Source organism: Microtus pennsylvanicus, chromosome 17 (genome assembly GCF_037038515.1).
Source record: "Microtus pennsylvanicus isolate mMicPen1 chromosome 17, mMicPen1.hap1, whole genome shotgun sequence".
NCBI lineage: Eukaryota > Metazoa > Chordata > Mammalia > Rodentia > Cricetidae > Microtus > Microtus pennsylvanicus.
In genome coordinates, this window is record NC_134595.1 from 41312430 (window position 1) to 41456608 (window position 144179).

The 144179-nt window shown below is 43.0% G+C and overlaps 2 protein-coding genes, 1 long non-coding RNA gene and 1 pseudogene across 4 annotated transcripts; 3 read left to right on the plus strand and 1 right to left on the minus strand.

The window, feature by feature from the left end:
- Positions 1–26341: 26341 nt before the first annotated feature.
- LOC142837005 (uncharacterized) lies at positions 26342–26659 on the plus strand. The gene is made up of 2 exons (XR_012908186.1): positions 26342–26436; positions 26526–26659. It is a non-coding gene; the product is annotated as an uncharacterized LOC142837005 (long non-coding RNA).
- Positions 26660–27608: 949 nt separating this feature from the next.
- On the plus strand, positions 27609–75284 carry Acsl3 (acyl-CoA synthetase long chain family member 3). Of its 2 annotated transcripts, none has more exons than XM_075952220.1 (15): positions 27609–27764; positions 46465–46882; positions 51226–51403; positions 53405–53514; positions 55622–55760; positions 58382–58532; positions 59689–59812; positions 60064–60135; positions 60808–60947; positions 62922–63094; positions 64195–64269; positions 66165–66356; positions 68695–68809; positions 70801–70958; positions 74579–75284. In XM_075952220.1, the coding sequence occupies exons 2-15, from the start codon at positions 46505–46507 to the stop codon at positions 74734–74736; spliced, it is 2163 nt and encodes a 720-aa protein (XP_075808335.1). In that variant the 5' UTR covers positions 27609–27764; positions 46465–46504; the 3' UTR covers positions 74737–75284. The 2 variants fall into 2 exon arrangements, with proteins under 2 accessions (XP_075808335.1, XP_075808334.1); XM_075952219.1 differs by lacking the exon at positions 27609–27764 and adding an exon at positions 32771–32907.
- On the plus strand, positions 32774–38258 carry LOC142837218 (U3 small nucleolar RNA-associated protein 14 homolog B-like). The gene is made up of 2 exons (XM_075952218.1): positions 32774–32907; positions 34152–38258. Exon 2 carries the CDS (start codon positions 34213–34215, stop codon positions 36580–36582), a length of 2370 nt encoding a protein of 789 aa, XP_075808333.1. The 5' UTR covers positions 32774–32907; positions 34152–34212; the 3' UTR covers positions 36583–38258.
- Positions 75285–90089: 14805 nt separating the features above from the next.
- Positions 90090–91087, minus strand: LOC142836741 (glyceraldehyde-3-phosphate dehydrogenase-like; annotated as a pseudogene).
- Between the last annotated feature and the right edge of the window lie 53092 nt (positions 91088–144179).

The window sequence follows — 144179 nt, forward strand, 5'->3', positions numbered from 1 at the left end:
CAGTTTCTTCAGTGGTAGGGATCAAATCTGTGATTTTGTGCCTGCAAGGGAAGCAAGCACACTACCAACTGAGCTACATCTCCAATCTAAGATCTCTCTCTCTGTCTCTGTCTTTTTGTGTTTTTTGTTTTTTTGTTTTTTTTGAGACAGGGTTTCTCTGTGTAGCCTTGGCTGTCCTAGATCTAACTTGGGACCAGGCTGGCTTCAAACTCAGAGATCTGCCTCTCCCTGCCCCTCCCTCCTGAGTGCTGGGATTAAAGGTCTGGGCTGTTTGGTTAAAAGCATCACCTCAGCCCCTAACATCCTTATACCCAAAGAGTCTGGAATTTTTGAGTCCAGGTTTTACCCCAGCCCCTCAGCACCCCTATATCCAAAGAGTCTGAAATGTTTGATGGAACGTTCCATTCCAAGCCTCCTCCCCTGGGAGTTGCCTCAGTCCAGATTCCACCTTGGAGAAAGCCTGCCAAATGGTGAGCCCTCCCCAGAGAGGGTCAAGACCACTCCCACAGGCTATTTAAACTGCCATCCAGAGAATGAACACATGGTCTTCCTGGTTCTCCTTTCTCCTCTCCGTGGTTTTTCTGTCTTCCTTCCTGTCTCCATCCATGGGGGCCTGGAAGGCCACCCGGGAGCGCTGGCATCCATTAAACCTGTGCTTTTTCTAATTCGGTTTGATTTGGTCCGATTTGGATTATCGCGTTGGCAGAGAGGCTTATTGGGCCATAAAAACTTTTCATCTGGAGATCCACCAAGGGGGCTGGTTTTTTTCCCCATTGTTCCAGGGCAACATGTTGGAAAACACCCTTCTCACAAGCACCCACTCTCCACCAGGCTAAGATCAGCTTTGTCTGGGTAAGTTCCCCATTTCCAAGTCATTGCCCCTAAGGCCCAGGGCCTCATACCTTTGCCAGGTCATCTGTTGAAGTCACGGGCCTGTGCCAGGAAGGCCCTTGCCCCTGTGGGGCTACTTTGGGTAGGAAACAACCTTCCAAGGAATTTCCCACACCCCTCTTTTTGACCAGGAGTCTTATCATGGTGGACACATTGTGTTAGGCATTGAGTCCTGAGTCTCGGCATAGATTTGTAAGATAGAGACCTGCAAGTCGAAGGGATTTTCAAATGCCCTTGGGCTGCTTTTTACAAAAATCCTTTTAAATTGGGGCTTTCTGACACCATACATCCCTTAACGCCCAATGTGAAACAAACAAGCCCCCATATGTGCATGGTTTCTGGATACCATAGTCCTGATCCCCCTCCCCAATCCCCTTTCCATTTCTCTCACTGTTTGCTCTCTACAACAGATCCATTTCCCCCGTCCTTCCACTCTAAAATAAATGGCGTAGGTGTTCTGTCTGTTAAGTATTTTTCTTAAAATAAACCTCTCCACCATGCAAATAATCCCAATCAGACCAAATCAGACTGTAATAGAAGACGCCTGATGGAGGAAGGTCATTGGCTAATAAAGGAACTGCCTTGGCCCATCTCATTGGTTAGGAGATAGGTGGGAGGAGTAAACAGAACAAAACGCTGGGAGGAAAAGGAAGAGAGCAGAGACTCGACAGCTCTCCTCTCGGGAGCAGACGCCTCAGCAGAGACGCCATGCCCCGCTCCCAGGCAGACACACGCGATGAAGCTCTGACCTAGAATCTTCCCGGTAAGACTGGTGCTCACAGATTATTAGAGATGGGTTGATTGGGATATCAGAATTAGCCAGTAAGGGCTAGAGCTAAGGGCCAAGCAGTGATTAAAAGAATACAGTGTCTGTGTAATTATTTCGGGTAAAGCTAGCAGGGCAGGCGGCTGGGGTGTTGGGGACGCAGCCCCGCCGCCCCTATTACTACAGACGCCCATGTTTAATGCAATGCTCCCAGGTGGCACTGGGAAAGCATGGCAAGGGGAAGAGAGAGAAAAGGAGAGACCAGGCAAAACCTGGAGACCACATGTTCATTCTCTGGGGGACAGTTTAAATGGCCTGTGGGAGTGGTGTTGACCTTCCTTGGAGAGGGGTCACATTTTGGTGCGCTTTCTTAGAGGTGGAGTTTGGACTAAGGCAACTCCTATGGGGGCTTGTAAAGGAGTTTCCTGCCCAATATTGCAAAGATGGGTGCCAGGGGCTGGGATGAGGCCCCCAACTGTAATATTCCAGACTCTTTGTATAAAGGGGTATTAGGGAGCTGGGGTGATGCTTTTGACTAAACAATTCTGCCTACAATAGTCTTTGACTTACTAAAATATTCCCACTAGGCCTGGAGAAATAGCTCACAACCAAAATTATGAAATATTCCTGCTAATCTTCTTGCCTCTACTAGCATTGGTAAGCTGTAACTGATTGGGCAAATTAAATGTCTAAATTCAACAAAAGAGCCTCTGACACAGAGATATGCCAGCTCCTGCAGCATCCTACAGCTCCTCCAAGAAGACACATGGTTATAGAAGACCTTCCACCTGGAGGCTTGCCTTTGGGTATGGCAAAGCCACCCACACAGCAAAAAGCAGCCTTCCACCTCATCAGCTTCCTGGACATTATACAGGGGATCAGTCGTCTCATTCCACCAAGACAGGTAGACTAAATTCCTCCCCCACCCCCCCACACACGCAGAGAAAAATCTTCAGGACTCCTGGGCTCAACATGAGCTAAAGGCAAGTACTGGTGTTTGCCAAAGACTACGGAGAGATTTGGGATTTCCTGCATAGCAAAAAAGCTGTCTCATTTCTGCTCATGTATCCCTCTCAGATCTGTCTAGTGGCATTTAATGACTTAGGATACTGGTAACTGATTGCTTCATTTGTTAAGTTTCCTGCTGAAGATACAGACAGAAGTGTCTCTTTCACAGGCTTCATAGTCCAGGATTAACAGTTTTCAGGTGTATCTTCAGAGATGCAGAGTTCCCAATTGTTGTTCTTAATTTCTGACTGGCTGCGGGTTAGACGGTAAAGACGTTACGCGGGGGGAAAAAAGACACAGACACGCGGCGGTCCCACATGGGTGCACTTTAATGGGGGGAGGGGTAACAAGCAAGTAAGGGGCATGCGGACACGGTAGGAAAGGCGGGGGAAGAGAAGAGAGCGAACTCGTGGCAACCTTTGCTTTTAACGGGGAATGCAAAGGCTTCTGGGAAATGTGTTCCGCGCTTGCGTGTGCGCTGGAGTCCAGCGGAACGCTGGGAGCTGTAGTCTTGCAAGTGAACAACACCAATTCCCTTTGATTGTCTTCTAAAATGTTCCTGTTCCAGTAGTCTTCCAGATGCCTGCAGGTTCCTGAAAAAGTTCTGCTGCTTTATCAAGAAATCTGGTCTCATAAAAACTAACAGTCTCCAGAGCCTATTTTAACCCCACCCATTTTCAAGCATATTTTACAGGTCGCTCCTGCTCTCTGGACCAAGACCAACTTACAGAAGGCCTCCTAGACAATGCCAACACCTACACCACCTACTAAATCTTCGTCCACCGTTGGCAGTACCTTTCCTGGCTCAAATGGATACCTACCAACTAAAATCTGGTTTTAAAGGGCTCTCTCAAGTCTCACCTATTCACCCAAGCCTCTCCTGTACACCCAGGGAACTTCTCTGTCCCATTCTTTCTGGCAGTTAATGACCCTTCCCAAGGCTAGCCCCACCCACAGGGCCAATAATAACAATCTAGTTTTTTTCTTCTAGCCACCTGCCTTCTCATCTCCCTCAAGAAACAGATGTCTGAGGTCTCCAGGATGGCAGTAAACCAAAAGCCTCTCTAGCCACATCTCTCGCTGAGCATGAGCCCACCAACTCCCAACTCTCCCCTCACCCTCTTCGCCTCATGCCCACAGGAAGTAGCCAGATGTGAGTTGGGGCCCCTATACCCAAAGAGTCTGGGATGTTTGGTTAAAAGCATCACCTCAGTCCCTAACATCATTATGAGTCTGGAATTTGGGGGTCCAGGCTTCACCCCACCTCTTTGGCACCCCTATACCCAAAGAGTCTGAAATGTTCCATTCCAAGCCCCCTCCCCTGGGAGTTGCCTCAGTCCAGACTCCACCTCCGAGAAAGCCCACCAGTTACCCTTCCCCAGAGAGGGTCAAAACCCACAGGCTATTTATACTGCCCCCTCTGTGGTTTTTCAGTCTTCCTGTCTCCATCCCTGGGGGCCAAGAAGGCCACTCAGGAGCACTGGCATCCATTAAACCTGGGCTTTTTCTAATTCGGTTTGATTTGGTCTGATTTGGATTATTGCCTTGGCGGAGAGATTTATCGGGGTGTAAAAACTTTTCATGGGCCACCACCATCAACCAAAATGTACCTTTTTAAAACATATGACTGCTGTTCCCAGAGCCTATGACCCTTTGTGGCTTCAGGAGAGGTCTTAGGACTGCTATCATAGCTCTCCTTCCTGTCTGAAGCCCCCGGCAATTTAAGGGAAAGGTCACATAACCCTCCTCTTGCAGAAGTCTGCTCACCCTGAGTCCTGCCCCTCCTCCTCTCCGCCTGGGAAGGTGCTCAACCTGGCTCAGGCTCCCTACAGATTGCCCGGAACTGTGAGAAGCTGAACCTTGGAGGAGCTGAGCCTTCCAAGACAGCCTTAGGGCAAGAGTCCAGTTGGAGCCCAAAGTCAGTGCTTCAGGTTTCTGTCTTGGGGGTGGCTGGCTCCTGGAGACATTCTGAACCCTTCTCAGGAAGGCTTTTTAACTGGGGTTTTCTTTCTTTCATATTTCTCATCTTCTGGCTACCCCAATATCCCCGGTTGGCACACCCTAACTACTTATTTACTTTTTATTTATTTCTGGGTTTTTGAACGGGTTTTGTAGTTGGGTGTTTTTTACTCTTTACTCTTTTGGTTCTGTGGGGCCCACCACCCAGCTCCCAAATAAACTTAACTCGTGGAGTCTTATTTTTTTCTTGTGAACGCCGGCCTTAGCTTGACTTATTTCTAGCCCAGCTTTTCTTAACTTAAATTATCCAGTTTACCTTTTGCCTCTGAACTTTTAACTTTGTCCTATATTCCTTTTATTACGTCTTACGCTGTGTCTGGCCATGTCGCTGAGTGGCTGGCCCCTAGAGTCTTCTTCCTAATCTCACTTGCCATCAAGCCAGCAACCATAATGGTGACAGAGTTCCAGTGTCCCCTTTGCCTTACCCCAGCTTCAAGTCATTAAACAGTATTTCCTTCCTTCCTTCCTTCCTTCCTTCCTTCCTTCCTTCCTTCCTTCCTTCCTTTTTTCCTTCCTTCCTTCCTTCCTTCCTTCCTTTTTTCCTTCCTTCCTTCCTTCCTTCCTTCCTTCCTTCCTTCCTTCCTTTCTTTTTCATTTTGTTTTTTGAGACAAGGTTTCTCTGTAGCTTTGGAGCCTGCCCTGGAACTAGCTCTTGTAGACCAGGCTGGCCTCAGACTCACAGAGATCCACCTGCCTCTGCCTCCCGAGTGCTGGGATTCTTTTGAAGGCAAGTGCCACTATCGCCTGGCAAACAGTATTTACTCACAGTTAAAACTATCCCCATTCTACACAGGAGGCTTTTTCTTAAACAATCCTGACCTTAAGTTTTTCCCGAGTTCACTTTTTTCCTTATATTTTGTTAGGTTTATGTGTTTATGGAAGATCCGGCTCCTTGGATGCAGGGGGAAATAACAGTCTTAGAAACCATGTCCCATCCAGTGGTTTCCTATCATCTTTTGGTATGAACCCATTTTATCCTCATACCTCTGCCTCTTTTTCTTGGTATTTCCTTGTTTGGAGTCTTGTCACAAGTTGGGTTCTCTGCAAGTCTACACAGAGATTCTTCTTCAGAAATTCTGGGTGGAGGTAAGAGAACAGAAGCAGGGCTGGGCAGAGGGACAAAACAGACACACTCAGATGCAGTAAAAAGCTTGTTCCACAGGCTGCCCAAAGCTGGCAGGGCTCAACACAGTTGTTCTACGGCAGGGCCAAAAGCCCACCCTTGGCGACCCCCTTGTAGGCTGCTCTAAGAGATAGTGAGTGGCTGGCCATGGGCTGGGGATTCGAGTCAGTTCAGAAATTCGTGTGAAGGGCCACAGAGGGTGCACAGCTGAGAGCTGTCGGCTGAGTCATTGCCGCAGCTGAGGAGACAAACCCTGGAGCCTGAAGGAGAGGCAGGGAGTCTGAGAGGCATGTCATCCACCTGTCTCCTCTTTCCCACTCCCTAGTCTCCGAACGCTCATTGTCTCACATCCTTCTGCTAAGTGAACTGTCTAGAGAGCCTTGAGATAAAAACCAAACACCTAACAGCATCCTTAAAACAACAAAAACAAATGGGAAAACACAAAAAACATAGTATAAGATGGTCTTTTTTTGATATGATGTTTTGGGTTTTTTCTTTAGTTTTTAAAAATAATTTTCTTTTTATAAATTTTTGTTTTGAGAGAACAGAGTGAGGTTTGGTGGGGTAAATCTTGGTCATCTGAGGCAGGATGATTGAGTTTTAGGTCCTCTTTAGCAATTTAGTAAGGTTCCGCCACAAACAAAAGTCATTGAGGTATTTTTTCCCCCTTCTTTTGTAAAGAATAGACATTTGCGTGCTCCCAAGTACACTTCGGAAACCTAAAGCTGCCTTTTCTAAATACCTAAACTTGGTAAGTTTATAAGAAATGGAAACTATTTCAGAAATAAACCCTGAAGCAAACTGAAAATAAAGAGGACTTTCCTTTTGACCCAATACAGAAAGTCAAGGGGGCCCAGAGGCACTGTGAAAGAAACAACTCAAGACTTCTTAAGAAGCAGAAGATTGGAATGACAGATGTCCTCTGGGTGACAGGGTTGTTAAGTAGCTGAGAGCATCCTCGACAGGCTTCAAGCTAGAAACTCAGATATTAGTGTTTCTGAACTCTAAGTGTGTTCTAAGATCCTTCAGACTCTAAGACAACATGGCCAGCCCATGTGGAGGGACGACACATATTAAGTCACTATTACAGATGGAGTTGTGTTCTATCCCCCAGTATCCTCCCCAGAAAAGGGCAGAAAAAAATATATATATTGGAGTAGTACCTGCCTTTATTACAGAATGCATCTTTTATTTGAACATGGGTCTTTTAAAAGGATTTATTTTAAAAAAAGAAAAATGTTGCGGGAGCTCCTTCTGCTCCTTCAGCCAATAGCCGCTAAGACACCAGCCCACTGGGGTGTGGTTTCTCCCCCCCTTTTTTTTCTCTGTTGAAATAGGAGCAGTGGGCTACGTTCCTGGTACCCAGCCACCCACACGGCTAGCTTTATACCCGAAATAATTACACGGAAACTGTATTCTTTTAAACACTGCTTAGCCCATTAGTTCCAGCCTCTTATTGGCTAGCTCTTACATACTGATCTAACCCATTTCTAATAATCTGTGTAGCCCACGAGGTGGCTTACCAGTGAAGATCTTAACCTGCGGCTGTGTCGGGTGGGAGAATCATGGCGACTGCCTGACTCGGCTTCTTTCTCCCAGCATTCTGTTCTGTCTACTCCGCCTACCTAATTTTCTGTCCTATCAGGGCCAAGCAGTTTTCTTTATTAATTAACCAATGAAAGCAACAGATGAATACAAGACCCACCTCCATCAGAAAAAGAAAATAAAAGGGTCACGTGTAACCCAGGTTGGCCTTGAGACCCTAGGCAGCTTCAGATGACTTTGAACTTCTGATCCTCCTGCCCCCACCTCCTGAATGGTGGGATTACAGGTATGCATCACCACTCTTGGGTTTATACAGTGCTAGGGATCAAACCCAGGACTTTATGTATGCCGGTTTAGCCCTCTAACCCACTGAGCTAAATCATCAGACTCTCTTTAAGGCATATGAGGTGTGTGCGTGTGCAAGCGTGTATGTTTCCCAGAGTTGAACCCAGAGCTTTGTGTATGCTAGATAAGAATTCTACCACTGAGCTACATACTCAATCTTTAAGTAAGATAGTTTTTGTCTTATTATTTTATTTGTGTGTCTGTCTGTCTGTCTGTCTGTCTATCTGTGTGTGCTCAAACATGCACGTTTGTAAGACCATGTTTGTCAGTGCACACACGCACATGAGTAGAGGTCAGGAGATGACTGTGAGAGTCTGTTCTTTCCGTCTACCATGGGGGTCCTGGAATCAAGCTAAGATAGTCACGTTTGTTGTAACCCCTGAACTATCTTCTCAGCCCCAGATAGAGTCTTTACAGAAGGTAATCAAGTTCGAAAGGATGATTGATGCCCTTTAAAAGGGAAACTTTTGAGTCTATAATAGAGCCTCATCCCTAAAATCTAGCACTTAGTCTGCTGAGGCAGGAGGATTGCCAGTTTGAGGTCAGCCAGAGCTACATGGTAAGAAACACTCTCAAAACTAATTACTTAGCAGCTGGGGAGACGGCTCAGTGTTCAGAGCACTTGCTGCTCTTTCAGAGGACCTGGGTTTGATTCCCAGCACCCACGTGGTAGCTCATGACAACTATAAACTATAACTTCAGTCTGGGGCTCCAATACCTTCTTCTAGTCTCTGCAAGCACCAGGCATAACATGTGGGCAAAACATCCATACACACAGAATAAAAAAAAATTAAAACAACATACATAAATAAAAAACTCAAGCTTTTATAAAAATTTAATTAAGTAAAATAAAAGGTAAATTTTGACACAGAGATAGCTTTAGAGAGACAGCATTGTAAGGGACACTTGGGAGAGTTTTGTCCCTAACCCAAAAAACATGGAGAGGAGGAGAAAGGACACAAAACAAATTGGCTTCTTCAAAGGAGCCAATTGCACCTTCACCTTTATTCTAAACTCGCATTTTTACTTCCTGTTGCTCAAGTCACCTGCTTGGTAATACTCTGCTAATGCAGCCGCGGGAAAGGAAGATCACTGTGCTGATAGCGCTTCTGATGGGCAAGCCTCACCCAGCTGTGCAGGCGGCTGGACTGTGAAGCCGTCCTTAGTGAGCTTACTTCACTTCTCCGGTCTGTTTTCTCCTGGGTAAAATAGGAAGCTTAGCAATATCTACCAAAGAGGCCTTTTAAGAGTGAGACAGGACCTAATACCTTAATTCTTCCTTTCCAGTTTTAAATTCATGAGTATCACCTGAGGCCCTTTGGCCACACTCCAGCAGACTCTCCGGTGTGGTAAGCCGTCGATACCAATTATTAATGTTATTGTCGCTTCTGCCCAGCTCTCGGTGACAAAGACAGTTACAGCTCCTGAAACAAAGCTATTAATTATCTTATGTACTGAGGAAGTCAGAAGCCGGAAATCTAATCTTGGAGAAAGTATAGAGCTTTGTTTGTAAGACAAGCCACTGTGAAACCTTCGGAGGTTTAGTTAGCCATGTGGATCAGGTTTAGAGTCATACAGTGGGGTACCAGCCTCTTTTGGGTAAGATATTACTATTATTTGTAAGAGATTTATTTATTGTCATTTATGTGTATGAGTGTTTGTCTGCATGTATATATTGGTGCAACATGTATGTATTGGCACCACATGCATGCCTGATGTGTGAAAAAGATGTCAGATACCCAGATCTGGAGTTACAGATGACAGATGGTTTTGAGCCACTGTGTGGCATTTTGTGGTATCTGGGAACTAAATCCAGCTCCTTTGCCAAGGCAAGTGCTCTTAACTGCTGAACCATCTCTCTAACGCCTGCCTGGATATTAATATTTTAAGTGGCTATTTTAGGCCATTTAATCACCCTTGGTCTATATGGCATAGAAACTTTCAAATAATACCCAAGCATTACAAAACTGGACATAGGTGGACTTTAGATGATCGGAGTAATCAATCTTTTTTGATGGAGAAATCAGAAGCCACTTAAGTCACAATGAGGCATTACCTCTCCCATAGGATGGATTAAATTAAAACATTGGGGCAAAGACACTTGGAATGTGGAGAAAGCCAAAGCCTTGAATTTGCTGGTGAAAATTTAAGCGGTGCAGGGCCCAGGAACACAGTCCGAGTGATTCCTCAAAAGGATTAAGTAAAGAATTACGGTACAACCCAGGTGTGCTCCTAAAGGAACTGAACCAAGACTAAGGGAGAGGCTTAAGCAGATCAGTACTTCCTGTAGCTCCATTCACAGTGGGTCAGGGTAAGAGCAAGGCAGGTGGCCAGCAGCAGACGAAGGAGCCAAATGAAGTAGCCGCATCGAAGCTGTACCATAGCTGCACCGCCTTCAGATGTGGCCATAGAAAGGGAGGAGGTTCTGATGCAGGTTCCACCCAGCATCACGCTATGTGAAAAGCAGATGCAAGACTGCCATGACTGATTTCATTTATACAACAGCATCTAGTAGCCGGGCAGTTGGTGGCGCTGGCCATTAATCTCATTTTTCAGGAAGACACAGGCAGGCGGATCTCTGTGAGTTCAAGGCTAGCCTGGTCTACAGAGTGAGTTCCAGGACAGCCAGAGCTACATAAAGAAACCACCTCGAAAAACCAAGAAAACAAACAAACATACAAACAAATCAGCATCTAGGGCTGGTGTCCTAGTCAGGATTATCATTGCTGCAAAGAAACACCGTCACCAAAAGCACGCTGGAGAGAAAAGGGCTTACTTCACCTTGACTTCCCGATGGTAGCCCATCATTGAAGAAAGTCTGTGTAGAAACTCAAGCAGGGCAGGAACCAATGAAGAGACCATGGAGGGGTGCTGCTTACTGGCTTGCTCCCCTGGTTTGTTTGGCCTGCTTTCTTATAGAACACAGGACCACCATCCCAGGGGTGGCCCCGTGCACAACGGGCTGGGCCATCCCTCATCAACAACTAATTAAGAGAATGCCCTACAGCTGGATCATATGGGACATTTTCCTCAATTGAGGTCTCCTCTCAGATGACTCTAGGTTGTGTCAAGTTGACATAAAACTAACCAGCCCAGGGCCAGACCTAAAAGCAGTCAGTGAGAAGTCCATCTTACCAAGAAGGTAAGAATTTTTTTCTTTGTAATGAGGTCCCGATTCCTCTCTCCAGCTATGGTCCACTGATGTAATTTACCTTTCTGTCCTTCCCTATGCATTGTTACCAGGGGCTTTGGGCTCATTTTTGCATACTTGGATGTCTTTCGGACATTGGATATCATTATATACACATTATATACGTTGGTTCCAAGAATCTGATCTTCGTAAATATTCAAATGAACTTCCTGGGAAAACTCAATGTCCTTTTTGTTGTTTCTTAAACAGTGCAAAGCAAAGCAAACCAAACCGAGATTTCTCTATATAACTCTGGCTAGCATGGAACTCTCTGTGTAGACCAGACTGGACTCAAACTTAAAGCAGTCCTCCCCCCTCTGACTCCGAGATGACTAATGCACACTTCCATACCCGGTTTATGATGTGACGGAGGTGGCGCTCCAGGCTTTGGGGATGCTAGGCAAGCCCTCCACCATCCCGGCTCTAAAATTGGTCTTTGAAAAGTAGATATTTGATTATCATTAATTACATGTAAATTATGTAGCTTCCCTACTATTTTCAAAAAACATTTTTGAGGCTCCAGAGATGGCTCAGCAGTAGAAGCACTCATTCTGTAGGGCAAATTCTAATTGGTCTTAATAATAAGACTCTGGAGTAGAATATTAGGGGGTGAAAGCTAGCCACTAGTTCTTACCTCTGTGAAGTCTTCAGACTCGAATGGGGTATCCTGCCTCTACAAGTCCTCAGACTAAATTCCTTGAGCTCCTGGCTCCTCGTGCCTTATATTCCTCTCTTCACCCAGCCATATCCTTTCCTGTCTCTGCCTCCCTAGTTCTGGGATTAAAGGTATGAGCCACCACCGCCTGGCCTCTATGGCTAACTAATGGTTTTAGTTCTGCGTTCTGATCTTCAAGCAAGCTTTATTTGTTAGATCACAAACAAAATATCAGTGCACATTTACCATGCAAACCTGATGCCCTGAGTTTGAATCCCTGAAAACTACAAACAAGCTTGCTGCGGCCACACAGACATCTGTACGTTTTGAACTCTTAAAATATATTCCCTTCATGTCATTTTTAATCGTGTATGTATGCATGTAGGTACATGCACATGAATGTATGTTCCGTGGAGACCAGAGGCATTGGATCCCTCGAAGCTGGAGTTACAGGCGGTTGGTAGCCATCTGATACCTGACACAGGTGCTAGGAAATGAACTCACGTTCCCTGCATGCAAGAGCAGAAAGCTTTTCAGAACCACAGAGCCATCTCCTGAGTTCCAAGCACCTGTCTTTTTTGTTTGTTTGTGTTTTGTTTTGTTTTTTAATTTACTTATCTATTTTGGGGGGAACGGGAGGGGCACAGCAGGTGTGTAGACATCAGAGGACCAACTGCAGAGTCAATTTCGTCCTCTTATAATGCTGGTTCTGGGCATCAAACCCGGGTCCTCTGGAAGAGCAGGGGCTCTTAAGAGCTAAGCCATCTATTTAGCTGTGCTCAATAGTTTCACACCAACTGGACACAAGCTACAGTCACCGGAGAGGAGGGAGTCTCTACTGAGAAAATGCCTCCATAGATTTGTCTGCAGACACACCCAAAGGGGAAGAGAGCCACAGCCTGAGAACCACTTCCTCTGTAGAAAAGCACAACGCTGATGCTAATGCCTGGCCCCTAATCTGGTAGCTACCCTCTTCACTGATGATGACTATGGTTCTAGTTCTGAACTCAGAGCATGCTGTCCATTACATATCTCCAAATGGAGGCCCCCAACTGTATTCACCCTCTTCTTCTGACACTTGGATTTCCATTTGATTGACAGCAACATGCCAGTCACTCAAACCAGTAACCTGGTAATCATCTCCACCCTTCCTCCTTCTCCCTTTGCAACCTTCCTCCTTGCTTTTGCAGGCACACCAGTCTCCCATCCTCTGCATTGCCAATTCACCTTCAGTTGAGTGCAACTCCTAATTCCTCCCTCCAGAACCTGAGCAGACTGCATGTTTCCAGGCCGAGTCTCTTGCTACCTCCTCTCCCAGTGTGATTAAACCAACAAACAAAACCACATCTGGTTGTCTTTTTCTGTTTTTCTCCTACTTAAAAGCATTTAGTGGCTAACGCTTGCTTGCAAGCTACATTTCAAACATTCCAGTCAGACTGGCTTGCAAGCAAGTCCATGCATGTTCCTTTCCACATGTCCTGAGGCCATTTTCTTCCACAGCCTGAGCTATAGTTATATTGATTTACTTGACATTTCAGACATGTGTCCTGGCTTCTGTGCCTTGGTCTTTACCGTGGGCTCAACCAGAACGTCTGTTCACTTCCTTGTCTTCCACTCCTGCATGCCCTTAGGGACTTGGCTCAAATATCATTTCTTAGAAGAGGATTGATCCCAACTCTTCCCCTTTGTAGTCCTCTTTTTTCGGCCTGTGTTGAACTCTACCCTACTTTTCTTACTCTATCTTATCAACTGGTTTTCCTGTGCAATACCCTTTCTAGGTTAAATATTATAGAGGTTTGCTGGCTCCTTTGTCGTCAACTTGACGACAATAAGCTAGAGTCATCTGGAAAGAGGGAACTTCAATTGAGAAAATGCTGCCATCAGGTTGGACTGTAGACATCCTGTGAGGGCATTTTCTTGATTAATCATTGATGCTGGGCCCAGCCCACTTTGATGATGCCACCCTTGGGGAAATGATACTGGCCTGAGCAAGGGAGCAAGTCAGTAAAGAGCATTCCTCCGCGGCCTCTGCTTCAGTTTCTGACTCTGGGGTCTTGCTTGAGTCCTTGCCCTGACTTCAGAGTGTACGCTGTGATTAGGACTGATCAGCATGCCAAATAAGTCAAACATGCCCTTCCTATATCCCAAGATGCTTGAAGGCATGGTGTTTACCACATGGATAAAAAGCTTACTAGAACAAAAGGGAATTGTATTAAATGTATGTCTGAGACATAGAAGGGATTGGGCATGGTTGTGAATACCTACAATTCTGTCACTTGGGTAGTGTGGCTAGGATGTTCATGAATTCAAGGTTATCCTTGATTACATATCAAATTTAGGGCTAGTCTGAGCTACAGGAGAGCCCCTCTGTCTTAATATGGTTCCTATTGTTTCGATGAAATAACATGACTAAAAAGAAAGTTGGGGAGGAAAGGGTTTATTTGGCTTATACTTCAGCATTGCCGTTCACCACTGAAGGAAGTCAGGACAGGAACTTAATTAAACAGGGGTGGAAACGAGGCAGGAGCTAATACAAAGGCCATAGAGGGAAGCTGCTTACTGAATTCCTTTCCAAGGCTTGCTCAGCCCACCTAATAGAACCCAGGACTGTAGCACAAACAATAAAAACCCAGAGGCAGACATTGGGGTTCAAGCTGAAGATCAGAAAAACAAAGCAGCCAAGCCACTAGAGAGATTTTACCTCAACCAAGGATCAGACAAAGGAAAAAAGCAATCCTGCCTCTATGGATCCTCAGATTGATCCTGAGACCTGTCTCCTCCGATTTTATATTTCTCTCTAGTGCTGGGATTAAAGGCACGCACCATCACCGCCTAGCCTCTATGGTTAACTAGTGTGGCTGCTGGGATTAAAGGTGTGTGCCAACATTGTGGGGCTTGTATGGCTGACTGGTGTGGTTGTTTTGCATTGACCTTCAGGCAAGCTTTATTTATTAAAACACAAATAATATAGCACTATACAGGACCAGCAGCCCAGGGATGGTACCACCCATCATGGACTGGGCCCTCCGCCATTGATCACTATATGAGAAAATGCTTCATGGCAGGATTTCAAGAAGGTATTTTCTCAGCAGAGATTTTTTTCCTCTGATGACTCTATAGCTTGTGTCATGTTGACACAGAAAACCACCCAATACCCCCTCTCAAAACAAACAAACAACCCTCCTCCACCAACAATAACAAAAAAAAGGGCTATAGAGACGGCTCTGTGGGTAAATATGTTTGACCACTTATCCCCAAATGGTAGAAGGAAAGACCTGGCTCCCACAAGTTGTACTCTGACTCTTACATACATGTCATGACACAAGTGAGCCCATGCACACCCAAGAGGTACATATACACAAATATATAAACATAATTCTTTAAAATGTGTGAATATATATCTATATCTATATATATATGTGACGTCTTTGCATGTCATTACTTAACAATTGAAGTTGTAAAGGCCACTAGACAAACCCTCCAAGTAATGACAGTGAAGCACCAGGGACTCCTGTACTCCAGGGTTGCAGTGGCCAACTTTTCCCCTTATGGAACCTGTGGGAATGAAGCTCATGTAAATGGGGACAACTGAGAAGCAGAAAAACTGTTGGTAAGAACATCTGGGCACCCAGTTCAACACTGCACAATGTCAGCCTGGCTGTGTTTTGATTTTCCAGTTACACTGTAAAGTTAATTCTTTGCTTAGAATAAATACATTTAGTATGTACGCCTATCACTTGCGAATGAATGAGTCTTCATTCATTAATATTCAGATCAGGGAAGCCAAGGACTATAGAAACACAATGCAAGTCCAGAGGTTAGTGGCTCTGTGAGTAAGGAAGGCTTCTATCAAAATCATTTTTCCCAGTGACCCTCCGAGCATATAGGACAGAAAAGAGTTCCTGGTGGGGGTAAAGGAGGGATGAGGTCTCAACTTGCTTGAACCAAGAAGTATACCTACTTACCATTCTCTTTACAAACAAATAAATAATGCATCCCTCAGAATATATATACTCTACAGACTAAAGAGATGGCTCAGTGCATAAAAATGATATCTACATAAGCCTTGTGACCCAAATTTTATTATTGGAACCTACACGTTAAAAAAAAAAAAGCTGAGCTGGTGGTGGCACACACCTTTAATCCCAGTACTCAGGAGGCAGAGTCAGGCAAACCTCTGTAAATTTAAGACCAGCCTGGTCTACAGAGTGAGTTCCAGGATAGCCAGGGTAACACAGAGAAACCCTGTCTGGTAAAAACAAAAACAAGCCAGAAACAGTGGCACACATCTGTAATGCCAGCACGTCTATGAAGAGCTGAGAGGCAGAGGCAGAGGCAGGAGAATTGAGCGGACACTTATTGGTCAGCTAGCCTGGAGCATGTAGCAGAGCAGCAGAAACAAGAGACCCTTCCCCTACTAGGTAGGAGAGAACTGACTCCCTAATCCTGTCCTCTGATTGATCTCTCATGTGTGTTCTTGTAAACTGTGGCATGCATATGCCCTTGTACCTGCGTTTTACACGCATACAGATAGGCAGGCTTTTCTTTGGGCCACCAGCTCACAAATAATGACATGGAGACTTATCAATTTTGAAAGCTCAGCCTATAGCTTAGGCTTGTTTCTAACTAGTTCTTACAACTTAAATTAACGTGTATCTTTTTTATCTCTATTTTTTTATGTGGCTGGATTACCTTTACTCTGTATCCCCCACATAACTTCCTCTCCATCTGGCTGGTGACTCCACCTTCTTCTTCCCAGTATTCTCTCTGCCATGAAAATTCTGTGTAGCTATTGGCCATTTAACTTTTTATTAAACCAATTCCAGTGACATATCTTCATACAATGTAAAGGAATATTCCACAACATTTCCCCCTTTTTGTCTAAATTAAAAGGAAAGGTTTTAACTCTAACATAAAATTATAAATAATAACAATTACCAGGTAAGAATTACATTTACAATGTTGAGTCCATTAACATTTGGCAAATTCTTTGTGCCTAATTTATTTTCTATCCTAACTTCTACTACCAACCCAAGACTTTTTAGACCTGAAAACATTTTCTTAGATAAATAATTTAAACTTTTATGTCTCTCAACTTTATACATTTTACACTTCTTTTGTGAGTTTCTTTTCTGAATTTGGTAACAAGGAAAACTATGTAATTATCTAGTCTTCAACACTATCAGAGACCTGAGAAGGATATAATATTACCTGAGTAAATAGAAAGTACAGAGAAATTAACTTCCAAAACTATGGAAATGACAGAAACAGATGGCTGTCTGCATAGTCACCCAGGTTCCTCTGTAGCATTGGGGTATCTGTTTTTGGCACAAAGGGCCTAGAATATCTGACAGAAGCAGGAATTTTGAAGGACTGTCCACCTTATCTTGGCAAAGTTCAACAGACCTTTTCCTTTGTGTCATGCTTGTCCAGTTTATACATTATACTGTCAGCAGTCAAAGCATGAACAGTTTTTGCCCAAATGGCTAGTTTTGCCACATTGAATGCAAACTCCATATAGAGCTTCTTTGATGTCTATCATCTTCTCTTTAGTAAATTGGTGCTGCCAGGAACAGACATGTCTCATTGTCATTAAAAGCCCTACGTTAACAAAATGCTTCAATTGACATATTCTGTAGGTCTTTGAAGTGCTTGAAGACCATCTATCTACCTAAAATATATCTTTGTTTGACCTTGAAAACATACCAACAAGCTGGGCAGTGGTGGCGTACACCTTTAATCCTAGTACTTGGGAGGCAGAGGCAGGTGGATCTTTGTGTTCCAGAACAGGCTCCAAAGCTACAGAGAAACCCTGTCTCGAAAAGCAAAAAAAAAAAAAGAAAGAAAGAACCAACATACCTAACATGACCTCAAGTTCGATAAATTTGATTTGCTATAGGTGATTAACTACTAAACTGGATTTCTTTATTATTATAAATAGTTTGTAACAATAACTTTCAAAGACTAGGAATTTATATTACATTGTTAAATGAGTTACATAGGTACAATCAATATTTTAAACAATAGTAGAAACATATGTACAATATGTTCTAACAAAAATAACATTAAATTTATATCAATATACAAAAATCCATACCAATGTAAAAAATATGAAGCTAATGATTGTTCAAAAGTAGACTTAACAATCCACCCTTTTATCCACTATTTTTATATTATAGACTACCTTTTTCTCTTTAGAAAGAGATCCCTAGGGCTGGAGAGATGGCTCAGTAGTTAAGAGCACAGATTGCTCTTCCAGAGGTCCTGAGTTCAATTCCCAGCAACCGTATGGTGGCTCACAACCATCTGTAATGAGCTCTGGTTCCCTCTTCTGCCATGTGGGCATACATGCAGGCAGAATGTTGTATACATAATAAATAAATAAATAAATAAATAAATAAATAAATAAATAAATGAAAGAGATCCCTGAATCTAATCTCCTTTGTTCGATTTTTTCCTGACCATGACCAATAACAATTTGTAACCAACACCCCTACATAATGGCAAACATCCATAACCCACTGAATGACCAAAAACCACGCATTCCATCTCTTGGAAATGTGGGCATTGTGTTCTGTTGTCTGAGGCCATTGGCATCTTTGGGAGACTCTGAGAAAATTAGGATAATGATCAAGTCTTGTCTTGAATAATCTGTGAGGCTGGACCATCTCAATCAGTAGCTTTAAAGTTGTTTTGAATATAGAATTCTTGCCGGGCGGTGGTGGCGCAGGCCTTTAATCCCAGCACTCGGGAGGCAGAGGCAGGCAGATCTCTGTGAGTTCGAGACCAGCCTGGTCTACAAGAGCTAGTTCCAGGACAGGCTACAAAACCACAGAGAAACCCTGTCTTGAAAAACCAAAAAAAAAAAAAAAAAAAAAAAAAAAAAAAAAAAGAAAAAAAAACGAAAAAATGAATATAGAATTCTTGAGGAAACTGCAACAGAGACAGTCCAAATGGATGGATCAGCTAGGCCACCTGTTTCCCTTGGTGTCTGGTCCCCTTGCTCTGAAAATACATAGCCTTTCAAAGGTAGCATACACATCTGCACTAACACAACTGTGGGATGTGTGTTGCACCCAAGTCAGTTAAAGATGATTTTTTTCTTTTTATGTTTGAGCAGGTAAAAGGCATCTGTCAACTTTGTAAGTCTGTTTGGACTGTATAATCAAACTGTAATGGAAATCTTTACCCATGCCATATGAAAGGGTGACATGAGTAAGTCATGAGGACTCTGTAGCCAGCAAGACTTAAGTGTCTTCTCATCTCAAAGCTGTTCCCATCTCAAGGGATCAGCTTACACATCCCCTGTCCTATAGTTTTTCAGGTTTATTTCTTTATGTCTGTAGCAAGAATTTTCATGGGTTCTTCCCTGACCAAACCTGATCCTCTCTAACCTTGAAGGAATCCACAGCCTTCTGTTTTCTGTGGAAACAAAAGCATAGCCTCTCATCCAATGCAACATATTTTTTACTTTAGTTTTGAAGTTAAGACATTTGAAAATACATAGGTTGGTTTAATTTAGCAGTTTCCATAATCCAGTGTCACTCAGCAGTTACTGCTTGTTCAGCAACAATCAAAAAGTTCAACGCCAACACAGCAACAAACAGGATCCAGACTTCCTGTGTATTTTCCAACTTTACATGGCTTTTTCCCTTTATATTACTTTACTATTTCTTTAAAGACTACTATTTTTAAACTATTTTTTCTATAACTATCTATACTTTTTCTTTTCTTTCTTAAGCCTGCACACATTTTAAAATACACTGTAAGCTATTTAGAGGCTTTTTTTTTTCTACCTGAACCTGTTTTACTGCATATCTGTAACCTTTTCTGTCTGTGCAGCCAAATCTTAAACTGCTGGGCAGCTTACCTCATGGTGTGCTTCAAGACCATAAGCAGCAGGTGGGGATGTGTCTCTGTATTGTGGTCCGAATAAGAGACTGCAGAACTAGGAAGCCACTTTTGGCTTCGTTTTTGAGTGTTTCGAACCATTTTTAAAGCCTTTTCAGGTCTATGTGGAAAAATGTGCCCCATGTGGGCACCATTTCTGTAGGCAGACTTTTCTTTGGGCTGCCAGCTCACAAATTATGAGATGGAGACTTACTATTGATTATGAAAGCTAGACTAATATCTTAGGCTTGTTCCTAACTAGTTCATATAACTTTAACCCATATCTTTTAATCTACTTTTTTTTTTTAATGTGGCTCAGTTTCCTTACTCTGTACTGTCCACGCTGTTTCCTCTCTGTCTGGTTAGCAACTTCACCTTTCTCTTTCCAGCTGTTTCTCTGGCCTGAAAATCCTGGGTAGCTATTGGCCATTTAGCTTTTCATTAAACCAATCCTAGTGCTATCTCTTCACACTGTGTAAAGGGATATTCTACAAAACACACACCCACACCCCTTCCTTTCAACTTTTCCTTCCCGAGGGCCATCCTGTATTCAATCAGCACCCTAGAAGTCATTAAATATCAATATATGTACACTCTTTGAGGACCAGTGACTGAGACTGTGTAGGGTTTGCCACATCCACACTGAAAGAAAAGTCCCAGCCACCCAGCATGGCAGCACATGACTGTCAGCTCTGGCTGGGCTCAAACTTGATGCCTTAAAGGCCAGTCTGACCTGACTCTTATATCCTTTTTGGATATTTGAAAACCCTCTCTAAAATTCTTTCCTGGGGAGCAAACATATTTCCTTCACTTTCCTTGTTCATTTAAAAATTACATAAGCAATACGAACATGTGCTTGATGTAACAACAGATTTAAAAATACAGATTTGCACGGAACAAAAGGTGAAAACCCAGCCTCATTTCCGGGTCTCACTTTACCGTTCTTGCTTCTCCTCATTAGATAGTGCATTGGTCTGGTTCATTTGCCGTGCCTGTTTACAGACATCACAGCAATCTATTTTAATGACTTTCCCACATTGGTATTATATGACTAAGAGGTTAAGAGTCAAGTATGGCGGTACACACCTGTAATCACAGCTGTCTGAAGGCTGACTGAACCATGTAGTAAGACCTTGTCTCAAAACAACCGAATGAAGACAGCGTTCTACAGTGCAGAAGATCTGCCTGTAGGTTACAAGATACAGGATGGGCAAGTTTTGAAGGGTGGAGAAGGGCCAGGAAAGTTTTGTCCACAAGGTCCTGGGTGGAGTTAAATCTGCATGGGTGTAGCACCCTGAAGCATTGTCAAATGCAAACCTCTCTGAGCTTCCAATTTTGTTAGCCATATTTTTCAGACCCCAAGTCCGATATTTTGTAAGTGGTAATAATGAGATGCTAATTTTAAATTTAACATTTTTATCACAGTGGACTTTCTGCTCAAATAATTTAACTATATTTATTTTCCATTTCTCATTCATAATTTGATTCTCTCTGTCCTCTGGTCTGTGGGTTCTGGGTATCAAATTCCAGTCACTAGGTTTGCACCATTGAGTAGCAAGAACCTGCTGATCCATCTTGTTGGACCCTCTCATTTGTAATTTGAGATGCGCAGTCATTGAAGAATGATGCTTGTTTTGAGGTCTTTTTACCTGCCAGAAATTTCTTCTTCCTCATTCTGCTCACTTTTCTTCCGTTCATCTTTCCTCCTCTCTCTCTCTCTCTCTCTCTCTCTCTCTCTCTCTCTCGTCAATTTTTCGGGGAAGGGGAAAACAGGAAGTGCATTCTCACAACTTTCTATTCGTTTTTGGATTTTTCACTTAATTCCAGCTCAATCCAATTACTTATTAGTATGATACTTGACACCGAGACTTAAGGATAGTTGGATCCATTCTGAAGATTTTGAGCACGTGGGTTTGGATGCGGCAAGTGAGGCGCTAGGATGGCAGACAATACCAACCTGTCCTCTGGACACACAGAACTCAGAAAACAGGGACCTGCTTCAGGCAATCAAAAGGCCTGGAGTCGTGTCCAGGTTCTACCACCCACTACGTGTAGGATCTCAAGATGCTGCTCAGTAGTAAGCTGGGGATATCGCTTAGTTCATAGAGTGTTTGCCCGATCTGCGCAGAGCCCTCAGCTGGGTTCCCAGAATCATAGAAAACTGGGTGAAGAGGAGAATACCTGTAATTTCAACTCTTTTGGGGAGAGGCAGGAGGATCAGAAGTTTAAGGTTACCTTCCCATCTGAACCTACAGGAGACCCTTCCCAGGCAAGAAAAATAGTAACCCAGCAAAGGTTCAATGTTTCCTCTAAACCAGGAAAATGCTTCACGAAGATGGCTAATTAAAAAAAAAATGCCATTTATGTATCTGGGCAGTGGTGGCACATGTCTTTAATCCCAGCACTTGGGAGGCAGAGATAGGCAGATCTCTGGGAATTTGAGGCCAACCTCATCTACAAAGTGAGTTCCAGGACAGGCTCCAAAGCTACAGAGAAGCCCTGTCTCAAGAAGCCACACACATTCACACACAAAAATGGCATTCATGTGACATTGATTTAATAAATGCGTTCCATTTTCTCATCTTAACCTTTTGATTTTTGAAAATAATTGATGGAAATTTTCTAACTTCCCCTGAGTCAACCAGGACAGAAAGAGAGCTGGATTTTATGAAAAGAACTGCCTGCTTCCCACTTTCATCTTCCCTGTAGTATTAGATTAGAAACCTTATCTTGCGTGTCCTAGAGAAGGAAGAAAGAAACCCTTGAAATATGATCTCTGCGTGCAGAGATGGGATGACAGAATACAGCCCATTCAGGGACCAGCACAGGCCCTGGCTAAATGTTTGTTTAGTAAGCTGAGCTTCTATTTCACCATAGCAACAGCTACCTTCTTAAGCTGCAGTGAATTTCAATTTAAATCCTTTTTCCACCTTCCTGTTTGTGTGTGAGGAAGCTCGAGTTGTGAAGGAGCCAGAAGTAGCTTAAGCAAACATTCTTTTTTTTTTAACATATTTATTTATTTATTATGTATACAATATTCTGTCTGTGTGTATGCCTGCAGGCCAGAAGAGGATACCAGACCCCATTACAGATGGTTGTGAGCCACCATGTGGTTGCTGGGAATTGAACTCAGGACCTTTGGAAGAGCAGGCAATGGTCTTAACCTCTGAGTCACTTCTCCAGCCCCACACCTGGTTTTTGATATCTTTATCAAGATGTGACTCTGAGGGTGGATATACTCCTGGGGCCTTTAATTTTATAAGCTAATACATTCCATTTGTTGTAGCGAGTGCAATTTGCGTTTCTCTTCCCTTTAGCCTAAAGAGGCCTAACCATAAATCAACAACATGAACAACAGCATTGGAGAATTTTTTTTTTGTATAAAGGTTTCTCTTGGCATGTTCAAGGTTCAAGTTCATTGCCTTAAATGCTCAAATCTCACATAACTATGTTGTTTTGTTTTCTTGAATCAGGGTCTTACTCTTGCACCTGTGGCTGGCCTTGAACTCACTATGTAGACTGGGCTCGAACTCACAGAGATTAGTAGGTCTTGCCTTCCTGAGTTGTGGGATATAAGTGAGAAGAACTAGATCCTAGCTTTGGCAAGGTTCTCTAAAGTGCAGGGACATATTTTTTTTTTCCCTGCCATTAATACCAGTCAGGTTCTCATTAGGCATTAACATTACCTCTGAGACTTGTCTTTCCTGACCTGTCCATCTAAATTGTTCTCAGCCCTCTCCCCAGTTATCTTATTCACATTTCAGTGACCACTGTCGTTATCTTTAATGGTCTTGTTTTGTGGCAGGTCTCACATGACAGCCTTAAGGTGGTTGTTTGGATATTTATTATCTTCTTGACTGTTTTCATATATTTTGTGACAAGGCTTCCTGTATCCCAGGTTGGTCGCAAACTCACTTGAATCCTTGGTTTTGATCTTTTTTTCCCTGCATCTCCCAAATGCTGGGATTACAGGTGTGATACTGTGCTGGGGACTGGACCTAAAATTTTGTGTAAACAAGGACGGCAAATACTCTACACTCACCGCCTCAGCCCTTTTTTACTTATCCTTTTGCTTGTCTCCTTCTTCTTTTTTTTTTTTTTCCAGATAGGGTTTCTCTGTGTAGTTCTGGCTGTCCTGGTGTCCTGGAACTCACTCTGTTGACCACGTTGGCCTCGAACTCACAGAGAACTGCCTACCTCTGCCTCCCAAGCGTTAGGACTAAAGGTGCTAGTGTACACAGCATTACCTCCAACCAAGGAATCCACGGCACAGCCGAGAAGTACAGCGGGACTCATGGAGGATGCTGTTGGCCAGCTGCCTCGTGTGCTGGCCCATGGTCACCTAGCTTTCTTATACAGGTCAGGATCGCCTGCCTAGGGGTTGGTGCTGCCCACAGTGGGTTGAGCCCTGCTACTACATCAGTTAACAACCAAAACTCTGCCCACAACCAAAATAATCCCCTTCAGCCATGTCCGCAGATGGAGGCACTTTCTCAGTTGAGATTCTCCTCTCAGGTGATGCTGGGTTGTGAGATTCTCCTCTAGGTTGGTCAACCTGACAGTGAAAATCACCCAGGGTGGTCTTGTTTGTGGAACAAGCTGGCTTGAACTTGCAGCAGATCCTCCTGCGTCTGCCTCTGACGTTCTGGAATTGTTTGCCTCTACCTGCCCTGCCTTTTGAGGTCATTTATGTGAGACAATAACTGGTTTACTTTTTTTATTTTTATTCTTTTGAGATAGGGTCTCTCTACCCATCGGCCCGGTTGTTCGCAAACTGAAAGACATCCACCTGCCTCTGCCTCCTACCTGTGGGATTACAGGCTCATGCCATCATGCCGGGCTGTAATGGACATTTCAAAGTTGCATTTGTTGATTGTTCTGCTCCTTGGAATAAGCCTGCTGAATCGGAACAGTGTCATGTGCTGTATTCTCCCCACCTATCCGCTGGGAGAGAGACAACCAAAACATTCCTGTTGAAAAAACCAAATATCAGCTCGTCCTGCTGTTGTATCAGAATGGAAGATGAAGTTCTTGTGAGACGGTCACAGACCATCTTTCTGTGACTTTTCTCAGGAAACAGACCAGTCCACGTTGATGCCAATTATCGACAATGCAGAAGGGACTGCCTTGCTCCTTCCTATTCATGACCTCATTTGGTGGACCATTCAGAGTGGTTTCTAACTTGAAGTTTTATAAAAAGAAGAGAAATGTAATCAACACTCGATACCCCGCAAAGCTCTGCATGAACACATACTGAAAACCTTTCTAATAGAAAAGCAAACCTGCTTTTTTTTTTTTGTCTGTTATTCTGAGGCAATGCTTCACTCTGGAGTATAAGCTGGCCCGCAATTCACTTCAGCCCAGGCTGGTTTCACTGTCACGACAGCCCTCCTGCCTGCCTCAGCATCTCTAGGGCTGAGATTGCACACGTGAGTCGCTACACCCAGTTGTGACTCTGTCCTCCTCTTTTCTTTGTCATGGGTTTTTATTTTGTATGTGTGCATATGCATCCCAGGATGCTCCAGGGGAGGTCAAAGAACACTTTTGAGAGTCAGTTCTCGTCTTCCACAGTACGTGTCCAGGGATCAAATGCAGGTCACCAAGCCTGGCAATAAGCACCTTTACTCCAAGAGCTGCCTTCCCAGCCTTTGTTTGTATTATTTATTTATTTAGGTTCTTTGAGTCAGGGTTTCTCTGTGTAATAGCCCTAGTTGTCCTGGAACAGTTCTTGTAGTCCAGGCTGGCCTTGAACTCAGAGAGATTCACCTGCCTCTGCCTCCCGAGTGCTGGGATTAAAGGTGTGCATCACCACTACCTGGCTATTTTTTATTTTTTTGAGATAGGATTTCAGGAAAGGTCTTTTAGCTGACCTGAAACTTGCTAAGCAGACCAAGCAGGTCTCAAATTCAGAGATCTACCTGTCTCTGCCTTCTAGTACTGAGATTAAAGATGTGTGCCATCACACCCTGCGGGGTTTTATGTTTTAGTTTTCTGAGGCTAGATTTCTTTCTATATATCTATGTCTATGTTAATATATATATTCTTTCTTTCTACATATATATGTATACACACAATACATATTTTCTCTCTCTACATTTACATGAATACACACACACACACATATTTATATATACAAAGTCCTGACTGTCCTGGTTTTCTGGAACTTGCTCTGTAGACCAGGATGACCTCGAACTCACAAACGTCTGCCCCCTCTCCTGGGTATTAAAGGCATGCACTACTGCTGCCTGGCGCTCTATTTTTTTTTTTTTTTTTGAGACAGGGTTTCTCTGTGGCTTTGGAGCCTGTCCTGGAACTAGCATTGTTTTTAAAGCAACAACTAAATAAACCTAGGTGAGGCAGGAAGCTTGCCCGGTAGGGTTCAGGCTTTGGGCACAGTGTCAAGCTCTGATACCTGACATAAACAAAGCCTACCATGGTGGATCCACCTAAAATCCTAGAATCATCTAGATCACCATAAATTCTAGGCCACCCTGGTCTGCATAGGAAAAATCCAGGCCTGTCTGAACTACACAGGGAGGTCTTGGCTCCTGTTCTCCCGCAAGTAACAAACAACCATACAAAGAAGCCTAGTGAATAGAAAAGCGACTAATTTCTGTTTAGCCTTAGTATTCGAATTTAGCCTTTGAATTTCAAGAGTATTTTCTGTTAAATGTAAATAGATGTCCATAAAATCTTGTCTAACATAGAGAGAACGAAGAAAAGACATCCTGGAATTCTACCCATGTGCTTTATGCTTACTAACGGGGGAGGAAGGTTGAGTATTCATTTTCCTGTCTCGAAGTTGCTTAGTTTTCCTAGAGTTTCCTTGTGGTTCCGGGATTAAGACTTCTAAGGTCCTCTACGACATTCCTCTACAGAGCAGAAATTCTGCATTCCATTTGTTGGACAGATCAAGAGCGACTGATACGTGGCTTTCCTGGTAGGAACAGGTTGCTTGAGTCAAACACTACCTTCTAGGCAGTTAGACTGGCCAGGGGCCCAAGGTGAGTGAGCTCTCTTACTTAGTGTGTGGCTCCACCTTGTTCAAGTTCTGGCGGCTTTCAGACTTCCTGACTTTTTTTTTTTTTTTTAGCTCGTCCTGGGAAGCGAGCCTCTGCCTTTGCTTGAGGCTACCTCAGCAATTCAACCTTTCACCTACTTAAAGAAAAGTTCACAGACCAACGAAATAAAACGTTGGGTTAAGGGGGAAACAAACCAAAAATAAAACCCCGGGCATGAACACTCTTCCTTCTAATATTACACCGGAGTGGTTGTTCTAGTCCTTTGTGTTTTGCTCTGTGTTTTGTTTGAACTGGAGTGTGTGTGTGTGTGTGTGGGGGGGGGGGGGGGGGGGGGGAGAGGCAGCATTAGAAAAAAATGCCTTTCCTTGGTGCCGTGTCCAAAGTGATAAGACAACGGCAAACTAAACAAACACACATTTCCCGTTCCTAAACAATAATTTGGAGTAAACTTTCATCCTTTGAAAACAAACACGAAACCTGGGGTACTCGAAGATTGGGGGGTAGGGGGGGTAAACGGGTTACACGCTGTGTTAAACGAAGCCCCTGCAAGAGAGGTAACACTGGGCGTGCTTCAAGCTTTCGAGGCTTTTCCCTCCACAGGCATTCCCAAAAGTCATTTTTTCTTCCCTTGCAAGATTGGCTAGAAATTCGTGCTTCAACTAGGATTAACGAATCCATTCCAGAGAAGAATGAAAAAAAAAACAATAAACATGCTATTTTTTTTTTGTTTGCCCTACGTTGAGATTTATGCATCGCGGCAGCGAAAGCGGGTTTTGCGGTCCTCTGAGGGTCCCCCACCTCGTCGTTGCCTCTCGTCTACTCCCCGTCGCCCCCGCTCCCCTCCCGGAGGCTCCCATCCCCGCCCCACGCCGGCCCCAGCCCGGTCGGGCCGGCCGCGGCCGCTCTGCGGAATGACCTATAGTAACCTCGTCCCCGCCCCGGCCGCGGGCGCCGCGCTCCTCCCCCCCCTCCCGGCCGGCCCTTGATTGGCCCAGCCCCGCACGCGCCACCGCCCGCGGGCCAATGGGCGGCGGCCTCCTTGCATAGGCAACGAGCGCCGGCTGGGGCTGCGCGTCCCGGACTGCGGCTCAACAGACGCGGCTCGGCCGGCGCCGGGGGAGTGTCGCTGCGGTGGTGGCGGCGGCCGCGGGCCGGGACGGAGAGGCGGCGCGGCTGAGCGGGCGGCGGGCGGTCGTCTCTCTTTCTCTCTCGCAGGGCGGCCCCGGCGGCTCCGTCCGGGTCGTGAGGAGGTGGCGCTGGGCGGGAACCGCTCCTGGGAACAGCCAGGCCTGCGTGGGTCGGAGCCCACGGTGAGTGTGCGCAGCGCCCGTTGTGAGGAGACCCGAGGGTCGCGGGATGGCGGCGAGGCCTCCCCTCGGCGTGCACGCAGCCCGCCGGTGCCCGAGGGGACGCCCGGCCGTCTTCGGGGTCGGTCGGGGAAAAGAGGTTGGTGGAGGGTGAGGCGTGGGGCGTCCGCGCGGGGTCGTGGAAACCGCCGCTGTGGAGCCGGGAGCGCGGGAGGAAGGATGCACCGCGGCCTTCGCTGCGGGTGCGGGGGTGGGGTCGTCCCGCTCCACACGACCGCGCGGTGTCCGTGGGAGGAATCCGCGCTCAGCGGTTCCCCCGAAAGCCAGGCTGGGGCTTGCTGCGGGCGTGGGGCAGAAACTGCGTGTGCTGGACGATGGGGCTGGCGTGGGGACCTCTCTGGTTTAACCTGTTAGGTGTGTTTTAGTCTCGCACGGGTCAGTCACGCGCTGCACAGAGCAGCAGCCCCCGGGGTCAAGGTGTGAATAAGATCTAACTTCCAAGCCCATTCTGGCTCTAGAACAGGTACTCCGATCAAAGAGTCCCTCCGATAGAAAGGGCAGGACAGTTCTTGGGAATTACATAGAAACTGGAGTTGGGGGGCCGGCTTTTGTGAAAGTGGTGATAACCGATCAGAATGCTAGAGCTGACATCTCTTGAGCCTCCTCGAGTACTTTATGCACAGACAGCTATGTTTACATTTTGAGTTCCCCAGGACGGCTGCAAATTCCCATTTTAGAGTGGACACATTAACTTAGCCCAGATTTGACTAGGAGGAGAAACTGGAACCCCAAGAGGGCCTGTCCGACGGCCTGAATGAATAGTTAGCACCGTGGCTTTGGGTCTGGGGGTTCTGCAGGGCTTCGGTGTTCTTCCTATCTGTGGTAGCCAGTTTTGTGTGTCCACGTTGGTCCTGAGAGGGGTTGAGGAGTGCCGCTGGGCTAAGAGAACGTGATGGGACGTCCTGAGTCAGTCGCACAGACTTTTGTGTTCTGGTATCGTCCTATGCAGAGATGGAGGCCAATTGTATTTTCTTAAGTTGTTCTCTAAGTCTTTTGTCACAGAGTGCCTTGATGACCGTGTTTTTGGCCACAGCAGAGTGTCATCAGGTGTCTTTGGAGCTCAGTTACTGAATTTGTAGGACATTTGGACTGAGTGACTTACTAAAGCCACAAGTATTCTGTGACTCCAAGATGTCCTCCTTTGAAGAAGGCAAGGCAAGAAGAAGGGCAAAGTGAAGGACATTAGGGGGAAACATCACAGGCTCAGTCCTGATTCACTTAATTGCTCACTGAGAGCCTTCTCATTTCTACCGTGTTAGACACCTTGTCAGATGTGCGGAAATACAACAGGGACAGAATTGATGTGACCCTGTGCCCTTAGGCAGGAATTAGACTCCAAGCCAATGATCTTGTAGATAAATGGGTGATTGCAAGCTATTTTATAATAAAGGTGAGGTGGAGATTATAATAAGCGTTTCGATTTAGTTGGAAATCTAGGGAGCTCTCTTTCTTAAGAAACTGATAGCGGGAGATTTTCCTAGATTTCAGTCTTGTGTTCTGAGGCTGTAATTACACATAGAACAGTAGCTTAAGAACTTTTTTTAGCAACTATTATTTTTTTATTTCAGTATCTCTTTCCCACCAGATTGTCATTCCAGCTCACATTGCAAGATCTCTGAATGAGATAGGGAATGTTTCCAAGCATTTATTCTACCTGCCTTTAGGGTGCTGAAAATTTAACTATTCTTGTAGTGCTTTAGCTTTCTCCCGATGGATGGTTCAGAAGCAAGAATCTATTATATGAGCTTTGGATTGGAAGGTATGGTTTAGACAATCCCCCTAATCCCTAAGTTGGCCCAAAGTGACAGGCTTTTCTAATTCTCGTTAAGCAGAATCATTCAAAAGTTCTTTGTAGTTTATATCCTACTGAGTAACATACCTTTTATCCCAGAATTTGGGAGGCATAGGCAGGTGGATCTCTGAGTTTGAGGCTATCATGGTTTGCATAGTTCCAGGACAGTCAGAACCACATAGTGGGACCCTGTCTCAAAAAAAACCCAAAAAACCAACCAGCCAAATAAATTCTGGTTCCTAGGATGCAAGAAGAACCAGGCATGAATTGGGAAGTATAAAGTGCTAACTCTATAAATATTTTAGTCAAGCTTTTAAAACTGTCATCTGTTAGATTAATTGAGCCTTTAAAGAGGTTAATATGATGAGCAGGGATTTCCAGAAAGTGGAGATTTTAGACATAAAGTTTCATGGCATGGTGATAAATCCATTAGCTGAGAGAAGGTACTGTTGAAACTTATTGGGAAGAAGTAGGTTTTGGATGTGATAGAACAGTTCCTAGGTTTAGCAGTGTCTGGTTGGAGTTGCCTTCTCTCTAGCGTACTGGTTTAGTGTTCAGAAGGAGAGTGGACTTAAGCCATTTGGGGACCTTCTGTTGGAGAGGGGATAGAATCTGAAACCATGAACATGTCGGGCTGACCGTAGAGGGTCACAGTAGAGCAGAAAGAAGCCTGCGTTAGTACTGAGTATAAGAGGTAGTTTGCAAGAGAGAAAAGAGTGCTGTATTAGTTATTGTGGCAAAACAATCTGCTCAGAGAAGGCAGGAAAGATTTCTTTTGGCTCATTGTTTGTTTATTGTTTCTTCTCTCTCTCTCTCTCTTCTCTCTCTCTCTCTCTCTCTCTCTCTCTCTCTCTCTCACACACACACACACACACACACACACACACACAGGGTTTCTCTGTGGGACAGTCTTGACTGTCCTGGAACTCACTCTGTAGACCAGACTGACCTTTAACCCACAGAGATCTGCCTGCCTCTGCCTCCTGAGTGCTGGGATTAAAGGTGTGCCCCCCCCCCCCCCCGCTTGGTTTATAGTTTCTAAGACGTCATTCTGTTTTAGGGGGAGGGCTTGTTGAGAGCATTTCATATCAAGGTGGCCAGGGAGTAGAGAAAGGGGAATATAGGAAGGTCCTAGGGCAAGATAAGACCCCAAAGATTCCCCCTAGTGGTACACTCCTCCAAAGACCACCTCCAAGGGGTTAGTGTGTCGATGGCTGAAACTCTGTGATCTAATTGTCTCTAGAAATGCCTTCACAGACCCTCTCCCCTAACCAGAGGTATGCTTTACTAATCTCCTAGGTATTTATTAATCCAGTCAAGTTGACAGTTGGAAGTAACCATTTCAGGACAGTGAGAAGAGAGCCAGAGGTAGTCATTGCAGGGGAGGCAGTCAGGACTAGAGAGTGCTCCTATGAGTTCTTGGTGACCCCTGTCAGTGTGGTCGGATGGGTCAAACCAGAGGTGAGGAAATGAGACAATCGGAAGTATTTCCCAGAGGTTTTTTGTTCATTTGTTTTGAGAGTGGGTCTCTTTATGTGGTCCTGGCTGTCTTCCAGGCTGGTCTTGCTCCAACTCACAGAGATCCTACTGCCTCTACCTCTGGAGAGCTGGGATTAAAAGCTTGTGCCATCATGTCTCACTACTAACAAGAGTTTTTGTTTTTATTTTTTTGTTTTTCCTTGAGACAGGGTTTCTCTGTATAACCCTGGCTATTCTGGAGCTCACTATGTAGATCAGGCTGGCCCTGAGACTGGAAATCTGTCTGTCTCTACCTTCCAAGTGCAGGGATTAAAGAAACACACCACCACTGCTCAGCCTGTTAATAGAGGTTTTGATCTATTTATTTTGATCTATTTGATTTGGTGGATTGTTACTCATGCCGGGGCATGAGAGGAATTGGTACTTTTGCATTCATAATCAGGCGTATAAAACTCCATAGATACTTTTAAAGCTCTTTTTTTGGTAATTTTAAAATTTTAATTAGCCTAGTTTTACTTTCTTTGTTTCTAGTTTTCAAAATATTCTTAACATTTTTCCATTTGTGCATCTCTTAATCACTTTACTTTATTTCATAAAAGGCTGTAGGGAAAATTTACAAAGAAACACTGTTTCCTTGAGTGTTTTTTGTAAGTACTAGTCATTTTGCCAATTCTGTGCATTAGTACTTGCTTCCTGCAAGAATTTTCCTGTAAGTGTAGCACACCATTGTCCCCCACTGTGGTTCTGTGGACAGAAACAGGAGGCTGGGTGCTAGGGTTTGAATCCTCTCACTTACTGGACAACGTCCTCGTCCTCTGACAGCGTGGTTAACTTTTCTGGGCCTTGGTGTATTTACTGAATTCATGGGAATTGAACCTTTAGCTGACTGTCGTGAGAGTGAGAATTTATGTGTCTGTAGTATTGTTGTCAATAAACATGAGCTAATTTTATTTGTTTTCAGATAATTCAAAGTTTATTGCCCCCCCCCCCCTTTTTGAGACAGAGTTTCTCTGTGTAGTCTTGGCTGTCTTGGAACTCTGTAGATCAAGCTAGCCTCGAACTCACAGGAATCTGCCTGCCTCTTCCTCCAAGTGCTGGGATCAAAGGTGTGCGTAACCACCACTTGGCTTCTCTTGAAGTAGCATTAACTTTTTTGTATACAGTTGTGCCATATGTGTTAGAACCTCTTTTTAGTGGTGTTAGAGATACTGTGTATAAATCGAAACCAATAAATTGAAGAACATTGACTAGCTTTTGTTCTATTATTTTAAAAGTTAATAGCATGTATACATGATTATGTGTGCCTGTGTGCATGTCACAGGTCATATGTAAAGGTCAGAGGACAGCTTTGGAGTTGGTTTTCTCTTGCTTTTATGTGGGCTCTAGGGGTTGAGCTCAGTTCACCAGGCTTAGGTAGCAAGCCATCATTGGTTGAGCCATCTCACTGACCCCTGGTTTTGTTCTGTTTTATTTAGCATTAGTTATTTTGAATTTGTGATTTAATTTTCTTGGGAAAACTAAATTTCTATGTGTAACACATTGTAAGCAGGCTGACATTGTGGCATTTTCATCCAGATAACAGGCAGATGCCTTTTATTCTTTAAAGGGTTTATGCCATATGACATAATAATTCAGGTGGCATTTCTTTCTTTTTATTTTGAAACAGGGTCTCACTATTTACTTCAAAGTGGCCTTGAACTTGCAGTGAGGCTCAGGTTGGCCTTGAAGGTGAGATCCTTCTGCCTCAGCCTCCTGAATCAACTTTGAGTTGCTGAGTGGAGGAGGCACCATTGCCATCCGTGTATATAAAACTTGGTATGTAAATTGGAGCTAGTCACTTATTTCTCAGACTTTATTCTTTCTAAAAAAGGTTTTTCTTTTGGTGGGGTGGGGGCAGGTCTTTCTTTTTTATTTTTTTATGTAACTCTATACTTCTAGCCTTGACCTTAAAATCTCCTGTCTCAGTCTCCCAGGTGCTGGGGTTACAAACATGCAACACTGTGCCTGTTTGTTAGCTTTCCATTTCAGTCTTTGTAATATGACAGTGTAAATTCTTACCTCACAGAGTTTTTCTGGCCGAGGAAGAAAACAGTAGTTTAGGGGAAACAGCTAAGTGCTTGCTGCTTTCCTTACCCCTCTGCCTTTCTCCTCTGTTGTAATTTGCTTTTTCCTATTTTTTTCTTTCTTTTCTTCTTCTCCTGTCTCCTTATTTTTGTGTTACATAGTAGCAAACATTCTGAATCTGGTAGGTTAACAAACTTTATAGTTTACATTTTAAAGGGATTGATTAAAAATATTCCTTACTTTCTATCAAGCTCTGTGAAGGCACTAAAAGTGTAGTAAAGGCCAAGGGGTGGGGAGCTCCTGTTTGGTCAGAGTAGTCAGGGAAGGGTCAGTTAAATAAATGAAGTGAACCTGAGGTGGATTTGAGGAAAACAGGAGTTTAAGGAAGGTGTTCACAGTGCATGTCGAGGGGCAGTGTTGGAAGTACGTCTTCAGCCAACATTGAGGGTCAGCTGTTGAGGAATAAGGAGGGTAGGGGAGGCATGGAACAGGGGTTTGAGAGATAGATCCAGTTAAGACCCTGCATGAATTTCATTCAGTGAATCAACTGGAATATAGCAAGTGAAGAAGGCAGCAGGAGCTTTTCACTTGTTACATACAGGAACTATGTTGAGACACTCTTGAGTTGGTTGCCATGATGCTGCTGGGACTGGTGATGGGGCATTGTCCACAACCATTTGGCCTTCCCATTGGACTTAGTTTCCTGTCTGGTTTTTCTCTTGTCATAAAATCTTTCCCATCATAGTTCTTCATTTTCGCTTCCCCTTTCCTTTTCCTTGGGTTGAGATTTTTGTTACTTGTGCCATAATTTATATGCCATACACACATGCACATACGTATATACACACACTTAAGAGAGAGACAGACAGACACAGACTAAGACTTTATGTAGCCTAAGCTGTCCTTGTATGTTACCATCCTGACTGGCTTGTAAATTTTATGTGTTGACTACTTAGAAATTACTGGGGTATTTATATGGGTCTTTTCTTCTTTAGACGTCTCAATAACTAAGATTCTCAGAAAACATCTATGTCAGAGACAGTGGGCAGTACGTAGATGGAGCCAAAGAGTGACACCAGACGCTTCTTCAAGAGCTTACATGCTTTCGGTGAGAGAAAGCAGGCTGCTACCGTGAACATGACCAGGAATGTGGCAGATCTTCTGGCTTTGAGCCAACAGGAAGATCTAATGGATTTGCCAAACCACTCCCCACTGAGTACAAGTGAAGATGAGGGGGACAGTGATGGAGAAAGAAAATGTCAAAAGCTTCTGGAAGCAGTCAGTTCCCTTGGTGGAAAGAGTAGGTGGAAATTGTCAGAGAGATCTGAGGCTACTCTGAGGGTGTCAGAGTTCAATGTTACTTGTGACGGGTCAGGTGAAAAGCTGGTTCTTTCAGATTTGCTTGAGCCTGCTACAGCATTATCTTCATTGGCTGCTGTGAAGAAACAGCTGCTTAGAGTCAAGCCAAAGACTCTGGCGGTACCCCTTGACAAAAGAGAGGCCGACCAGATCCTCAGGAAAGCAGCATTCAGCAAAACCTCACAAGTGCTCTCCAAATGGGATCCTGTTGTTCTGAAGAACCGGCAAGCAGAACAGCTGGTTTTTCCCATGGAGAAGGAGCTGCCAGCTGTTGCTCCCATTGAGCATGCATTCACTGGCTGGAAAACAAGAACCCCCCTGGAGCAAGAAGTTTTTAACCTTCTCCATAAGAACAAGCAGCCAGTAACAGACCCTTTATTGACTCCTGTGGAAAAAGCCTCCCTCAAAGCCATGAGCCTGGAAGAAGCCAAGATACACCGAGCAGAGCTTCAGAAGACGCGAGCTCTGCAGTCCTACTATGAGGCCAGAGCTCGAAGAGAAAAGAAAATCAAAAGTAAAAAGTATCACAAGTTTATGAAGAAAGGAAAGGCCAAGAAAGCCTTCAAAGAGTTTGAGCAACTGTGGAAGGATGACCCAAGTACTGCATTGCAAGAACTGGGAAAAATGGAAAAGGCCAGAGTGCTGGAGCGGATGAGCCTTAAGCACCAGGGCAGTGGGAAATGGGCAAAGTCAAAGGCAATTATGGCCAGATACGACCTGGAGACTCGCAAAGCTATGCAGGAACAATTGGCTAAGAAGAGGGAACTGACACAGAAACTCCAAGTAGTTTCAGAGAGTGAGGAGGAGGAGGAATGCACAGATGAGGGAATAATCTCTGCCTCTGATGGGATGAACGACCTGCAGATGAACGCAGCAGGTCTAAATCCTTGGATGCTCGGGAGCTGCAACAGCAGTGCAGAAAGGGGTGAGCGCAAGACTGACCCTGAACAGCTGCCCGAACAGGTGGCCAGTGGGTCTTCTGTAGGTAAGGAAGATGAAAGACCAGTGGCAGAAGAACTTCTGTTGAAAGAAAGATCCTTCCAGGAAAGAGTTGAACCCAACAGTGCTAAGCCAGTGGGCAGCCAAGAAGCAGAAGTCTCTTCAGATTGCCAGGAGGAAGTATCTGAATCGAGGGAATTGCTTCAGAAACTCCACAAGGAAAATGATCAGTCTGAGCAGCAAAAAGTGAGTTCAGTGGGAACTGTTCTCCAGATCCAGAGAGAGGAGCTTGCTCAGGAGGAGAGCCTGGTGCCTCAGAGGCTAGAGAGAACACATGTTCTGGAAGAACAAGGAGAGTTGGGCAAAGAGGGACATTGTCAGAAAAGGGGGCGTCCCAGACCTATGTTAAAAGGAGAATGGAAGGAGAGGAACCCACACAGTGTACTTGATGTCTCTAGAAAGGAGAAGAAGAAGAAGAAGGATCAGTTGATTGATCTACAGAAACTCCTAACTACTAGATCTCCTGTGAAGTCCTTGGCAGTACCCACAGTAGTGGAGTTGGAAGATGAAGTGGAGACAGACCACAAGCAGATAATAAAGGAAGCTTTTGCTGGGGATGATGTCATCAGAGAGTTCTTAAAAGAGAAAAGGGAAGCTGTAGAGGCAAATAAGCCAAAGGACTTGGATCTGACATTGCCTGGATGGGGTGAGTGGGTTGGTATGGGCCTGAAGCCTAGTGCCAAGAAGAGACGCCGTTTTCTTATTAAAGCTCCTGAAAGTTCTCCAAGAAAAGACAAGAACTTGCCAAATGTGATTCTCAATGAGAAGCGCAACATCCTTGCAGCAGCTCATCAGGTGCACACTCTTCCACACCCATTCACCCACCACCAGCAGTTTGAAAGGACTATCCAGAACCCTATTGGGTACACATGGAACACCCAGAGGGCCTTCCAAAAGCTGACAGTTCCCAAGGTTGGCACTAAACTAGGCCATATCATTAAGCCCCTAAAAGCAGAAAATGTGGGCTACCATTCTTCTTCAAGGTCCGACCTCTCTGTCCTACAGAGCAATCGGAAGTGTCTCTCCAAAAAGCAGCAAAAACAACTGAAGGCAAGCTCTGCCGATTGAACTGCTAGGGGACTAGCATTTTGGTTCCTGGCACAAGGATCCTTGAGTGTTTCTTTTGGTTGCTTCATAGTGCTTCGGGGACATTTACTTAATTGGCAGAACACTGAGTAGTTCAGCCACATTGTAGAAATAAGACATTTTTATCTAGTAAAGAGTTTCCATTCCATTTTGAGATATGTGATAAAGTCAGCAATGGGAAAAATGACTACCATAAGCTAGAGTACCTATGTAGGTCCTGTCCTAGTATTAAAGATGGATCAGTGAGTGGACAGAAGTTCAGGCAGCGATAGGACAGAAGAATCATGGGCAGCAAAGATTGCTCAATTAGTTTAGATATTAAATTAATAGCTCCTGATGTAGTGGCACCTATATGTAATCCAGCATTCTGAGAGGCCTAGGCAAAAGGATCATTTACTTGAGGCTAGAGAGTGAGAACTTGGCTTAAAAAACCAAACAATCCTGAAAGTATTCTAAGAAGAGTTAACAGGCAAAGTGAACAAGTTTAGATATTGGCGAACACAGTGAGAATAGATGGAAGTGACTAGAATTTATTTAAGAATAAAGTGTGACAGGGAATTGGGAGTATTGAGAAGTCAGTTGTGGAGGGCCTTAAATGCTTTGCATAGACATTTGAAATTATGTTTTATTTCTTCTTTTCGGCAATGTAGAGGAAATAAGACTTGTATAGGGGTTAGGTGTGCTGATGTCTATGTTAAAGGAGTGTGGGTGCCAAGCTGGCAGTGTGCTTGCTGGATGTATTGACATGTATTGATGGGGTGAGAGTTAAAGACCTCAGCTTGTAGAAGTCAGAGTGAACATGGGCAGGAGGGATGGATGATAGGAAGTAAAACAGTCACTTGGCAAGAGATGTGAAGAATAAAGGAGAATGAGGATTTTACTGCATGCTTTTAAGTTTTGAGCAGTGTTTTGGACTCTGGTTGTACTAAAACTCTGGATTTAAATTTGTAGCTATTCTTCTGTTTTAGCCCCCCCCCCAACCTATCTACTTATAATAAGGTCTCTCTGTGTACCCAGGCTGGCCTGGAGCTCGCATAGATCCACCTGCCTCTGCTTAAATGCTGAGATCATCAGGAACCACATTTCAAGTTAGTGTTTGGGTTTTCCAGGTTCTGTTTCTTGTTTGAAAAGGTCATATACTAGCTCCATGATTTATGATTTTTTTAGTATATAAAATTTGTTCCTGTCTGTAGAAATCATTATATACATATTTCTTTATTATAACAATATATGTTCTATATGAAAAAAATGTGTAAAAACATAAAGATGAAAAATTAAAAATCAGTACTAATTCTTCATCCCCAATGTGGCCACTGCTGATACTTTGGTGTTATTGTTTGTTAACAAGTGCAACTATATTGTGTATCTTTAACATTCAGCCTACTTTTCCTTGTCATTATGTCACAAGCAATTACCATGTTAATAGATGTTTGAAATATTTTTAGTGGCTATATAATAATCTAGTGAATGTATGTGTCACAGTGTGTTTGACATTCAGTTACTGTGTATTTGCTTATTTCCTTTTGAATGCCTGTTACAAATGACTATGGAAAACTTGAAATTTTTTTTTTTATTAAAGATTCCTAGAAGTGAAAATACTGGGTAAAGGATATGAAAAAGTTCAGTGCTCTTAATAAAAATCACAACTTGCTTTCTAAGTGGTGGTCCTTCATTCTTGTGTCCTTACCATGAGGGTGACTTACATTTTATTGGTGATTGCATTTATGTAGCCAAGAAGAAAGCCCCCCCCCCCTTTTTGAGACAAGGTTATGTAACACTGGTTGCCCTGGAACTTACGTTCACCAACCAGGCTGATATTGAACTCATAGAGATCCATCTGTTATCCTTAGTGTGACATATAATTTCACAAAGTGACTCTCCCCAAACTACTTAGCCTCTTGAGTGTTTTGGTTAAACCAGACTCAGTGATGTTCTGATTCCAGTAGCCACCATACTTAGCAATATCCTATATTCTACTGAAAGATCTGAAGACAGGACAATGTAGGTGATAACCTTTCAGTGATTGCCTGACTGTTGAGTGAGTTTATAGAAAAAACCCCTTACTTTCTTTGAGATTTCCAGCCTATTTTTCAGAAGCGAAGACACAAAATTCCTTATTATTTTCTGTGATGTTTCTTGTTTTACTGTTTGAAATAAGTTCATAAAACAACAAAACAAAGTAAACTATAAACATTTATTGAGTACATGGTATATAATGTTTTCTGGTTTTCTTGGTCTAAGTATTTCAGAGCTGACTCATTAATATCCCCATTTCCTTGAAGTGTAGTTGGAAACAAGCAAAATCTGTAGAGGTCTATTCAAAGTATTGGGTTCTTAGAGGGAAAGACTACAAGCAGTTGCTAGGTTTCATGGAGGTGACATCAGAGTTGGGACAGTTGGAGCTGTCTAAAAAGCACTGGGATTCAAGTCGGGGAGGTGAAAAATAGATTTGTAAATCCTCAGTAGCTATGATGGCCCTGTCCAATGGTGTGTGAAATCCTTCAGCAGTCCTCCCCATTGCTGGACCTCACAAGGGCTAGGGTGTGCACTCCATCACTGGGCACATGTCCATCAGCAACAGGTGCTTGAGCATCAGCTGATGATGACTTTATGGCTTTAAGATACTCTCTTTACTTTCAAATCAACACCAAACAGTAGAGAAGATAGCTGTTTGAAGGGATGGAGTGAATAAAGGATGGCCTAGTCTAAAGTAGTGATGTTAAGTCATGGGGTTTACCTTCCAGAATGTGGGTGATAGAGACTGGGGAAGGCCTTGGGGTAGAAGAAGCTAGTACAGACTAGAGAGGCACGGGTGTACCATGACGGTGGAAGGATCGTATGTAGGGAGAAGGGAGCACGTGGGCTGCAGAGATGAACTAGAGTCAGGCCAGGAAGTCCATGAGATGCCAAAGAAAATGGAGGCGTTGATGGTCAGAGAAGGGTGGGATAGGATTGCTAGAACTGGACTGCTTATGAAGAAAGTATGGTTTTGAAAATCTGTGTCTAAGCAATTCCGTATTAAGTAAAAATCATTTCTTCTGTACCTAGAAAGTAGTAACAGAAACATAAAGACTTGTTATTTGTGTGTGTGTGTGTGCTGTTGCCCTCTTGTGGAATTCACAGGACAGCTCCCTCCGTCCTGAAAGTTCCCAAGATAGAGCTTGACAAGTGTTGGTGACAAGTATTTTTACCCACTAATCTGTCTCTGGCCTGAACAATTTTTTTTTTTTTTTTGCTAAAAAGGCTTTGTCTGTGTAGCCCTGGCTGTCCTGGAATTCACTTTGTTAGAGCAGGCTGGATTAGAACTCACAGAGATCCATCTGCCTCTGCCTCTGTCTCCCAAGTGCCGGGATTAATGGCGTGTGCCACCACCGCCTGGTTATTAGACTTGTAGAATTCGAACTAGACCTGACATGAGCATTGATGTTTGAAGCTATTAGAGACTTCTCTTACATAATAAAGATGTTTAGTTTGTATATTTTCTGGGCATGAGAGAAAAAAAAAAACCCAGCATGGGGGAGGGAATGATGCCGGGGCTGAGATGCGGTCTGGGAGGTGGAACAGAGTAGTCTAAGTAGGAAGAAATTGGAGTGGTGGATACGGAGGAGCTTGAAATCCGAGGCTGCAGTGTGGCTTAAATCTACAAACTGGCCGGTTCTACGTCATTCTCTTTATTTTTTATTTTTCGAGATGGAGTTTCTCTGTGTAACAAAAGTCCTGGCTGTCCTGGAACTCACTTTGTAGACCAGGCTGGCCATGCACTCTCACAGATTCATTTGCCTCTGTCTTCCAAGTGCTGGAATTAAAGGCGAGTGCCACCACCTCCAGGCTCTTGTTATTTTTCTAGGAAAGAAAGTTCAAAAATGAGGTTATTTGTTTACTTAAAACAGCCTTTACCTAAAAACTAGGCAGTTTACTTTAATGGACTGGGTTCATGGAATACTGAATGTATTATTTCTGGATCTGGAATTGTTAGGACACAAATGGTTGGATTGTCATGTAATCTAGCAGCAAATGATCTGGGGGTGGGGAATGTCTGTATATATGTGTGTATGAATGTATACATGTTATATGTCTGGCTCTCACTTGCAGAAAATGATTGAGTACATGCAAAGTAGTATACAAAGTACATCGTTCTAGTCATTATTGTGTTACTACACAAGACATTCAGTCGTTGGCTGGTTGGTACATTACTGATCAACACAGTCATTGTCAATGGGATGTGGGTACCCAGCTCCAGTCACTCTGCTTTTACATTTGATAATACAAAGATAGTTGGACTTGTGCCAATCCTCCTCATTCCCTTCCCTTTAATCAAATCCTCATATAAAATTGCATCTTTGAATGGAGAAAACTTCAGACCACTTCCTTTGGATATAGTATGAAGATTAGATTGTGGGTTAGAACAGTAGGAATAGATTTTCCTGGGGTGAGCAAGTGTGTGTGTGTGTATGAGAGTTGTGAGTCAGTGAAACAGCCAAGACAGTGGAGTGGACCACAGCACTTAAGGGGGTTCTTAAAGGACCATTGTTTAGGAGGTTGTATAAGTAGAACTGGTCAAAATTTGTGTTGAATTATTTCTAAATGCATTTTCTACTTATGGAATTGCCGTGAGGTCTAGAAAGTAACTTTCAACACTTGTTTTCATAGTTGTGTGCTATAAAATCTAGTACTATGAACTAGACTTAGGAAAGGTTACTATTGTGTGAGTATATATTAAATGAATTAGCCCCTTTTTATTTACTTTATTTGCTTTGTAAAACCAAGCCTGATTTGTTGCTGAGAATGGCTGGCGAAGGGCACCTTTGTTTGGGCACTAAGGCTCTGGGCTATCTGGCTTTCCTAGTGTGTGGTGCTTGGCTGGGACCCTTACCTCAGTTGTATGGAAAGTGTTGCTGCTGCTGAGGATGCTGTCACTGGCTCTCCCTTGAGTGAGTGACTTCTTGTGATGACTGTTTCATTTCATAAGGTACTTCATGGGTAGATAGGACTTCAGTCTCTTGTATGAACCTAGAAGCTTAAGGGTGGCAAGCAAATTGATGAAAGCCGGCTGAGATCACCTTGATGTGCGCAGCTGACTTGAAATATGCTGATGCCTTAATCCTCATAGTGACGTCATGATACAAGGGTTCTTCACTCCTGTAAACGAGAAGTAGGAACAATTTAGGTGGCATTTAGTAAGTTGTTGAGAGTCAAGCCTGGAATTTGGCTTCATAGCTTAAGTGCTTAACCATGAAGTTAAACGGACTTCAGTGTTTCAGGATGAGCGACGTGTGACAAGTACTTAAGGTAAAGTTAGACTATGGGAATGGTAGTTTTATAGGTGAAAATCAAGTCTTGCTAGCAGATGTATTGCATTTTGCAGAATGTGTAGGGATTGTCCCATATGTTTTCTTGTTTCTTTATTGGTATTGTCTGTTTAGCTTTAGACTTGAACCTGAAGCTTTAGGATGTTAGTGACATACCATATTTCCATGATGAGTAAGTGGGAGCCAGCGTTAATCCAAGTCCTTGTTACCATTGCTCTAAAAGGAACACGTCTTTTGGAGGTTTTGTAAACTTGTTATCAAAATAGTTCTGTCAGCAATAGTACTAAGTCAGTCAGCCATGTGGTGTTGCTGAGGTTTCTGTCCACCAGGTCCCACAGCCGTTTAGTTCCAAATAAACATACAAAGGCCTACATTAATTATAAACTGATTGGCCTATTAGCTCAGGCTACTTATTAACTCTGATAACTTATATTAGCTCATAGTTCTTGTCTGTGTTATCCACATGGCTTGGTACCTTTGTCAGCGAGGGATTCTCGTCTTGCTTCTTCTGCGGCTGGGTGACAACTGCAGACTGACATTTCCTCTTCCCAGAATTCTCCTCTGCCTCTACTTCCTGCCTGGCTGCTGGCCAGTCAGCATTTTATTAAAATAACACAAGTGACAGGATAAAAGACCTTTGTCTCACAGCAATGTGACATCTAAATAAAAACAAGTTTCTGTATTTTTTCCCCCTATATGTTGTGTTAACTATGCATGAAACTGAACTCTAATTTAGCTCTGTGTTGGCCACTTTTCATGATGCCTTTGTGTTTTCCCAGAGCCCTGCTTGTGCCTACTGCTTTTCACATTTATCCTTATTTTAATTTTGTGCATTAGATAAATGGAGACAGACGGGTGAAATCAGGTACAGAAAGTTATTTCTTGATGAAAGACCAAACCTAATTAGTGGTAGAGCTCAGATCACCATTAATTTGCTGACTCCAGGAAATAATTAACTGTGGATAAACCAACCTGCTCATCACTGCTTGCGTGAGACTTTTCCTCCCTTTCAGTAGTGAGGGTTCTACATCCTGAGAAATTCTATGTGGGCTAGCAAATCAGGGTAGTTGTCATCCTTATTAGTTTTAACACTTTATGCTGGATTGGGGATGGGAGTAAGTTTGCAATGTGGTACACAGGCATCCACTTTCTTGTTTTGGATCATTCTTCAGTGTCTATAGAATGCAGATGACTGAAGAAAACCTCAGAGGTAGTGAAGGACCCAGCTTTTTCATTAAATAAAAACATGTAAAATTAAGTTTAAAAGGGAGTAGCTAGCTGTCTCAGTCAGTGTTCTATTGCTATGAAAGAAGAGACACATGACCAAGGCAGCTGAACTGGGGCTAGCTTAGTTTCAGAGGTTTAGTCCGTTTTCATCGTAGTGGGAGCCTGGCAGGAACATGGCAACACTCATGACGCCAGGGCAGCAGCTGAGGGCTACCTCCTGACCCACGGGCCAGGAGAGAGGGAGAGACCCCCAGTGACACACTTCCTCCAACGAGGCCACACCTCCTTATCTTTCTAATCTCTTCTAACCCTTCTCATGCCTGGTGACTAAGCTTTCAAATAAACGAGCCTATGGGGCATTCTTACTCAAGCCACCACATTAGATAATTCTGTTTTTTGGAGTTATTAGGATATATTTGTTCTTTGCTATTGTGATGTTCTAGGACTACCAAGACAATTTTACTTTTTTGCTACTCCATTTACCTGTATAGAAGCTTTGATAGCCAGACGATACCCACCCACTGTAGGACAAAAATCCATATTCTCTGGACTGGTCTTCATAATTCTATGCAATGATTGTTGACAACAGAACGAATATCAGCCTGGAACTAGTGCTACGTACTACTAGTGGGAAGCCTGGTGAGGCGTCCCGGTGAAGAATCCAGTGCAGTAGAGAGTTCTGACTTCCCACTAGTGGAATGTAGCAGGTTTGGGTATCTTTGTTGTTGTTTGAGACAAGGTTTCTCTGTAGATTTGGAGCCTTCCTGGAACTCACTCTGTAGATCAGGCTGGCCTCAAAACTCCCAGAGATTTGCCTGTCTCTGCCTCCCAAGTGCTGGGATTAAAGGCTTATACCACCACCCGGTTTAGCTAAACTGTCTTTTTTATTCTGTAAGTTAGGTTGAATGACTACTTCTCTCCCTTATTATAAATGCTTTGAAAGTTTATATGTAAGTATTGTATTTACATTATTTCCACTCTTCCTTCTCTAAAATACCTACCGTGTTCCCCTACTCAAATCCATGATTTACAAGAGAGGGGGAGAGCTCCTGCTGAGTCCATTTATAGTTTTGTGTGTGCGAGAGCGTGCCCACACGTACACATACAGTTGTTTAGGACTGGGCACTTGGGATTGGATAATCTATCAAGGACCTCCTCCCTGGAGAAGACTGATTTGGTATTCTCAGCAGCTGTTAATTGTCTGCAGTTCTTCATCTAGGGGTAGGGCCTTGTGAGATTTTCACAGTTCACACTGGCATGTCAGTTGCTCTTCAGATTGTACAGATTCCGTTTAAGCTGCAGTATTTTTTTTTTTTTTTTGGTTTTTCGAGACAGGGTTTCTCTGTGGCTTTGGAGCCTGTCCTGGAACTAGCTCTGTAGACCAGGCTGGTCTCGAACTCACAGAGATCTGCCTGCCTCTGCCTCCCAAGTGCTGGGATTAAAGGCGTGCGCCACCATCGCCCGGCTTGCAGTATTTTTAAGACAGCTTTCCTGTCATATCTAGAAGGCATCTCACAGGTGATGTCCAGAGGCTCCTAGTCTTCCTGTGTGTCCCCTGAGCCCTAGGTGTATGGCTTGCGTTATAGCTATATCAATTGGGATTGTGTCCTGCAGAGTCAGTTGTCTGCATTTTAACCAGTTGTGGTTTCTGTAGCCATGTCCATCTGCAGCAAAAGAAGCTTCTTTGATGAATGGCAAAAGCTACATTTATCCGTGGTTACAGGGATAGGTGTTTAGAATGCAGTTAGAAAATATGCTGGGTTAGGAAAGCAACAGTAGTATGTTTATGTTCTCCTTCAGGCTCCATAACTTGAAGCCACAGGTAGTTGGCTAGGGTTACAGCCAGGCATGAGTTCCTTCCTACTGAGCTGCCTTAAAGTTCAGTTAGACAGCTGTGGTTGCTCCAAGTTTGTATCATGGTTTTACCCTTGAGGGTATTGCCATGCTGGTCCTTGTGGTTCATAGGCATCACAGCTGAGCGGGACCGCTGATGACTCTTCTCTCTTGGCTGATTGCATAGCACCCTCAGATGCTGTGAGAGCTAGTCCTCAGCCAGGTGGCTTCCAGGTCAGTTCCAGCTTGATTCTTCTGAGTCCTGTGTCTCAAGTATTTGGTGTCTTTAGCAATAGCATCTTGCCTCTCTGTTCTGGAAGACTACCAAACCAGCGACAATAGCTTTTATTACTGGGAGTCTTTTCAACTCTCCTGACCAACTTGAAGGTTTCCCCTGCCTGACACTGGGGTTTTTGTTAGGTAGTATATGGCTCTTAGGGAGAGCATTATCATCTCAAGTGGCATAGCTTCAAACTATGTATGTATGTATGTGTACACACACATATATTGTAAATGTATTTGTTAGCAAAATGTTTTCCTATGGCTTTCAAGCATTATGCTATTTTTTAACCTATCCTTTCCCCCTCCCTTCACATTTCCAGGTAAGCCATCCCCCCTCCCAGTTTTCCCCATCTTTCCCTTCTACGTCCCCCACCATAGAAATGCCCCTCCTCATGGTCTCTTCTAATTTCTGATTTCTGTGGTTACTCCAGGTTATATACTCATATCTAAAGATTCAGAGGTAGAATTCATAAATAGAACATGTGATACTTGTCTCTCTGGATCTGACTTACCTCTTCAGTGTATTTTCTGGTCCCACCCAATTACCTGAAAATTTTATGATTTTATTGTCCTTTACATATTAGTAGGATTGCGTTGTGAATATGTATCACATATTATTCATTCTGGGTGAAGTTAGATTGTTCTCATTTCCTGATTATGGTCAATAGACTGGCAGTGGAAATGCTGAGCAAGTATCTGTGGGTGGGATGCTGAGTCCTTTGGGGTCATATGGTGGATTTTTAGCTTTGTGAGATTCTCCACACTGATTTCCATAATGACTTTACTAGTGACAACCAGGGAATTGGTAATGCTAAAGACACACAATTTATATGTTAAGAAAAATAAATAGATAGATAAATAAATAAATAAATGGGGACTGCAGAGATGGCTCAGAGGTTAAGAGCTTTTCCAGAGGTCCTGAGTTCAATTCCCAGTGGCTACATGTTGGCTCACAACCATGTGTAATGAGGTCTGGTGCCTTCTTCTCACATGCAGGCATACATGCAGGCGGAACACTGTTTATAATGAATAAATCTTAAAAGAAAGACACAGTGGTCATGCTTTGTTGTCTTGCTTCATAATTTGGTCTGCAAAAACTGACCAATATTCAGAACTACTATGGAAAATAAAATCTAGTGTGCATGTTTGCCAGTTAAGTTCCTTGTCTATTAAAGTGATTTTGAGCTAATCTATTTCTTTTTTCTTCTTCTAGGTTCTTGTTGAAATCTTTTAATTCTAATTTTTGAACACTTATGAATAACCACGCATCTTCAAAACCATCTACCATGAAGCTAAAACAGACCATCAACCCTATACTTTTATATTTCATACGTTTTGTAATATACGTATATACTATTTTAACATACATTCCATTTTACTTTTTATGTGAGTCAAGACAAGAAAAATCAAACCAAATTAAAGCAAAGTCTGTCAATTCAGAACCGGATTCTGCATACAGATCTATTGACAGCTTGGACAGTTTGGCTTCAGTTTTGTACCCTGGCTGCAATACACTTGATAAAGTCTTTCTGTATGCAAAAAATAAATTTAAGGACAAGAGACTATTGGGAACGCGTGAAATTTTGAATGAGGAAGATGAGATTCAACCAAATGGAAAAGTTTTTAAAAAGGTGAGATGATGTCTGCTGCCTTGAGTTCCTTCATACATGTACCCACAAGTCTTTTCTCCGTGTACACACTTAGAATCATGGGAAGTGTAGTCTCCTGCAGCTGGGTTCTGCTGGTGTTGCTGGAGAAAGTCTCCCTCTAGGGCCCTAGACTCTTTTGTCCCTCTGTCCTGACTGCCACCGATTTGACTTATTTTTCAGGAAGACATGGAGAAAATGTGCCTTGGTGGGGGGCTCTTGAACCTGACATCTCCATGGCGTGCGATAAAACATTTAGGTAGTTTAGAGTGGGGAGCCCTATTCTAGAGTGCTTGGCGCCATGTGACTTGTTTTGGTTTTCCTGGGATTCACAGTGGGTGTTAATATCTTGGTACTTTGGTAATGGCAGTTGCATGGTTTAAATTTTTGTTTTTACTACTGTAGAGAATCTTGGCTTGAAACAGAGATGAGCTGTCTTTACAGACAGAAATATTGTGGTTAAGAGCTTGGGCTTTAGACCCAGACCGCAAGTTTGAATTTTGGTTTCGCCACTTACTAGTCTTGTGGCTTTAGAAAAGTTATTTAATGACTGTGGCATTAGTATTTATGAGCCAAGCTGTTTTAATTAGTACCAAGTTCTTTTCAACCTGGAAGTAACCTTATGGATTAGATGATGCCATCTCTGTTGAAGACCAGAGCATTGGCACACAGATGAGTTAGGTAACTAACTTACCCCAGGACCCTAAGGCTGCTGAGTGGCAAAGCTGAGGCTTGAACTCAGGCCTTTGATCTCCAAAACTCATACTCTGTAGCTAACTACAGATTATAGGAGAGGAGAAAAAAAAACCAATTATTTGTATCATTTTCCTATTTATTTACCCATCTGTCTGTCTATCTATCTATTAATTGTTTATAAATTGTGGTCTCTCTCTGTGTAGTCCTAGCTGTCTTGGAACTCTGTGTAGACCAGGCTGCTCTCAAACTCAGAGGTCCACCCACCTTCTGCCTCCACAGAATGCTGGGATTAAAGGCATGTACCTTTAATCCTTTATGTCAGAAGATATGCCTATTATTAGTACTTGTGAAATTTGCATTTGTTGTTTATCAGTTTGTTCAGAATCTATATATATAGATTGACAAAACATTCTGTTTTTCTTGTCTAGAATTAGCTCTTTTGGGGACCTAGAGTTAATTTTTAGGTTTTGTATGTATAACAAATGAAATCTACTGTCTGTTGTCTGTATCAGAGTATAGCCGAGACCCATGTTTCTGTTGGGCTGTGGCAGCTGTGGGAATGGACTGCAAGCTAGAGAGTGAGTTAAAGAGCCAGCCCTATGCCCACTCACACCCACTGTCCTGTGTCATGACCAGCATCTGTCCTGGCGGGGAGTGGGTGACACAGCTTAGTTTTTCCTACTGGCCAAACATTAGAGGACGGTCAGAAGGCTTTTATTTGTTCATTTATTTTTAAGGTCTCATGCAGCCAGGCTTGTATTAAACTCTTGCATCTGAAGTAAGGGCAGTAAGAGTCCTTTTCATGTGTGTGTAGGAGGCTAAGAGTGGTATGGAGTTGTGGAGAAGATGGCCTGGCGTGACAGTAATGGAGGTAAAAGAGGTGGCTGGGTTCAGGCCATACTTTGTAGATGAGGTGGTAGACTCTGGATAGATCTAACAGTGAGCCTGAGGATGAAATGCAAAGGTGAGTAACTTGAGTTGTGAGGAGCACCTGGGCGGATGGTGCACTGTCCTCTTCCATAGGAATGATGGATAAAGAGAGGAAGCGGGAGAGCAGTTGGCTCGGGGCTTGCTAAGTTTGCTATACCTGTTTGGTATCCTGCTGAGCAAGTGAAAACAGAAGGCTGTGGTGGAGGTGGAAGTTTGAGGAGCTTTTGAAGCAGTCGTTGAGAGTCTGGCTTTTGTCTGGGACATTCAGCCATGTGGACCGCAGGATGTGAGCACCAGTGTATATAGGCTCTTAAGTTGGGTAGTTGAATGTTGAGGAATTTCTGTTTAATGACTTAGTGAGGTAAGCGACGATGATCATCTCCAAGTAGAGAGAAAGGATATTTAAAAAGAAGAAGTATTTAGAGTTAATAGAGAATGAGAAAATTAGTAACTGGGGGCTGATGAAATCTGTAGTACTGCATTCAGTGAGGTTCGTTCTTTCTGCAGCAGTGTTTAACAGCATAGATTAAAATAGCTTAGTTTTGAGTTAGCCATACAGTCAGGATTAGAAACTTCAGGATGTCCACAAATGTTATCTTATAGGAAAGATAATTAACTAGAACACTCAGTACTCAGTGATTTAAATAATGAAACACAGATTCAGGTTTCCTTTTTATTTTGTCCTTTTTTTAAAATTTTTTTTGGAGATAGGGTCTCACTGTATAGCCTTGACTGCTCTGGAATCTCAATGTAGATTAGGATAGCCTTGAACTTGAACCTAGAGAGAGCTGCCTGCCTCTGCTTCCTGAGTGCTAGGATTAAAAGTTTGTGCCACTAGGCCTGGCTAGTTCTTTCTCTCTCTCTCTCTCTCTCTCTCTCTCTCTCTCTCTTTCTCTCTCTCTCTCTCTCTCTCTCTCTCTCTCTCTCCCTCTCTCTCTCCCTCCCTCCCTCCCTCCCTCCCTCCCTCCCTCCCTCCCTCCCTCCCTCTCTCCTTCCCTCCCTCCTTCGTTGTTAAGACAGGGTTTCACACTGTAGCCTAGACTGGCCTGAATTCTCATGTAGCCTGGGCTGGCCTAAGACTCAAAGCAATCCTTTCCCTCAGCCAGCTGAGTACTGGGGGATTATAGACATGGGCACTTGAATTAAATTTTAGAATTTAATTTCTTTGTGAGATGCTGGCATCATCACATGAGTTTATGTATTTGGGTTGTATATTAGGTGTTTTTTTTTTCACATTGTTGGACAGTACTGGTCGTTTAGATTTAGAATCTAGGCAGGTGCCCCATTTTTATCTTTGGAGTTTATAGTTCTTAGTAACTATAATCCGATTCCCACACATTTGGGCCAAATTCTCATCTTTCTTCTCACCCACACAGAGCTCCTTTTGAAGTCATTGGAGCTCCCATGCTGAACCTTTCCTGGGGGTGCAGAGCAAGGTGAGAGTTTGGGACTGCCACAGTTAAAGAAGTATAATTTTACATCTGTATTCAACAGGACACCAGAGGGCAGCATTTATCCTTCGTCTTCTTCATCTAACCTCTTAGAGAACTCTCTTGAATGCTGCATTTTTAGAAATAAATATGGTCAGATGATTTTTATTTTATTTGTATGAATGTTTGCCTGCATGTATGTCTATGCACTACTTTTATGCCAGGGCTTTTGGAGGCTAGAAGAGAATGTTGGCTCCTCTGGACCTGGAGTTACAAGTGGTTGTGAGCCACCACTTGTGGGCCTGGGAAAACAGGCTCCTCTGGAAAAGCAGGCTCTGGTCTATTTCTCTAGTCCCTGTTGAGATGGTTTTTAAGATTCTTGAAACATAAATTAACACAGCCATGCTTGGAAACCAGCTGTATTTGTAGTTTTTGTTCAGGTTTACATATATAATGGAGAATTCCTGATTGTGTTTAAGTTGAAATCCCTAAAAGCAGCAGTATGTTAACCAGCTTTTAAAGGAGCTTATTATTAATGTAAACTTGTTACCTGCACTTCTGACAAATCCAAATAAAATATTACAGGCTTGCTAAGTATCAGAGGTCTTTGAATAATATAACTCAGTCTCCACTTGCTTGTAGAGAGACTTTGTACTTTGCTTATCATGATGGGTAGTTGTTCAGATTCAACTGTTATAAATATTTTTGTGAACTTGGGTAGTAGTAGGGTCATATAGATCACATACCATCTGTTTCTGAAATCCAGAATTTTCAATCAGAGAATAAAGTTTTGCTCTAAATGAATTATTAGTATAGGGCCATTTGTCTAGGAAACTGACCTTTATGATTCCTTCAGTCATACCAAGGTTTCTCCCCTGTCCCCTTCTTATGTAACCTCACACTCACTAGTTGAATGCTGAGATTTCAAGTGTCTACCATGCCAGCTTCTTTTTTTGGTTTATTAAAAATAGGACCTCACTGTATAACTCTGCTGATTTTGAACTGTATAGATCCTGGTGTTTCAGCTCAATTCTGAATAATTTCGAAAACCAAAAATAAAGTTAACTCCCCCCTCTGTCATAGTTAAAAGCTTAGCATGGGATTTGGGTTGTCACAGACAATGTCACAAAGCTAAGTTTTAAAATGCATATTAGTGAATTTCTTTTATGTTCACATAACTTGAAGTTTGAAATTTGCTCTGCTGTCATTCTATAAATTAGCATTTTGGTCATGTTGAAAGACATTTGTGCTTTTTATACTTTGCTTTGTCAGGTTATTCTGGGGCACTATAATTGGCTTTCCTATGAAGATGTCTTCACTCGAGCCCTTGACTTTGGAAATGGATTGCAGATGTTGGGCCAGAAACCAAAGACCAACATCGCCATCTTCTGTGAGACCAGGGCTGAGTGGATGATTGCTGCGCAGGCGTGTTTTATGTATAACTTCCAGCGTACGTATGGACCATGCTTTTTAAAATAATGTTTCTTTTTTTGTCCTTTTGTTTTTGAGACAGGTCTCTATGAAGCCCTTGCTGTCCTGGAACTATGAGGTCCCCACCTCTTTCCACCTGCCGAGTGCTGGTAGTAGAGTTGTTTGCACCACACTTGACCCTAAAATAGTATTTAAGCAAGAGGTTGATACTCTGATACTAGTTTTTTCCTTTATCTAATTTAGTGGAGGGGTGTTTATTATGTTTCAGATATTTGTTTATTCATTTGTCTGTTTTGGAAAAAGAATCAGTTTGGGAAGAAACCCTACTGGTCAAATAGTAAGGGGTCTTTCTGCATCTGGAAAACTAGGCCTAGCTTACAGGGTCACTGCTTGGCTATCATCTCTCAGGGACCTTTCTGAACCCTGCTGCTGTTTTGCTAATCCACTTCTGCTAGTAGCTACAGTTAACTTCTAGAATACATCCCTATCATACCTTGGTTAATTTCTAAGCACTAGGTTATATGATAAAGAATCTTAGTATTTGCTGAAGTTATTTGAGTGGTGAGCATGGTGGCTAACCCTGAAAAGCAGTCCTGGAGGGTCGGTTGGGAGGGAGGCCTTGGTGCCAAATGTCATGGTAAATGAACATGAAATAAAAATGATGCCTCCAGCAGACTTCTTTTTTTAAGTTATTTTTATTTTATGTGATGGTACATGCATTGCTCATGGAGGCCAGAAGGAAACTCTAGATTCTTGTGGAACTGGAGTTACAGGTGGTTGTTAGCCACTGTGTAGGTGCTGGGAAGTGAACTTGGGTTTTCTGCAAGAAGAGCAAGGACTCTTAACCTCTGAGCCATTTCTCCAGCAGTCCCATTTCCTTCCTTTTTTGCTTTTTTGAGACAGGATTTCTCTGTAGCTTTGGAGCCTGTCCTGGAACTAGCTCTTGTAGACCAGGCTGGCCTCGAACTCACAGAGATCTGCCTGCCTCTGCCTCCCAAGTGCTGGGATTAAAGGCGTGCGCCAACACTGCCTGGCCCATTTTCTTCTTTCTTTAGGTGAGACAGGTATCAAGGGTTTCATCGTTTGTCCCTGGCTGGTCTGGAGACCCCACTGGCTCTGAATCCTGCTTGGGATTAAATACATGTACTGCTGCACCCAGCCTGCTTCTTCTACTTTGTAAAATAGGGACTGCCTTTTTGTTTCCAAGGTTGGAGTTTACATTTCTTTTGAGAATGTTTTGAAAGAATTACTGTTTTCAAAATCATTCTATTTCTATTTCCAGTTATATGGGAAGTAAACATAAAAGAAACCCATGTTGTATATATTATGTGATTTCAGTGTTCTAAAATACTTGATTTTTCGATTCTAGAATAAGCTGTACCACTATGTATGGACACTATTTTTCCTTATCTTTTGAGTCAGGGTCTCATTTAGTGATCAAACTCACTGTGTAATAAAGGGTGACTTCCAGTCTCTGCTCCCCAAGTGTTAGGATTATAGGTCTCATCACTACTCCTGGCATGTGTTATTTTGTTGACTTGTGATACTTAAGATCTGACATTCAATGTGCTGTTGTGCCAGCTTGTCCAGTGGTTCTCAACCTGTGGGCCTCATCCCATTTGGGGTGTGTGTGGAAGGGAGGGAGGGCCCTTTCACAGGGGTTGCATAAGACTTTACATATGTATTTGCATTGTAGTTCATAACAGCAAAATTATGAAGTAGCAATGAAAATGATTTTATGGTTGAGGTCACTACAACATGAGGAACTGTACTAAAGGGTCACAGATTTAGGACGATTGAGAACCGCTGGACTTGTCTCTTTTCACATTCTAGTTCCAGCAGCCAACAAGGAAGGTTTTGACACTCTAGGATCAGGTATACTTCCTTTGTGTGACATTAGTCCTAGAACAGTGTGCTGAGAATGTTCACTAAAGCAGGTAGAGGAAGGGGAGTAAAAGGATCGCTGCTGTGTAACAGCTGTGCCTTTCTTCCACGTGTGACCGTGTCCTCTTCCTCGCAGTTGTTACACTGTATGCCACCCTGGGAGGTCCAGCCATTGTTCATGGACTAAATGAGACAGAGGTGACCAACATCATCACTAGCAAAGAACTTTTGCAGACCAAGCTGAAGGTGAGGACTGCAGTTACCTCTCAGTGTGTAATGCTTTGACGAATCATACTGATCCTGAGTTATCTTTGTGAGATTTTGTTCTTTATTTTTAGAACGTAAAAGCAGATTTCATATATATTAGACCAGAATTAAAAAATTGTTAAAAATTACTACTATGCTAGTGTCTGTTGAAAGGATGACAGCTTTATTGTGCTTGTTTCATAGTGTATTTAAAGTAAATTATTTTTTTTATTTGTGTTTCTGTGCACACGTGCATGCATACGTGCGGTCACATGTGACGTGACATACCTGTTAAAATGAGGACAGCTGTGCTGATTCCTCTGCAGGCTTTACAGCAGGTAAGGAAAAAATGATCCATGAAGAGACAAGAATGAAATTCAGCTCAGCTGGATTTTACTATAACTGGTGCTGGACCAGGACTTCTAGAGTCTGGCCTAGATCATTTTACTTTAGTCACATTTAAGCACAGCATATTTTTTGAATATGTATTCAGATAACTCAGTCTCAAGTACACAGCTATTTAAAACATCTTTATATTGAAATTCCTTCCAAAGTACATCTGACTTCTTTCACAAGTATAGGTACTATTGACTCAGAGACAGTGCCCAAGATTTAGGGTCTAGGGAGCTTGATTGAGGTAAACATAGTGTCTATGGGAATCAGGACTGACCTGGCCCTAAGATAACAGAAGTCACTTTGGCTGTTGTAAAGCTCAAGTGACATCACTCATGAGAGTGGGGTTTATGGTCTAAAAACAATGCCCAGGATTTAGGGAAAAGGGGCCTAGATAAGCGAGAGCATAAATTGTGGGAGCTACAGCATCATTCCTAGTGTTCCAGGAAGAACAGCTATGCACATCATTCCATTGAAGAGGTAAGCTGTGTGTTTAACTTTCCTGACTTCTCCAGGGCCTACCTGTGTGCACAAGGCTTTTTTGCCCTCTACAGGCAACCCATAGGAATCAATTCTCCTTCTGTTCACCATGAGATTCCTTGTGGGTTTCACTGAATTCAGGTGAAACATCAGGCTTGGGGACAAGTGCACTTGCCTCCTGAGCTATCTTGCTGATCCCTCAACATTTTATATTTATTTTATGTGGATGTGGATAGGTATTTTGCCTGCATGTATGTCTATGTACCGTGTAGTTCAAGTGAAATGCTTGTCTTTGTAAGCACAAGGACCTTCGTTTGATTCCCCGAACTCTGTAAGTCAGGTATGGTGGTATCTGCTCACACTCACAGCACCAGTGACAGGTGGGTGGGTTCCAGGCCAGAGCACCCTGTGGGGGAAGGCTTGAAGAACACACACAAAATTGTGCATAGGCACCTACACGTGCATACAGAATCTCAGCATTGGGAGTTGAAAGTAGGACCTAAGGGGCTTGAGATCTTATCTTCTGAAAGAAAGGAAGGAAGAAGGCAAGGAAAAGAAAGATGGAGGGAAGTAACGAGGGAGAGAGAAAGAAAGGAGAGAAAGGAGAAGAGAGAAAAGCGGAAGTAGGGGAAGGAAAGATGGAGGGAGGGGTGCCAAGAAGTATACAAGAATGCCAGAAGAGGGTGTTGGGTTCCCTGGAATTGGAGTTAATTGTAAGCTGCTATATGGGTGCTCTTAACCACTCTCCAGACCACTGAGTATTTTAAATTCATTTAGGAATCACCGAGTAATGAGTTGCTTGAAGATTTTAAGTACTAAAATGGGAGACATTTTATGAAATAATAAGAAAATGATTCTGGTAGTTTCTTAGGCAATTTTCCCTGAAAACATTACCATCTCAAGCATGCTTTTGTTTTTCTCTTTTAGTAAATTTAAAAGTGGATTTTCTCCCTTCCCCTTAGTTTTTGAGGGACTTTGGGCTTCCCTATATGTAATTCAGGTATTCTGTGATGATATGTCCATTTTGATAAGGATTTTATCAAAGAGCAGAGTATGCATAATATTATAGAATAGTGAATGTAGCCCCGCCTCCTGCATCTCCCTCCCTCCTTCCCTCCCTCCTTTCCTCCTTCCCCATCCCCATCACTGAACTTTTTGGGGGCAAGAAATCAATTGGTCATTCAGTGTGGTGAACTTGGTTAACGTATCATGGTGAATGTTTGTGTTTCTTCAGGATATAGTCTCTTTGGTCCCACGTCTGCGCCATATCATTACTGTTGATAAGAAGCCTCCGACCTGGTCTGAGTTCCCCAAGGGAGTCATTGTACACACCATGACCGCAGTGCAGGCTCTCGGAGTGAAGGCCAACATGGGTATGTTGTGTGGTCACCATTCCATATGTGCACTCTGCTCACTGTGTTCTCTAGAACTAACCAGAGGTGTGATCCTGGAGTTAGATCACAAGACACAAGGGTTTTCTAGACTCTCAAATGTAGAAATGGGGTTTTCTACAAATGCCTTTATTTAGCCTTTAAAGAAAGACTTAAGAAAAATGCCAGCATTTATTATTATTCTTTAAGTGTGGACTGGGAATGTAACTCAATTGGCAGAATGTTTGCCCAGCTTGCTCTAGGTCCTGGATTTGATCCCCAGCATTGCATAACCCTAGACATGAGGGCACATGCCTGTCATCTCGGCACCCGGGAGGTGGAGGAAGAAGGTCAAAAATTGAAGATCATCAAGAAGTGTAGCTTGTAAAAGGCCAAGCTGAGGCTGAGACCCTATCTTAAAAACAGCATTGATAACAATAACCAAAAATATAGTAGTGTTTGCTTTAAATTTAAAATACTTCTACATCATTCAATTTTCTGTAAGTTTTGAAGTGGATTTTTAAAGTAACACCTTTAAGTTTACCCATTAGAATTAGTGTGTCTACAGCTAGAGCCGCTAAGCCTGAGCCCCTCCTTTTTGCTTCTTTCTCAGACTTTTACTTGCCTTTGCAGAGTTTTTGTCTTTGAATTCACACAAGGCATAGAGACTGTAGAATTCGTAACTGCCGGAGAAATGAGCTTCAGAAAGTATAGACTGTTACTGTAGAACGCTGGGCTGCTGCCTGCTGTTTCCTCGGTAGTAGGAAACATAGTGATGCTGCTCAGGGACAGGATCATGCTGACATTCTTGGTATAACGCATGACAGTGTTTGAGCATGTTGAATTTTAGGTGTTGGTGGACACTCAGAGACTGTTGACCAGTGATGTCTAGTTAGAGAAGAAAAGAAATATGTGGTGTGTGGTTATTAAGATTGTCTGGACAGGTAGGAGGGAAGGGAAGTATACGTGAACGTTTTCCTTAGAAACCCACATGTGCATTAGTTTTGGGATGAGCTAGGCAGGTGGATGGCGCTGACGTCTTTCGTCTGTGTCCCGTGTTGGCCGCTGTCCTTAGGCTTACAGTCTTGTGACCACAGACTGAGAGTCACCAACAGTCATCTCATGAAGCAGAGAGCATTTTTGTAAGTTTGTAGGTGTCTTAGCTCAAGCCCCTTTTATCTCTTAAGTTACTAGAGTAGGTTTTGGATTCTCAGTTCTTTTATTTCATTTTGCCACAGATGATGGCCTGCTGCTGTTGAAAATTTCTCTTTTGATCCCAGAGTGACCAAGTGCAGTTCTCGATGTGCCCACCTAGGTCCTGTGGTCCTGGTTGCTGCTCCACTGTCACTGATGGTCACTCTGCTTTATTCCACTCCTACCATGCCAAGCACATTCCTACTTAAGGCTTTTTTGTACTGGGTTATTTATTACTATGGCTAACTACCATTACTACCACTACTACTGCTAACTACCATTACTACTGCTAACCGCCACTACTACTCTAGCTGCCATTACTACCACTACTACTGCTAACTACCATTACTACTGCTAACCGCCACTACTACTCTAACTACCATTACTACCACTACTACTGCTAACTACCATTACTACTGCTAACCGCCACTACTACTCTAGCTGCCATTACTACCACTACTACTGCTAACTACCATTACTACTGCTAACCGCCACTACTACTCTAACTACCATTACTACCACTACTACTGCTAACTACCATTACTACTGCTAACCGCCACTACTACTCTAACTACCATTACTACCACTACTACTGCTAACTACCATTACTACTGCTAACCGCCACTACTACTCTAACTACCATTACTACCACTACTACTGCTAACTACCATTACTACTGCTAACCGCCACTACTACTCTAACTACCATTACTACCACTACTACTGCTAACTACCATTACTACTGCTAACCGCCACTCCTACTCTAACTACCATTACTACCACTACTACTGCTAACTACCATTACTACTGCTAACCGCCACTACTACTCTAACTACCATTACTACCACTACTACTGCTAACTACCATTACTACTGCTAACCGCCACTACTACTCTAACTACCATTACTACCACTACTACTGCTAACTACCATTACTACTACTACTTGTACTACTTTATTTTATGTTTTTTGAAACAGAACAGGGTGTTTCTAAAATGGTCCAGAGCTTACCTTGTGGCCTAGGCTGGCTTTGACCTCAAGATCTCATTTTAGTGTCCCGAGTGCTGGAATTGCAGACATCTGCTACCATGCCCACTGTTTTTACTTCTTGAAGGACTGGCTTCCCAGTCCCAGGACTTTTGTGGCTACTTTGCTCACTCGTTCAGGTTTTTACTAAAATTACTCTTTACAGACACTTTACCAGAATGCTGTGTCTAAGCAGCATCTTTTATTATCTCACCTTGTCGTTATTTTTCTTTGTAACTCTTATCATATTATGGACGTAACCGGTTTGTTCCCTTTATTGTTTATGCCTCCTTATGTGTTGACTGTTGTTTGAGTATTTTGGTTGAATTATAAAAATGAATGAGAAGAAAGTTGGTGATGTAGCCGAGTTCCTCAAAGGTGTGTGTTTTTCTTTTCTTCAATATAGAAAACAAAGCTCACAGCAGGCCGTTGCCCTCAGACATTGCAGTAATCATGTATACAAGTGGGTCCACAGGAATTCCAAAGGGAGTCATGATCTCCCACAGCAACATCATTGCTTCGATAACTGGGATGGCGAGAAGGATCCCAAGTCTGGGGTATGTCATGGTAAAATGCAAAGTAACTTTGTATTTGTACCTGTTAGAATACAAGCATTTAGGCCTTTTTAGTAGATGGTTAAGTTATTCCCAAGTGTCTATGAAAGTAGACACTTCAGAGAACATTAATTAAAAAATAGTGTATGTGTCTCCCTATCCCTGCTCATGAATGAAGCTGCAGAGGCCAGAGTATCAGATCCCCTGGAGCTGGAGCTGTGAGTGCAGAGCATAGGTGTTGAGAACCAGACTGAGATAGCATGAGTTAACTGCTGAGCTGTCTCTCCTGCCTCTAAAATAGTTACCGTCATGTGATTTTAAAAAAGATGCAGGGTTCAGCTGACTTTGTGGTTGTAAACACCTTAAGTTTAAATTATTTCAGTCAGTTGGCTTTGCTTCCATGTGTATGGAGTCATTTCTGTTTGCTATGTGCAGTCTTGGTGGGCAGAGAGGTAGTCATAGTCAACTGATTGGATTATGAGGTTGTGCTCTTGGGGCATCAGGGGAGAGTGGAGTGGAGTAGGCAAAACACGGCAGAAGACACCAGATGGGATGAGAGGAATTAAGGTGATACCTCAGAGATGAAGTCATTCTTCTGATGACGGAGCTGGTGCACTGCCATCTTTGTTGCCCTTTTGCTCAGACACACATGCATTGAGACACATGCAGTTAGCTGCGGACGGGATGTGGGAACAGAGCTGGGAAACCTGAACGGTGCTTTCCCTTGGACTTCCTTAGTTGTTCTTCATGTTCATAGATGCAGGGCCGTTTCTTGAAAAATACATGAGTACACATATTTTCTTACATACTAAGTTATACTTTACAATTTATTTCTGGATCCAGCTCCTAGAACAGGCATCCGTTCTAAGAGAGTCACAGTAGATACCCACTAACTCTAAAAGGTCATCTCTTACACAGTGGCTTTCTGTCGTTTAAAAGACCCCCCAAACCCCAGCCTTCTGCAACAGACCACATTCTCTTTGTTTTTGGATTGAAATGTAGTTTGTTTTTCTTTCTGTCTGTCTTATCAGTGCCCCATCAGCAGGGAGTGTTGTCTTCAGTGGGTGTATAGCTATTCCACCATGTATCTACAAGCTTGCTGTAGTCACTTTGGCAGAGAGCTCCCATGACCCTTGCTTTTATCTGTCATTTCTTTCAGAGAGGAAGATGTATACATTGGCTATTTGCCCCTGGCCCATGTTCTAGAATTGAGTGCTGAGCTTGTATGTCTTTCTCATGGATGTCGAATTGGCTACTCTTCACCACAGACTTTAGCAGATCAGGTAAATTAAGTATCTGTTACTTGATATACTAAAAAGTATTTTTAACATTTCTTTCCCTATCAGTTTCAAGTGAAATCAGTTAAATTATTGCTGTTCCCCCTCCTCCCCCCAAGACAGGAGTTTCTCTGTAGTTTTGGAGCCTGCCCTAGAACTAGCTTGTAGACCAGGCTGGCTTTGAACTCACAGAGATCCATCTGGCTTAAGTTCAAGATCTTTATATATATATATAGGTTATTTTTTGTGTTTTGTAGTCTTCAAAAATAAAAAAAGGAAGCAAAGGAGACACATCCATGTTGAGGCCAACCCTGATGGCAGCTGTTCCGGTAAGCTGTTCCGTTCTTTCATATCAAGACGTGCTGTCAGCCGCAGGTGATGGGTGATAAAATGATTGTGATTCTACTCATATTTTTTAGTCCTGATAGAATTTATCTTTAGGGGGCTGGAGAGATGGCTCAAAGGTTAAGAGCACCGACTGCTCTTCCAGAGGTCCTGAGTTCAATTCCCAGCAACCACATGCTGGCTCACAGCCATCTGTAATGAAATCTGGTGCCCTCTTCTGGCCAGCAAGTATACAGACAGACAGAACACTGTATACATAATAAATAAATAAATCTAAAAAAAAAAGAAAAGAATTTATCTTTAAAATGACTTAGTGTCCTGGTAGTAAGGTAGCTGAGTGGGGTGGGTAAAGTGCTTGTTACACAGTCCGAGGACCTGAGTTCAATTCCTAGGTCCCAGATGATGGCAGAAGGAGAGACTCACCTGCATATACACCGTGGCACATGCACCCCAAAACTGCCAGTCTGAGGACCTGAGTTCAATTCCTAGGTCCCAGATGATGGCAGAAGGAGAGACTCACCTGCATATACACCGTGGCACTTGCACCCCAAAACTACCCTACATAATATACATGATAATTAGGAATATTGATGATATGGATATGACGTAAATATGAAGATTGCTCATATAATTAATGAACTTATTTATATGTCTAGGAAATCATGGATCGGATCTACAAAAACGTCATGAATAAAGTGAATGAAATGAGTAGTTTCCAACGAAACTTGTTTATTTTGGCCTATAATTATAAGATGGAACAGATTGCCAAAGGGTGCAGTACTCCACTGTGTGACCGGTGAGTAAAGCCAGTTCTTCGTGTTAATGCCCGTTACGTTCAGCAGGGAATTGAGGCCTATGTACCATGGTTGCGGTGGCTCAGGCCTGAAATACCTGTGGCTGGGGGCTGCCGAGATGATTCAGTGTTTTGCAGAAAGGTTGGGTGGTGGGAGCATGCGAGAGCTGGACACCAGTGCTGCCTTCTGGCCTCTTAAATAAGTCCAAGGCCAACCTGTGCTTCATAGCAAGTTCTAGGCCATTTTGAGCTGTGTACTAAGAAATTCATTTGAAAACTCAAAGGGACTGTAACAATCCTTCCTGCATAAGAACTGAAAAATGTTTAGTAATCATTTTGCTGTGTTTAATAATTACTTAGATTTTTAACGATGTAAATTTCAAAACACTACTTTAAAATTTATTTGGATATGCATATTGGTGAAAATTATCAACTTTTATTTTTAAAGCTTTAAAAGATTCTCCCCCATCCTTCATCTCTGTTTTTGTACTGTTAATAAAGAGTACCGAATAGTTTGAAAATTATAAAGTGAAAATAGGATTTTTTTTCTTTTGAGTGTTTCACTGTATAACAGCCTTGGCACTCCTGGAACTTGCATTGTAGACTAGACTGGCCTTGAACTCAAAGAGATTCGCCTGCTGCTGCCTCCCAAGTGCTGGGATTAAAAGCATGCACCACCACTGTTCAACTATATGTTTAATTTTTTTATGAGAATATAAGCATAGTTTTTCAGATGCTTTACATTATTGTTTTTTTTTAGACTTTCTATCTATTTTAGGAAGATGTAGAGTCTAATACATTTTTTTTCTTTTTGATGATAGAATCTCCTTTCTGAGGGCTTAGGTTAAGAGAGTGGATAGCTCAGTTTTAGAACATAAGACTTAAGGTGTATGCCATCACATCCAGCCTTAATACAACTAATAAAATGATTGTCATGTAGTCTTCATCCTTTTCAAAATGTTTAACAAACTTCAGTTTCCATAGCTTTGTGCTAGGGTGTGTGTCTCGGTAAGCAAGCAGCACCACTAATCCACTTCCAGCCTCGCTCCTCGCTTTTTACTTGAGTTATAAGCAGTCTTTTTGCTAGTGTTTTTCAGAAGCATATTAAATAAATATTTTAAATCCTTTCTTTTTAAAATTGCTTCCAGATAATTTGCATATTTTTAAAGCTATAATATAAATACCTCAAAGTTTGTATTAGATAGATTTTTTAGACAGATTTTTAAAAGAGATTTCTGTACATAAAACTTGCATTAATTTCTAATGAATAGATACAAGCAGAAAATTAATTTGCTTCTAATAAATTATTTGAAGATATGACATATAATATGCATTTATGATAGCAAATTCTCTGTTCATTAAAAAGGAAATCTATTACTATAAATAATTAAAAATACCAATTTTATATTTGTCTGTTACATGAAAAATAACTGAGGAAATGACATTTTCTTTGCTGATTGTACCTCTGATATTTAAGACAGAGTGACTCAGGCTAATCTGAACTGGCTGTATCACTTCGATTATGTTACTTAATCTCAAAAGCTCCATTTAACAGAGAGGTTAGAGATTTGGAAAACTAAATTCTGCTGGCTTAGTTACTTTTCTATTGATGGCAAAGAGTCACCATGACTAAGGCAGTTTATAGAAGAAGGCATTTAATTGGGGTCTTGCTTACAGTTTCAGAGGGTTTACTCCATGCCCATCATTGTAGGGAGCATGGCAGCAGGGCAGGCAGGCACCCCACTGGCCACGGATCAGTAACTGAGAGCTTGCACCCTAAGCCAGGGAGCCGACTGGGAATGGTGCTGGTGCCTCGTCATTGTGTCACCCCGTCTCCAAAGGGAGTGCACCACTAATTCTTCCTAATTTGAAACAGTTGGAAACCAAACACTCAAGTATATGAGCCTGCGTTGCCCATTTTTATTCAAACTACCACTCTGCTTTAAAAGTCTTGGAATTTTCTATTGGTACTTTTAGCTTTGTTTTCCGGAATGTTCGAAGGCTACTGGGTGGAAATATTCGCCTTTTGTTGTGTGGTGGTGCTCCACTTTCTGCAACGACACAACGATTCATGAATATCTGTTTCTGCTGTCCCGTTGGTCAGGGGTATGGACTCACGGAATCAACAGGGGCTGGAACGATTACAGAAGGTAGGTGCTGTCATCTGAGATGTCCCCTGTGTGCCTATCAGAGGCTGGGATATAGTGTAGCCTCCACAATTTGTTATGAATTATTTTTTAAAAATACATGAGTAATCAAGGTTTTGAATAATAGAATTGTGATTAACTCGGGTACTGTAATTGTTGATAGATACTTTTAAGATGTATTGGATGAAGTGGTAGTTAATTCATCTCCAAGAACTTTTTGTATTATATATTGTCATATGATGTTAAAAACTGAATATTCTGGGAAAGATGTTTTGCAAGAAACATTGTTTTGTACTTTTATTTTATCCCAGCAATTACAGACTAGTGGTTTTTTGTTTTTTGTTTTTTTGTTTTTTTTTAAACTAGTTGTTTAGGTACGAAAGCTCAGATTTATTTCTGGCATTTGAATGATCTTTGATGAAGAATCACAGTGTACTAATAATTCATCATTTTGGGGTTGTGCTACAAGATCTTGGGAGTTTTCTTCTGGCTTTCAGCTGTAACTGTAGAATCTTAAGTGTGGTATAATTGTTGAAGATGATGTGAGAGATGCCAGCCTTGAAATAGTGATCCGGGGAAAGATGGGAGAGACCGTCAGCATTGCAATGCTGTAAGACCTAGCGAGGAAGTAGATAGCTTAGGAACTGGGCAACCACTTACACGTGCGAGGACGTGTGATAGGCAGAGATTCCAGGGATGTAGAGCAGGTGTGCCTGATTCCATAGGACTCTTCAGTTGCTAATGTAGACTCCAAACCATTTGAAACTGAGAGAAGGCTATGCCCATCTACCTGGGTGTGTTTTACTTCCTGAAGGCCTCTCTTTCTGTAACTCTTTTGCTTAAAATCTGTTTGAAAAGTCTTAATAAACCCCAAACTCTGCATAACAAGTAAACTCAGTTTCAGTAATAATTCAGGTCTTTAAAAAGTGTCCTTGTGCTGAGCAGAGCATGCGTCCTGTGGCTCACTTGTATTTGTAAGGATTCTCTTGGGGATGAGGCTGACTATCCAAGGCTTAGATAAATCATCATTTTAAATCACTTAGGAAAAGGAAGCAATTGGTTAACCACAGTTCTCAAATACTTTTTCTCCCTTTGCCTCTTAGTGTGGGACTACAATACCGGCAGAGTGGGAGCGCCATTAGTTTGCTGTGAAATCAAATTAAAGAACTGGGAGGAAGGTAAAACTTATTTTAGTAACAGAACATTAACTTTTATAAGATTGAAATAGAAATGTACTCTAGTTCCTTTTGTCGCATATTTTAGAATGTAAAATTTTAAGCATTCATTTTGTTGATTATATTACCTGTGTTTATATAGACCTGAGCAGATGTACTTAATTTGCATGCTTCAGAATTGTTTCATTGATTCTTTGGACTGTTTTCTGTGTTTCTGTTTTGTTGATTTCAGCCCTCAGTTTGATTATTTCCAGTCTTCTACTCTTCCTGGGTGCGTCTGCTTCTTTTTTTTCTAGAGCTTTCAGGTGGGCAGTTAAGTCCCCAATGTATGCTTTCTCCGTTTTTTTTAAGTGGGCACAGTGCTGTGAACTTTCCTCTTAGCACTGCTTTCATCGTGTCCCATAGGTTTGAGTATGTTGTCTCTTTATTTTCATTAAATTCAAGGAAGCCTTTAATTTCTTTCTTAATTTCTTCCTTGACCCAGGTGTGGTTCAGTAGTTGACTGTTCAGTTTCCATGAGTTTGTCAGCTTTCTGGGGGTAGAATTGTTGTTGCCTTCTAACTTTAATCCGACAGAATTGATTCCGAAGAATAGATTTTTTTTTACTTACTGTATATATGTGTGTGCCCGTATGTGTGGAGGCTGGTTGGCATTCCTCAAGAGGCCATATCTACCTTGTTTTCTGAAACTGACACTGGGTTAGGCTAGGCTGGCTGGCCAGTGAGCCCTAGGACTCTGTCTCTGCCTCCTGAGTGCTGAGATGACAATCCTGTGCACCATGCTTGGCTTTTTAACATGATTTTTGGCAGTTGACCTTATGTCTTCTTACACAGCAAACTCTTTACTGAGTGAGTAGTCTCCCCTAGTCTCTTGGTTATCATTTTATTACATAAGTTACCTAAAGTAAAAATGATAGCAGAAATTTGAGCATTGTGCTACATGAATAGTGTTGTAAGTTAGGAGGGCCAGAAAGATGGCTCATCAGGTAAAGGCACTTGTCTCTGATCGTCAGGACCTGAGGTCAATCCCTAGAACCCACATGGTTGTAAAACAGAATTAACTGACCTTTATATATATGCTGTGGTTTATGTGTACATGCATATGCATGCTTGCACACACACACATACACACAAAACATGCACCAGGGGTGAGATGGGAAGGGAGAAGAATAAATGTAATAAAAGAGTAGTCATAATTTCACTTAGCAGAAGAAAAAAAATCACATTTATTCCATATGAATTATCATAATTTCCCTTTTCCCCGAGGGCTTCAAGCAAGGTTTTTTTTTTAAAGGAAAAAAATGCACTTTAATTCTATAAAAATCTATTGTTTATTCTATTTAAAATAAAAACCACTGTAGAGATATTTGTGTCATATCAAAGCATATGGATGGATTATCTGTGATCTATTGGGACATACCTCTCCTTTCTAAAGATTCTAAGACTGGTAACATTTGTCATCTGTTTTTTGCGTACATTAGAAATAGTCAATAAAATTTGAACTCAGTCAATCTAAAATTATCTGCAAGAACAAGCTTCTAAGTATGTATTAGTGTGATTTTATGAAGGGATTTGTTCTATTATTTAATATTTGGCAGTTCTTTTATAATTTTTCTAGCATGATATATGGACCAAGTAGAAACTTTGTAATTATTTTACATAATAGGTGAAGGATGCTGGAATTTAGAATATTCATTTTTTTTAAAATAGTAGCTTAGAAAGTGTGGATGCTCATTATTGAATGATTGAAAGTTTGGTGCTAGCTTATTGATAATGTTTAGCCACAGTATCTGCTTTATTTATCTTGGGACTCTAATTGGTTAAAATAAGATCTATACTTAGAAACTAATAGTTTTGAAGTTTTATGTAATACCTATATGGTTTATTTGTGCTTTTTAGGTGGCTATTTTAATACTGATAAACCACATCCCCGAGGTGAAATTCTTATTGGTGGCCAAAATGTGACAATGGGGTACTACAAAAATGAAGCGAAAACACAGACTGATTTCTTTGAAGATGAAAATGGGCAGCGGTGGCTCTGCACTGGAGATATTGGAGAGTTTGACCCTGATGGTTGTCTGAAGATTATCGGTGAGCCATTGAGTTCTTTGTTTCTTTGTCTGTCTGTCTTTCTTTCTTTCTTTCTTTCTTTCTTTCTTTCTTTCTTTCTTTCTTTCTTTCTTTCCTTTCTTCCTTTCTTCCTTTCTTTCTTTCTTTCTTTTTCGAGACAGGGTTTCTTTGTGGCTTTGGAGCCTGTCCTGGAACTAGCTCTGTAGACCAGGCTGGTCTCGAACTCACAGAGATCCGCCTGCCTCTGCCTCCCTCCCGAGTGCTGGGATTAAAGGCGTGCGCCGCCTGGCTTCTTTCTCTCTCTCTCTCTTTCTCTCTCTCTCTCTCTCTCTCTCTCTCTCTCTCTCTCTCTCTCTCTCTCTTTCCCTCCCTCCCTCCCTCCCTCCCTCCCTCCCTCCCTGTCTGTCTCTCCTTCTCTCTCATTATCTTTTATTATATGTATGACTGTTTGCCTACATGTATGTATGTACATTACATGTGTGCATGGCGTCCATTGATATCAGAAGAAGGTATTAAATCCTCTGGAACTGAAGTTACAGTTGGTTGTAAGTCACCATGTGGGCACTAGGAAATTGAACCCATGTCCTCTAAGTACATGATGTTAAAAGCTGAGCCATTTCTTCAGCCCCTGAATCCTTTCTTGAAAGTAAGTGCTTCCAAAATGCCTTTTACAGAGAGGTGCCCGTGTTTAGAGAGACTGTTTAACAGTGAAAGAGCTTATCTCTGTAATAATGAGAAGGGCTCTTATCTCCAAAATACAACATATTAAAGAGGGACCAAGTGTTCTTAAAGCTTGACACATTATGGATAAGGCTGTAAAGGCTGTTCGACCACAGATTTGTGATCATTGTGAGTTAACCTTAGTCATTCTCCATGGTTTGTGTCGATGCTGATAGCACCAAAGTCCAACTTAGTGCACTAGGGCGTTTTATTGAACTTAGAGAAAGTTGTGACTAAGGAGTGGGTAAATGGGCGAAAGATTGCTCATCGAAGCAGGAATGACTGGAAGTCAAGTGACATCAACAAAAGTCCACCCCAGCATGAGTGAAGTGGGAACTCAGGAGCTTCCTGCATGACTTTGCAGGCAGACTGATAAGTTGAAGAGGTCTCTTCTTGGCAGCTCAGTTCGTCTGAGCTTCTCTGGGCAGCTTGGATTATCTGAGAGTATCTCTTAGTAGCCTTTACTACTTACATAAGCCTGAGAAGGGAGAGGTCTACTGCGTCAGGGACTTCTAGACCACTGGTTCTCAACCTTTCTAATGCTGCGACCCTTTAATATAGTTCCTCATGTTGTGATGACCCCCACCATAAAATTATTTCCTTGCTACTTCATAACTATAATTTTGCTACTTTTATAAATCACAGTGGAAATATCTCTATTTTCTGAAGGTCCTAGGCAACCTCTTTGAAAGGGTCGTCTGACTCCCAGCAGAGGTCGCGACCCACAAGTTGAGAATTGCAGTCCTAGAGCCTTTGCATAGGCTTATGCAAAGATAAGATAGGCATACTTTGCTAAGTAAGCCTGAGTGTTGAGGCTCTTCCCTGCAGATGGAAAGTCATTGTTTCTTGTGGGAAATTGCTTCACCACACCTCACCATAACTTGAAGGCTTCCTTTCCACCAGCTCTACATCCCTGCTTCATGTACCACTAAGAGACATGTGCCTCAACATCTTTTTCTGTCTTTCTACATTTGCAGGCCAGGCCTGTGCCTTCTGCCACCCTCTCATGAGGATTCTCTTTCTGCCTCTCTGTACCCCTTTAAACCTTTTTACTTCCATCATGCAGTGGTGGAAACCTTGTTATTCTAAAAAGCCTTGAATGGCTGCTGGAAGTTCAGTTCAGGGTGTTACACAGCCATCATGCACCTCCCTGTCTCTTTGGGATTGTTTCCCCCTCATTTATGCTCCAGTGACTTCATGGAATGGCCCTTGCCAGTGCTGTTCCACCGGAATACTTTCAACTCTTGTCAGCAAAACTCATCTCAGGCCCCACTTGCAAGAACCCCTTCCAAATCCACAGATGCTGTGCTGTGTGGATGCTGTTTTGTGTCATCTTCCCTGGGTAGTATGCGTTTGCCCATTGTCTTGCCCTTACCTGCTGGGTCCTAGTGACTGCCAGGAACATATCTGCTCAGTAGAATATATTGAAGCCTTGAGGATGATGTCCTTTAAGTAAAGTTTTCCTCTAAAGGATTTATTTAGTTATAGAAAATTAGGGTCTGATTTTAATATATAATCTCAACTTTAGGACATCCATCAATGCTTAATTGAGAAAAGTTTTGAATAACTTGGTGACAGTATCAATATGTGCTTAAGATGCTAACTGTTGTTCTCATTGTTTCTGTCTTTGTTCGTGCAGATCGTAAAAAGGACCTGGTGAAACTACAGGCAGGAGAGTATGTTTCTCTTGGGAAAGTAGAGGCGGCTTTGAAGAACCTCCCACTGATAGATAACATTTGTGCATATGCAAACAGGTAAGCTGTGGACTCTGTGCAGAGTGTATAGAGTTGGTGGGCGTACACTGAGTAGTCACAGCCCATATGGACTGTTGAGAGATCACTGGAACCATTCTGACTTAATAGCCGCCACCACCTCTTTCCAGCTGGTGAACTGGTACTTCTCTGCAGTGTTCTCCTTCATCTTCCTGTTGTGTGCTGCTTTACGTCTCTCTAAGTGTCCTGAGTGACAGAGTTTAGGAAAATAAATTCTCCTTCCTGCTGCCTCAGCATTTAGCTACCTGTGTGTCTGCACAGCTAAATTTTGCAGACCCAATCAGAGGCAAGGGGAATTAGCAGTGTCTTCCTACTGGCCTTCTTCCTGTCCTTCTGACCTGCAGTTTGAGCATGCTTACTGCTGGTCCTGGTAGCCACAGCCTCACAGCCCCTGGAAGTTTAGAAGCCTAGAGCTGTATTGGGAAATGTGATGGAATCGGAGATTAGACCTGACTACATTTTCTGTAACCAAAGTTGCAGAAATTATAATGAAGTGGCAATTCTTCTCCAGTGATCATGGTCGCTTATATATGAGTAAGTCGAGAAGCCTGTTGTAGCAGTTGACATAGTTATGGCGTCATGGGAAAATCACCTTAGAGGCAGACTTAGGGATGAGCGTCCGGTGGAATAGTTGTCTTCTGAAATAATTGGGAAAAGAAATGTTCTAGATTCTGGAGATGTGGATTCTTGTTTTGAGGTATGGTCTCTCTACAAGTTCTGACAGTCTTGGAACTCACTGTGTAGTCCAAGCCACCATTAATCCCCCTGCCTCTGCCTCCTAAGTGCTGCTGGAATTAAAGGCATGCACCACACATCCATCCCAAAATGGTGGATTTTAAAAATATTTGTCTAGATTTGACTAGTTAGCACCCTGTACATGGCTCATCAGTGACTCTGCCCTTTAATCAGCCGTTTGCTTTCTTCAGCATTTTTCCAGAGCTGGGTTTACTTATTTAAGAATCTCCAAACCTGCTGGTGGTGGCACTAGAGAGACAGAGGCAGGTAGATCTCTGAGTTCCAGGCCAGCCTGCTTTATAAAGTGAGTTCCAGGATAGCCAGAGCTGTTAAACAAAGAAACCAAAAACCAAACAACAACAACAACAAAAGGATGACTCCAGATGCTCCTTTCTTCATGATGCTGTTATTTCTTCAGGTTCAGGCTGGCCTTGAATTCATGGCAGTCCTGCCATAACCTCTCTAGTGTGGGGTCTACCGCCTCTCTGCCCAGCAGGCATAATGTCTTATACCATTTTGTATTCCTCAAACAGTACCTGTCTTTGTGCGTACTAAGTTTCTTTGGTAATCAAATTCTTCATCAGAAGAAAATGAGTATCATTGCAGGACTTCCTTCCTCCCCTCCCCTCCACTTTCTTTCTTCCCTTCCGTTCCCCTTCTGTTGCCTTCCATTCCCTTCCTTTCCCTCCCCTCCCCTCCCCTCCCTCTCTTTCTTCTTTTGACAAGACAGGGTTTCTCTGTGTAGCCCTTGGTGTCCAGAACTCACTCTATAGACCTGGCTGGCTTCAAACTCAGAGAACTGCCTGCTTCTTCCTCCCGAGTGTTAGGATAAAGGCTTGTGCCACCACACCTAGCACATCACAAGATTTTGTCTTGCTGCTGCAGTTTTTCAGAAATATAATTTACAGGTTTTACTTTTCTTATCTCGTTTCTAAGAATTTACTGATCATTTCAAAGAATTGAGAAAAAATGTAAATTCCCTTTAAAAATGTGTATATTACATTACCATTTCTAATTGTTAGGCACACAGAATTTATGAGGTTTGTTTGCAGTGAACTCTGCCAGAGCTCTCAGATATGCTAAGTGGTAAGAGGCATTGCATAAGGTAGGTATGATGGTGGTTTTTATGTATGTTCATAGTTTTTCTAACAGTGAAGAGTTGGCTATAAAGGGCCATGGTAATTGGTTTCATTAGTAAGCACAGTGCATGCTGTTTTGTTCCTTTCTGTGTGTTTCAGCTACCACTCTTATGTAATTGGGTTTGTTGTGCCAAATCAAAAGGAACTCACGGAGCTAGCCAGAACGAAAGGATTTAAAGGGACTTGGGAAGAGCTGTGTAACAGCAGCGAAATGGAAAACGAGGTTCTTAAAGTGCTCTCTGAAGCTGCTACTTCAGGTGAGTGCTCTGGTAAGCTGATTCTTAGAACTGAGATGTGGAAAAATACATGCATTTATTTAACCTGTACATTATCAGGGCAAGAATGCAACCTTTTCTTCCTGGAAACCTGATACCATTATTCAGGCTGTTCTGCAGGGCATTCAATTTTTTGCTGTACTAAACTGATTTTTTTTTCTTTTTGGTTTTTTCAAGATGGGGTTTCTCTGTAGCCCTGGCTGTTCTGGAACTCACTCTGTAGTTTAGGCTGGCTTTGAACTCACAGAGATCTGCCTACCTCTGCCTCCCGAGCTGGGATTAAAGGCAAACGCCATCACTGCCTGGCTCTAAACTGATTTTTTAAAATAATAAATTAAAAAATTTGTAATTTCTTGTAAAAATGTGTATATGGCTATGTAGTATGAAATTTATCAGCATCTTAGTTGCTTTTTCTGTTGCTATAATAAAATGTCCTGCTAAAAGCCGCTGAAGGGAAAGTCTAGTTTGGCTCCCAGTTGAGGGTACAGTACACCGTGGTGGGGAGGTTATGGTGGCAGAAAGCTCCAGGACACCAGGCACATTGCGTCAGGGTCAGGAAGCAGAGAGGTAAGTGCTGGTCTTCAACTAGCTTTCATCCTTTTCATGCTGCGTAGGGAATGGCACCTCTCACAGTGGGCAAATCTTCTCACTTGAGTGAACCTAATCATGATAATCTCACATAGGCGTTCTCCCGTTTTCCAGGTGGCTCTAGGTCTTACTAAGTTGACAATATTAAGCACTGAACCATGAAGTGCCAAACTGGGATTTACAGTCCCTTGGCTGTTCTCATCCTTTTAGCCTTTGTGTCCTGTCTTTGCCTTTTCTCTGCTGTTCCTCCGGGCACTGATGTTTCCAGGGCGCAGTAGTCCTTGGTGAAAGGTCCCAGTATGTTATACTGGGATGTCCTGTAACCTCTTTTTGTATTTTAAAGATTTGACTAGTTTATGTTAATGATATGTAATAACAGGTCTCATGACATTTTCATACCTGCATATGATGTATTTTGACTATCCCCTGTTATGTTCCTTCAGTTCCTTCCTCTTCCCAGCTAGCTCCACTTGTACTTCCTTACAGGAGCATGGGCAAGGGGCTGTTGAAGGAGCAGGGGCATCGCACTGGGGCCACACCACTGAGAGTGGCTCCTGCCCCTGGCAAGTGTTCACAGCTGCCTGGAGGCCTCTGCTTTTCTTTCTGTCAAAGACTAATATTGTTTGTTCAGTAATAAACATCTGTGTCTAAGTGAACCAGGCACTAAATATAATACAAGCATTACATTTTACTTTTACCTGGATCTGTTAAATACGATTTTTTTTTTAAAAAAATTAAATTTGCGTTTTCCAAATGAGGTAATATTTTGGTCCATTATTTCAATTTGATTATGTTTGGGAATTTATGGGCTTGAAATTAGTTTGTAACATTTTTTAGTAACTTAAAACTTTGGATTAATTCTAAATTGATTTTATATATATCCAATACTAATGCTATTATTAATAGTCGTTAAAACATATGCCATTATTAAGTAAGGTAGAATATGGAAACATTAGGACTTGTATAGTGGTCTGGAGAGATGGTTCAGCAGTTGGTGCTTGCTGCTCTCTGTGGACGGTGGTGGGTTCACAGCTCCAGGGCACCTGACATGCTTTTTTGGTGGAGACACTTGTACTTACATGCACTCACATACAGACACACACCAATAAAAAAAATAGCCATATACTGTTTACTTACTTTTACATGTAACAAGTTCACTGCAGTGCAATGAACATACCATACAACTGGCACTTTTAGTATGTATAATTGCATGGTTTTTATATTCAAGAGCTTAGCACAGCCATTACCATAGTCAATTTACATCACCCACCTCTACCCCTAGAAAAAAATCCTTACCCATTAACAGCCACTGTCCCTTAACCTGGAGGTTTCCTGTCCTCAGAAACCACTAATAGACATTCTGTCTTTTCAGACTTGCTAGTTTGGGAATGTTTTCATAAGTGGACTCATAATACATGATTTGTAGATGATGTTTTAGCATGTTTTCAAAGTCCACCTGGGTTGTAGCCTGTCAAACAGTGTTTCATTGTGTGGATGGATATAGACCGCATTTGAGTGTTCTTCATGGACGTTTGCCTCTCATTTGTGACTGTTGAAAGTGGGGCTGATGGCCATTCATGATAGTGAGTGACAGTAATGGATCCTTTTAAAGAGTAGCCGGACTGTATTTCATCATTTTCTATATGGTTTGCCAAACTGGTGCCTTTTAACCTCTGTTGTTTAAGAATCTCAGCTTCTCCACATCCCTGCCCTATTGATTGCTTTTTGATTCCAGGCACCTTTTGTGTTAATCTTATGGGCGGATTGCCATTTATGGTTTACTGGTTATCTTTCAGACTTACTGGCCTAGATATTTTCTTTGGCAGATGTTTTTTCAGAGTCTTTGTCTCTCTGATTTGCTTATTTTTTGAGATAGAGTGTCAGCCCATGCTGACCTTGAACTCAGTTTGTAAGCCGATCTGTTGATGGATAGCTAGGCCAATTTCATATTTTTCTCTCTTTCTGGATTAGAGGTGCATAACACTACACCTGCCAGGTCCCACGTCTTGACTGTTGTAATAACACTACACCTGCCAGGTCCCACGTCTTGACTGTTGTAATAGTGCAGCAGAAAACCTGGACGTGTGTCTCTGTGCTATGCTGAGTTATAATCGTGTAGGTATATATTTTCCCGGGAGTAGTTTAGCCCGAAGATGTAGTTTTATTACTACTTAGCATCCAGATTAATGTTCCATTGTGACACATTTGTACATACATTCCACTGTACATTGCTCCCCTCTCTTGTTTTTTTCTGATCTCAGTTCTTCCGAGTAATTTCCCCTCTGTTTTAATGTCATGCATATCCTGTACCTTTTTCTTTCTCAACTTCAGGCTTTTTTCTCTCCCCTCACAGATGCCTTCTCACTTGCTTGTTCTACACACACACACACACACACACACACACACACACACACACACACACACAAATTTAAATTAGGTTATGTATGTGAAGGCAACATGTAATGCTTGCCTTTCTGAGTCTAGCATATTTTGTTTGACATGACAATCTCTAGTTCTATCCATTTACCTGCAAATGTCATAATTTCATTCTTTTTGTAGTGAAATTCCCCATTTTTCTTCCTCCTTGGTCCCCGCCCTGGAGGTGCACGAGCTAGTGTGGTGTATATCCCTGTCCAGTGAATCTGTTTGTACTCTTGTCTGTCTAGTTAATGCTCCATGCTACACTTTCCTAGCTCAGTGATGGGGTATATACCCACATAGAGGCAATTGTTTTAATGACAGATCTGCCTTCCATTTTATACCTATATCATTTATTTAAATTATTCTCCTATAGGTAAGTTAATTTGTTAAATGGTTTTTGCTGTTGTAGTTCTCATGTCTCAGAAACTTGTGTGTTTGAGATTGAGAAGTGAGACTGGAATTGATGGGTTGTTTGTTTTGGGTATGTGGTGGGTATTCCTTGAAGAACTGTACTTTTTGCTGGGAACTTTGACGGCGTTCTTAATGTGTGTGGGTTCTTATTGTTGTGTTTTCTTTCGTTTTCATCATCTCAGCAAGTCTGGAAAAGTTTGAAATTCCAGTAAAAATTCGTTTGAGCCCTGACCCATGGACTCCTGAAACTGGTCTGGTGACGGATGCCTTCAAGTTGAAACGCAAAGAACTTAAGACACATTACCAGGCAGACATTGAGCGGATGTATGGGAGGAAATAATTAGTTTTGGCACCAGTTTGCTAAAGCGAGCTCAGATCAAATAGGAAAATACTTGAAATGTATGTCTCAGGCCGAGGCAAACTCCATTCCTCATATTAAACCCCAGCTGTTATTTCTCACCACATCACCATTTTTAACTGACAGGATTAGTAAACTATTAAGACAGCAAACTTGTGTCTGTCTGTTTCTTCCCTCTCCTCCAGTTTGCTTTGGCATCTATGACTGTGTCAATAGGAGAATTTTTCTGAATCTTACTGGGGAAGCAGTGATTTTAAAACCTCAAGTTTTTAAACATGATTTATATGTTCTGTACAATTGTTCAGTTTGTAACTTTTTAAAGTTTGGATGTATAGAAGGATAAATAGGAAATATAAAAATTGGTTATTTGGGGGGCTTTTTTACTTATGTATTTAAAAATAAAAGGGTATCAATGTGAAATTATGTAAATTTTAAATGCTTATGAATCAAGTCACTGTTGAACAAAAGATTTGTTGCTGTGTAATTATTGTCTTGTATGCATTTGAGAGAAATAAATATACTCAGACTTACGTTTTAAGAAATTGAGACTCTGTGGATACACACCTGACACCGTTGGTTTTATACACTCATTTTTTCTCCTGGGGAAACAGCAGGGTTGGCACCGCGTGGAAAGAAGCAGCAGGAAAGTGATGGAGCTTGGGGCAGAGCTGGCCCAGCATGCATAGCGGCTGCTGGTCCTCCAGCCGCTGCCGTCTGCATGCCCGGTGCTTGTCACAGCAGAATGGGCGCACTCGGATCCACAGTGCGATCTTACAGATGAAGGGGAGAGCTGAGAGTGCTGGCCGCGCACGCCTTTAGTCCAGCACTTAGAGGAAGTCTGTCTGAGGGGAGCCTGGTCTACACTGAGTGTTCCAGGTCAGCCGCAGTCACACAGTAACCGGGGGTGGGGTGGGGGAAGAGACCAGAATAAAGGATAGAAACTTGGCTATTTATTTTGCCATGTGTGCACGCCTTTGCCTCAGTCATAGAAAATCATTCTGTTCAAACTCGCCTACTTCTTACCATCATATAGTTCTCATTTTAAAAATTAGAATTGTTTCAATACTAGTCCCCATTGCTTCAGTTAGGGTACACTCAACCTGGGGCGGTGTACGTGTCAGACTGTCTTTCCTGCCTTCATCTCTCCTTCCCCTCCCCACTTGAGAGGGGCTTGCCATGTAGAACAGGATGGTTTGGCACTCAGGAATCATCAGAAGTGCTGGGGTTAAAGTAGCATACATCACCATACCCAGCCAGACATTCTTCTTGATCTCAGTTACTTAAGGCATCAAAAGTTAAAAAATAGGATATCGAGAACAAGAAGCACGGGAATGCAGATCTTCATAGGTGAGGTTTAGGTGTGTCAGCAGTAGGGTAGGGTGCAGCGGTGAGAGGAGCCAGGGCCTGGAGTTCCCTTCACATCATAAACTGCTTATTTGGAGACATCCCAGCCCAGGAATGAGTGTTTTTGTATATTGTGTTTTGGATGCTTTTTCTTTGTTGAAGTTTAGGTTATGTTTGAGAAAACGATCCAACTTCCCAAAGAAGGCAAAACATGGAAAGAAGTAAATGGAACTTCTCAATATTAGTGTTGGGAGCTGGTAATTATCCCGTGGTGGGTGAGGAGTGTTTGTTTCCGATGTCTTGCCTTCAGAATAATTGTGTTAAAGTGATTTAAAAAGCGATTTGCCTTTATATGTGCATGAGTGCAGACTCCTGAAGAGGGCAGTAGGGGACATGTAGCCCTCTGAAGCTGCAGTTACAGGCTCTTGTGAGCTGCCTGATGTGGGCGATTGGAACCACTCTCCAGCCCTCTGCTCTTAATGCTGAGCTATCTCTCCAGCCCATGTTCAAAGGAATTTTTTACTTTTTTTTTTTCTTCGAGACACGGTCTCTGTAGCTTTGGAGCTTGTCCTCGAACGATCCACCTGCCTCTGCCTCCCAAGTGCTGGGATTAAAGGTGTGCGCCACCACCGCCCGGCAAGGAATTTTTTAAAATATAGATATGTGAGCTTCAGTGCTTTTGGAAAGACCTGATAATTATGACTCAAGTCAGATTAAGAGGTGTCTCATCAGGTCAGAGTAATGGCTGATTTCTTTGGCGAAAAAGATGGTTTAGTCGATCAAGTTCCATTCCCTTTCTTGCGTGACTTAAGTTTAGGATCATGTTTAGTTCTAAGATACCAGAGGGCAAGTCTCAAATGCCACAGTAGAACATGATATTACGACCCATTTCTCTAGCCAATCAAGGTGACCTGAAAAAAAAATCCATCAATATTTTTTTGTTTCAAGAAGAGAAATCTTTCAGTTTTTTAAAAAAGACATGAGACCCTGTCCCCCAAACCCAAACTAACCAAATGAAACCCATGGGTTATTAATTATCGTTTAGCTAGGACAAAAACTAAGGAATTTCAAGGAAAGCTCTGATTATATACATGTGTAAGCAGTGTGGTTCCTTGAGCCATTCTTTACTGTTTTCTAGAAATAAGCTAAGTGTGGAATAATTGAACATCAATAACTGTCTCTAGCACATGTCCTGGTGACCCCCTCTGCTTCATGCTCAGGAACTCAACCTGCCTGAGTGGTTTTGTTTGTGTATGTGGTGGTGCAGCCTCACTTAGGTTTTGCTGACTCTACAGCAGAGCTGAAATTGGCACCTGATGCCTAAAACCGAGAGCTTGTGAGCTCTCATCCATGTCTGCAATGTTCCATAAAGTTCGTAATTTTTCGCGATTGCTTAAATATAGATGAATCCAGAAGAGCATGCTGGTAAAATGCTAAGTGTTTTATAGCCTTAAAGCACATTTCATGGAATACAACTTTTTTTTAAGACCTTTAGAAAAATATCTTCTGTGTGAGTTCCCTTTGTAGGAGAAGTGTGTCCGTGTGCAATGCTCTAAAGAGGAGCCGCTGTTAAACACTGCATGCTGCACCGGGCTGAATGGCAGCCATGCGTCCTGCCTGGATCTGCTGCTTGTCTATTGTGAGCTGATGTCCAGTGTGTTCTTGGTTATTGCTGCTCAAGAAAGGATGCTTCCTAAACAGGTTCTCTGGGATGTCATGAAACTTGAAGAATGATGAGATTGTAAGAGTCTCTGGTACACTGTGATGTTTTGCCTAAAGAAGGAAGAACCTTATAAAAGTCAAACTTTGGCATTCTAACGTGTTGGTTGAAAATGGAGTTTGAAGAATTTCTCTCTGTGGCCTAGCAAAATTGTGTTCTTAATATGCCCTAGCATTCTTGTGCCCTTAACTTCTCCCTAGTTCACCCTTCATTCCTCCTTCACGCCTTCTGGGTTTGACTGCACAGTTAAAGTACTGATAAGGACTGTAAATTTACCATTAAAATTTGTTGAATAAAAAGAACATCTATCTTTTTCTCCAGCTTTTAAACTCATGCTTAGCATAGAAAGAATGTATCAAGCCAAATATCTCAGAAGCTAATTCCACCTTAACTAGTAATGTTTGTTTCTGGTAAGACGGGGTAAATGTAATTTGATAGTAACTTATGCTTTTAACTTTTTTTAAAAAATTTTTATGTGTGTAGGTGCTTTTGCTGCATGCATGTATGTGTACCATATGGTGAGTATGGTGCTCGCTCACAGGTCATAGGGCGTTGGATTATGCTGGAACTGGAGTTAGTAGATGATTGTGAGCCACTGTAAAGATGTTGAGAATTGAACCCAGGTCCTCTGGAAGAGCAGCCAGCTCTCTTAACAGTAGAACCATCTCTCCAGCCCCAACTTTACACTTCTTATAAAAGCATCTTTTGTTATCCTGTAGGAACCCAAGTAAAGTATTTTCATGTATCTGGAAGCTTCAGTATGTTTTACTTGTTACTTACATCAACAAAACACTAGTGTTTCATTTTCAATAGCTCTGCTTAAAACATTAATTTAAAATATGATTACTACCACATCAGATTCGTATATGATTTTAACATAAGGTAGTATTGTCGTACAATGATTCTTTAGTATCTTTGCTCAATAAATAGTCTATTTTTAAAAAAGATTTATTTATTGTGTGTACAGTATTCTGCATATATGCATGCAGGCCAGAAGAGGGCACCAGATCTCATTACAGATGATTGTAAGCCATTATGTGGTTGCAGGGAATTGAACTCAGGACCTTTAGATGAACAGGCAGTGCTCTTAACCACTGAGCCATCTCTCCAGCCCTCAAAAAAAAAATTAAAAAAACTATTGTTACCAAGCCAAATTTGTATATGATTTTAACATAAGTTAATATTGTACCACGATTTTATGTTAGCTTTTCATTCCATTGCTCTGACAAAATACCTCTGAAAGTTAAGTTGAGGCAAAGTTTAATTTGGCTCATGGTTTCAGAAGTTGGTGATCAGTTGGCTTTGTGCCTGTGATGTGGTGGGGCTACAAGAAATTACCCTGTGGTGATGAGGAAGGGAACATGGAAAGCGTTTCCCACACCATCAGGTAAATGCAGGCCTTGCATTCTCCCACTAAGCCCCAGGGCCCGAAGAGTTCTGCCACCTTCCTGTAGTACCATCAACTGGAGTATGATCCTATGAGGGACATCTGAGACCCAAGCAGTGATGCATGAAGGCACACCATATTAAATCTCTATCTGTGTATCTGTATCTTAGTTTTAGTGATGTCTTCGTTCTGATATGTCACGAAAACATCCTATTTCAGATTACTTTCTAAAATATTTATAATTCTTTAGGAATTCCATGCAATGGATTTTTATTACATTCACCCTCTACTCTTCTCCACCCCTCCTAACACAGCCCCTCTTCACTATTTCCTTCCACATGTAAACCAAGGGCCTGTCCATTCAGAATTACCTCAGTAAAACCTGTGCCTTAACATGATGTGTGGCCTCCAGAGACAGTGTATGGAGCTGGTGAGTGAGTTCATGTATAGTGCATACGTCTCTTCACTCAGTGTTGTGTGAGATTTTCAGCTGGCCTTTCTCCATCTAGCGTTTTTACCTAGTGACACCTTGGGAATCATACTGACTTTAGGACTCATTCAGAGGCAGTAGCTCCCATTGGTGATTCCTTTTCCTATCAGTCTTCAGTTTCTTGTGAAGAAAGGGTTTTCCTCCCATGTGGGTTTTGTTATCAAATAAAAAGATCCCAGCTTGTAGACTTCCTCAAGGATGCCCTTCATAGAAACTCCCTCTCTAATATGACTCTGTGGGTGTTGCAAATGTGTAGGAACAGATTTTCTTTCTGGAGAGTTTCCTGAGCAGGAAGGGGACAACCCACAGTTACAGCTTTCCACAGAACTTCACAGTTTTTTCTTCCTGCAAAGGGGAAGCTAAAGGGAAGATCTGCCCACACTGGCCATCATCTTTTCCAGTCTGGACTTGCCGTTCACTGACGATGTGTTACAGGGCATAGGTTTCTCTACTTTTTTCCCCCGACATTTTCTGGTTTTAGGGTTTTGTTGCTTGTATTGATCCTTGATGAGTAAGGGAGGGACAGTGGAAAGAACACAGTTATAGGAAGAAACATGGCAGCTTCAAAGGACTCTAGGCCAAGTTCATTGTATTACATTCTTACATGAAATACTATTTAAAAGATGGCCACTATACCTACATACTAAGCTGAGTAAAATATGAGCCAAGTTAGCAGGAAGAGGAAGGGAACAGACATGAAAGAAACAGAGTTACCACAAAATATTCTCTATTATTTGTGGCTATTGTGAAGGCTGTAGCACAGGCACCGAGATAGACAATAAACGGGACCTCATGAATCTGAAACACTTCCGTAAGGCAAAGGATACTGTCAATAAGACAAAACAGTAGCCTACAGAATGGGAAAAGATCTTCACCAACTTTACATCTGACAGAGGTTTATCTCCAAAATATATAAGGAACTCAAGAAACTAGATATCAAAAAACCAAACAAAAATGGGGTATAGATTTAAACAGAGAATTCTCAGCAGAAGAATCTCAAATGGCTGAGGATACACTTATAGAATTGTTCAACATCTTTAGCCATCAGGGAAATGCAAATTAAAATGACTCTGAGATTCCATCTTACACCTAGTCAGAATGGCTAAGATCAAAAACACTTAATGACAGCTCATGCTGGAGAAGATGTGGAGCAAACGGAACACTCCTCCACTGCTGGTGATTTCTCAGAATTTTTAAAGAGTACAAACCTCTTTAAAAATCAATATGGTGGTTTCTCAGAAAATTGGGAATCAAATCTTAATCTACCTCAAGACCAAGATGTAGTGACATTTCAATTGTATTTTAGTAAATAAAGACTTCCTGAAGATCTGAGAGTAAAACAGTCCCACTGGTCAGTCTTACAGATCAGGTTATGGTAGCATACACCTTTAATCCCAATAGCCTCACTAATTGCCATAGAAATTGGGTGGTGCATGCCTTTTATCCCTGCCCTAGACAGTTATGTAAGATGGGGTGAGACAGCTCTCAGACACGGTCTCATTCTGAGATTCTGGGAGGCAGGATAACCATTTTGGTCAGAGATTGAGGTAAGAGTCAATGACTGACTGTTTTGCTTTTCAGATCTTCAGATTGAACCCTAGTTTCTGACCCTCAGCTTTTATTAATTGTGCTTCACCCAGCTATACCAATCTTAGGCGTATAACCACAGCATGTTCAATCATACTACAAGTACACCTCAGCTATGTTCATAGCAGCATTATTTGTAATAGCCAGAACCTGAAAACAACCCAGATGCCCCTCAACTGAAGAATGGATACATTGGAATATTACTCAGCTGTTAAAAGCAATGACATCATGGAATTTGCAGTCAAATGAATGGAACTAGAAAAAGCATCCTGAGTGAGGTAATGACCCCGAAAGACAAACATGGTATGTACTTATTCATGAGTGGATATTAGCTGTAACATAAAGGATAACCATGTTACAATCCCAGAGAGACTAGGTAATGAGGAGGGCCCAATGGGGATGTATGGATTTCCCTGGGACGGGGAAATAGATCTCTTGGGTAGACTGGGGGCAGGAGGGGATGGCAACATGAGGGTCCCATTTGAGGAGTGAATGGAAGGGGGAGTAATAAAAAAGATGTCTGGATGGGGGGGTGTGATTTCAGGGTCAGGTAGCAAAGGAATGTCCCACGAATCTACAAGGATGACCTCAGCTAAGACTCCTAGCAATAGTGGGTAGGTAGCCTGAACTGGCCATTTTCTATAATCAAATTGGTAACTATCCCAGTTGTCATTGGAGAGCCTTTGTCCAGTGACTGATGGAAACAGAATACACAGCTAAGCACTGATCCAAACCTGGTTAATCCTGTTGAGAGGGGGAAAGGATTGTTTGAGTCAGCAGGGTCAGGGTCATCCATAACGGAACCCTCAGAAGCAACTGGTCTGCTTCTGGGAGCCCACAGACTATGAACCGATAGCTTGGACGCCTGCATGGGACAGGCCTAGGCTCTCTGCATGTGTGACGTGATGGTTGTGTGGCTTGGTCTGCTTGTGAAACCCTTAGCCGTGGGAGCAGGTTTAGTCCCTAATGTTTTGGCTAGCTTTTGGGAACCTATTCCTCATACTGGGTCTTCTTGCCCAGCCTTAATACAAGGGGAGGAGCTTAGTCCTACCTCAATTTGATAGGCTATGCATTGTTGGAACCCATGGGAGGTCAGCCCCTTTCTGAACAGAGGTGGAGGAAGGGTAGATTGGGAAGGTAGGTCAGAGGGGAAGTGGGGGAGGATATGTGAGGGGGGAGGGAAAGCTGTGGTCGGGATATAAAAATAAATGAAAAAACTTAATAAATTTAAAAAAGGAAGCTAAAAGGCCGTGCCTTGGACCCTATTCCAGTCATCCATCAGATATGTGTTGGCTTTAGAGAGGAACTCTTAGCAAAAATGGCCTACAAATTTCTGTCAGGTAACCTAGGCAAAAGTTATCGTAACTCCCATCAAAAGTGTTACCTTCAGCAAGCTAGTGGGAGGCTGATCACATTTTACTCAACTGAGTGGCCCCCAAATTTATCTATTCTTAAGCCAACTAAGGAAATGTGGTTTTGCTTGCATGCAGTGGCATCCAAGTTGATTCTAGGGCCTTTTGTAGAATGAGGCATTTCCTTGGTAGCAGTCCCCACTTACTTTGCTGGTCCAATCTTGTGGATCCCAGATGTAAGCGTTCTGTGTGTGTTTGTGGAATCTGACTCAAAGGCCTCACCTCTGTTTCTTGACTTCATTCTTCATGAGAGTGTGGGTGGCTTCTGGCCCCATCACTCTAAGGAGGCAGCTCTCAGATGGGGCCCCAGGGACACTACGTCAGCAGACCCAAGGTTTGAAGATGGCCTCTGTGCCCTTGAGTCAGCTCTGCTCCCGAGCACGGTTTTTCTTTGGGAGGTCTCCCTTGCTTTCTCCTGAACATGGCTTGGCTTTTCTCCACCAGTTCCCATGTTGCTTGTCCTCCTCTGGCCATCCATCAAAACTTGGAATCTCAGCCTCAGCCTCAAGCTGTCCTTTCATCAAAACAAGCTTGGTCTCCTTGCTTTCTGCTTCAGTATAAGGAATGAAGCCTCATGTCCAGTCAGGAGCTTTGCTGGTTTCATGATGTACCGGTCGGTACTCAGGAGCCAACCAGGCACCAAGACCTGGGTGTGACACCTTGGCCTTCCTCAGACAGTTTCCTCCTTCCACACCTCTCTGGTCTCATCTGTCAACAGATACCTTGACCTTTAGGGTAGCCTCCACACTGGCCCTTCTGTGTTCATTTTTTTTAAAAAATACTTCTCAGACTTTTTCCCACACTACTGCCAGGGTGACCTTTCCAAAAACATAAATTGAATTATGCCTTATAAAAAAGAATCTCACTGAGATATAATTCACCCACTTACAGCTTAAAGTTCATGCCTAACATTAGGAGATATGTGCAAACAGTCCGACATCTAATTTTAACATTTCCCCGTACTCATTAGCAACCGTTTCCTGCTCCCTTTCCTCATCCCTAGAGACTCCTGATTTACTTTTTCTGGATTTACTTATTCCAGATATTTAATACACATATGTAATATGTAGTCATTTATGATTGGCTTCCTCCTTGAAAGGAGTTTTCAAACATTGTGTGTCTGTGCATGTGCACGTATATTCACATTCTGGCAACATATAGAGGCTCCAAGGCAGCTCCTGAGGGTAGCTTCTCTCCTCCCACCATGTGGGGACTGGCTTTACTCCCTGAGCTACCTTGCCTGCCCAGCAAGTCTTCTTTGTTTCTTTCTGTTTAGAAAATATGACTTTATCTTCAAACTTTATTTTTAGTTTTTCCTTTTTGGTTAGCACACAAATATTAGGTTTCATCTTCACACTTTAACATATGTATATATCATTATATACTTAAAATATATTATCAGTATATATCAATTTCACATAATAATGTGTTTCATTATGGCATTTTCACACATGTACATAATGTATTTACATCATATTTACCCCTATTGCTCTCTCAGCTCATTCTCGTTCCCACGTAGCCCCGTCTTTCCAATATGCATTGTTCCTAGTCATGCCCAAACTACCTCCCTCACTATCTCGCTCTCTAGTTGGTTCTCTCCAGATCATGCCCATCTCTTCTTTAATGATATATACATTCCACTACTCTCCCTTGTTCGCCTCTCCCTGTAGGCCTCTTTCTACCCATCATGGTCCCTTTCTTTCTTTTATCTCTCCCTCCCTCCCTCCCTCCCTCCCCCCCTCCCTCCCTCCCTCCCTCCCTCCCTCTCTTCCTCCCTCTTTTCCTCCCCCCCCACATACACACACACACAAACACATTTATCTGTTGGCGAATGTCTGTAGGAGAAAAAGCAGGCACGACCTGGTGGCCAGCCTATCTAGCACACTGGGCTTCGAAATAAGAAGCATGGTATGCTGTGCTCCCGAGTATCCCCAGAAGCCAGAACATTATTCCACATAGAGACCCTGGTGGTGTTAGCACACGCTGTGCAGTCCGAGGTAATCAATCACAGTCAATAGGCTTCCACTAGGTAAATAGTTGTTTACATGCAATAAAACAGAAGCTGTTCCCTGAAACCATCCAGAGTGGTTCATCACCTCACCCTTTACCAACTCATGGGTATTGCCATCTTATCAGGAGATACCCCGGTATTGTTGGCAGATGTCTAGGCTGGTCCCACATCTTGGATGTTGTTCTAAATCATGGCTGCAGTGAACATGGATGTGCAGGCCCTTCTGAAAGCTGACTAAGAACCCTTCAGGTAGATACCCAAGAATGGTATAGCAGCCTCCACAGGATGTACACCTTCTACTGAGGTCTGAGAAAGGATGCTCTTGAAATGCCAAGAGATCTGGGGACAGTCCTCTCTCATCACTCCTCCCTGGTGACTTCTCTAAGCTGGTAGCAAAACTGCTCAGAACCACTCTACCTTGAAGGGGTTTACTGTGCCATGATTTGCGAAGCTAGAAGGATGCTTCAAAGTTCAGGGCAGAACAAGAAAATTGCTCCCAGCGAGCTACATTTGTCTCCTTCGAGTTTCCCAAAACATGCTTGGGTCAGGATGCTTCTTCTTCTTCTTCTTCTTCTTCTTCTTCTTCTTCTTCTTCTTCTTCTTCTTCTTCTTCTTCTTCTTCTTCTTCTTCTTCTTCTTCTTCTTCTCCTTCTTTTTTATTTCTCGTTTCAGTTGAAGGGAGGAAAGGAGAGGCTCAGCTTACATTTTGATCTAATTAAGTTAGAGCCCTCTGAGGCAGATGCAGGGACCAGACAGGAAGTCTATGGAGGTGTATCAATGCAGCCTTGTGCTGCTGATGCTGTGTGAGAAGCACCGGGCTCTGCAGACTAGAGCAATCCGGTTAAGCGGCAGATCCTGGAGTTCTCTGCTCTGTGGGAAAGAGAATTCTCACAGCTGGTGAGTTTACTTTCCCATAAGCCTCATGAGTCCATACGCTGTTGAAAAATCAGCTCCCACCGGCAAAATTCCGCTCAGCTGCTGGTGTGGTCTTTGGGAAAGACATGCCATTTTGTTATTCATATTTGTGACATCTTCTAACTGAAATAACCGCAAGGCACTGTTTTTATCAAATGTGACAAAATACTCAAGGGAAGCAACTTCAGAGGATTGAAGGTCTGTTTGGGCTCATGTTGACAGAGGTTTCAGCCGTCGTCCCCCTCTGGCCCCATTGCTTTTGGCCTGAGGCAAGTCCTGTCATGGTGGCCCAAGGATGTGGTGGAGGAGGCTGCTTACCTCACGCAGAGATGTACAGAGAGGAAGAGGCCAAGGACAAGACACACACTACCAGAAGAAGCAGCCACTCATGAGACTCCAGAAACAGGAGGGGAAACAAAAGCAAGTTCACAAAGATCCTCAAAGCCAACGGAATCTGTGTGAGCCCGGCAAAGACTGTCCCTCAAAAAACAAAACAAAATAGGCTGGACATAGGGGGCACACCTTTAATGCCAGCACTCAGGAGGCAAAGGCAGGTGGAGCTCTGTGGGTTCAGTGCCTGCCTGGCCTACTTAGCAAGTGCCCGTGAGTCGATGATAATCTTTTAAGAAGAAAAGCATGTACCTCTCAACAGTACATCCCAGTGATCCACTTCCTCCATTCAGGCTCCACCTTTCACACTTCCCATCAAGACCTGTAGTGGTCAATTATAAAATCATTACTTAATTAATCCATCGATTAGGTCGGTCAGCACCTTCATGATCTAATGACTTCTTGAAAACACAACCTCTGAACCCTGTACTAGGGACCAAGACTTCAGCATACGAGCCTTTGGAGTTGGGATGGGGTGATAGAGTCATTCTTCTAGAGAGATGAAAATGTACCTCACACAAAAATATGGACATTAATGTTTGCATCAGCATTATTCAAAACAGCCCCAGAGTAAAAACAGTTCAAATGCCTAGCAAGTGTCCAGACTATTTTATTTATTTTTTGATAGGTAAACAAAATGCAGTATATCCATACAAAGAGATATCACTTAGCCAATAAGAAAATTAGACACTTACACATGCCACAGCACTGATGAACTTTGAAAACCCAACTAAGCAAGACCACATCCCAGTCAGATTGGATATCATTAAGAACGACAATAGCCAAAAAAAAAAAATGCTGGCGAGAATGTGGGGAAAGAGGGAGCAAAAATATAGACTGGATCACCCACTGTGGAAATCAGCGTGTATTTTTCAAAAACTAAAAACAAATGCTGTATGTTCCAACTATACCATTCTTGAGTATATATCAGAAGGGTTCTAAGTCAGCTTTCAGAAGTGCCTGCACATCCATGTTCACTGCAGCCAAGATAGAGAACAACATCCAAGATGTGGAACCAGCCTAGGCATCTGCCAACGATACCGGGGTGTCCCCTGAGAAGACGGCCATACCCATGGGTTGGTAAAGGACTGTGACCTGAAGGTGCTTTGCATTGCATCCCACCCTGCTTTGGCCACCTCTTCCCTCTCTTCCTTCACTCAAGTCCTCAAACAAGAATGCTGACCTGAAGATGTGGGCGCAAAGGATATATGGAGGAAACAGAGCCAGCAGCGGCGGTGGCAGCATACACTATGTAGCGCCCACAAAAGGAAGCTTCTGCTCAAGCCTGCAAAGGCTCTGGAGTGTAAACCCTGATGCAGAGATGCCTGACTCCAGGCTGTGGAGAGGACTGTTATTCCCATCTCTCATGGGGTTGGAGTTCAAAGAACCTCAATTTCCTTACCTTGCTTTTAGAAACAAGCCCACCCCAGGAACAGGAGGCCCAGCCTCTGAAGAAAAGCCTCAAGTGCTCTCATTAGAATCAAAGCCCTACAAACAAAGCCAGATATACACCAGTGGTAAAAATGGATCCTGGGGGAGAGCATGGGCAGTGCAGTTACTTCCTCTGGGGTGTATAAGTCTAATTCTCCTGCCCCTTTGTCTTCTGGCATTATTGAAATGTGCTGTCGTGTCTGGTTTCTGCGGTGCTGGGAATCCACCCCAGGGTCTCTTGTATACTCAGTGAGAATTCTATCCACTGCGCTCTGCTCCCGCTTTCTACATTACTTATTGACTTAGCGACTCAAGTCAGTTCCCTGTTTGAGATTCAGTTCTTTAAGATGCCCAACTGTCCTATGGTCTGCAATAGAGAACACCCCATTCTGTTTTTATTGACTTGTGTGTGGAGGCGCTCTAACACGTTCACCAACGGAGACGGTTTGTACATGGAGCATCACTGCTGTGCCTTATGCTTCTTGTCCAGGCCTCACAGATGCATCTTCTCACAGGAAGGACTTAATCTGGAGAGGCATTTGGATCTCTACTCTATGGACCTAGTGTTTTCATCCTGGATCATGCACATCTGTAGGATTTAGATGTGCACATCTGCAGGATTTGGATGCAATAAGAAAACATAGCAAGGGCTCTGTGTGTAGACACCCATGGTCCAACTCCTTTAAAGTTTCAATCCTCTTGACTCCCTTCTAGAAAAATCAGAGCTTGGGAGTCTTACTATCTGTTATCTCTTGTTTTTGTTTGTTTTGGCTTGCTGGGGGCAAGTAGGTTACTTCCGCTCAGAATTTCCAGTTTTCTGAGTTGAAGGAATTCCCGCCTTCCTGCCCTTGTGGGCAGCGCCTTCTTCCCCTTCCCTTTCCCTCACTCATACCCAGAGTAGCTGGATGTTTTTCTTCAAAGAAAACTACGTGGCCAGTTCCAGCACAGCCAAATAAAAACCACAAGCAGAGCATCATGACATGGTCCTCTGCCTCATAGGTCATATTTTTGGCAAGTGGCTGTGTCCTGTTAATTGTCATTCCCATGGTGTTCAGCTTCTTCATTCATTGGATACATGGCTTTTCTTGGCTTTGGACCATATGGAATGGTCCGCATTGATTAAAATGGGAAGAAAAAGCAATCATTCTTCTATACTGAGAGAGAGAGAGTATATGTGTGTGTGTGTGGGGGGGTATATTTTAGAGACTATATTTCTTAACTCCAGAGAAAGAAGCTGCCATTGAGAGTGACTGGTCAGGATGGAGGTGGAGGTGATTTAGGAGGAAAGCTATGAGTCTCCTTCCTTTGTCAATTCATTATAATTCTTTTCCTTTCTGTGCTCCATTAATCAGCAGAGTTGCACCAATTAGCTCACAAAGTCTATTGAAATCAATTTTTTCATTTAACTTTTATTTATTTAATTTTTTATTGATTTTTATGGGGCTCTACATTTTTCTCTGCTCCCTCTGCCTCTCCCCTCCCCTTCAACCCGCTCTCAAGGTCCCCATGCTCCCAATTTACTCAGGAGATCTTGTCTTTTTCTACTTCCCATGTAGATTAGATCCATGTATGTCTCTCTTAGGGTCCCATTGTTGTCTCTGTTCTCTGGGATTGTGATTTGTAGGCTGGTTTTCTTTGCTTTATGTTTAAAAACCACTTATGAGTGAGTATATGTGATAATTGTCTTTCTGTGTCTGACTTACGTCACTCAAAAAGATGTTTTTTAGCTCCATCTATTTGCTTGCAAATTTCAAGATGTTGTTATTTTTTTCTGCTGTGTGGTACTCCATTGTATAAATGTACCACATTTTTCTTATCCATTCTTTGGTTGAGGGGCATTTAGGTTGTTTCCAGGTTCTGGCTATGACAAACAATGCTGCTATGAACATAGTTGAGCACATGACCTCGTGGCATGATTGAGCATCCTTTGGATATATACCCAAAAGTGGTATTGCTGGGTTTTGAGGAAGGTTGTTTCCTAATTTTCTGAGAAATTGCCACACTGACTTGCACTCCCACCAGCAATGCAGGAGTGTTCCTTTACCCCACAACCTCTCCAGCATAAGTTGTTATCAATGTTTTTAATCTTGTCCATTTTTACAGGTGTAAGATGGAATCTCAGAGTTGTTTTGATGTTCATTTCTCTGATGACTAAGGCTGTTGAGCATTTCCTTAAGTGTCTTTCAGTCATTTTAGATTCCTCTGTTGAGAATTCTCTGATTAGGTCTGTACTCCATTTTTTAATTGGATTATTTGTTCTTTTGATGACCAATTTCTTGATGAACTCAGTTTTTGAACACTGTGGATAAACCTACTTTTAAACTGCACTATAGATACTATTTTTTAAAAAAAACACTGGATAGACAGCATAAAGCGAGACTGTGGAACCTTGGTTATGACAATAACACAAACATCTAGGACTGCCCAGGATAGGAACAACCGGAGAACCACCATAAATGGACTGCCCATGCGTGCTTAAGCATTGCTGGGCCGTAAATGAATGAATGAAATGAATAGATACTATTGTATGGACACTGTGAGGTAGATGCTCGGCATCCAGGGTCGAGTTGGGACAGGTACTTTCCTCAGCAGTTGAGAGCCTCTCTCTTGCTCTTGTGTCCTTTCTGGGGTGGGTGGTCCAGGGCTTCTTACTCTTTGGAGGCCGTGTAGGCCATGAGGTCCACAACCCTGTTGCTGTAGCCATATTCCTTGCCATGCCAGGAAATGACCTTTCCAGAGATGTCAGTGAGAGCAATGCCAGCCCCAGCATCACCAGTGGAAGAGTAGATGCCACTGTTAAAGTCACAGGTGACAACCTGGTCCTTAGTCTAGCCCAGGAATCCCTTTAGAGGGCCCTTGATGCCTATGTCACCACTTTCTTGATGTCATCACACTTGGCAGCTTTCTTCAGGTCAGATCCATGACAGACACATCGGGGGTAGGAACATGGAAGGCCATGTCAGTGAACTTCTCATCTAGTACCGGATGACCTTGCCCACAGCCTTGGTCGTATCAGTGGATGCAGGGATGATGTTCCAGGCGGCCTCACAGCCATTACATCACAGCTTCCCGGGGGGGGGCATCCCCAGGCTTCTTGGGTGGCAGTGATGGTGTGAACTATGGTCATGAGTCCTTCCACAATGCCAAAGTTGTCATGGATGACATTGGTCAAGGGGGCTGAGCGGTTGGTGACGCAGGGAGCCTTGCTGACAATCTCTAGTGGGCTGTCATACTTCTTATGATTCATATCATCAACATGGGGGCATCAGCAGAAGGGGTAAATATGATGGATCTTTTGGTCCCAATCTTCAAGTGGGCCCTAGTCCCTTCTCCATGGTGGCGAAGACACCAGCAGACTTCACTACATACTCAGCATCACCCCATTTGCTGTTGGCTGGATCTTGCTCCTGGAAGATGGTAGCGGTCTTCCCATTGGCAGCAAGCTTCCTGTTCTCAGCTTTGACTGTGCAATTGTACTTGCCATGGGTAGAGTCCCACTGGAGTCATCCCGGAACATGAATATCACATAACCAAGCTCAATGAAGGGGTCACCAATGGCAACAATATCCACTTTGCCAGACATGAAGGAAGCCCTGGTAACCAGGCTCCCAATATTGCCAAATCCATTCATTCCAACCTGCACCATCGTGTCTCAGGGACAAAGCTGGCATTGGATGCAAAGATGCGACAGTCTCTGGAGCCAGGAGGAGCAGGGAGCCCTGTGTTGAACTTTTTGAGGCATCGGCAAACTTGCTTTTTGCAGCTTTGGTTTACCACTTCGCAGGGTAGGACATGGGAACCGGAGAGTCCCAAATCACATAGCTGGCTGCTGAAGAGAGCTATTTAGTTCAGGTGCCCGGGTTGCGCTTGCCACAGCTCTCTAGGACTGTGGATTTTTATCCCTCCCCTCTAGAGGATAATTCAGACGCAACGGCTTGAGATTGAAATTTTAAGACTTTGTGATCTTTTGCATTTCTTCTATGGATAATGCAAAAGAGAAAAGTCTATACTCTTGGCTAATGTGATTCTGGAACCTTGTCATAACTCACAAATGGGGTCTTTTCAAGTGATTCATCTCATTACAACAAGCTGGCTCACTCGGTCCACAGCCCTTTCCCAGCACCGTTAGGTGGCTGTTGTCAAGACAGGCTCAGCTGAGGCGACACAACTGCTCCCCGCCCTCTTTGCTCCCCGATCCCAGAACATGGTGTGGACTGGGTGCTGTCACACACAGCTAGGAGGAGCAGAAGGTAGTTCAGCTAAAGCTGAGTTTGGAGCTCCCTGGCCTGTGTCACAGACCTGCCTCTTCATGTCCATCTGCCTCTACCGTTTGCCTTCTAGTGGCAAACTGTAACCTTCCACCTCTGCCTTCTAAACAAGGACCTGCGTGTTAGCTGGTGGTCCGTGATAGCCAGAGTCATTGTAACTCTAGCTTGGTGGTCCCGTCTCCTAGGAGCGTTTATACCTAGAACATGGGGTCTGACATCGGAAGAAAAGACATATAGGACGCCTCAAGCAGGCGCCACAGACTTTGATTTGGGAGGGCTCCAAACTCCCACATTGCTCCTGGAGTCATGTCTTTTCCTCACAGGGCTTTCTGATTTGGGGGTGGATGGGGGCGGGGGATGGCGGTATGCTTGCTGGGCCAAGAGGAAATTTGTTTTCCATGACAGTGAGAATTACTAACTTTCCATGACAGTGAGAATTACTAACTTAAAACACTTCTAGCCAAGGAATGTTTGAAAACAGAGGCCTGGTCAGGGAATAAGGCGGGGTGCTTTTTTGGGATAGGGAAGGGACCTCAGTAAGCACGCATTTCTTATGCGCATGCGTAGAAGCAGGAAGTCGGTCTCTTTGTAGTTGTAGTTCCTGAATTTCCCACAAGATGGCGGAGGAACTCTGTCTTCCCAGTGCAGCATCACAAGTCTGGAAGATGGTTTGGTTTGAGAACGCCTTTCAGGTCTTCACAAGAAACCTGACATTAAAAGCATTTCACTTGAATATTCAATGGAAAGTTGGAGTTCCTATAAAACTAAATGAAATATGTAGGGAAGTTCCCAGGGATGTATATAAGAGATCAGTGTCAGATAGGGAATTGATAATTGGGGGAAGGGGTTTGTGCTTGAGGGTTAGGCAGTATAAACTGTTCAAAGGCAGCTTGAAGTCTAACTAGTGGTTTAGACTTAGGACTTTAGACATCACATCGGACGATCACGATGAATAACATTTAGGTGTGTGCGGTGGCGACAGTAATCTAAACAGCTCCTGTTTTTGGAGAGCTTGCATCCTACTGGGAGGCTGACAACAGCTTAGATAAGAAAAACAACCGGTGTGTCAGATGGCAGCGAACACTGTGGGGACATCGGGTGGGAGGGGAGGCATGTAGCTTTAAATCCACGGCACAGAAGACCTCCTGGGAAAGACGACATCTCATTGAGACCCGAAGGCTTGATGAGCAAGCCCTGAAAAGTTTAGGGGACAGACTTCCTGGCAGGGGACACCGTAACGTAGCAGCCCTGAGAGAGGACCGAGGAGGCCAGGCTGGATGCTGGGCAGAGTCGGGCTGGAGAACAGGATATGAGTCAGAGGGAGACTCGGGTAAAGAGGGGGATTTTAAAAATGGCTTTTTAATAGCATGTATTAAGTATATATTATAATGAGTTCCATCATACCATTCTCTGCAAATACATATTTCAGTATTATTTGCCTTTTATTGCCCTTATCTGTCCCCTCCATTTCCTCTTCTTAATTAGCCCCTTATTACCTTCACCTTTCATACTTCTTATTTTTATCCTTTGGACATCGTGAGTTTATTCCTGTTATTTAAAGGTATTTATTACAGTGGCTGCACCACAGAGGAATGCATTTTTTTTTTGAGAAAATGGGAATTTTGAATTGGAATGATGAAACTAAACCTTGTAAGAGAGAGGCTAATGACCTGTACCTACCAAAACAGCACCCAGCCATACCAGTACCCTACCAAAACAGCACCCAGGCCAGGCCAGCATCCTACCAAAACAGCACCCAGGCCAGGCCAGCACCCAGCCAGGCTTCCTCAGAGTTTGCCCAGCCCATGCTTGGGACTCTTCGCTGTTCAGGGCACAGGAGAAGGCATAGGGTCTCCTGCCTGTTCAGGGCACAGGAGAAGGCATAGGGTCTCCTGCCTGTTCAGGGCACAGGAGAAGACATAGGGTCTCCTGCCTGTTCAGGGCACAGGAGAAGACATAGGGTCTCCTGCCTGTTCAGGGCACAGGAGAAGACATAGGGTCTCCTGCCTGTTCAGGGCACAGGAGAAGACATAGGGTCTCCTGCCTGTTCAGGGCACAGGAGAAGACATAGGGTCTCCTGCCTGTTCAGGGCACAGGAGAAGACATAAGGTCTCCTGCTTGTTCAGGGCACAGGATCCTGCTTGCCGGGGCACAGGAGAAGGCATAGGGACTCCTGCTTGCCGGGGCACAGGAGAAGGCATAGGGTCTCCTGCCTGCTCAGGGCACAGGAGAAGGCATAGGGTCTCCTGCCTGCTCAGGGCACAGGAGAAGGCACAGGGTCTCCTGCCTGTTCAGGGCACAGGAGAAGACATAGGGTCTCCTGCTTGCTCAGTTTCCACCCACTAGGTGCCAGTGGCACAGCTAAGCCAGGCTTTGAAGGTTGGGCACGATATTAATAGGCATTAGCTAGTATGGAGTGGGAAGGCTCCTCAGCCAGGGAAACAAGCTGACATTTGACAAATGTCTCTGTGTGGAGACCAAGGTCCCTTTCTGGAGCCATGGAAACCATTTTCTCAGCTCCCCGATCCCCTGCTTTTGGCCGAGGCGCAGTTTCCATGACATCTGTCTGACAGCAGATGGAGGCCTGGAGCCAGAGGCTGAGTGATTTGTTTTATTCTTTTAGGGAGGTCTAAGCATGTATATGTGTTATACAATTAAAAAAAAAAACAAGAGTAAGAAGAAAATCTGCTCCTTTAGCCTCCTCCCCTCTCCCACCTACTGCCCCCTGGCATCATCCCAAAATGAGAAATGAGAAACTTGTATTTCTCCTAGCTTCCAGATAGGGGTCAGATTATTTTTCTACCATTGGAATATAAAATTAATTTATTGCCTTAGTTAAATTTGATTTTACACACACACGCACACACACACCCATGCACACACACACACATACACACACACACACGCACACACACACCCATGCACACACACACACACACACACACACACACACACACTCGATTGAGATATTTTTGTTGCTGTTGTTTTAAACAGAAACTCCACAGACCCAGCAGCAGGTTTCATGGAGCATTTGCTGAAGCGCTTATCTTCAGGAATTCTTTTCCTGGATACCTTCCAGTTATTTCCAGAGGACAAACTCATGCTGTGTTAAGGATCTCTCTGTCTTTGTCTCTCTCTGTCTCTGTCTCTGTCTCTCTCTGTGTGTATCTTTATGGCAGGAGGAGCTCTGATGAATTCAGCCTTGGGAGGGCCAAGCTTCAGAGTCTGGCTAAAGTAGAAAATATAAGGCTTTTAAGGGGTGTTTGAGGCAGGAGAAAAGGGAAACCCTTAGGTAAGCAGAAGGGATAGCTACCCACTTTTCTTTCTCTGCTTGACTCTTGCTAGATCTGCTTCCGGGTAGCTGCTATAAGGAGAAACATCCAACAACACAGAGGGCTTCAGGTGGAGAGCCTTGCCTCTGAGCATGGGAAGGGCTTGTTCCTGAGGTCTCCAAAGCTGCTTGTCCATCACCATCATCAGAGATGCTTGTGTGATGAGATGATCCTGACACCCGGGCTTCTGGGTCAGTCGCGTCTGATCAGCCCAATACACGAGTTTGCTGGTGAAATCCTGATGAGCTCCACATACCATATTGGCAGTCAGAAATGATTTCACACAGTTTAATAGAAACTCAGGTGTTTCAGGACTATGCTGAAGACGAGGCCTGCTGCTTCGTCTGCTGAAAACAGGACGACTCTGCTTGTGTTTCTGAGACAGGACCTTCCTCTACTGCTGGCCTCAAACTCAGGGCAATTCTCCTGCCTCAGTCTCCTGAGTGCAGGGATGACAGATATGAGCTACCATGCTCAGTTTTGTTTGTTTGTTTTGTGTGTTTGAATACGTGTGTGTGTGTGTGCACATATGTGTGGATGTGCGTACGTGTATGTATGCATGTGTGTGTGTACATGTGGAGGTCAGAAAACAATTCTGGGTGTTGTTCCTCAGGTACCCCTCATACCTTGAGATAGTTTCTCATTAGTCGGCTCTCTTCAAGTAAACTAAGATAACCGGGTACTGAGACCAGGTGCCCACCCGTCTCTGCCTCCCCAGTGCTGAGACAACAAGTTCTAGCCACACCATCATGTTTTGCTTTCTCTCTCTCTACTTTAAACATGGATCCTGGGGATGGGACAGAGGAAAGCACTTTGCTTTTGACAAGAAAGGTGCTTTACCAACCCAACTGTCTCCCTAGCTTTTGTTTTCTTTTAGAGGTGAGTTTTTTATGTAAATGAAGATATTAAGACCCAAGAAGATACATAAGGGAGAACATGGAGTTTTGGCATTTTGAGACTTCCCTTGTATACATGGCGATCCTTTCCTTATTTGTTTTACTATTCTGCTTTGCTTATGCAATAAATGCTGTCATCAAACACTATTTTTGTGGTCCACCATGCCCTGGTCAGCGACTCTGGTGCTCAGGCTAGTAAGTATGACTTTGTTGATGGAAGGAGTTTGTGCATATTGACATGCATCCGTCATTCACGTGGTCATGACAGTGACTTCATGCTTGGTCTCCGCGGACATCCGTCAGCCTTACGAAAATGCCCACCTTTTACATTGTCCTTGCTGGACAGGGGCCGAGACTCAAAAGAGCCAGCCGGCTGGCACCTACAGCCAAGGACTCTTTATTTTAATCTATTTTCCTGTTGCTATGGTAACAATACCCTGACAGAAGCAACTTAAATGAGAAGGGCTCTGTTTTGGCTCACAGTTGGAGGCAATAGTTCAGCACAGCGGGGCAGTCACAGTGGCCTACGTTCGAAGGAGCTGACCGGACAGCACCTACAGCCAAGACGCGGAGACGGATGAACGTTTGCCCACAGCTGACTCTCCTTCTTATGCACCCACAGAATGGTGCCACCCACAGTGGATGAGTCTTCCCCCCCTTCAGCTCACCTGGCCAAGATAATGCATCCCAGGCATGCTCAGAGGCCCACCTCCAAGGTGATTCTAGATCTCACCAAGTTGAACAATTGAGATTACCCACCACGGTGTCACTAATAAACACGGCAAGGTTTTCCCAGGCGCTGGAAAAACCAAGGTTTTCTTAATGGATGAATGGTGGCAGCCGCTCCATCTCTTTCTCACTGAGTGCCGTAGAAATTGAGACCACGGGAGACTGGCTGCCCTGAGAGCAGTCCTGATTTTTATGGCAACATCCCAGCACCATTTCGAAGGCGCCTTCTCTACTAGCAGTGGAGCAATGAAGACTAATGGAGGACCTCGTTTCAGAGGTCTTGACTAGCTTTAGAATCATGATCTGACAGTGAAGTGTGAGATTTGGAGAATGTGTCCTCTGTGGGAACTTAATGGCTCCCTGTCAGGTCATAACGGGCTTTCTTCAAAGAGTCTTAAACATGAAGACACGACCAACTCATTTATGGCTTCTCTCCATTAACAGGGACGCCGGCTCTCCATGGATGGAACAGTGATGGCAAATGATTCCAACTACGTCACGAAATACAGCTCGGTTATAAGACATTGTATTGGAATTCTCTTGAGCAGTGGTTCTCAACCTTCCTAATGCAACGACTCTTTAATGCAGTTCCTCATGTTGTGGGGACCCCAAACCACAAAATTATTCCCATTGCTACTTCATAGCTATAATTTTTCTACTGTTATAAATGATAATGAAAATATCTGATTATAGGATGTTTAATATGTGAACCCTGTCTGACCCCTAAAGGGGTTATGACCCAAAAGTTGAGAACCGCTACTCTAGAGGCATGGATGGCTACGATGAACATTTATTATAAGGGGCATTTGTTAGCTTGGCTTACCCACAGGGGCTGGGCAGTCTATTAATGGCTGTCCACATGCAGAAGAGGCTGAGAACCTGGAAGCCAGCTGCTCAGACATGAAGTTGGATGCCTCAGTGGTTCTAATCTGGTACTGAGCTGCCAGTCTCTGGAAGGCTGATGTTCTGTGGGATGGTGGTGACGGATGGTGTTGGAACAGCAGGAGAGCTGAACTTGCCAGCAGGAAGGCGGGCATGGTGCTGGAGCAGTAGGCTGAGAGCTTACTTCTGACCCACAAACATAAGGCACACACACACACACACACACACACACACACACACACACACACACACAGAGAGAGAGAGAGAGAGAGAGAGAGAGAGAGAGAGAGAGAGAGAGAAGAGAGAGAGAGAGAGAGAGAGAGAGAGAGAAGGAGAGAGAGAACTAGGAGTAGAGTAGGCTTTTGAAACCTCAAAGTCCTCTGTTAGTGATAATTAGTGATAACACTTCCTCTAACAAAGCCACCCTCTTCCTAATTTTTCTCAACAGCCCCAACCCACTGGGGACCAAGGATTCAAGCACATAAGCCTACAGAGGCAGTCTTCACTCAAACCACCACACCCACTGGAACCAGAGCTTGCTGATTGGCTACTTTTTACGGGGACCCTCCTGTCTCCACCTTTCAGTGTTAGGGTTCCAGTGCACAGCTAGCTTTTGTGGTGCTGTGGATCTGAACTCAGGTCCTTATGATCTTTGTGGTAGGCATTTCACCAACTGAACCACCCCTCAGTCTTCTCTATGAGACTTTGACGGGACCATTGCACAGGGAGAATGTGAGGGTCTACATGGGGTCTGACCAGTGTGGATTCCAGCGTGTCTTACTAAGAATCCCATCTGCATGAGAAGCCTGCCCACATAAGTGTGGCTGTTGGTGTGGTTTGTGTGGAAGAAGCATGCAGAGGGCTGGAATTCTTAAGCCCCCTTGCTTTGCTGCATCATACATGTCCCCACATATAGGATCCATCAGAGAATCAAGTAACCCTCTTTCCGTTTATCCTCTTATCACCCCGGGAAATCAAGTTAAAGATGAAACCCTGAACCGACCAATATTCTTAGTCACCATCACCAAGGGCTACAGACCATTAGATTCTATCAAGCCTTTGACATGCCACTGATTTCTTAATTAGCAGCGTGTGACTCATTGTTGGGGAGAAGGCAGAAGTCGCTTGTGACCCTGTGCTGCCCTAATTGCCAGCCGAGCAGCTCTCGGGAGCTCACTCTGTGTGTTTTGAAAAATCTAATACTGCCACCAGCAAATTCGTGATCGCTCAGGAAACTTCTAAATGTCTTTAAAGATGTCATCTCCCCATGTTATTTCATCTAATGAGACCCGAGGGCAAGGCAACCTTGTCTTCCTCCTTCAGAACTGTCTGGATCCTCTGCCGTCTGCTGTTTACCGCCACCAGGGCTGTCTTCATCTATTCTCTGTTTCTCTGAAATGTCTTCTTGAATTTTAAGCAATTTATTTTCTACCACCCTCACAAACGCCGTGGGCCTCAGACTCCCGGCGATGCATTTTGGGACAAGTGAACCTCGAATCAAAAGTCTTTCCTCACCGAGGGAGTTGATCTCAGCCTGAGCCCCTGGACACGCACGCACACACACACACACACACACACACACACACACACACACACACACACATTCTGCATTCCACCTTTGGTGAGCTCCAACTGTGTGCAGTCGCTGGGAAGGGGATATAGACAATTCTAGCAAGATCGATTGGAGGAGACTGAATTTCTGTGCGTGGGGCACTTGCTATCAAACACGGAAGAAGTACACAAAATGAACACACACGGAGGGGTGGGCTCACTGGGGTGGGCAGTGTTGTCACGTTGGCAGAGTCTGGACGCACTTGGTTAGATTAATCACTGTGGGGGGAACCGTCTTCACGGTGGGCAGGACGGTTCCTTGAGCAGCGGGGTCTGGACCGTGTACCTCTGAGAACACTGAGCACCATTACCATTCTCTCCCCCTGCTGCCTGACTACATCTACAGGACCACCTGCTTCAAGTCCCTGCCGTTTTCACTGCCCTGCCGTGGCCAATGGCTCCTTGAAGTCAAACCCTCCCTCCCTCCCTCCCTCCCTCCCTCCCTCCCTCCCTCCCTCCCTCTTTCCTTCCTTCCTTCCTTCCTTCCTCTTTCCTTTTTTTTTTCTTTTGGTTTTTTGAGACAAGGTTTCCCTATAGTTTTGGAGACTGTCCTAGAACTAGCTCCTGTAGACCAGACTGGTGTTGAACTCACAGAGATCCGCCTGCCTCTGCCTCCCCAGGGCAGGGTTTAAGGGGTGCACTGACACCGACTGGCTCAGTTCTTCCTTCCTTAGTTTATTTTGGTCAGGGTGTCTTTTCATAGCAATGAAAAAAGAAACTAAAACCCTCACCAAACTTTTATATAAACTAACACACGCACACACACACACACACACTCACACGCATGTGCGCGCACGTGCGTGCGCACACACACACGCACGCACACACACACACACACACTTGTATGTCATTTCTGCATGCAAGACTGCATTTTCCCTCCATCAACCTCCCTAACCTTCCATGTCACCGCTCAGTCCATCAAGTGACTTCATATGACTCCCCGTATCAATCCCTTCCTCATCCCTGTGTTCTTTGCTCAGTCTCCTTTGCTGTCACCTAGCTCATCTATTCTCAAATGTGAAGGTCACCAGACCTGACTCATGAGGCCCTCTGCTTCTCTGTTGTTCCTATGAATCATCTCTGTCTTTTTTTTGTTGCATAAAAGTGCACATCCCTTAACTCAACATGTGACAGTTTACACTTAGGTGTGTAGTTACACACCTGTCAGGTAAATCTTGCAGAAGAGCTTCAGCGTGACCCTCTGGGCCAAGACCCTTTGTTCTGACCCCTTTCAGCATACGTTTGCCTTTTTTAAATTTCTGACCTCTGTATGAATGGAATCATACAGTGTATAGTCTCTTGGGATTCTTCTGTTGGACCTTATGTCTATGAGATTCACCTGTTAGGTATATCAGTGGCTTGTTCATTTAAGAAAAAAATCTATTTTTATTTTATATGTATGGGTGTTTGCCTATATGTATATATGTATGTATATGTACCGTGTATGTGCCTAGTGTTTAAGAAGCCAGAAGATGTCAGATCCCTTGGAACTGGAGTTGCAGATGGTTGTTAGCTGCTGTGTTTACATCACGGATACTGGGAAAAAAACTGGTCCTCTGCCTCTCTGGCCATGACAGGTCTTTAAAGGTCAAAAAACAACCAGATTTGTTTTCAGTCAGGTGGAAACTTTGGGGTAAGGTGGTGCTTTAAATTGGGGTATATGGTTCTCCCTGGAGAGAATGATGGCCATATTGGGTCTGACATGGTGGTGTTTCCTGAATAGTCACACTTGAATGGACTGTGAGCTTGCGCTCCCCAGATGTTTCCATCCCTGGGACGTGGTGGTGGGTCGAGGTGCGTCAGTCATTCAGACTGCACAGATGCTGTGCTTTAAACACATTTGCAGCTTCTTTGGGGATTTGCAGAAATTCTCTTCTATCTAGTAAAGGTGATGGATTAGAAGAATCTCTGAGCTTTCTGCCATTTGAACAGCTTCTAGAGCCAAAGAAAGAGAACCCCTCTCAAGTAGGGTGGTTTGGGAAATCTGCTGGTAAGACACGAGCCTTTATTCCAGAAATACCTGGAGACCAGATCGGCATTTTGTATCTCAGCCTGTGCTTATATAACTGCTGTTATGAGACATGTGAAGAGAAGAGGTTCTGGGTGATTAATCACTGAGACCGAAGTCTCTTTGCAGTGAATGGGGAGGCAGCACTGGAAGCTGGGTCTCCTAATGTCAGGGGCTCAGTGCCTCCCCCTTAGGCCCCATACGGACAATCTCCCAAAGCCCTCTTCCCTTTCACTTATAGGTCTCTACAATTAAACTTTCTCTCTTAGACATGATTCCTCCCTTTAACTGCTGAAGGATCAAGTACTCAAACCGAAAACATGCCTAATGTCATTTTGGCAGAGAGCAGAAATGAGAATTTAAGAGCAAAGCTTGACTGTAGACACAACAGCTCTGTTGTTCTTTAGAGATTTGATATGAGAGAGCTTAGACAGGGCTACTTGTTCCGAGGCTGTAGGAGCACCGTCCAAGAACAGAACTGTGTGTGGAGGATTCTGAAAACTCCTAGGAAACAGGAGTCTTGTGACCTCTGTTTCTTCAAAACACGGACTGTGTTTCCATGCTTCTCCCAGTTGTAGCGGATAGGAGTGAGTTTACTCAGGTTACTCAACACAAATAACGATTGCTATTGGTTCGTTCATCTCTATGAAAAAAACACGGTTCTGCCACGTGTGGTTATCCTAGTGACGTCACACTTTACTCACATGATTCTTCTTAATCCGCAGAGTATAAATTGCCGGATGCGCTGAATAAAGTTGGCTGCCGCATGAGACTTTAGTTCACCTCATTTCTTGGCTCCATTCTCCCAGGTCTAGAGTGGCAACTGTAACTTAACCCATAACTGTTCTAGTCTTCTCTGTACTTAGTTCATGCATTCAAGGGAGCAACCTTTAACCCATATCTCCCCATCCCCCACTCCCAGCTTCTGACAACCACCAGCCTACTCTGCTTCTTTGAATTTGACCTTTAAGATTGTCCTTAAAAGAGTGATCATATTATCCTTGTCCTTCTGAACCCTTTCACTTAGCATAATGCTCTCTGGGATTATCTGTGTTCTCACAGGTGGCGAGATTTCCTTCCTTTACATTGCTGAATAAAAATCATGGCATGTGTGTGCATGCACATATTTATATCACATTTTATTTGGACCTAAGTCATAGATGCCTCGATGAGCTCTGTATTTAGGGAATAATTCTGCAAATGACAGTCGAGTGTGGCTATTTCCTTAAGTCTCTGCCTTTATTCCTGCTGGGAATATACAGACACAGTGATAAGTTCAGATGAAAGATGTGCTGGCCAACTTGATTATGGCAGTCATTTCCCAGTATAAACATATATTATCACCTCGTGGACACTTGAAACAGGCGCCATTTTATTTATCAATTAGACTTCAATAAAGCTAGGGGACAATAAGCACAGGAGCACCCGACTGGTTCTCTATCTGTGTTCTGTCTCAGTCCAATCCAGTGGAAGTGCTCCCCAGATCCCAAAGCTTTGCTCGCCCGATGGAAGCCCTCCCTGCTCAACATGGCTGGTGGTCATGAGACACTGCTGTCCTCAGGTCTCTGCAGTTTTCAAAGCCCTCTGTGCTGATACCCAAGCCAGCTCCAGCTGTTCTGCCTGTCATGAAGAGTGTCCTGGACCATGGCTGGCAGGTTGGTATGAGAGGGACCTCTGTGTCCCAGGGTCTTCTGCCTGTGTGTCTACAGGTGTGGAGAAGGGCCAGAGGGCCCCTTTCTCTTTCCCTTTGTGCCTCTAGGTGTGGGCATGTGAGGAAAGAAACCTACTCTCAGCTTTATTTGTAGAACCGGCACACTTTAGTCTTTACCAAACAGATTATCAAACAGAATTGCCTAGACAGAGCTGGAGGGTTGGGGAAATAAAGATAAAACGCATAGCACCAGGTTAAGTCCTGAACACAGAATTTCTGGTTCTGTTCTGACGGTCATTTAAGAGATTAAAAATAAAGAAAACTCGAAGGCCTTTGCTGTGAGATGAAGGAGAATTTCCCACATAAAGTTAAAGCACGGGTTAAGGAGGCAACACTGTAGGCCCGTCTCTCTTCTCTCATGGGTGCTATTGTGGGTATCTCCGAACTAAGGACCCAAGAGGAACAACCTGTGAGACGCATCCTCCTTGAAAGCTTATTTCTGCCAGTGACGCTGGGGCAAAGGAGAAATCCAGAGGCCACCTGCTTGGCCAGAGGACGGCACTTCAGTGATAATCACTCCGTGATCTAGAAGCCCTGAAGTCAAGCAAACACGCACAGACACATGTCACGTATGCACCTGACCAACTGTGATTTTCCATCTCTCGGTTCCTGCCCTTTCCTTTTGTTCTCTGCAGCAGACAGATTATTAAAACCTGACCTCTGTGCTTTGCAGTCCAGGATGGGGAAGGAGTCTGAAACCATGGCAACATGACCTTCAAGGGGATTAGGCTGGAACACTGCAAGACTCAGGAGCCTTGTTTACGGGTTGGGGCTCCAGTCTAAAAGATGTCACTGTGAGTAGTCACTTTGTGAGCCCAAGAAGCACACATTACAAGTTCCGGGTCACCCACCTTCCCACGGCATCCTGTTTTCCCAGAATCTTTGTTGCTCTTAGTAAGCCTGAAGGAAAACCACTTCCTCTGGAGGCTTTCCTGACTGCCGTCCCTGTGACAGCCCAGCAAACCTTCCATGGGCTCCCTGTACCGACTAGCCAGTGCCTACCACCTGCCTGACCCTGTCCAGTCTCCTCCTAAGGGGCTAGGAGAAGTGATGGAGGACACTTGTCATGAGGTGTTTGTCTTTGGGTTTGTGGCCCTGTGTTTCATTCAAGCAATTAGCAGCTTCGTTCTTCCCTCTGCGAAAGGCTTGGAGAGTGAAAGGGCCTCCTGTTAGAACCTGGCCACCCTGAACTGTATCTCTGGAGCAATTTCTGTGTGGACCCCGTCCCTAGTATGCACACGCTTCCTTTCAAAGTGGACGTGTGCCTCAGACATTCTGTAAGCTTAAACTTGGGTCCTTGCCTTTTGGATGGCCATCTTACAATTTATTAATATTTTTAATATGTGTATCATGGTTGTTCATCTTTAGGGGGTTCAGTGTGAGGTATGTTGACCCTTCATTTCATGAGCAGCTCAGAATATGAAGATTTTCTAGCACCAGACAATCACCATTTCCTCATAATAGGAATAAAAAAAAATCTCTTTTGGCTTGCTTGATCAATGACATAACATTGTGGAGGAAAATCACCCTTCTGTGCAAATGCAGACCAGAACTTATTTCTCTCCTCTGGATGACTTTGAACTTGATCAAAAATCCCTATCCAGCCTTCCATTTCTTGTACCTTCCCCAGCCTCTGGTAGCTGGTAACTAACTTCAGTACATTTAAATTTTGTGATTTTATTTTATTTTATTTAAAATTTATTTATTATGTATACAATATTCTGTCTGTGTGTATGTCTGCAGGCCAGAAGAGGGCACCAGGCCTCATTACAGATGGTTGTGAGCCACCATGTGGTTGCCGGGAATTGAACTCAGGACCTTTGGAAGAGCAGGCAATGCTCTTAACCTCTGAGCCATCTCTCCAGCTCAAATTTTGTGATTTTATAGATGAGCGCAATCCTGAAATAATCTGTCTTATTTCAGTAAAACCTTCTCATTTCAGAGTCCATTCACGCTGCTTTCTTTCCTGTCTGTCACTTTTAGGAGCAGTGGGGTGATACTGTGGGTGAGAGACGGAGCTGGGCTGTCGATGGAGCTCAGTAGGGAGGATGTTTTCCCAACATGTTTCCTATTCGAGCCCTGGCTTTACATCCTAGGGTTGCATAAACTGGACTCTGCGGTGTTAGCCTGAAATCCCAACACTTGGGAGATCAGAAGGTCAAGGTCATCTTCAACTACATAACAAGTTTGAGTTTTCATCTTAAAAAAAAAAAAAGCCAGGGCTCTGGGCCACCAAGCCTGGTTGCTTCAGTTTTCTCTTCTGGAAAAAAAAAGTATTGTCTCAGAACTAACTTTTAGAATTATTAAAAGGAATGCATGATACAGCCCCTGTTAAGAATTTAAAATCGTTTGTTGTGTGTAGCAAATGCTCAAAATTAGCCAGCAGTCAAAGCAGAAGGAGGAGTGGATTTGATTACATTTATAAAGTCACTCAAGTGTGCAAACTCCCTGTGTGTTTGAGAACGCCCACTATGACCCTGTGTGTTGAACACATGCCTGTTCCGAGAACACAGGTGTTTGGCCCAGCTCAATAATTTCTTCCTCTATCTGTGATGCAGAGATGTCAATGCCAGCATCTCTTCATTCTCCTCCAGGACCGATGGTGTATTCAAAACTCCAGTGCTAACAAACACAGGAACAACTTGTTCCTAGAAACAACATTGATTAGCCTAGAAAAGCATCGATTAGTTTCAGTTATGTCTGATGGGTAAGGCTGGGATAATCTCTCTCCCTATTTTTCTCTTTTTTCTATCTCTGACAAGATTCCCCTATGTAGCTCAGGCTGGCCTCAAACTCTTGATCCTTCTGCCATACTCTGAGTTCTGAGATTCTAGAGAAAGCTACTACTCCTGGTCCTACATTTCTTTGACTTTATCTACTTATTAATTTTTTATTTATTATGTGTGTTTACATGTGTGGACATGGAGGCGTTATGGGACGCATGTGAAGTCAAAGGACAACTTGAGGGGGTTGTTTCTTTCCCTTCAGTATATGTGTTCTGGGGACCAAACTCAGGTTATTAAGGCTTGGCAGTAAGTACCTTTTCTCCAGAGCCATCTCGCCAGCTCCTGGTTCCACATTTGTTGCTGCTGTTTCTCTTCTGGGGACCACATTTTGAGTAGCTGGGGCCTAAAAAGAGATCCTCTTTCAGGTGAGTCCTGTGAAAAAGATCCCCAGGAGCTCATCTGCGTATGCTCATAAGGGTTTCAGGCATGCTTCCGCGAGGCCCTTGATGGGAAACGCAGTGAGACATTCTTGTTGAAGTTCCTGAAAAGGCCTCACAATATGGAAAGTCAGTGGCCAAGACCACTTTATTTTGAGTTCTGCCTTTACTTAAATTTAAAGATTTGAATCTCTCTTTTAAGAGAACAAGACTCTAAAAAAGGGATCCAAGTGTGCGCTTTGCAAGTATAGGCACACATAAGTAATTTCAGGTCAAATACGTCTCTAAGAAATGATTATGTCATTTGATTTGAGCATAAAGCATTATCCAAAGGCTTCCCATTTGTGATCAAAGGCAGCTTCTACCTACCTATCTACCTACCTACCTACTTACCTACCTACCTACTTACCTACCTACCAACCACCTTTTAACCTTCTCATTATCTACCTGCTTACCTATCTACCTATCACATTCCTACCTACCTACCTACCTACCTATCTACCTACCTACCTACCTATCTACGTATCTTTGTGTATGTGTGGTCTGAGGTGAATGTATATATGAAGACCAGAGGTCAACACTAGGTATCTTCCTTAACTGCTCTCCATTGTATTTTTGAGGCAGGGTCTCTCGCTAGTGAATGTTTGTCTCTGCCTCCAGCGCTGGGGTTCCAGATGCATGCTGCCATACCTAACTTTACATGTGGGAGCTGAGGATCTGAGCCCAGGTCTCTATGCCCGTGAACCAAGCACTTTACCTGCTGAGCCATCGTTCCAGTCCTAATAGTGATGACGTGTGTCTGTGAGGAAAGCAAGGAGGGGGTGTTGGGGAGGAGTCAGGAGATGGAGTGAATATGATCAAAATATACTGCACAGAATTCCCAGTGAACAAATAAAGTTTAGAAAAGAGAACTAAAAAAAATCATAGAAAACTTCTTGTTTTCTAAATGAAAAGAAAAAATAGGTTTAGAAAGGCTGTGTGTCCCTCCTTCTACCCCACGCTCCAGAGAGATTAGATTAGATAGCCAGGGCTCCCACATAAGGAACAGACTAATCCCTCAGTAGAAGAAAGATTTGAAGAGACTATTGGGAAGTGGTTGACTGTGGAAAGTGGGGTCTGGTTGGAAAAAATAAGTTATGAGGGGTGTTCTTGAAGGTTAGAGCTTGCCTTGGGCTCTTCATGTTGCTGCTCCTGTCTGCCTTCTGTCAGCCATGGTGTGAGAATCTTCTCCATGACACACTCTTGCTGCTTTGATGTTGGGCTCAAGCGTGTGGTTGACAACGATGGGCTGCAGACTCTCTGTAAGCAGAAGTAAGCCTTCTTTTTATGTGGTTTAACTATGTTTCCTATAGGCTCACATGTTTGAACACTTGGTCCCTAGCCGGTGGCACTAAGTAGTAAGGTTGGAGAACCTTTTGGGGAGATAGAGCGCGGATGGAGGAAGTGTGTCACTGGGGGTGGGGTTGAGCTGTTAGAATCTAATGCTGCTTCCTGTTTACTCTCTGTTTCCTGTGTATGGGTGCCATGGGAGCTGCCAGCCATTTGCTTATGCTACCCTGCCTTCCCTGCCTGATGCTGTGTCTTTCCTTTTCCTGTGGTTATGGAGCCCCATCCCCAGAACTGTGAGCTAAAACAGACCCTTTCTTCCTCAGGTTGCTCTTGTTGGGATATTTTATCCCTGCAATGAGAAAACAATTTAGACCACCCTTTAGGATGTTCTGTCAGACCTTTTGTTACTAATGAAAAAGATTTATTTCTGAAAATACAAGTCTTTTGAAGAAATAATTGATATTCAACTTTGCCTTTGTTTTGGGGTACTGTAATGAAATATCTTTGATAGGAAAATTGACAAATAATAGAAAAGTACTGCTTTCTGTTCTGAAGACTAGGGAGTCAATACATCATCTGCCACTGAATTTGATGCCTAATTAAGGCGTGTTAGAGGCAGAACTTTCAATGTGTTTTGTGTTGGTGCATGGGCACACAGCCTTTCTCAAGCTTTTTCTCCCCCCTCATTTTCTTATTAGGTCTTTAAGAATTTTATGCAATGTATTTTGATCATAATCACCCTTACTCCTCCCAGATACCCCCGTCACTTCCCTACCCACCCAACTTTGTGTTCTTTTAAAAAAATATTGTCAAGTACAGTTGTTGTTGCTCATATACTCCTGGGTGTGTGTCCTTGCCCTGGAGCACGGCCTACCTACCAGGAGTAACACCTTTAAGAAAACCGACTCTTCACTCTCTGGACAGCTGCCAATTGCGGATAGTTCCTTGGCTGGGGTGGGCTTCTGTCTACCTCAGCTCTTCCCTGTGAGATCTCTGTCTGATTTGCCTTGCACAGGTCATTCTGGTTTGTGATGCCCCAACTGCTATGAATTGACAAGTGCAAGTGTCCCATTGTGTCCAGAAGTCACTGGTTCCTCTTAGTCAAGGTTGTTTCTTTTATGACATGACTAATCCCATTCCTGAAGGCTGAGCCAACATGATTTAGCCACCGCCCCCAAATGCCGCCTTCTAACCTTAAAGGAGGGGCATCAACATCCAGAAGAGAGCAACTCTCACTTCCTGGTAGTCTGGAGTCCACTCTCACATTCTAAATAGGTGGGCATGCCATTGTCCTTATCATTATCCCTGTCAGGTCACTCTGTGTAGAAGAGCTGATTTACAACTCAAGGAAAGATCATTATCAATAAGTGCAAGCCAAGGAAGCACACAGTCCTTGCCTTGGCATGCAGGCATTATTTCCTTGTTTGATTCCACAAGACGGTGACAGGAGGGAGAAGCGCTACTCTGCAGATAGAGTGATAGCCTAGGCTGTCTCCTCCAAACCTATGCTGTATGGACAGTTCAGACCCCACCATCTTGTGTTCCCACTCTGCAGGAGCCTCCTCGCTAACTTCCTTGCTTCTGGTCTTACCCTGCCACCCTGACACAGTAGCCAGAGCTGTCTTCTTACTATGAAAATGTGACCAAGGTAATGTCTAACTTAAGTAACTTACATGCCCCTAGTTTTCATGTGGCAATGCCCAAATCACTAAATACAGAGCAGCACGGGCCTCCAAGGCCTTTTTCCTGAGTAAACAGTAGTTTAATTTTCTCTTTCTTCTTATTCTTTCTTCCTTCTTCATCTTCTTTCTTTATTTCTTCTTCTTCTTCTTCTTCTTCTTCTTCTTCTTCTTCTTCTTCTTCTTCTTTTTCTTCTTCCTTCTTCTTCTTCTTCTTCTTCTTCTTCTTCTTCTTCTTCTTCTTCTTCTTCCTTCTTCTTCCTTCTTCTTCTTCTTCTTCTTCTTCTTCTTCTTCTTCTTCTTCTTCTTCTTCTCTTCTCTTCTCTTCTCTTCTCTTCTTTTCTCTTTCTCTCTCTCTTGAGACAGGTTCTCGCTTCCTAGTTCTAAATGTCTTGGAGCTCACTATGTAGACCAGGCTGGCCTTGAACTTAGAGATTCTCTTGCTTCTGCTTCATACCTGGTAGTTGGTTTAAATTTTTAATAGCTGCCCAAATGCTTATGTTATTTTTATTTTCTTATTTATTTATTTTTTTATTTAGATACAGTCTCACTGTAGAGTCATGGTTGGCCTGTAACTAGCTATGTAGACCAGGCTGGCCTTGAATATTTAGAGATCTGCCTGCCTCTTCCAAGTCCTAGGAATAGAGATGTGTGCTATTATGCCTGTTCATCTTCTCAGTTTTTATAAAAGATATATTTTTATTTATGTGTTTATCTATGTGTGTATATGCCACATATCTGCATGTGATTGATGAGGCCAGAATAGGATGTCATATTTTCTGGGTCGGGATTTACAGGTGGTTGTGAGCTGCCCACCGTGGGTACTGGGGACAAAACTCTGGGACTCTGGAAGAGCAGGGAGCACTCTTAACTGCTGAATCATCTCCTCCAGCTCTTTACTGGCCGCCTTTCAGTCAGGGTCTCTTGTAGTTAAGGCTGGCCTTGAACTTGCTATGTAGCTGAGCGTGACTGGGGCTCCTTATCCTCCTCCCTCCACCTCTCAATGGTTTGCATTACAGATATGTGGATCCTTCACACTCATTTTCTTGATGCTGTGCTGTGGATTAAACCCAGGGCTTCCAGAATGCTAGGTAAGCACTCTAGTGAGCTGTATCTCCAGCCCCCATTGTCTCACATTTTCAGATGATTTTCCTTTAATCTCTTAAGGTCCTTTTTATTTCCATTGTCAAAAAAATACTATTTATCCTTTAAGAGCCAACAAATAACACCATTGTCAAGAAGCCTTTCTTAATGACTTTAGAAAGAATTAAAAACTTACTTCGTCTTGCGGTGGTGGTGCAGGCCTTGAAATCCAGCACTCGGGAGGCAAAGGCAGGAGGATCTCTGTGCGTTTGAGACCAGCCTGGTCTACCGAGTGCATTCTAGAACAGGCACCAAAAGCTACAGAGAAACCGGAACAAACAAGCAAACAAACAAAAAGAAACAAACAAACAAAAATAAAACCCCTTATTTCACAATACCTTTCTTCAATCTGTCTGAAAAGTTTAAAACACCCAAATTATCGTAACTCCAGAAGTTGAACGGAGATACCTTTCGCATAGGCTGGTGCGGAGCTGGTGCTCCGGAGTTCCTGATGGCGAGGACACACACACCCTGCCGGAGCCAGTCCGTAAACACAAACGCTGGTTTCCTTCTGCGATGAAGAAAGCATTCTTGTTCTTCCCTCCTGAGAACTGACTTTCCGTTGACTTAGGCTGACAGCAGCTTGGGAAGGAGAGATGAGCTCGGGGGAAATCAGAAGGGGTTGGAGTGCGGAGAGGGACAACCGAGATAAAAGGGGACAGACACAAGGTATCACTCTCTGTAATAGCCGTTCAGGGTCAGAACAGGGGAGAAGAATCCCCGTGGGTTTTCGGCAGCAAGCTGGGGTTCCATTCGGGCCACGTGGCCAGGCAGGATCTGTCTGTCCCTGCTTCCGAGGGAGAGAACATGTGAGGTTTCCATGTACAAAGTTCAGAGGGAGCTCGGGCTCACACTCCAACTGTCCCTGCATTCTGTTTATTTCCTTTTTCTCTCTCCCTCCAGCACTTGTGAACCTTCCTGTCCGGCTCAAGGGGCCTCCAGGGGCCCACTCAGCCTTCTGTTGGTCCCGATTCAAGCACTAGATCGTTTTCCATTGAAAGCCGGCTGACCATACGGCTTCCTTGAGACACCGCTGAGTGTCCATTCGTGTGGCCAGATGGGCCACAGTGCTATTTACCTTTCCAAATGGGGATAAGCGCAGGGACCAGAGTCAGCGCGGTGTCCTTCCACCCTCAGGCACACTGGGTCATGCCCTAGCCCTGAGAAGGAAAGGTCATGGTGGAGGCAGGAGCTGATGGAGCCTGGCTGGTCTCATCATCCACAGTTACCTCCCAAGGAAACTGGGCTTCAATATTCAGCTCTAAAAGCAGATGCTGCTTCGCTCCCAGGAGAGTCTGTATGTAGACCGGCCGAAGGCTTTGAGCGGCACCTCTTCCTTCTCTGGTCTGGAATATTTAGAACAGTGGCTCTCTTTTCAGGCAGGTAATCCCAAAAGGCAGAGCTGAAGAAGGGCTCTCATCCCCCCTTCGGTGAATGTGGGAACAAACTGGTTTTCCGTGGTCCGGATGAAGTTTGGGCAGAGGAGTGAGGGCTTAAATTGGAAGAAAGGCCACTTTGTAGGGCAAAGCATTTCTAAGATGAGGAGCGACTGGGAAGCCACAGTGACCCAAGAGCCTGAGGAGACCTGGAGAGGTGCTCACAGATCCGGGATTTTTGGACGTGTTTGGGCATGCGTAGGCAGTGGCTGTGTCTTGGGCTTGCCCTGCCACTGGTACCTCAGGCCTTTACTTCTCTCGGGTGTTGATCTTAGTGGAATCGTGCTGGTTTACTTTTCTTAGAAATGGCTTAAGTTCCTTCTCACTAAGGGGAGATACACTTTAATTATTAGAATAGTCAAATGTATAGTTAGTTAATGGGGTTGGAAGTCTCTTAGTAGTGGGGCTTTCTGAGAAGACAATACTCTACTTTCATTGTCTAGTTTGCTAAAAATAGAAGAAAAGAAATCACACTTTCTTGGACATCAGCACTTCAGAAACTGGGATTCAGTTAATGCACACACACACACACATGATCTCACATGCACACCAAAACTCACAAGAATATATACTCCAACACATACAGACAGACAGATAGACATACACACACCAATATGTACACACACATAAACACAGACCTACAGATACATAAATGTCACAAACACACCAATACATCAATGCATGCATACACACAGACGCGCACACACATACACACATACACAATACACACATATATACACACAGACAACAGGCCCTCACACAAAGACAACACATACACCAACACATACATACATACACACATGCATACACACACACAGATAGACACACAACACACAGCGAAAGACAGGCACACCCTACAGCACATTCGTGAACTTTCTCATGATGACAGTGACTCTTGAGGAAAGCCAGACAGGGTCTCACTCATTCATTGTTTCCAGTATCCCGGCTCCTCAATGGGAGCTGGACTACAGCACCAAGTCAGAAGATGTCTGCCTCCACAGGCTCGCGACAATACAGTAACAGGCGGTGCGCAATACGTTTGAACTGGCTTCTGATTTCCCTTCATGTTTCGTTTTGCAGCAGGGAAGGCACTGTCAAGGATGAGCGCCAGTGTTGACTCATGCCCTCCAGACACCTGTGTAAGCCAACAGGCTACAGGGAGCTTCTGCTTCCACAGTCACAGAGCATGCAGAAGCCGATGTCTCCCCTCGTCGTTAGGGATGTTCTGCGGAACTTGTCAGTGGCCAGGAAGCATCCGCGGGGCCTTTGCCCATGAGCATCCCAGTTTGTCTGTCTAATGTTCACAGGTAAGGTGCTCAGACCACCTGGCCAGAGGCAGCCTGCTCTGCCTCAGGGCAGAATCCCGCCTTCCCTCTGGTGTTTACAGAGCTGTCTGCTCAGTCTCCTCTGAGATGAGAATACCAGGCAGGCCTTAGTCACTTCACAGAGAGTTCTGGTAATTTTCCTCTGGGAGAAAGAGGGCTGGTTGCCAGCTTTAGACTGTGTTCCCTTCGCCGTCCTCTTTACTGTCAGCTAGTGAAATAGGGCTTTGGATTTCCTTTTCCATATATTCTCTGACATGGAGGCCCTGGGGAAAGCAGGCTAGAAACTTCCACCATGTCAGGCTGCAAAGAAATAATCACAGGAATAAAATAAAATATCCACTAAGGAATGAGAGCCCCGTCACTAATATAATAATATTTACGAAGACAGTTTACACACGCCTATTTGTGTATTTTTTCTCCCCAAAGAATTACAGTGGTCAGGAAGGAAAGAATACCCCTCCCCCACTTATCTTTGTTTTCTTGTATAAAAAGCAAAAATATCACTAAGACCTTGGAGGAACAAAAAAGATCTTGGCCCCAGCTGTTTCCTCTTATATATCCGTAGGGCAGGAGCTTTTTGTACGTAACCTGAGACCTCCATCTTTTTCTTCCTGTGGGTCCAGGTAGCTCTCTGGGGACATTCCTACCAATTTGAGGTTCTTTCTTTAAGAAGTTTTTAGGTCAGATCTACCTTATAAGTTCTCTTGGCCCTTTATCTGTTAACATCTTCTACATTATTTCTGAAGGATTCTGATGAAATGTACATCTGTGCTGACCAGTTCTTTTTTTTCCAGCATATAAAAAATGTTGTTCCATCACCCCGGATTCTGTTGAGGAATCTGCAGTCACTTGAACTCTCTGTCTTCTGTATCTAATGTATTGATTCCCTTGACCCCTGGCTGTTCAGATTTTCTCTGTTGTTGGCTTTCATAAGTCTGAATAAATTTTATATGAGCATAGATTTCTATTGTAGCAGAGCTGTTTCCTCCAGGCTTGACATGACCATTGGCCGTCCTGAGGCAAAATGGCTGTGATGGCTGACAGAAGACCCTAGCCCTCAGTCAAGGCAATAAAGTCAGTGACTCAGTATCCTCACAGTTAGGTCTGTGGCAGGGGTGCTGCTCTATTTCCTGACAGAGATGGGAAGATCATCAGACCCTCTCTAGACATTGTAGACATTGCAAGTAGCACTCCCTCTTGTGCTCCGACTATACATACATGGTCTTGGAATGTGCTAGAATATATATATATATATATATATATATATATATATATATATATATATGCAGATACATATATTATGTCCAGATCACAGAGTCCCCCCTAAAACCAACCAAGAGTCCGAGTCCTCCGTGCAAAAGTAAAGAGCCTTTATTCTTACACAAGTTTGCAAACTCAGTCTCTCCATGTGGTGTGTCCAACATATTGGAGTGATCAGCGAGCCCCTAGCTCAGTTAGAGTTGTGTTTTTTATAGTAGTAAAGGTGGGGGTGAGGGATTTCTAAGGTTCAGGACCCCTGATTGGCTGGCATTTGTCTAGGGTTGTCACGGTGAAAAGTGATGGTTGTGTGCTGGCAGGTGATGCTATCTACAATGGTTGGAACGTTAGGAATTTTCTTTGGATGGTCTGTTTCTGGGTGGTGCCTGGGTGGTTTCAGTTTAACCAGGTACTGCCCCAAGGTAAACTATTGAGACTCAGGCCTTTACTGAACTTGTCATGGCTGAGTTTTATATATATATATCACATTTACATACATACAATATATATGATGTAGAAGATTGACTAGGGGTGGAAACTCCAGGGCTGTATCTTTTGTGAGCCATCATGCATGCTAAGGGAACTTTTTAATGATATAGCTGCCTTTGAGTCATCCACCATGTTATAAGCAGCCCGTCCCCCATGCTCCTGTAGGTAACTCCTCCCCCATGCTCCTGTGGGTAACCCCTCCTCCATACACCTGTAGGTAACACCTCCCCCATGCTCCGGTAGGTAACCCTTATTAATCCTTACTCTTTCTCTAGTAGATAACCCTCCCAGGCTCCTGTGGATAACCCCTCCTCTTTGCTCCTGTAGGTAACCCCTCCCCCAGGCTCCTGTAGGTAACCCTTCCCCTATGCTCCTGTGGATAATCTCAATAAACTCCTTGTCTCACTAAACTGTACTTGAATGAATAATTTCTTTGATCATTGCTTTGTCTGTAGAGAATAGGCATTTCTTTACTTTTTTAAAGTCACACAACTATTTATTTTGGGTATATCTTTTTTGGATTTTAGTCATCTCTCTTAGAAAATGTGTGCCCTTTTTCAATCTGGAAAAACTTAAGGTATTATTATTTTTTCTCAAAATTTTACTCTTGAACCATGCATTATCTTCTCTTTTTCCTAGGGGTTCTATGATATGAAGGTTAGATCTTTTGTTATTATCTCATAGGCTTTCTGAGGCTTTGTTTGTTTTTAAGATGGGGTTTCATTATGTAGACAAGGCTACCCTCAAACTTAAGTCTTTCCTGCCCTTTCCAGTGGTGGGATTATGGAGTATGCCATGATGTCCAGCAGCTTCTACTTAAAAATATTATTTCTCAGCTGGGTGGAGGTGGAATACACCTTTAATACCAGTACTTGGGAGGAAGAGGGAGGAGGATCTCTGAGTTCAAGGCCAGCCTGGTCTACATAGAAAGCTGCAGGACAGCCAAAGCTACACAGAGAAACCCTGTCTCAAACAAAAGAAAAGAAAAGAAAAGAAAACACTCCCAAATTCTCTCTGTTGATAATGGATAAATTCTGTTAAACTATTTTCAAATCACGGGAACCATCCATTGAGGTCTCCATTTCAATATTAAAACCATCCAGAGAAGAGTTTAATTCAGTAATTCCATATGTTTTCTAGTTCTGTACTCTTGGTTCTGTTTCACATCTTCTGTGTCTTCATTGAGACTTTCTAATTTCCCGTTTACTACAAGAGCAGTTTCCCCACTTCTTAGAGCACACTTTTACAGCCACCATAAAGTCTGAAAAATGATCCAGTGTCTGTGTCATTTGGGGACCGATAACTTGCTTTCTTTTTCCCTTTGGAGATAGTGAGTTATTCTTGCTCTGTATTATTGGAGGATTTTATAACTGTTTCTTGGAACGGTTTGGGACTCTCCTAGGCAATATCATTTATTTATTTATTTTGTCTATTCATCAACTTGCTTAGGCGGGACCTGCCAGCTCCTCATATCATGGTTTGGAGACCTGTACACTTCCTTTTTGTCCATGTATGCTGAGGATCTAACCCAGAGCCACACCCTTGCTAGGCAGATTGTCTCCTATGAACTCTATTCTTCTCCATAAATTTTAAATATCACACCCCTGAGCTCTGCTGGCTGTGATTTCTGCTCCCAAAGACCTTTTTTCTTTGTGGACACCACAGTAGAAACCTGGGGAATGTTTCCTGAGTCATTCATTTCTTACTACTGCATGTTTGACAGTTGCCAAATGGTTGAAGAATGGAGAGAAGAAGAGCAAATGGGATGCACTCGTCCGTCACTCTGGGGACCACATTCCTTGGGTCAAAGAGCAGGAGTCCCTTCCTGCAGAGTGCTGGGAGCTGCAGGGTGTTCAGAATATGTTAATGCCCCAGTGTGCACATTCAGGCTTTAGACTGTCTGGAGCTCGGGCTTGGAGAAAGTCGAGGAAAAATGTGATACTTATCGTCACTTCAGCAACACTTTGAAATCTCTGTTACTTCCACTATCTGCTTCCCAGCATCTTCAGAGAAGTGCTTATTCATTATTTCCGTTCCACATACATTCATGAGAGCAAGGTCAAGGAGAAGAATTCTTATTCCATCTCAACTGCAGCAATGATCAGGAAAAAATATCGTGATTCTAAGATCTTTGTTCCAGCTGAAGATTAATCGAAGAATCTGAAATTAAAAGTCCTGCTCCCGTTGCTTTGGACTCAGGAAACATTCCCCAGGTCTGAGACAGAGAAGTCCATAGGAGCAGGTACAGGGGAGCAAGCACTGAGGGAGTGGGCCTGAGCCAGAGACCTCTGCAGGTCCAGGCATGAGTCTGGGACCTCCAAGGGAGTAGGCCTGACCCAGGACCTCTGCAGGAACGAGGTGGAGTCTGGGACCTCCGAGGACCTAGGCCTGAGCCAGAACCTCAGCAGATCTGGGTGCACCCAAGCCTCAGACCTCCAAGGAGCCAGAGACCTTTGTGGGTCTAACCACAAGCAAGGGACAGATCCAAACCAGGGACATTTACAGAAACAGGACTGAGCCGGCGACCTAGGCCAGAGCAGGCCTGAGACAGTGAACTCCACAGGAGCAGAGCAAACACTGAACAACCTACAGGAATACAGAGTGACCAGTGGGGTGACGGGAACCATGGCACTGACTGCACAATGAGGAGCAACCATCTGAGTCTTGGATCCACTGGCACCTGGAAGATTGATCATCAGAGTCACAGACAGCCCCAACTACACCAATCAGAGGAAAAAGATGGGTAGACAAGGTAAGAACACAACACAACAACACAAAAAGCAACATGACACCGGTAAAAACTCATGACCCTACATCAGTAAGACTTGAACAACCTAATATAGATGGAGCAGAAGAAAATAACCTAAAAAATAACATTAGGAGAATGTTTGAGGTTCTTAAAGAGGAAATAAAAAAATCCCTCAAAGAAATGGAAAAAAAGACAAATAAAAAATTGGAAGACATCAACAAATCCCTTAAAGAAAACCAAGAAAAAGCAATCAAACATATTAAAGAAACTATTCAAGACTTGAAAACTGAAATAGAGACAATAAAGAAAACACAAGCCAAGGGAATTTTAGTAACATAAATCATGAGAAAATGATCATGAACCACAAATACAAGCATAAACAGTAGAATATAAGAGATGGAAGAGAGAATCTCAAGCACTGAAGAGATACAATAGAGGAAATAGATTCATCAGTCAAAGAAAGCATTAAATCTAACAAAATCTTAACACAAAATATCTAGGAAGTATGGGACACCATGAAAAGACCAAACCTAAGAATAAAGGTATAGAAGGAGAGGAAATTTAACTCAAAAGCATAGAAAATATATTTAACAAAATCATAACTTTCTCAACCTAAAGAAAGATATGCCTATGAAGATACAAGAAGCTTACAGACACCATATAGACTGAATTAAAAAAAAGTCCCCTTGCAACATAATAATCAAAACACTAAAAATACAGAATACTAACAGCTACAAAAGAAAAAGGCCAAGTAACAATTAAAGGCAGACCTACCAGAATTACACATGACTTCTCATTGGAGACAATAAAAGCCAAAAGATCCTGGTCAATCATTATGCAGACATTAACAGACCAGGGATGCCAACTTAGACTAGTATACCCAGCAAAACTTTCAATCACCATAGAAAGACAAAACAAAATATTCCATGACAAAACCAGACCTAGCCACAAACCTAGCCCTACACAAAGTACTAGAAGGAAAATTCCAACCCAAGGAAGTTGGCTACACCAACAAAACAGTTGGCAGTTGATGATCTCACAGCAACAAATCCCAAAGAAGGGAAAAATGCACAAAATAACATCACCAACAATGAAAACTAAATTAACAGGAGATAGCAATCACTGGTCATTAATGTCCCTTAAGATATATGGACTCAACTCACCTATAAAAAGACACAGGCTAACAGATTGGATATAAAAACAGAATCTATCCTTTTGCTGCATACAAGAAACAAACCTCAACCTCAAAGACAGATATAACCTCAGTGTAAAGGGTTGGGAAATCTTTTTTAATTTTTTTATATTTATTGAGCTCTACATTTTTTTCTGCTCCCCTCCTTGTCCCTCCCTCTTCCCTTTAACCCTCCCCCAAGGTTCCCATGCTCCCAGTTTACTCTGGAGATCTTGTCTTTTTCTACTTTCTACTTCCCATGTAGATTAGATCTATGTAAGTCTTTCTTAGTGTTCTCATTGTTGTCTAAATTCTCTAAGATTGTGGTTTGTAGGCTGGTTTTCTTTGCTTTATGCTTAAAAACTACCTATGAGTGAGTACATGTGATAATTGTCTTTATATGTCTGGGTTACCTCACTCAAAATAATGTTTTCGGGCTCCAACCATTTTCCTGCAAAATTCAAGATGTTGTTATTCTTTTCTGCTGTGTAGTACTCCATTGTGTAAATGTACCACATTTTCCTTATCCATTCTTTGGTCGAGGAGCATTTAGATTGTTTCCAGGTTCCGCTTATGACAAACAATGCTGCTAAGAACATTGTTGAGCACATGTCCTTGTGGCACAATTGAGCATCCTTTGGATATATACCCCAAAGTGGTATTACTGGGTCTTCAGGAAGGTTGTTTCCTAATTTCCTGAGAAATCACCACACTGACATCCAAATGGGTTGCACCAGCTTTCATTCCCACCAGCAATGCAGAAGTGTTCCCTTTTGGGTTGGGAAAAAAATTTCCAATCAAATGGACCTAAGAAATCAGCTGGTGTACTATCCTAATATCTAACAAAATAGACTTCAAACTAAATCAATCAAAAGAGATAAAGAAGGACATTTCATATTAGTCACAGGAAAAATCCATCAAGAGGGAATCTCAGTACTGAACATCTATACCCTGAATACAAGGGCACCCTCATATGTAAAAGAAACATTTCTAAAGCTTAAATCATATATTAAACCCTACACACTAATAGTGGGAGACTTCAACACTCCACTCTCTCTACTGGACCAGTCAGTCAGACAAAAAATTAACAGAGTGATAAGGGAACTAACAAATGTTATGACTCAAATGGACTTAGCAGACATCTATAGAACATTCCATCCAAACATAAAATAATATACCTTCTTCTCAGCACCTCATGGAACCTTCTCAAAAATTGACCACATACTCAGTAACAAAACAAACCTCAGCAGATACAAAAAATTTGGAATAACCTCATGTATCTTATCAGATCACCATGGTTTAAATTAGAATTCAACAGAAACACTAATTTCAGAAAGCCCACAAACACATGGAAATTAAACAATGCTCACCTGAAGCATCAATGGGTCAAGGAAGAAATAAAAGGAGAAAGTAAAGACTTCCTAAAATTCAATGAAAGAGACCACACAATATTCCCAAATTTATGGGACACAATGAAAGTAGTGTTAAGAAGAAAGTTCATAGTACTGTATACTTACATAAAGAAGCTGGAAAAATCCCACACTAGTGAGTTAACAGAACATTTGAAAACTCTAGAACAAAAAGATACAAACTCAGCTAGGCAGATAGATGGCAGGAAATAATCAAATTGAGAGCTTAAATCAACAACATAGAAACAACAACAACAACAAAACCAATACAAAGAATCAACCAAGACAAAGAGTTGATTCTTCAAGAAAATCAACAAAATAGACAAACAGATTCAATGCAACGCCCATCAAAATGCTAGCAAAATTCTTCATAGACCTCGAAAGAACAGTATTCAACTTCATGTGAAAAACCAAAAACCCAGGATAGCCAAAGTAATTCTGTACAATAAAAGATCATCTGGAAGCATCACAATCCCTGACCTCAAACTCTACTACCGCTTTAGCACTGAAAACAGCCTGGTATTGGCATAAGAACAGACAGGAGGACCAATGGAACTGAATCGAAGACCTGGATATTAATTTACAAACCTACAAACACCTGATTTTTGACAAAGAAGCAAAAAAAAAAATCAAATGGAAAAAAAAGAAAGCGTATTTAACAAATGGTGCTGGCATAACTGAATATCAACACGTAGAAGAATGAAAATAGACCCCTATCTATCATCATGCATAAAACTCAAGTCAAAATGAATCAAAGACCTCAACATAAAGCCAGCCCCATTGAACCTCATAGAAGAGAAAGTGGGAAGTACACTTGAATGCATTGGCACAGGCGACTTCTTAAATATAACCCCAGTAGCACAGAAACTGAGAGAAACAATTAATAAATGGAATCTCCTGAAACTGAAAAGCTTCTGTAAAGCAAAGGACACAGTCAACAAGACAATATGGCAGTCTACAGAATGGGACAAGATCTTCATCAACCCCACATCAGACAGAGGGCTGATCTCCAAAATATACAAAGCACTCAAGAAATTTCTCATCAAAAGAACAAATAATCCAATGAAAAAATGAAGTACAGACCTAAACAGAGAACTCTCAAAAGAGGAATCTAAAATGGCTGAAAGACACTTAAGAACATGCTCAACATTCTTAGTCATCAGAGAAATGCAAATCAAAACAACTCTGAGATTCCATCTTACACCTGTAGGAACGGCCAACACTGAAGACAACTTAAGCTGGAGAGGTTGTTGGGTAAAAGGAACACTACTGCATTGCTGGTGGGAATGCAAGCTGGTATAGCCCCTTTGGGTATCAGTATGGTGATTTTTCAGAAAACTAGGAAACAACCTTCCTCAGGACCCAGCAACACCACTTTTGGCATATATCCAAAAGATGCTCAATTGTACCACAAAGATATGAACTTTGTCATAGCCAGAACCTGGAAGCAACCTAAATGCCCCATTGACTGAAGAAAGGATAAGGAAAATTTGGTGCATTTACACAGTGGAGTACTACACAGCAGAAAAAATTTGACATCTTGAAATATGCAGGCAAATGGATGGAGCTAGAAAACATCATATTGAGTGAGGTAACCCAGACGCAGAAAGACAATTATCATATATACTCATTCATAAGTGTTTTAAAACATGAAGCAAAGAAAACCAGCCTACAAATCACAATCCCAGAGAACCTAGACAACAAAGAGGACCCTAAGAAAGACATACATGAATCTAATCTATGAGATGTGGAAAAAAACCAAGATCTCCTGAGTAAATTGGGAGCATGGGGACCATGGGGACCATGGGAGAAAATTGAAGAGGAGGGTATTGAAAGAGAGGGGAGCAGAGAAAAATGTATATCTCAATAAAATCAATAAAAACATAGGGATTGGGGCAATTATATTCATTTTACTATCAAGAATTTAACTCCTCTCATTGCTAACTAATAATAACCTTAGCATTATTTTTGCGAAGAGAGCTGCCTTTTTTCCCTCATTTCTTTGCAAGAGCCTCCAGCAAGCTGCATCTCACTAAGCACCTGAGGTCAATCTTCTGCAGATGAGTCCTGTGTTGGTAGATGAGGACACAGGCTCAGTCAATTCAGTTAAGAATCTTTACTTTTAGCCGGGCGGTGGTGGCTCACGCCTTTAATCCCAGCACTTGGGAGGCAGAGGTAGGGGGATCTCTGTGAGTTCAAGAACAGCCTGGTCTACAAGAGCTAGTTCCAGGACAGGCTCCAAAACCACAGAGAAACCCTATCTCGAAAAAAAAAAAAAAGAATCTTTACTTTTGAATTCACCAGCATATATAAGAAGCTTAAGCAGGTTGGTGAGCCAATTCCTTTAGGATAGTAAAGATACTGTTTGATAGTCAAACCTACTGTTTAGATTTATTCCCTCCATACATATTTTGGAGTAAAACTGGCCATATAAGGGAGAAGGACAATCTTGTTGGCTACGATTGCAGATATATGAGCCCTCACTTACTGACCATGCTCCCCTTTTCCTGGTGGTCACAGCAGATGCTGTGGTGTCTAGAATAATCCAATGAGCCGACTATTGGGATATTGTGTTCCCAAACTTTGCAAACAGTGAAGGTTGAAAATTTGCTTTTTAGAGTTATCAAGGGATCATTTTATCCCCCAGTCCATTGGGATTTAGGAGAGGGAGCACAGAGAGAGACACTCTTCTCTCATTGGCCGTCTCTCTATTAGTTTGGTCTGCAGGAATACCATATCCTTCTCTAATAACCCGCTGCGGTGGCGGGTGGGATCATTTACTCAGTAATATGCAGTCATTCCTGTCTGTGACACTCCAATTTGGTAGCTGCAGTCTTTGTCATTCCTTAAGGTAACTATAGCAACGGCCCCTGCTGACAGGCCTGAGCCTATCATTATCAGAGATGCAGTGGTCTGGTTGATTCCATTTAACTGGGACTTTGTTTAACTGGGAGAGGATTCGTAAAGCACATGACATCAGCATTTCCAGGGTGCAAATAAAGATATTTGGGTGTGGAAAAAACCCAGACTTATTTTAATTTTGTTGCATTTGCTCAAAAGAGACAGTTAGGGGCAGAGAAATGCAAATGAAAACACACAGGTCCAGCTGGCCTTTCTCTTAGAGACAGCAAGCTTGTCCTTGTCCTGGTTTCTATGGATGAAATACGCACGGTGGCTCATTTGTTTCTCGCGGCACTTGGAGAGAACACATCCCAGAGGAAAAGCAGCCACTTAGTGTCTGGACAGTCCTCACAACGTCCTCTCTCTCTCTCTCTCTCTCTCTCTCTCTCTCTCTCTCTCTCTCTCTCTCAGCCTTCCAAGGAGGTGTGTGTAGTTTTGTTTCTTCACAGTCATTATTTTCACTCCGTTTAATTGTATTGTAAGGTATCCTTGGGCAGGCAATAGGGCTTTAGAGAGCAGTGCATCCTGGGTATATTTAGTGTCTTGCTTCGTTTAAGAGAGAAGTTAATGGTGCTGCCTGTTGTTAAAATGTTATGAGACTCTCTCTCAGGAAGCAAATGTGAGGTTGGTTGAAGAGTTCTGGAGGAAGGCTCATAATCATGCTGGTACCATTTGGTTTTGTAGGCACAGTGATATCTTGGGTGAGATGATATTACTCAAAGGTATGATTTTTTTCGAGCACATACAATTTTTAGAAATAATTTTATTATTTCATTTTGAAAATTTTGTATGTGTATACAACATATCTTGGCACAGAAGAGGATGTTGGAACCCCAGGAGCTGAAACCTTGGGTAAGATTGTGAATCACTGTTGTGGGTGCTGGGAACTGAACTTAGTACCTCTGCAAGAGCAGCAAGCACTCTTAACCACTAAGGCATTTCTCCAGTTCTGCTTCTACTTTTTAAAATTTGGGTATTATTTTAATACTTTACCCTTATAACTTCAGATAGTCAAAGTGCATTTCTGTTGCCTACAACAAACCTACCGTGAGTGTCCTAGGCCATTTCCGGCTTCCCTTACTAGCATTCTGAATATGCTGCTGGTCAGTAGATATGGTTTGAATGAGAATGTCCCTGTCTTAGTCAATGTTCTATTGCTGTGAACAGACACTATGATATAGCAACTTTTACAAAGGAAAGCATTTAATTGATGCTGGCTTACATTTGCAGAGGTTTGGTACATTATCATAATGGTGAGCAGGCAGACATGGTGCTAGAAAAGTTGAGAGTTCTACATCTGGATCAGGAGACAGCAGGAAGAGAGAACCTCTAGGCCCACTTCCTCCAACAAGGCCACACCTCCTAATCACTCTCAAGTAGTTCCACTCCCTGATGACCAGGCATTCAAATCTATGAGCTTATGGGGTCATTCTTATTCAGTTCACTACAGTTCCTGCAATAGGCTCAGATGTTTGAACACTTGGTCCCTAGTTGGTGGCACTGTTTGAATAGGGTTATGAAGTATGGTCTTTCTGTAGGAAGTATGTCATTAGGGGTGAGCTCTGAGCTCCTAAAACTCTCTTTGCTTCATTCTTATGTTTGGAGATGTGAGCTCTCAACTGTTCCTGCTACCATGACTGCTCCCCACTGCCCTGACTCCCTGCCATGAGAACTCTTATCCACAAGGAACTGTAAGCCCAGATATGTTCTTTGTTCTGTAGATCACCTTGGTCATGTTTTGACACTACAGCAGAAAGGTAGCTAATTCATAGACTAATGCTTCTGAGAATGTAGTACGCAGGTTCGAGAACTGACTCAGCAATTAAGAGCACTAACTGCTCTTCCAGAGGTTCTGAGTTCAATTCCCTGCACATGGTGGCTTACAGCCATCTGTAAAGGGATTTGATGCTCTCTTCTGGCATGCAGGCAGAGCAGTCATACATTAATAAATAAATGAAGAGACTGGAGTCTTCTGCACTTTTCTTAGGAGGAGATCAGATTTTTTTCAGTACCCAACTCATAGATTGAGATGTCAAAACCAGTGGAGTTTCTGTGTATGACCCAATTTTCCTTTTTCACCTGTGACTGTCCAGAAGGCTCTACTCCAAAGGCTGCTGTGAAGATCCACAGTCAATATCAATTCCCTCAGATTCTTGTCAATAAAGATAAAGTCTGATTAATAAAAAAGGACATAATGCTAATTATACAGCTGTGGCCAGTGGGTGGATAAAGTATTTATCTGTCTTCATCTGCACATTTCTGTTACACTGACGCAAATATTTTCATTTTTTCCTCTAGCCTTCTTTATTTATTTCTATGGCTTTATCTAGATCTTCTTCTTCTTCTTCTTCTTCTTCTTCTTCTTCTTCTTCTTCTTCTTCTTCTTCTTCTTCTTCTTCTTCTTCTTCTTCCTCCTCCTCCTCCTCTTCCTCCTTCTTTCACTAATTCTCCCGCTAGCTCCGTCCTTTCCTCCTTCCTTGGAACACTTCGATGTTTGCTTCTGAAGACTGCTGATTAAACACTCCTCCTGTTTCCTTGTGAATCCTGAGGAGAGTAGCAATTTTTTCCTCCCCAAGGAAATTGAAAACATTACAGAAGTCTTAAGTAGCTCTTGTGTAAACACAATAAGACACACAGAACAGACTTTAATGGCTTTTGTAGGAGATGAAGGCAGAAAGAAGCAATGTATGCCTTCCCAGGCTCTGGTCTTGTGGGCTCCTTTTTGTCAACCATAGCACAGCATGAGAAAAAAAAAAAAGAAAAAGGAGGAGTTTCCTGGAAAAGAAGCTCTCTGAAGAAACACTGGGGCAAGCTCTTCCCCTTCCAGACTTTGGAGGACTCAAGGAAGAATGGGGAAAGCCCTGAAAAGACCTGTGCTTAAAAGAAGAATCTGCTAGTGATTCTTAGCAACTTTATTATCTCATTGGCTGAAAATAAGCATACCCCCAAGCTAGACAATTAGCATTGTCGTGGGGCAAGGAACTCCATCCTTCTGACCATAAGTACGCACTGTATATAGTGTACTATACAAGCACTATATTTTTGATGCTTTGGAAGTTGTCTACCATGCTTTTCAAATGTCTCCTCTCCCCATCTTTGACCTAATTTTCCTTCTTATCATCTCCTGGCATGGTCTCCTTCCCCATGCTACAGATGCTGCTGTTCCCTATCCCTGCTCTGCTCCCAGAATAAGTGAGACCTTGTCACGCTAGTCACTTGCTTGAAACGTTTATGGTTTGCCTCTGTGCCCAGTATAAACTTGAGCTCTTCCTGTGCTAATCAAGACTTTCCCCCACGTGCTTCTCCATGCTCCCCATCAGCCTCATCTCTTGCTGCCTGCTTCCTCATTGGGTACCCGCTGTTCTACAGACATGGCAAACAGTTTAAGGCCTCTGTACTTTCCTCATGTCTTTTGTTCTTCAGAGACCAATGGCAACTGTCAAAATCACTGCCCAGTGGAACCCATGGCTTCATCCTCAGCACAAAGTTGTTTAGTAAATTCTAAACAATACAAATGACACACCTATGTGTGCAGTCCAGTACAATTGTAATATGACCCACATACATTATTTGATAAATTTTGGTTAACTGTATTAGGAAAAGTTATAGGAATTATATAAGAATAAGAATATATTTTACTTAACACAGTTTACCAAGAATATGACTTCAATATTGTATTAATGTTCTCCAGAGAAACAAAACCAATAATATATATGAACACACACACATACACTGTTTATATGTAATGTATGTTACATATTTTATGTTCTATATGTGTAAAAGAACTTGTGTCTCAGTTATATTGTAAAGACAGGAGGAAGCTGATAGTCTGGTTCAAAGGTGGCTATGTGTACAGCATTTCCATCACCACCTAGATGCTGCATGTTGAATTTCTAGACCTTAATGTGATGACATGAGGAGACGGAGCCTTTGGCAGAAGATTAGTGATTGACCGGTTCCATTTTAAAAGAGACCCCGAGAACTCACTGGCCACTTCAAGCATCTGAGTGCACAGCAGGAGGATAGCCATCTTTGAGTAAGAGAACAGGTCCAGACCTCTCACTCAACCTTCCGATGCCTTGATTTTGGCCTTCCCAGACATCAGAACTAGAAGAAGTCTGTTACTGTTTGTGGGGTGTCAGTGCATGGTGTTCTAATACAACAGTCTAAGGGACAGAAACAAAGAACGTCAGACAGGGAGAGTTGTCTCCTACTTCTGGAGGGTTAGACTTGGTGGTTTATTCATTATTTATTGAATGTATTGATAAAGGCCAACCTCATTATGGAAGGCACGTGCGTTAATGTAAGTGCCAACTTCATCCTAAAACTCTCTTACAGAAACACTCAGGTTGTCAGAACAAACCAGGCCACCACATGGCCCTGTTAGCTGACCCATAAAATTAATAGCTGCAGTGGTTTGAATGAGAATAGCCTTCAGAGACTCGTCAATATTTGGTCCCCAGTTCGTAGAACTGTTTTAGCAGGATTATGAGGTATGGCCTTGTTGGAGGAGGTTTCACTGGGGCAGACTTTGAGCCTTCAGAAGACCATTCCCAGTGTTCCCCACTCTCTGCTTCCTACTTTCAAAGATCAAGACCTGAGCTCTCAACTGTTTCTGCCACCATGACTTTGTCCCACCATTGTGGACTCTAACCCTTTGAAATTGTAAGTCCAATTAAATGCTTTCTTTTATAAGTTTCCTTAGCCATAGTATTTTGTCATAACAATAAAAAAGTAACTAAGAATCACAAATATGTAATTAGTGTAAAATTTAGGTGCGTTATTTTATTTTTTTATTTATTCTGATATTTATTTTACATAGTCACCCCTCATTTGAATGAGCTATATTGCTAGAACTCATTAGTAACTTTATAGAACACCTAGCATTACAGTATATATGATTATAGTTTGTCTTTTTGTTTGTTTTTTTCACTACAGGGCTTCTCTGTATAGCCCTGGTTATCCTGGAACTTGCTCTTTAGACCAGGCTGCCCTCAAACTCCTAGAGGTCTGCCTGCCGCTGCCTCCAGTGCTGGCATCATGGCATGCAGCACCACCGCCTGGCATATATTGTCTTTCTTACTATCTATATATTTATATTCACATGTCCACACGTGTAGAATATATGTATGCGCACACATGCATATGAGTGATAGAATCACTCTGTGTTACTCATTATGGCCTTGAAATAATGATGCTTTTGTTTCAGCTTCCTAAGCAGTAGGGATTATAGGTATACATCACCACGCTAAGATACCTCAGTTTCTTGAGGGGACTCTTATTTAGTTTTGGACGTCTGATATACTTTATTCTCAGGTATGGAACATAGCAACTAAGGAAATAGATAGTGATTGGTTTTTCAAAGACTTGGAAATCTATGGGGGCTGGGCCTACAAATAAACCTATCTTTTGCACTTTTGTTAAATTCCTTGGGTTTCAAGGAAGCTATTCAATGATGCTTAACAATTCTCTTATATCAGGTGTCCAAGGATCACTAAGGTGATACATACTAGGAATAGCCAAGAAGAAAAATTAGTTTTGTTGTTCAAATTCAGTTCTTCTATATTATCTGAATAGTTTAACTGTATTATTATTAGAATGACTGAATTGCAATTGTACTCATATTGTGTATTTTTGGTTGAGGTGCTGACTCAAATCGACAAGGTTTGTATGATCTAATCAATCATAGACCATTTCCCTAATTGTGCTTGGGAAGATGAAGTGGGAAAGATTAGCAAAGCCCAGTTCCGGTTACTGTCTTCTCTGACATTCTGTAGCATATATACTTCTCACCACATAATGTATAAAAGTGACCCCATGGTACTGGATCACCATGGAAACATGATGGATACCTGAGAACCATGGCTATCCACTACTGGCACAGATTCTACTCTTAAGTCCCACTCTGTTCCAACACTCTCAATACTCCAAGGACAGAATACCGCAGGGATAAAATTACCAAACACAAAGTACTGTCAGAAGAAGGCCATGTACTGTAAACACCAGCTATTCTTTCCGGAACAGAGTCCTTGAGGATCATTTAATTACTCAAAATATAAGTAATGATTACTTAAAAAATATTATCTAAAAATACATGTTTTTAAAAAGTGTGTGTGTAGACACATGTGCACCATGTTGTATTTGCAAAGGGCACAGGATAACTTTTGGTAGTTGGCTCTCTCTCTCTCTATCATAAGATATCAGGCTTGGTTGGGAAGCACTTTTCCTACTGAGCCCATCTTGCTAACATATGATCTAAACCATGATGGAGGAAGGTCATTGGTTAATTATAATAAAGAAATTGCTTGGCCTCATAGGTTAAAACATAGATGGGTGGAGTAAACAGAACAGAATACTGGGAGGAAGAGGAAGTGAGCTCAGACTCGACAGCTCTGCTCTCTGGAGCAGAGAGGCCATGCTCCCCTCTCCCGGGCAGACGCACTTGATGAAGCAAGCCGCCAGGTCAGACATGCTGAATTTTTCCCGGTAAGACTGGTGCTACACAGTCTATTAGAAATAGGTTGATCGGGATATCAGAATTAGCCAGTAAGGGCTAGAGCTAATGGGTCAAGCAGTGTTTAAAAGAATACAATTTGTGTGCTGTTATTTCGGGTAAAGCTAGCCGGTGGAGGGAGCTGAGTGACGGAATGCAACCCGCAGCTCCTACTACAAAACCATGTGATTTTGAAGGTCTCAGGGAAAATAAAATCATCCCTTCTTTCTTTCCCCTAGAAGACGGTATCTAGTTGGAGCCTGTATCTGTCACTATAGTCACCTTCATGGGTTATACATCACTGAACCTGTCATATCATCCACCCATCTATTAAAAATACATATTAAGCTGCAGTCATTTGTATTATGATTCATATTGCTCATAGACTCTATTCCTCCTAATATTTTATAAGGTGTCTGCTATTTTCAACATATGGGCAAGAGCATAAATTTTTTTCTCTCATGCTATGTAAGAAAAAGTCATAATCAAAGGAAGATTTACTAGGGAAAAGAAACTGTAGCTCTTTTCTTTTTTCTACACTGAAGAAACTTGTCGATGCTGATAGCAGAAACAGACAGGGGATTGGTAGTCGTTCCCCAGCTTTGTGGGGCTGTCTGGCATCTGGAATTGTGTTATTTGTCAGAGTACTCAACAGAGCCGGAGGAGGAAGAGACAACTTGGGATGAAAATGTCGAGTTTCAGGCTGTGTAAAAGCGGGCCATTCAAGATCAGCCCATTCATTTGTATGGTGAATGCTTCTGATTATTCGTGCCTGCGGAGCTGTACCTCAATAATCAGAGCGAAATTTGAGACGACCAACTGTAAACAAAGTCTAACACTAGGGAACATGTCGTACTCTTAGGGAGCCCCTCCACCTGCTTCACACACTGAGGAGGATCCATGGCTTGTTGGAGAGAAGCTGCACACATCACAGTGTGTGTGTGAGTGTGTGTGTGTGTGTGCATGCACGCGTGCCTGTGTGCATCTCCTGGACTTCTCATCTGAGTTGTGTTAAGGAGTTGTCTTTCCAAGCTGGTTTGTTTGCCCCAACTGGTTCTGGGATTGAGCACAACTATATGACTGGATAACCAACTTTGCCCTTCTTTTGTAATCGTCCTTAATACTTTTCTGTGGTTCATATGCAGACCATATCAAATCCAAGGTCCCATTCATCAGTGAGATGTTCTTGATTTGATTTGATCAATGACAATTTGTTTTGGTTTTTCCCAAATCTTAAACAAGGGGAGGGGGCAGTTCTAAGGGCTTGCTGAATGTGATCAGTTTTAAATTACATACTAGATCAAAGGATGGAATCATTAATCTGGGCAGTTTGGGAAATCATAAAAGGCGAGGCAGCTTTTATTTGGAGGCCTTTTTTACTTAGGTAATTAGCAGTATATCAACAAGCCTGTGATCATTTAAGTATCAAACACAGCAATAATGTGTCACAATTCTAGTATCAAAAGTTAAATGTTCCTCAACAATTAAGATAAGTGATAGTAATTTTTTTTCCTGATGAGTTAAGCACTTAGATTATGATTGAATACTGGATTCCTCTAAATCAAATTCCTCGAGGGTCCCAGCTCTGTTCTCTAGGGAATAGCTCAAATATCATAGCAATTGAAGTGATGTTCTTATCCTTTAGTGAGGCAAACTGGTGGTGCTTGACTTTCTCAATACCCAATAACCCTGCACAAATAAATTCTCTCTTAGCCTGCACAGTTCCAGAGGCCCAGTACAGTGCTCTAAGACCTTATGATGACTGTATTTAGAAAGAAGGCTTTAGGAGATGATTGAGTTCAGATTGGCTCATTAGTGTGGCCCCTAACCATATATGAAGGGCATCCTTGGAAGAAGAGGGGATGAGAACCTGTTAAGAGAGACATCAGGGATGTCCATAAGGGAAAGAGATGGCTGTTAGGACAGATGGCATGGTAGCCATCCACAAACCAATGAGAAAGGCCTCAGAAGAAACTGTACCTGTCAACATCTTGATCAGGGGACTCTCAGCCTCCAGAACTCTGAGAAAAACTTTTTTCTTTTGTGGTTTAAGTCAGCCTTGATATTTTATTATGGACACCCCAGAGAACTGATATAGCTTTATTTTTGGAAAGTCATAGCAACGATATCAGACTGCTTCTGACATTCATGTCTCCATCACAACAAATTTGTAGCCCTGTCTCCATGGTGACTCCATATATAGTAGAAGTGTCTTTGCTATGAGCATTTATCTCATGGCATTCACATTTTCTATTATCAATTATCCTTATACATTTCATTTAAGCTTATTAGGCTACTATATGATTTTGAAAATTGTATATGTAAGGAATTTATAGAACCTGCACATTTGAATCCAGAGTATAAAGAAGACATTTCACGATATATCTGATGAACCAAAGCTACTGGATTGGCTTGCTGTTGAGAAGCAGATCTCTGGATTGGTTTGAGAAGAGAAAAATTTAAGCTAGGTTTTATTCCGCATGCTAAAAAAAAAAAACCCTCCTTCTTGTTGAAACCAATGATCCTTCCACATGGGTGCATGCTGTGAAGAAGTTGCTACCTGGTTTTCACACAGAGAAATTCTTTGTTGGGGGTCCGGCCAAAGGATCAGGACTTTCATAAATGCTCATTGAGTGATTTGAAAGTGTGCACAGAACTTACAACACTCCGTAGGCTTCAAACATGCATGGGAATTCTTTGATACTCCTTCTAATAAAAGGCAGATGTAATTGCCCTTGAATGTAGGGCAGCCTAATGACTCACTGCTATCCCATAGGAAGCAGTGGGAGTATCCCTTGAGACTTTCAAAGCTAGGGACCAAAAGGCAGGCACTGGGGAGTCCGCTCTGCCTCTCCGCCTTCTGTGTAGCTCTCTCTCTCTTTCCTGAAGCCTCTGAGCAACTAAGAAAGAGAGCGGCTTACATTACAGCTGCCGTCTGGGTGGGATTGTGTCTTGAGGCAATGGGCGGATAGAAGACGTTGTCCAACGAGTGCCAGCTGTCCCACCCCCAAGATGCTTTCCACTGCTCAGGCACTGTGCTTATTTCAGTGGACAAAGTTTCAGGATGACCACTGACTGCCACCCTAGACGAACGCTGAGAGAACATAGTCTAGAGGAGCCCTCCAAGGGCTCCTTTGTGCTGGTGGTTGTACGAAATAACCAGGGTGGCTTATTGTATGGCAGCAGAAGACTTAAACCCAATGTAAGTCTCACTGATATTTGCAAAGCTCATTCTTTGATGGAATTTAAGGTTCCCTGTGGCCTCCTCACTTGTTCTCTGGATTGCATCGCAGCGGAGACACCTTCTCTTGGCTAGAGCAGGACCACCGAGTCTCCTGGGTTCACGCCTCCCATGGATTTCCGTTGTTAGGCTCTCTTTGTTTTTCACCTGTTGATGGCAGAAGAAATGATTGCCACCCCAACAGTGAAAAGTATGGACAAATCTAGTAAAAGGGGCTCTGCTGAAGCGTTACATTGCACATGAAAACACAGGAGGAGAGACTTGTATTTTTGCTTCCTGATTACTCTGTACTTTACAGCCTTATTTTCCAAACATTTTTTGGACTGATTTATACATCAAGATGGGCCCAAGCAGATCTAAGGTTAGGTAGAGAAAACTGGGACATCACCTTTGTAATTTCCCTACAAACTGACAGCCCTGCCACAGGCAAACGCCGAGTATCAGCTCATCACCATTTCCACCGCAGCCAGAGAGACAGAGAAGCACAGTCCTGGTCCACAGGCAGCCCCAAGAGTCCTGACTCAATCCTGTTAGCAGAAACTGGGCAGTCAGCCAAGCATCATAAACGCTTTACGTGGCCCTCTCTTGAAGGGTCAACTGGAAGACAGATGCACGAATGATATAACACTGGATGCATCTTGTCTTTCTCGAAAGCCGTTTCTATGCCAACTCCATTTATTTCCTTCTCAAGTGGTCCTGTGCAATGACCTTCATTGATGTGCAGTAAAAACCAAGGCGAGGTTGGATACGGTAGGAGTTTGGGAGGTGTGGTTTCCTAAAGATGCTTTCTTTTGTCTTTCGTTGCTGCATCCTTTAAGATAGACATCCCTGGGAGTCTAAGGTCAGGGTCACTTATACTGTTTCTGGGTATGAGCAGGCCCCCACACTGAAAGGCTCTCTGTAGTTTTCTCAAAGAATTGGAAATCACCAGGCTTGGAGACTGTTGATTCCCAGTCTCACCAGTCTTTGAAAGAGACTGAAATGGTTTTCTCTAAGTTGAGTGTGAAGCAGGGTATGCAGAGGGAATTTGAGATCAGTGGAGTCTGCAAACAATGGGGGGGGGGTTAGAATATTTTCATAGTTTCTGAGCAGAAATGAATAGGACTTAATCCTGGTTTGTTTCTATTGTCAACTGGACACAAACTAGAGTCGCCTTGTGAGAGAGACCCTCAACTGAGGAGTGGCTTCCACTAGATTGGCCTGTGGCATGTCTCTAGGGAGTTTTCTTTTTTCTTACCTGAGAAAATGCCTCCATAAGCAGTGGACCAGGATCTAACCATAAGGCATGAATGGACTTTGTGGAGCCCATTCTCTATGGAGAGATACCTTACTCAGTCTAGGCATGGGGTGTGTGTGGGGGGGAGGGCAGAAAGAGTCTAGGTCATTCCTCAGCAAGGTGATGATGGGACAGACTTAGTTGACTTCCTAGGGGAGGGCTTATCCTCTCTGAGAAGCAGATGGGGAAAGGTGGGAGGGGGAAGAGGAGGGAGAGAGAACTGGGATTTTTATGTAAGAAAAAATAAACAAAAAGATTGGTTTGTAGATAATTATGTAAGGCATTTTCTTTATTAGTGACTGTGTGGGAGAGTCCAGCCCATTGAGGGTGGGGTCACCTATGAGGTGTGTAAGAAAACAGGTTGAGCAAGTCATGGGGATGGGGGTGAGCAAGCCAGCAAGCAGCATCCCTCTATGGTCACCGTATCAGCTCCTGCCTCCAGGTTCATGCCATTCTTGAATTTCTCTGCTGACTTCCCTCAGAGATGGACTCTCACCTGGAGGTATAAGATAAAATGAACCCTTTCATTCTCAAGTTGCTTTTGGTCATAATGTTTTGCCATAGCAACATAAAATCTAAAGAAGACACTGATTCACATGGGAGAGCCCAGCCCACTGGAAGTGTTAACATCCCTAGGCAGGTGTGCTGTATAAGGAAAGTAGCTCAAGTGTCATGGTTAAACTTGACTGAAAACTTCACTGGCTAGAGAGGGGCCTAAGAGATTTGGAACACAACCCTCTGTGTGTCTGGGAGGGCGTTTACAGAGACAATTAATTACCGGTGGTGGGGTGGGGAGACATACCATGACTACAGGCGGTCCTACCTGGTAGGTTGGGACCCAGATGAAATAAGGAAGGGCTACAAGAAGCCCACTAGTGCAGGGATGCTTGCTCTCTCCTTTCCTGCCCGCCCTGGGGAGAACAGTGTCCACTAGGCTCTCTCAGCCATGATGTTGTCCTCATACAGGTGACAGCAATGGGGCAAAACAACTCTAGATGAAACTCTAACTGGAGCCCAAACAATCTTTCCTCATTTTGAAGCATTTTTTAAAAAAGTATTTGTCACAGTGTCACAAACCCCAACACACCCAGAAAATGAAAGAGCAGTTGTGACTGAATTTGACTGTGTTGGTCTTTAGCCCTTGCAACTCGTTTTCATTGCAAAATAATTTGGAAAAGTTTGGAAATGTATACTAGAGATTAATGAGTGGATCTTTCGGGAATTCAGAAAACTGAATGATGGTATGTACGAAAACAGGAAAGGGTGTTCTTATAAGAGTCTAGATGGTATCAAGAATGCTCCTGGGGATCTGACTGCAGACCAATGCTACGGTCTGGCAAGGAATTTGTCTACATTTTGTTTGTGTCCTGAGACTTCAAGGGAGTCTAGGTTTAAGGGTGATGGATGAGTTAATCTGGTGGAGGATTTTTCAAGACACTGAAGCATTAAGGCTGGGGCATGATTATTGCTAGCTATTTTGAGCCACAGTTACAGTGTAAGTCAGGAGCAAAAAGCAGATCAGAAATACCCAAACAAGGGTGGTTTGGACAGAAAATCTTGGTAAAGTTGGCACTGAGAATGTGTGATTTCTGAAGAGATTAGTATCAGGTGCTCTGCATCTGGGCAAAAGGAACGATGCCCTGAGGGCATCCCATGAAGCAATAAAACCCTGCACATTATAAAGTTTCAGGCGAAGGGATTGTAAGCTCATTTATAAGACTTTTCCAAGAGAAGAGAAAGCATTTCCAGAGCATCCCATTCACTCAAAGCCGCCTAAGGTCATTTCCATAGGGTTCATTTCACAGTGTTCAGCTATGCATACATTTAGAGGCCACTGCAGTCAAGATCCAAGCTGGCAGCAAACCTTGATGTCACCACATCGTGCCAACTTTTATAGATATGCAGAATGCCAAAACTACAGGGTCATCAAAGCTATATTTCAAAGGAAAACCTGGGATGTCAGGAAATGAACAGCCTGGGGTCATCTCTAGTTCTGAAAACCACAGACTGAACAGGTTATCTTTGGGAGTATGTATATGTGTGTGAGTGTATCCACGAATGCATGTATACACACATATATACATATACACACATGTATATATATACACATGTACATACACGTATAATATATGTGTATATAATACATGTATGTAAGAGCAGTCAATGCAAAAGGAGGCTATGAATTTGAAAGAAGGCAAGAAAGAGCATGTGGAAGGTTAGGAAGAAGGAAAGGAAAGAGAAAAATGATGCAATATCAAAAATAGAAGAAATAATAAAAATACTTCCAATGAAGACCTCATACCAGCTTCCATTTGAATTCTGCATTGACTTTCAATCCTTGCCTTTAGTTGAAATTGTTTTTAAAATTCCCTCCAGACTCTGAATAACAGTGACAATTAATAATAATAATAATAATAATAATAATAATAATAATAATAATAATAGAAGTTCACATTTCCTGAGAATTTCATTCTTATGAATGTGTATTAATTAAAAAAATTAGAAGTAAGAAGAAAAAATAAAAGGGATGATACAGAAGAGATTAATTTTACTATTCTACCCTCAAAACAGAGAAACCAAAGGGGACCTTGGGGCCTTGAAACAGCCCCCAGCTGACTTTGAAAGAACCTCCCCCTAATGTGGGATTCCCCTCTGTATGCTGTGAATATGTTTTATTACCATTAGTTAATAAAGAAGCTACTTTGGGCCTATTGCAGTGCAGAATGGAGCAAGGCAGGAATTCCAATCAGAGATAGAGGAGAAAAGAAGGTGGGGTTAGAGAGATGCCATGTAGCTGCTGAAGGAGACAGATGCCCAGGAGCTTTACTGGTAAACCTGGTGCCTTGTGGTAAAACACAAAATAATGGAAATGAGTTAATTTAAGATATAAGAGTTAGCTAGCAATATGCATAAGTGATTGGCCAAGCAGTGGAATATAGTTTCTGTGTGATTGTTTCGTGTGTGGGTGGCTAGGAACAAACAAGCAGTCTCTGCCTAAATCCCTCCCCCACCCCCCACAATGCTGGGAGGGAACTGCTGTCCAGTTGATGGAAGAGGTAGGTCAACCTGCCCTGAAGGCCTCTGTTATGCTACAACAGGGAGTTGTCTCAGAGAACCAGCTGACTCAATTATTTGGAAAGGGACCAGAGAATCCCTTGACAAGCATGAATGCTTCCTTATTAGCCCAGCATCTTGCTGTTCTTACCCGGAACGCTGGTGCTATGTTGTGGGAAATATGGAAGGATATGAGGTTTCGCTGATAGTTCCCACTCATAAATGAGAGAAGATCTAGGTTTTGCCCACAAGTCTATTTGCCAGTGATGGCTCTTTTTCCTTCCCCATTGTTCCTGGGTATTCTCAGAAGATCCATCTGGGAGATTGTTGAAAATGCAGATTTGTGCTTCATCATCGAGAAGCCTATATTCTCTTTTTTCCTTTTTTAAAAAAATTGTATGTACCGATCCCAGTTCACCATCCCTTCCCTCCTCTCACTCTCCCATGTTCTCCTCACTCCATCCCCATTTGTTCCTCAGAGTTGGAGGAGTCAACAAAGCCTGGACCATCACCTTGAGGCAGGACCAAGGCCCTCCCCCACTGTATCTTTAGGACACTCTATTTTCACCAATAATTCCAACAGTAATTCCCTAGTAATTCCAATGTCCATAATCCATGTATCACACTCCTTGTCCAGTGCCCTTTCTATTTCAAGTGGACCCAGAATTTTTATCTCCAAATTACTCTTCAGTTTACAAGGTGCTTGCATAGTCTTATTTATCAAGTGAGAATCATGGTCTAAACTCTAAACTCTGCATGTCTCCATCTTTCTGCACTGACTGGTACTCACTCACCCAGAGGACGAGGATGAGAGCTCGTACAGCATGCAGACACCTTTTCCTGTCACCTTGGCTGGAGATATCTTGCTCTAAGAGCATGCTGGTTGCCCTTTATCTATGGGTAGTGAATGCAGAGGAAGCTGCAGGCACTAATCTCAGAACCAGAAGATAAGAGTCCATGGAAATGCTGTCAACGTAGGTAGGAAGCTACCGAGGAGACTATGTGAGCTCACCTGGAGTAGCGATTCTCTGGAAACAGTATTGCTTAGGAGTCTAGAAACTTGGTTTCTGGTCCTGACTGATGCCCAGACTTGTTGGATGAATAAAATACATGCTCCCGTGATTTTATTCCTTAGTGACACAGAAGGTCCAAACTAGATCAGTAATTTCATAACGTGGCCTTTAAAGTGTTGCGAATTAGCTCGATATGGGAAACAACCAGGCCAGCTTAAGAATAACAATTACATTTTTAATTGTTATAATGGGAAAACTCACACCACAAGAATGGGTAACTCGACTTCCTCTGTCCGGCAGGGATAGCCCAGTGAGAGAGCACACACTTGGTCTCTGTCTGTTTTTCTTCCTGGGCTTCAGGTAGCCACACCTTAACTGGGTGTGATTGGTTAACAGAGCTTCCCTATCATTGGAGCGCAGTGGTTTAGAAGAGAAACTCTGGGTGAAATGATATAGAAAAGAAGGAAGTGGGTAGAGGGATCTTCATATCCTCACTTTGTTTTGGCTGTGGTATCTTAGAATTTGTTTGTTTTGTTTATCTGGGCTTGGTGTGAGCTCTCTAGAAACATAGGCATTTGAATTGAACATTGTTTGCAATGGGTCCCATGCTCTTTGGATTCCCTTCCATGTAAAATGTAGGTCCCTATGGTTGCTCATTGTAGATTCTTTTTGAATCAACCACACAGTTTTCCATGTACGTTTAATATTTTATTTAATATCTATACAAAGTGTTTGGATCAAATCCACACCACATTCACTCTCTTCCAATCCCTGCCCCATTCCCCCATCACTTTACTTTTCCCTCCAAATTTATTTCCCTGTGTTTTTTCTCTGTCCCTGTTTCTTTAATATCCCCTGTGTCTATTTAGTGCTGTCTTCTACCAGTGTATGAGCAACTTTTCAGGTCCTGCATCCCTGAAGAACACTGACACCCCTCCCCTAGCCACCATTAATTATCAATAACTCCTCAGATAGGAGTGGGACTTCATGAGTCTCTCTATATCAATTACACAGATTTTAGCTGGCTCGTCCTTGTACAAGTCTTATGCATGTAATCCAAGCCACTCTGAATTCATGTGTGCAATGGCATTGTCATGCCCAGTAAATTCAGTTTTGCTTATATCTAATGTCTCTGGCTTTTACCATCTTTTTGCCCCTCCCTGGTGCCCCTGAGCCTTGGAGGGAGGGGTCGTGGTACAGATCCCCATTTAGTGCTGAGCATCCCAAAGTTTCTTATTCTCTGTACCTTGATTGGTTGTTGGTTTCTGTATTAATTTTTATTTACTGCAAAGGAAGCTTCACTGATGAAGTTCAAGAGGCGCTCTCATCTGTGGGTAGAAAGGTAAGAATTTAGGGTGCAGTTTGTTATTATGTCCATTTAGCATAACAATAGTACTTGGTTCTCCCCTGGAACCTGGTACCTAGTCAGCTATGGGATTTACCAGGCATGATGCCATGTTGATCTTAGTCATAGCAACAGGAGAATGAAGCCCAAGGAGATGAGGCTAAGAGAAGAGTCTTGCCCATCCAACCCTGTGCTCTTGCAGAGTTTGTTCTGAGCAATGTGCCCAGGATAGGTCAGCTTCTATTGTCTATTCCAGGGAAACACTTTCTTTTGGGATTTAGCTTCTTTCTGTGTCATGAAGTTGCTTGACTAGATTGTCTCTCATGTGTATATTCTGGCAATATAAGTTCCATTTCTTACACTATTGAAACTATTGAAATGAGCAGTTTTTGGTATGATTAAAGGTTGTTCTATGGGAAAGACAAACAAAAACTAGCCAGAGAAATGGGGATAAAGGTTTTCTTATCTCAATGAGGTTGACCATGTTTCAAATTTTTAAATGTAACCTATGTATCAGTTGCAACCTCAATGATAAGACCATGAGACCTAAATCAGTTGGTTAATTAGCATGGATTTTAGAGTTTTTGCTCTAAATAATCTACCTATACAATTTTCAAATAAGAATGCGTTCAAGTTTGACTGAGTATGAGTTTTAAGAGTGATTATTTGATACTTAGTTTTGGATAAAATGTTGTGGATAGAATGAATTTTCTGTCCTACAACTTTGTGTCATGGATTCTTGAAAGTCCAAATACAGGATGGTGAGTTGGCTCAGTAGGTAAAGGTACTTGGCACCATGCTGAATGATCTGAGTTTGATTTTCAGGACCCACAGAGCGGAAAAATGTAGAAAGCATTTAAGCGTTTGTACATCAACTGACCCAAGTTAAAACAGGAGTGATGGACTGGGATATAGGCCAGTGGAAGCGTGTGCAGAGCAGACCCAGGACCCTGGTTTTGATCCTTGGCAGAACAATCCAGAGCAGAACAGATCGAAGAGACTCACAATGCACACTGGCTGGCAAATCAGAGTCTGTATGTGTGGGGAGAAACTTGATTTCCCCTCTGGGACGGATGCCCACTTCAGCGGCAGGATGAAGTCAGGTTGACCATGGAGGCCTCCTGGGGGAACATTTCTTTTTTCCTGTCTGCTCAACGAACAGCTTGTTTTGTCCCTTTACTAGCTCACTTACTCCTTTCTTCCCCCTTGAGTTCCACTATCCTTTGGGTTTCTCAAAGAAGTGTTTTTAACCTTGAAATGCTCTCAGCCTCTCTATGTCAAGTGTCCTCGTGGTGAGGCAGTCAACATGATGGCGGAGTCGGAGACATCTGGTTTTGGTCCTAGGCTTCACCACCTAGGAGTTTTGTGAACTCTGCCTCTCCATGCCTCAACTTCAAGTTGGATCATTGCAAAGATTAAACAAACTGGCTCATGGAAAGGACTTGGCAGATAATAATACCTCTTCATCCAGCTGCCAGTCTATCTGTTTCTCCATCTATTTATCCACTGACTTACCCACCTACTTATTTTACCCTCTTCATCCAGCTGCCGGTCTATCTGTTTCTCCATCTATTTATCCACTGACTTACCCACCTACTTATTTTACCCTTTCTCTTTGTGCATCTGCATTCATAAACTACATCACATCAAAAGAGAGAAGGGGGCAGTGAGGGAGAGCATCTGATTCTTTTCAAGCAATTGACTTATTTTCCTTGCTTATGAAGTAGTAACAAACAAGGCAGATGACTGTGTGACCACCAGCAGCACAGGATTCAGGTGACGCGGATTCCCCCCAAGCCTTGGCTTTTCTTCTTCCCTGCTGTTCTTTTTGTCCTCTTCCGAAGACAGCAGCAGCTTGATTGAGAGCTGCTCCTGGTCTTGACTGTTACATTTACATCCACCAATAATTCCCAGCACAAACGGGAATAAGAGGTGAAAATGTATTTCTTTATGCAATCTTCTCTCAGTGGCAGATTTTGTTTAGATATATTTGTTACTTTTACTATGTTCAAGTCAATGTCTGTGTAGTATTATCTGTGTCCTTGCTCTGGCCTTTCCTCTACTGCTCTGTGTCGCTCCCCCTTCTCTTCTCTTGAGCCTTGCCCTCCACATGTTTAGTTGGAGACTCCAGGTGAGCCTGGTAGATCGCACTGGATAGTTAGGTCTGTGACGACATCGGTAGGTAACTGTTTAATTTACTTCTTCCCTAGGCCTACTCTTGTCTGTAGACAGAAAGGCAGGGTGAGATGATCTCTGAGGTCCCCTTCTCCTTTTTTTGATATTTATTGAGCTCTATATTTTTCTCTGTTCCCCTCCCTGCCTCTCTCCTCCCTGCCTCTCTCCTCCCTGCCTCTGCCCTTCCTCCTTCAACCCTCCCCCAAGGTCCCCATGCTCCCAATTTACTCAGGAGATCTTGTCTTTTTCTACTTTCTACTTCCCATGTAGATTAGATCTATGTAAGTCTCTCTTAGTGTCCTCATTGTTGTCTAAGTTCTCTGGGATTGTGGTTTGTAGGCTAGCCTTCTTTGATTTATATTTAAAAACCACCTATGAGTGAGTACATGTGATAAGTGTCTTTCTGTGTCTGTGTTACCTCACTCAAAATAATGTTTTCTAGCTCCATCCATTTTCCTGAAAAATTTAAGATGTCGTTATTTTTTTCTGCTGTGTAGTACTCAATTGTATACATGTACCACATTTTCCTTATCTATTCTTCAGTTAAGGGGCATTTAGATTGTTTCCAGGTTCTGGCTATGACAAACAAAGCTGCTATGAACATAGTTGAGCACATGTCCTTGTGGCACGATTGAGCATCCTTTGGGTATATACTCAAATGTGGTATTACTGGGTCTTGAGGAAGGTTGTTTCCTAATTTCCTGAGAAATCACCACATTGACATCCAAAGGGGTTGCACCAGCTTTTATTCCCACCAGCAATGCAGAAGTGTTCCCCTTTCCCCACATACTCTACAGCATAAGTTGTCATCAGGGTTTTTGATGTTGGCCATTCTTACAGGTATAAGATGGAATCTCAGAGTTGTTTTGATTTGCATTTCTCTGATGACTAAGGATGTTGAACATTTCCTTAAGTATCTTTCAGGCATTTTAGATTCCTTTGTTGAGACTTCTCTGTTTAGGTCTGTACTCCATTTTTTTTATTGGATTATTTGTTCTTTTGGTGTCCAATTTCTTGAGTTCTTTGTATATTTTGGAGATCAAACCTCTGTTTGATGTGGAGTTAGTGAAGAGCTTTTCCCATTCTGTAGGCTGTTGTTTTATCTTGTTGACTGTATCCTTTGCTTTACAGAAGCTTTTCAGTTTCAGGAGGTCCCATTTATTAATTGTTTCTCTCAGTTTCTGTGCTGCTGGGGTTATATTTAGGAAGTGGTTCCCTGTGCCAATGCATTCAAGTGTACTTCCCACTTTCTCTTCTATGATGTTCGGTGTGGCTGGGTTTATGTTGGGGTCTTTGATCCATTTGGACTTGAGTTTTGTGTATGGTGATAGATATGGGTCTATTTTCATTTTTCTACATGTTGATATCCAGTTATGCCAGCACCACTTGTTAAATATGCTTTCTTTTTTCCATTTGCTATTTTTTGGTTGTCAAAAATCAGGTGTTTGAAGATGTGTGGATTGATTCCACACATTGATTCTATTCAATTCCATTGGTCCTCCTGTCTGTTCTTATGCCAGTACCAGGCTGTTTTCAGTACTGTAGCTCTGTAGTAGAGTTTGAAGTCAGGGCTTGTGATTCCTCCAGAAGTTCTTTTATTGGACAGGATTGTTTTGGCTATCCTGGGTTTTTTGCTATTCCCACATGAAGTTGAGTACCATTCTTTCGAGGTCTTTGAAGAATTTTTCTGGGATTTAGCTGGGCATTGCATTGAATCTGTAGACTGCTTTTGGTAATATTGCCATTTTTATTATGATAATTCTGCCTACCCAAGAGCATGGGAGATCTTTTCACTTTCTGGTGTCTTCTTCAATTTCTTTTTTCAAAGATTTAAAGGTATTGTCATACAAGTCTTCCACATGTTTGGTTAGAGTTACTCTGAGATATTTTGTGCTACTTATGGTGCTATTCTCTGATTTCTTCCCCAGCCTTTTTATCATCTGTCTACAGGCCCCTCCTCCTTTTGAGTAAAATGTAGGCTCCAGACAGGCCTCCATTCTCCAAGTCAGGTCATATCATTACAGTAGCAGCCAACTGCAGAAAATCTGCAGTGGACCACTGGTCTCCAAGGGTCCCACCTGACCCAGCTCAGCTATACGATGTCCTTCTTTGGATGCCCTCTGAAGGAGTGAAGCAATTCCACTGTTCTCTCTGAGAATTCCCAGGACTTGTCTTTCTTCCCTGAGAATGAATCCCCGAATCAGAGAACTGGATCCTCTCCAAACCTCAAAGCAGTCCTACTCAACCATAGTCTTTGAACTCAGCTTTTCCTTCTTGCCGCCCTTTTCCCTAGTGTCTAGTTACCAAGGCAAGAGGATGGTCTCTTTTGGGATAGGCGTGTGTTTGAGAAGAGGAGTTTGGTGGGAGTGAGCGTGGGACGGAACCAACTGCAGATACTTGCTGGTTTGTTGTGTCGAGGATAAGGAAAATGCTCTAAGATAGCAGAGGCAGTGATGAGGCAGAAGTTAGAAGGATGCAGCTTTAGGTTGATGTAAGCTCTTGTTGACAATTGTAGCCATCTTGTGAGGAAGCTTTTCAGAAAAGAGCTAGAACATAGAGAAATTAAATAGATCATTGCTCATATGATATAGTCAGGCTCTGGATGGTCCCTGAGAGGAGACCTAATGTGAATAAAATGTTTTTATTGCTGGGA

What these genes read in the sequence shown, in the direction of transcription:
- Acsl3 (XM_075952220.1), top strand. Translation starts at nt 46,505, where the DNA reads ATGAATAACCACGCATCTTCAAAACCATCTACCATGAAGCTAAAACAG. An exon ending in CACAGACTTTAGCAGATCAG is followed by an intron (nt 59,813 to 60,063) that starts GTAAATTAAGTA and finishes TGTGTTTTGTAG; the next exon opens with TCTTCAAAAATAAAAAAAGG. An exon ending in ATTAAAGAACTGGGAGGAAG is followed by an intron (nt 64,270 to 66,164) that starts GTAAAACTTATT and finishes TGTGCTTTTTAG; the next exon opens with GTGGCTATTTTAATACTGAT.
- LOC142837218 (XM_075952218.1), top strand. Translation starts at nt 34,213, where the DNA reads ATGGAGCCAAAGAGTGACACCAGACGCTTCTTCAAGAGCTTACATGCT.